At 41.1% G+C, this 144,179-nt stretch overlaps 4 protein-coding genes across 4 annotated transcripts; 1 reads left to right on the plus strand and 3 right to left on the minus strand.

The window, feature by feature from the left end:
• Nucleotides 1-4,170: 4,170 nt before the first annotated feature.
• Nucleotides 4,171-19,248, minus strand: LOC125226414 (basic proline-rich protein-like). The gene is made up of 6 exons (XM_048130395.1): nucleotides 19,243-19,248; nucleotides 18,888-19,099; nucleotides 8,941-9,058; nucleotides 8,623-8,687; nucleotides 5,568-5,646; nucleotides 4,171-5,297 (listed from the first exon to the last, which is right to left on the minus strand). The coding sequence occupies exons 1-6, from the start codon at nucleotides 19,246-19,248 to the stop codon at nucleotides 5,109-5,111; spliced, it is 669 nt and encodes a 222-aa protein (XP_047986352.1). The 3' UTR covers nucleotides 4,171-5,108.
• LOC125226372 lies at nucleotides 19,008-40,246 on the minus strand. Its single transcript, XM_048130341.1, has 9 exons — nucleotides 40,199-40,246; nucleotides 39,553-39,723; nucleotides 38,951-39,257; nucleotides 23,808-23,959; nucleotides 23,520-23,708; nucleotides 21,264-21,424; nucleotides 20,716-20,806; nucleotides 20,297-20,561; nucleotides 19,008-19,850 (listed from the first exon to the last, which is right to left on the minus strand). The coding sequence occupies exons 5-9, from the start codon at nucleotides 23,688-23,690 to the stop codon at nucleotides 19,606-19,608; spliced, it is 933 nt and encodes a 310-aa protein (XP_047986298.1). The 5' UTR covers nucleotides 23,691-23,708; nucleotides 23,808-23,959; nucleotides 38,951-39,257; nucleotides 39,553-39,723; nucleotides 40,199-40,246; the 3' UTR covers nucleotides 19,008-19,605.
• On the minus strand, nucleotides 24,846-55,432 carry LOC125226415. Its single transcript, XM_048130397.1, has 15 exons — nucleotides 55,294-55,432; nucleotides 50,580-54,082; nucleotides 48,431-48,580; nucleotides 47,686-47,874; nucleotides 45,962-46,147; nucleotides 44,897-45,582; nucleotides 43,386-43,499; nucleotides 42,734-42,884; nucleotides 40,966-41,181; nucleotides 40,414-40,671; nucleotides 39,553-39,723; nucleotides 38,951-39,257; nucleotides 33,721-33,891; nucleotides 25,810-25,980; nucleotides 24,846-24,865 (listed from the first exon to the last, which is right to left on the minus strand). Exons 1-15 carry the CDS (start codon nucleotides 55,349-55,351, stop codon nucleotides 24,846-24,848), a joined length of 6,351 nt encoding a protein of 2,116 aa, XP_047986354.1. The 5' UTR covers nucleotides 55,352-55,432.
• Nucleotides 55,433-71,162: 15,730 nt separating this feature from the next.
• On the plus strand, nucleotides 71,163-112,692 carry LOC125226677 (protein vestigial). Its single transcript, XM_048130737.1, has 5 exons — nucleotides 71,163-71,317; nucleotides 93,503-93,650; nucleotides 98,409-98,571; nucleotides 99,152-99,313; nucleotides 112,563-112,692. Exons 2-5 carry the CDS (start codon nucleotides 93,549-93,551, stop codon nucleotides 112,679-112,681), a joined length of 546 nt encoding a protein of 181 aa, XP_047986694.1. The 5' UTR covers nucleotides 71,163-71,317; nucleotides 93,503-93,548; the 3' UTR covers nucleotides 112,682-112,692.
• Nucleotides 112,693-144,179: the final 31,487 nt, after the last annotated feature.

A 144,179-nucleotide genomic window follows, 5' to 3' on the forward strand; every position in this document is an offset into this window, starting at 1 on the left:
GTTGAAGGTGCGTTGCCGCTTTTTAAAATGGGTTTACGCGCTCTTGAAGGTTTGAAGGTCATATCTATTTACTCCTTCATTTGCGAACTTCAGAGTTCACGATAGGTCTTCTGGCGAGAATTTTAATTTACAATTTAAACAGTCCAAAACATCAGTTCCCTCGCCAGCTTTTGCGAATCAATCTACTAATATAAATCTAGGTTATACATATATGTACGATTGTACGCAAACTGCAGTCGCAGGGAAGGGAAATGCAACTACGTATACAGTCATATCCTATCTATAAAAATATATTATATATAATAAAATTAATAAATATAATATCGAGTTAAAGCGATCAAGTCTTGCAGTAGCCACGGGTCCACATCGGTACGTCAATACGCGTAAACTTAACATAATTATTAATTATATTCTTGTGTTGTAAAGGAAAAATTGAGTACTTAGATAAATAAACAACACGGCACGAGATAAAACAAAATGATTTATGAGTAGGACGTATTGAATATGTTACGAGGGCCCCCCACGCCCGTGGCCCGCCTGCCGCCTGCCCCTTCCACGATGCAAACCACGCTCGAAGTGGTGCCTCCCCTTCACACTTAGGTACTACGTACCGTCACGGACTTTAATTGTTGATCCACTTCTAGTTCATTTTATACCTAGACATCGCATAGTTAAGCTATGAAGTGTCAAGAAATGGATCAACAATTAAAGTCCGTGACTGTACGTACGCATTTACATAGGAAATAAGGAGATCGGCTATGCCGGCCGATTTGTATTGAATGCGCTTGTCGCAAGTTTTTGAACCCACATACACTTGTAGATAGATGGATTGGGCTACACACGCGCATCATTTCTTTGTCTATGTCCATGCGAACGACCACAGACATCATCACGCGCGCACAGACTCATTCAGCTTACAACTGTATGCTATGCTCAATCAGCTAACAAATGCGACACGTGCGACAGCCGATTTCCGATTTCTAATATTATAATTAAGCTCTGAGGAATTTACAATAGCGGCTGAGAGGTAAACTAGTAACATGTCGAACGTGGTTCACGATAAGTCCCTCGGGGTGCCATCAGCTTAGTACCTAAGCTTTAATAATTGCGAAAATTCCTCTGGGGAAAATAGGAACTTTTCATTTTTTTACAGTAATAGGTTCCTTTCCTTTCCTCAGTTTCATGTGATTTATTTCCCCCAGAAATGAATTTAGCAACTTAGACCTATAAATATTTCGCTCAGTCAATCTATAAACTCTACAATATGTCCATCTTCACTTTCATAATTAGTAAAAATGTGTCTTTTATTTATTTTATTTGATATCAACTTCTGTCAACGTATATCGGAGGAAAAACGTCTGCTGAATATAATACTTCATTGACAATTATGTTAGAAAAATTTTAAAAGATCTCGCTAAGTACAGAGTAAAACTTTATAACTTACCAATAAGGTACAGAAATGCACGACACCTATTTGACCTCGCCTGATATCAAACACAATAAATAAACAAAGTCCAAAATATATTACGTATTTCACGCGAAGTGTACAAAATTTAAACAAATCGATTTTATATTTTGCAAATAAGTAGCTCGCCTTACGAGTGCCACACTTAACTTAGGGCCCATTTAGACTGTACGAGAACTCGTATACGAGTTTTATGACATTGCGGTATTTGATGGCTGTGCAAAATTGTATGTACCTAACCTCAACAGCCCGCAATGTAACTAAAATCGCATGCGAGCTTGCACGCCGTCTAAATCAGGCCGAATTCGCATATTCGCCATATAAGTACCAAGCTGGTCCAATTTGTATGAATATGGCTCGTAAAGTAAGGACATGTTTCTCATGTAAGCGAAACGTAGATATGGAAAGTAATCTACGGACGATGCCGAATAATAATGTCGAACTCGTACTTAGTAAGGTTTAGGTCACATGGTTTAGCCTCACGCTTCGCTGTACCCATAACTAAATCCTAAAACTCACATAGAATAAAACATTACAAGTAAATATAGTAGGTACCTATTGAGCGCATGGAAGCTACTGCATAATAAACGTTCGTTAACAAGCACCATCTTATATTACAGCGAGTACAATTAGTTTAGGCCTAAACTCGGAATAAATAGATGTTTTCTTAATATACATATTTCTAAAGGTAAACAAACAAGCACAAATTGGCACTTATCTTATCGGAATTGTGAGCATAAAATGGATATATTTACTTATAATTAATTAGTTGATACAATCTAGTCTCAATTTAAAGGTAACCTAACGGAGTTAAGCTATAAATAAGCAAGTCCTTACTTTTTACAGCAGAGCATTTTGACATTATCCGATCCGATATCGGATCTAGCAAAAATACCAAAGGCCGCCAAAGGCAGATATGGGTCCTACATCCGACAACGAATCGGATAATGTAAAAACGCACTTACTGGGCAACATACGATACGCGCACACTCCACGATGAATAAAGCGAGGAATGGTGCCACCCTCGAAATCTAAATGTCGATACAACGTGACCAACACTCAATGTTTTTGATTCAATGATTTCGTTTGTCAAGTGTACGCGTGTCGAAGTAACGCGCGATTCCTCCCAAAAGGAACTTTCATAAGTTTCATAACAGCACCATCTTTAATCTATCAAACCTCAGCACTTTCTGCCTGCATACTTTCCATAACTTGTTCTTTATATCAGTAATACTAAAATGACAGTTAGTTTCGGTGGTCATCTTCTAATACGATTGTCATCTCATCACGTTATAAGTATAACAACAATATTATAATTATAGGGTTTCTCCAAACCTATCGCCGCGGATTTGGCTCCGGCCGACCAAGAATTGTATATAAAAAAATTAGTTATAAAAACGCTTACGCGTCGTCATCACTGAGCACATCCGTACGCATGTTCATACTAACGAGCGATTTCGGGTCGGCCAAAGTCGATTCCGCGTCGATATGTTTGGGGAGACCCTAAGTCATATTAGTATAAGATGTTAGTTAGATTATCAACTCGAGCTGTCATTTTAGTATACAACGTGTTTCCGGTATCACTCAAAACCTCAGACACCCCAACAGATTTTTATTTTTTTAAACTCATCTAGAGTATTCATCTTTTAATCTGATGGTTACTTTTTTTTTAAATTGAATTTTTAGAATTCTGTACAGCTCTACTTGACTTTTAGCTCTACACTCAATAAAATAATTGCTAACTACCATAATAAACCATAAAACTATTTATTTGTGTACGTTACTGCAACGACATAAGGTTTACCAATAGACAGCTAAGATGTCATTGTAAAACACTTTAAAGCTTTGTCACAGTAAACTTCAAATTGGACAGATAATCGCAGTAAGCAAATTTAAACCCAATATTCAGAATGACTCAAGGTTGTAATTAGGTACGAGTTCAGTTTGTTATGACTTATGATAAACATTAAGATTAAACTGACAAACAACGTCAAACTCGTAGCGGAAAAAATAATCGCCCAAGTAACCAGCCAGTATTAATACCCCTAAATACGGAAAAAGGTATACAACCTCTAGCAATGCGATATACACAATGTTGTATTACGAATACAATAGAATAGGCACGTAAAAAATAACTAATCATACCAATTTACATAAAAATATTACCCCCATCAAGATATAGCTCAATCGATTCTACTCTCGATTCTGAACAAACAGTTTTCAGGTTTTTAGTGTTAAGTGAAACACGGTGTAGAAACACAGGCATGTTCAAGTGATGGTCACACGCAAAATTGCCCTCGTTCCCATTTTTTAACCACATTCCATGTTGGCAAGAAATTTAACATCTTATATTACAACTTGTAACGTACAATATCTACAGCATTAGGAATATCGGACATTTTTATCAACCATACATTATAATTCCAAATAATAAAATGTAGGTACGTTTGAATAAAACTACATAGGAAGATTCTTAACTATAATACTTAATTAGAGTTGTATTGAATCTACTGCACACAATGTTCTATCTATTTCACATATCAGGCCCCGTAGCCGAATGGCATTTCTCCGACGCCAAACGAAAACGAAACGTAGTCCGGCTCTGTCACGCCAATACGCAAGAGCGACAGGGATAGATATCTACTAGCGTTTCGTTTCGTGAGCGTTTCGTGAGCGATTGTGCCATTCGGCTACGCACCCAGTCACTCGTCTCTGTCTACTGCTAGTTGAGAATGTACGAGTGTATGGATATTGATATAATTTTATTGATACGTGTATAAATGACACGGATTTTTTCGATAATAATTTTAAAATATTCGTTAGTATCTTCATGATTTAATTAAAATTCATCGGATTATTTTTGTAATTTTTAAATATTTATAGAAAAAGAAACGTGTAGGTGTAGGTAGGTATTATACTATATAGATATTGAAGGGGAAGACATGCAGTACATTAAAACATTTCAACTAGATAAAATATAGAATTTTCACGCTATAGGAAATATTTAAAATGATAGTTTATTAAAACAGTTGTTCTGCTAGTTAACGGACTGAAAGCTAGTTAGAGTGGAATCTGTTAAAGGTACTAATTCATACTTGAGTACATTTTGTATAAGTCATGTGGAACCGTCGTGAACGTCTGCGACGGTCGTACCTCAAAGGAAGCTTTTTGTATCAGTTTTGCTAATTAGAATCGCCTTTTGTAGGTATAGATAATTAATTTTATAAATAATGTGAGGGCCGCATACTGGTTTTTCGATACAGATTTTTTGACTTCTGATGCCGTAGCCGAATGGCATTTCTACGACGCGAAACGAAAACGATACGCCGCGAAAGGTAGTCTGGCTCCGTCGCGCCAATACGCACGAGCGATAGAGATAGATATCTACGAGTGTTTCGTTTCGTGAGCGTTCGTGCCATTCGGCTACGCACCCTGGGCATTCGTTCATATGATTTTTTTACTTTCGGTATTACCGGTTCAGATACAGGCCGGTCGGTCAAGTTTAGATCTCTCCGGTTGCAGTTCTATAGTTTCCATTTTGAAAATTATCGGTTCGGAGAACAAATTTCGATAGTGTTTATTTTAAAAAGTGAACGGTCGGGAAGACATCTCCGGTGGCCGGGTGGGGGTGGGGGCGCCGCGGTCAGGAGGGCGGGGGGTGGTGGGGGTGGGGGCGCGGGCGGCGCGCGGCGGCGAGGGAGTAGGTCTCGGGCACGAAGGTGGGCGGGCACTGCAGGTGCGGGTACTGCACCGTGCGCCACGCCCAGCCGCCGCGCGGGGGCGGGGGGCCCGCTCCCGTCCCCACCGGCGCCGGCGGCGTGCCCGGCGACTCCTGCAACCGAGGGACATGCCTCACTACACGCGGTCGCTGTGTGTCCAGCCTAGCGCCCGAGTGGTCGCGTGCGAGACTTGTAATAATAATTAATGACCGACTGCGACAAGGAAATATGACCCCGAACATGATCACTGGATTCGCACTTGCTACGACTCGACTTGGTGGCGGGAACGATCGACAGCAAACATGTGTTGTACCTAGTTCAAAAGTAAATTTTCTACGAAATCATACCTAATAATAGTGTTATGTACTCGTCGGAATAATTACCTGTCTCGAAGTGTCTCTTGACGCACTGCGACCGAACATGAGCCGCAGCCGCGACACGCCCGCGCCCGGCACCGGCGCGCTGCAACACACAACAAATATGTCGCTCCGCCATCATATTCACCACCACAATACTTCACTGTAAAGTCTCAACGATTAACAAATAAACAATCTCTCAATAGATAAAAAAAAATAGAACAAACGACTGGGAAACGGCCGACAGGCAAGCCCAGGTACCGATGAATCGATGAGGTCCAGAAAGGCCTGTGTGGCCTTCACAACGACGGATTGGCATCAAATGTGACAGGCCACACTCACACTACTACTCCTAGCCATACTACATAAGTGGCGGCACACTATAATTCAGGCAGGCAAACATGGTCGCGTGATAAATGATAAATCATCAGGCCGTCTCTATCACAATTCAATTCAATTCAATTTCAATTCAAAATATCTTTATTCATGTACGCCTAGTTACAAGCTCTTATGAATAGTTCATTACATATATATTATGATCTTAATCTAACCTAATTATCAGAGCAATTTATTGTTGTAATTATTGTTCATAATAATATTGAGTCTATAATATAAATACAATTTCATATAAAAATAATCGTTTAACAAAAAATATATAATTAGGTATATATAAAAATACATGTCTAGAATATTTCTAGGAAAAATCCAATGTCCAAAAAAATACAATATTAATTTCATCAACAATAATAATAATAAAAAACGTAAAAATAAGAAACCATTTCGAATAACAATTAATCCCACGTTGTTTTATCATTCATGTAGTCTTGTGTTGTATAATAAGCTTTGGAAATGAGTACACGTGATTCTTAAATTTATTAATTGACAAGTCAGTAATATGATTCGGAAGTTTATTATAAAATCGAACACAATTACCCATGAATGATTTTTTAATTTTACAGAGCCGTGTGAAGGGCACCGCGAGTTTATGTTTATTTCTAGTATTTATATTATGTACATCACAGTTTTTCTTAAAATTACAAATGTTTTTATGTACATACATAATATTCTCATAAATATATTGACAATGCACTGTCATTATATTAATGTCCTTAAACTTATCTCTAAGCGAGTCTCTATGGTTCATTTTATATATTGCTCGAATAGCCCTCTTCTGCAGAATAAATATGGTATTTATCTCTGAAGCACTGCCCCAAAGTAAAATACCATATGACATAATGCTGTGAAAGTAACTAAAATAAACTAATCGAGCTGTTTTCACGTCTGTTAACTGACGGATCTTGCTCACTGCAAAAGCTGCAGAACTAAGTCTATTCGAGAGGTTAACAATATGGGGACCCCACTGAAGTTTAGAATCTAAAGTTATACCAAGAAAAACTGTACTATCTACCAGTTCCAATTCCTCATCCTTCACAACGACACTTGTTTGCTCATTCCTTACGTTACTATTAGTGACAAATTTAATACATTTAGTCTTTTTTTCATTTAATAATAAATTATTAGCATTGAACCAGTTCACTACTTTAGAGATAGCATTGTTTACATCACTGTGAGCTTGTAGCTGTCGTTTGAGTTTGAAAATAAGTGAGGTGTCGTCTGCAAACAATACTATATCATGGTGGGTCTTTACAAGGAATGGCAAGTCATTTATGTAGATAAGGAACAGGAAAGGCCCCAATATTGATCCCTGTGGTACACCCATAGAGACCAATGACCCAGTTGATCTCTGTCCATTGACATCTACCCTTTGTATTCTACCATTTAAGTAGGACTTGAGTAAATTTAGTGCTGATCCTCTAACTCCATAATAATGTAGTTTCCTGATCAATGTTTCATGACAAACACAGTCGAAGGCCTTAGATAAATCACAAAAGATACCTAAAGCATCTTGTGACTCCTCCCAGGCATCGAAAATATGCTTAATTAGCTCAACACCAGCATCGGTTGTCGAGCGACCCCGTGTGAAGCCAAATTGCTTATTATGCATTAAATTATTAACGTTAAAATGTCGTACTAATTGAGAAAGAACTAATTTTTCAAATATTTTACTGAAAGTTGGCAGCACAGATATTGGTCTAAAGTTAGTGGGGTCAGAGTGGCTGCCAGATTTAAATAAAGGAGTTATTTTGCTATGTTTCATTAGATCAGGAAACTCGCCACAGTCAACACTTTTGTTGAATATAACTGCTAAGTCAGGCGCTACAATCTCAACTAAGGATTTTACGGCATGGACGGAGACCCCCCAGAGGTCACTAGTTTTTTTGACATTAATTGATTTAAATGCCTTTACTATATCTGAGGTACAAACATGTTCAAAATAAAGGTCTCTACAACACTCAGGAACGTTTTCCTCTAATAATGTGACGGCAGATAAGGGTGATGAATTTAAATCCTTAGTTGTGAATGCTGGTATCTCGGTGAAAAATTTTTCGAACTCTGTTGCTACTTCGAAATTGGAATCTATAATTTTGTTATCAATATTCAGTTTAATATCTTTTACTGCATGTTTCGAGCGACCAGTTTCCACATTAATTACTTTCCACGTTGCTTTAATAATGTCAGAGCTATTTTTTATTTTATTACTAAGATAATTTCGCTTAGCGATATGACAATCTATCTTGAACTTCTTCGAATATTGCTTAACATGTTCTTTAAATTCATCACTCGTATTAAACCGCCGTTCTTCATACAAGGCATACAATGCACGTCTTCGTTGATGTAACTCTGCAGTAGCCCACTCACTAAAAACTGATGCACCACTAACTACGACCGATTTTGAAGTAAATATTGCATTATAATGTTGCAGAAAAGTGTGAAAGAATGAATTATACATACTATTAGGACTCATATCGGAAGTGCGATAGAGACGGCCCGATGTTTTATGTTTATCGCGCGACCATGCTATCGGTACAGAGCACAATAACCTGTATTCAGTAACATCGACTTCTCTTTAAGTCCCCCACATCACATGGCGACCCTGCCAGTGTGGCGGGCGCCAGTAAAGGATTTAAAGTGTGGCCTGTCAAGACTTTTGTTAAGCATATTGATTGTAGAAGATAGTTACCTGTCGGGGGTGAGGGGCGCGGGCGAGGTCTGCAGCGGAGCCACGCGGCGCGCGCCGCTCGGGCCCTGACACACAATTACACCATTCAAACCAAAATAGATACAAGGAAAATCCAACAAACCGCAGGCTACCGACTTGGTATCGCATGGATCTCACAACTTATTAGACGAACTGAGTTGTGAGTATTGGTTTTTAACAAATTTTGTTTTTAATGGGATATTTTATATTTTTGAAGTCATTTATAAAAATATGAGGTATAGCAGGTGCAGTTAGCAGTTATTGACACTTTTTTATTAGCATAGTCGTTAGGAAAAGTACCTTGTCGTGTCTGGTGGGGGTGACGTCGTGCGGCGGGTCCCGCGCGGCGGGCGGCGAGGGCCGGCGCATGCGCTCGCCGCCCGGAGGCTTCTCTTCTGTGTACACTATCTTCTCATACCTAAAATAATAGCCAAAGTCAATTTGCTAACCAAATACAATAGACAGTAAAAGAAACCCTACCCTACAGGGTTAAGTGTAAGTAAGAGCGCGTTTCGTTCGAACGAAAGCATGTTCACTTGACTCTGTAAAACCGGTTTGCGCCCGGTTTTACAGAGTCAAGTGATATTGTCTTCGGTTACCGCGATAGTTACTCATGAAATAAAACTATGGAAACGGATTAAATCGCGTATAATGAATTTAAAATACTGTAGTGTAGGTATACTATGTATAGTTATGTACGTAGCTGATAAGTTATATATAAGGACCAATTACTCATGTATGAGAGTAGTATTAAATCATCATTTAATCTAAACAGTCGTTTCCACTCTACTCCGAACCCTCACCTTACATGGCGACCCTGCCATATACGGTGTCGCGCGTGCGGTCAGTCACCGATCGGTATTGAGAGCGCAGTTCATTACCATGTTAACATAGCTCAAGTGGACAATTAGAACAAAAGTAAATAACGTGATGTTTTTTCTCGCGGTTAAGGTTTTCTGATTTAAAAAGGTTCACTATGGGGGCTACAAAATCAAAAGAAGAGGTAATTATTGCACAAACTGCGGCCGGAGGTGACAATAAGGCTTCTGCGAGCACCGACGAACTTCGATTCCACGCAAGTGTCACTAATATTATCTTGGGCATATTGTTCGTCATAATCGTCATCGGAGGAGGCTACGCCCTGTACAGAAGGTGTAAGAAAACCTACAAAAAATGGATGCGCCAGGAGGTCGCTCTAGCTGAGCTGCAGCGTGCTGCTCGTACGGCTCCGATAAGTGTTTGATTGAAGTGTTAACGGAAATTGTGTAATGTGCGTTTCGTTTTTTTTTGGTGCCAGTGTTTCAACGGACAGTAAATGAACTATTACTACGAGTAAGTGATACAGTGAACAAACATTTCGCGTGAAGTAAGTTAAGGACAATAATGTGACGTCAATGTAAGTTAAAATAGGTATGTATTAAATTAGGTACTTAGATATAATTTTGTGATGGCAGATGAATTATTGAAATGTTACAACGAGTTAATTGTCATAAAAAAATATTTAGTTAAAAAAGGGAAATCAAGGTTTGAGGGTAACATAACAAAAAATCAACTGTCAAAAGTGAATGATATTATAAATAGGTGTAACGTTATTATCTCCCAATTTTCCCAGTTAAAGGACGTAAACTCAGGAGTTATCGAGGAGACCAATAAATTGTACATTAAAATTACTACTCTGCATAAAGAAATTTTAGAATTATGTTCAAAGCCTGAGGTAGAGGAAAATACGAGTACCAGTAGCGATAGCGAATATAGTGAATGTGACACCATGGAGTTCGATTTAAAGTCAGCTTGTAGTCTTATACCTCTCATGGATGGTACTGAGGAAACAACAAAGAGATTGATCGATGCTGTTGATATGTATTCGGGTATGTTGAACGAGATAGGCAAAAAGTCGCTTATTACATTTGTGTTAAAAGGAAGGTTATCTGAAAGTGCGAAACTGCGTGTGTCAGCTACTTATTTGACCGTAGAGCAACTTATAAGTGATTTGCGTAACTCGCTTTTACCTAAAAAGTCTTTTACAGCAATCCATTCCCGGCTTCAGAATATAAGTCAGGGTTGGCGTAGTATAGATCAGTATGGATCCGAGATAGAAAAACTTTTTTCAGAGTTAACTATAACTCAGGCAGAAGGTAACTCGGCGAGTTATGATGTGTTAAAGCCGTTGAACGAAAAAATGTGTATTAAAAAGTTCACAGATGGTTTGAAGGACCCAAGGCTCAGCACTATCATTGCAGCGCGTAACTTCAGCAGCCTGAAGGACGCGATACAGGCAGCGCAGGACGAAGAAGTATCGAGACCGACAACGTCCAGCCAGCCGGAGATCATGGGTATGTACCGCTCACATAACTCTTTTAACAGGTACCACAGAGGATTCGCTCACAACTCGCACAGAGGTCATCGTTATCGTAATCAAAGGGGTCCGCGACAGTTTTCTTATGGTCGATATGCTCAATCCCAAACCGCGCAAGGAAACTCGCGAGGAGGTGGCCGTGGAAACAAATCACGAGGCAGGCCGGCACGAGGGGGTTCGTATTTCGGGTCCCGTGCCCGAGGGGTCAACGCTCGTGGCAGCCTGCACGTGATATCGCACAGCGAGAATGGCTCGACCGGTCATCACCCGAGTGCACCAAATACGGAATCGCTGAATCATTTTTTTCGAGACTGATGTCATTTACACGTGCAATGATTTAAATAGAGCAACCTTAAATATAGGAAAAACCGCTTATAACTGGTTATTGGATACGGGAGCATCTTTGTGCGCGATAAAGTATGAAATTATACAAAATTGGGACATTCCGTTCCATGATAAGAAAATATATGTCACAGGCATAGGCGGACAAGTCACATCTAACGGATATGTTATATTGAAATTAAATTACAACGGTTGCGAATTCGAACATTCATTTTTTGTTTTTAAAAATTTATCATGTAACGCGGATGGTATTTTAGGGCAGGATTTCTTTGGAAAACATAAAGCAAATATTAATTTTGAAACAAACACGTTACGACTATTATCACGACATGGACAAGTAGTTAACATAGATTTTAGAAGCTCATCAGAAATGGTAAATAGTTACCTTACTATACCCGCGCGTAGTGAAATCATACATTACATGGATACTAGTATTACGGAGGATTTTGTAGTAAATAGTCAGGAATTATGCGACGGAATATACGTTGCGAGTGCTATAGTCAAACCGATTCAAGGTAAAATACCCATTAAAATATTAAACACAAGGGATAGTGACGTAAATTTAAGCCGTTTCACAATTAATAAGAGTAGATTGAGTGATTTCTTTATTTGTGAATTTAGCAAGCCAACTATGAACGCCGAAAGGGTAAAATCGTTGTTTTCTGCATTAGATTTGAGTAAATTAAACGAAGAGGAACAGAAATCAATTGAGAATATATGCGCAAAATATCCGGATGTGTTTTTCCTACCGGGCGATAAATTAACCACTACAATGCTTTACAACCAGACGATAGAATTAAAACCGGGTAGTTCACCAGTTTATGTCAAACCTTACAGATTGCCACACTCGCAAAAGGCTGAAATTGATAGGCAAATTAAAGGAATGCTAGATGATGGAATAATTGAAGAGGCAAGAAGTGCGTGGTCGAGTCCGTTATTATTGGTTCCTAAAAAGTTAGATGCTTCAAAACAAAAGAAATGGCGCGTGGTCATCGACTATAGAAAGTTAAATAATCAAATTAAAGATGATAAATTCCCACTTCCAAATATAACTGAGGTTTTAGACTCCTTATCAGGTTCTATATATTTTTCGCATCTAGACTTATATCAAGGATTTTATCAAATAAATTTAGATAAATCAAGCCGACCATTCACAGCATTTCAAACAAGTAAAAATCAATATCAAATGACCAGACTTCCCCAAGGCTGTAAAACTTCACCTAACGCTTTTTCACGCATGATGACTGTGGCCATGTCAGGCCTCAATTATGAGCAGTGTTTGGTATATCAGGATGATGTAGTTGTTTTCGGAAGAAGTTTAGCCATACACAATCAAAATTTATTAGACGTTTTCAGTAGATTAAGGAAAGAAAATTTAAAGCTTAACCCTGCCAAGAGTCAATTTTTACGAAAAGAAATATTATATTTGGGTCATGTTGTTTCAGAAAAGGGCATTTTGCCAGATCCCGAAAAAACCAAAGTTCTAAATAATTATCCGACTCCTCAGACAGCTGACGAAGTTAAACGTTTCGTGGCATTTGCAAGTTACTATCGTAAATTTATTGTCAATTTCGCAGATAAAGCTTATCCACTCAATAAATTGTGTTGTAAAGATGTACCATTTATATGGACCCAAGAGTGTGAACAGTCATTTCAAACATTAAAATCTGCACTAGTTAAACCACCGGTACTGCAATATCCAAATTTTTCGGCAGAAAACCAATTTCTTTTACAATGTGATGCATCAGGAAAAGCTTTAGGTTCAGTTTTGTGTAACGGTGATGGTCGACCAGTCGCTTACGCTAGTCGAAGTCTTAACAAGGCAGAATTAAATTACCCTACAGTTGAAAAAGAGTTATTAGCGTTAGTATGGAGCATTCGCTACTTTAGACCTTATTTATATGGTAGAAAGTTTAAAGTACAAACGGACCACCGACCACTAGTGTATTTGTTTACTATGAGAGACCCTACCAGTAGGTTATTAAAGTTCCGTTTACAATTGGAGGAGTATAACTTTACAGTTGAATACTTAAAAGGTTCTCAGAATTCCGTGGCAGACGCTCTGTCTCGCATAAATATTACGTCAGAGGATTTGAAAAAAATGAATGAGCAAGTTATAAATGTGATGACACGAGCGCAAAGACGAAAGATCGAGAGTATGCAAGGTACAGACAGTACAAGTTCTTCGGTTCTTAATATACCTACTAATTCGAGGCTTGATCACCCAAGAATTGTGGATATCATTAAAAAACCGGAAAATTTTACTGAGTTGTGTATTACTTCATGTAGAGATTATAAAAAAAATATGAGAGAGAATTTCGTAAAAGAGACGTCTAAATATTTTAATTACGTGCCCAGAACATCGTGTATTTATTTTAATCCAACATCTCAATCGCTAATATCGCGAGCCGAATTAGCGAGAGATTTGGATGCAATTTGCAAGAAAATAAATATAAAAGAATTATGCGTCATAAGAAATGAATTCAATAAAGATTTTATTGCGGGCTTAATACAAGAAATAAATAGCTATGACGTTTGGTCCGGACCACGAATATGTGTGTTAAGTAATGTACAAAGAATAAATGATTTACATGATAGACGCGTAATAATTAATGACTTTCACCTACTCCCCACAAGTGGCCACGCGGGGATTAGGAGGATGTCTAATAACATAAAAAAGCACTATTATTGGCCTAGTATGGAAAAAGACATACGAGATTTTGTATCAAAATGCACCCAATGTCAAAAACAAAAATATTGCGCACCAACTAAACAGCCGATGGAAATAACAACTACAGCCAATAGCGCGTTAGAAAAGATTTATTTAGACACAGTAGGACCCTTGCCAAAAGATGAACATGGTTATTGTTACGTGCTAACTCTACAGTGTGAACTGTCAAAGTTTGTGGAAGCGTATCCTTTACGTTCCAAAGATACAGTTACTGTAGCTCGATCATTTGTTGAGAACTTTGTACTGCGGTATGGAATTCCATTGGAAATAGCCACTGATCGAGGAACCGAGTTCATCAGTAACACGATGAAAGAGGTATGTGATTTATTAAAAATTACTCATTTACCCTCCACAGCGTATCACCATGAGTCAATCGGTGCTCTAGAGAATTCGCATAAAACCATGGGAGCTTATTTAAGAATACAATGCGAAAATAAACCGAATTCTTGGAGTGACTGGTTGCCTTACTGGTGCAAATCAAATCAAAATCAAAATAATTTATTCAGCAAATAGGCCAACAGGGGCACTTTTACACGTCACATGTACATAGGTATTTAAAAAAATATTTAAAATTGAGTTGAAATTACAATTGATACCATTATATACTAATTCTAAGTTCTAACTAAAGTTAACTCTATACAATTAATTAGAGATGTAGAAGGTCTCTAAATGTCGAATTACAACCAAGAACTACACTAAATTTTAATATAAAAAGTACAAATACAAAAAAAAAAGTCTAAAATTACTTTAGAGGTGCAAATGACTCTAAATGTCACAACTAAAAATAAAATGTATATCTACTTAATCTAATTCTCCTTAGAGATGTATATGGTCTCCATGAGTCAAAATCATATATTTAAAATATTCACTAAAAGAAAGGAAACAAACGACAACCGAACAAAGTGTCCTAATTTAATAAAAATTAGAATTAAAGTTACTTAGTTATAACAGCCCCAGTAAGCTTAAACAGACCGGTCTTCACAGACGGCACCCGTTCACGAGTATGACGCGTATCTCAGCCATCGCCTCCTCAACCTTTATTCGGGAAGGTGGCGACCCGATCAACGACGCCACCGAAGCAAAGACTTTTAAGTGTGCATGACATGTTCAAGCTGCCAGGCTAAATTAAATATTCAAATAATAAAACATAGCTGTAAGACACTATATTCTGTGCTCGTATGTTACAAAGGAAGGAAATATAGATTTATACAATAAAATTAAAGTAAGATAAACATTAAACACATAATCTTGGAGATGTATAAGGTCTCCAAGTGTCCACAACTAAACTTAAATAAAAACAATATAATCAGACGAGAATATGTTCTCATACGTCAATTGAACACTAGTATGCTTAATTACACAATGCAGAGAAAATGAAAAAATATATACGACTTCATTCATCTATTGACAAGCAACCACCTTAAAGGCATCCCTATCATCTATAAAATCCTTCACAGTGTAGTACGCCTTACATAACAACAAACGCTTAATGCGTGCCTTAAATTTGTCAAATGGCAAATCCACTATATCGGTTGGTACTTTGTTATAAAAACGTGTACAGTTCCCGACGAAAGACGTACCAACCTTACGGAGACGGTGGGCGGTCACAGCAAGTTTATGTTTGTTCCTTGTGTTATAGTTATGGATGTCACTGTTAAGCTTGAATTCGTGGATATTTTTCCGAACATACATAATATTTTCGTATATGTATTGAGAGGCAACGGTAAGAATGTTCACCTCTTTGAATTTTTCTCTTAAAGATGCTCGACCGCCCAATCCGTAGATTGAACGGACTGCTCGTTTTTGCAGCACAAAAATAGCCTGAATGTCTGCAGCTTTTCCCCATAACAGGATCCCATATGACATAACACTGTGGAAGTAGCTAAAGTATACCAGCCTGGCCGTCTCTACGTTTGTTAGTTGTCTGATTCGCCTTACTGCGTAAGCTGCAGAACTAAGTTTGCCAGCTAAAGTGGCTATATGTGCATGCCATTGCAGTTTTGAATCCAAAGTGACTCCAAGGAAAACCGTTCGATCTTCAAATTCCAGCGTTTCACCTTTCATTTGGATCTTACTGTTATTTACCTGCTTAACGTTCGGAAGCGCAAATCTGATGCACTTGGTTTTCTTGGCGTTTAGAAGTAAGTTATTCACCGTAAACCAGTCTGTTATGCTAGACAGTGCATCGTTGATGTTATCGAAGCTGCTTTCCTTTCTGTCAACTTTGAATATAAGAGAAGTGTCGTCAGCAAATAACACTATATCATGTTTATCTTGCACTAGTTTCGGTAGATCATTAATGTATACTAAGAACAGGAAGGGACCGAGAATTGAACCTTGAGGCACTCCAAGTGCTACCGGTGAACCTGCTGATTGAGTCCCATTGATAACAACTCGCTGAGTTCTGTCGGAAAGGTACGATGAAACAAGGTCAAGGGCAGCAGCTTTAACCCCATAGTGGCTCAATTTTCTCTTTAAATTCTCGTGATCAACGCAATCAAAGGCCTTTGATAGATCACAGAAAATTCCAACAGCATCTTGAGCTCTTTCCCAGGCGTCAAAGATGTGTTTTAGAAGTACCACACCGGCATCAGTAGTTGAACGACCTCTGGTAAAACCAAATTGATTATTGTCAAGCAATTTATTTCTGTTAAAGTGAGACAACAGTTGATTAAGAATAAGCTTCTCAAAGACCTTACTTAGCGCTGGTAATATTGAAATAGGTCTAAAGTTGGTCGGGTCTGATTTCGTTCCTGATTTAAACAGCGGGATAATTTTGCTGTGTTTCATAATATCAGGAAAAATGCCAGTTTCAATACATCTGTTGAAAATCTCAGCTAAATAGGGTGCGATTGATTCTACTATTGAGTGTAATACTTTAACTGACAAGCCCCATAGATCTTCAGTTTTCTTTAAATTTAAAGATCTGAACGTTTTAATAACTATGGTCGGAGTAACATAAGAAAATGTGAATATTTCTGAACATTCTTCTACATTAGCTTGCAGCATTTCTTCAGCGACAATTGGCGATGAGTTAAGAGACTTTGTTGTCTCTGCCGGTATATTCGAGAAAAATCGCTCGAAGTGATCTGCCACTTCACGGTCGGAACTTACTAAAGTATCAGCAACTCGTAGGTTGTAGTGCCGTTCTTTTATTTTACGCTTTCCTGTTTCACTGCTGATCACTTGCCATGTAGTTTTAACTTTATCGCTGGAATTTAAGATCTTTTTGGATAAATAATCAGCTTTAGCGGCGACACACATCCTTTTAAAAGTTTTCGAGAAATTCTTTACGTACTCTATAAATTCCGGCCTTTTATCAGTTGTTCGCAGATCATACAAATCATAGAGCCGGCGTCTCTTATCGTGAATATCCGGCGTAGCCCAGTCGCTAAATTTAACCTTGACCTTGCCCTGCATCTTCTTGGGGATGAAGCAGGCATCAAATTCCTTTTTTATACAGTTAAACAACTCAGAACTCAGACAGTCAGGGTTCTCTCGGTTACATGAAAGAAAAGGTAAGTTGTTCCTAATATTACGATTGAATGACTGTAAGCGCCTTTCGGAAATCAGTCTGCACACAGTGTCTTGTGGAATATCCTCTATCTTCCCGCGTGCTTTACGTATAACAACACCGTGCACACGGAGACGAAGTACACACCGCATGAATTAGTTTTCGGTAAGTTATGCATGCTTCCTAGCAATTTAAGAAATAGTATCGTTAATCCCTTATATAATCATGGTAGTTATCCTTTAGAATTAAAGTATAGATTAGAGCTGGCACAGGCAGATGCGCGTACTCATTTAATAAACAGCAAACTTAAAAGGAAGGAGAAATATGATTCCCATTCAAAGCCTGTTAGCTATAGCAAAAGTAGTTACTTATGGTTAAGAAATGTATCAGATAATAAAATGCAAAGCATTTATGTAGGACCTTATTTAGTTTTAGAGGATTTAGGATGTAATGTGAAAATACTTAAAAATGGAAAAGAAGATGTCGTGCATAAAAATCGCACCAAACCTTGTATTTTATAAGTTTTTTATGTCTTAGCTTCATTTTACTATAAACTTTAAATAAAATTGGAGAAAATATTATTATTGTAAGAAGGTAACATTAAACAAAAATAAAAATAAAATATTTATTATTTTTATTTTTTAACATGCGATGGATGGTGTAGTGTAGGTATACTATGTATAGTTATGTACGTAGCTGATAAGTTATATATAAGGACCAATTACTCATGTATGAGAGTAGTATTAAATCATCATTTAATCTAAACAGTCGTTTCCACTCTACTCCGAACCCTCACCTTACAATACATCCCGACGTTTCGAACTCTTTACAGCGTTCGTGGTCAACGGGTGACTGAGGAAAAATTAAAATGTGCAAAAGCTACCCACTTACAAGAAATATTAACGAACCATGACCACAAATAATATAGATTTCTAAGGCAGGTTCACACACTATTAATAAAGCCAATTATACAATATTCAAAAAATTTTACCATTACTCTGTAAAAAAAAAATAAAAAAAAAAAAAAAAATTAACCAATTAATCTACACAAAATTGACAAAGAAACAAACTGCAAATGTCCAACACCATACAACACAAAGTCAAGTGAACATGCTTGAATGTGCTCGACCCTACAGGGTTAAGTGCATCGCTATGTGCAAAACTAGTCGGCAGTTAAAGAGAGAGGCTAAACCCATCACACCTGATATTTTTAGAAAATCTATAGTCAATTTTTTGAAAGAAAATGCTTGTGACGTAGCGGGAGAGTTGACAGTATTATAACAAAAAGATGTGAGTGATGTTACCCGTCCTTGCCCTTAACGGAGATGGGCTTGAGGTCGCGCTGCGGGCGCGCAGCCACCCGCGGCGGCGGCGTGCGCGGCAGCGAGCGCGCCTGCGCGTGCGCGTGTGCGCCGTGCGCGTGCGCGTGCGCCTGCGCCTGCGCGTGCGGGGACAGCGTGCGCGGCGCCGCCGCCGGAGGCTCCGGGCTGACGGACGAAACAAAACAACGTATATTCTAGAATAAATGAGCGACGTAAGACCCGTCGTTGTGGAGATTCTTGGAAAGTCTTATGTCCAGCAACGGACCTCACGCAACGGATATGATGATGGGATATTTTCTAGAAATTATGCGGACAATTTCTAATTCGTATATTATGCGTGCATTGCGTGCGTCTAAATACGTTTAAAAAATTATTGCTAGTGCCTGAAATGTTAGAATCTTCCGGATTGTGACGGTTATCTTGCGCGTTATCTTGTTTCCGTAGAAATAGATACTGATTGACACTCTGGAGGTGCCGTACAGCACGTCAGGCACCACCTGGTCGAGCCGCCGCCTCGAGCAGCACGCGGTTGGTGCAGAGCTTCCTGCTCCAGCTGCAGCTCACCTCTGCGGCTCGGGCTCGGCCCTGGAGGTGCCGTACAGCACGTCGGGCACCACCTGGTCGAGGCGCCTCCTCAGCGAGCCCGCCTCCACGCCGAGCAGCACGCGATTGGTGCAGAGCTTCCTGCTCCAGCTGCAGCTCACCTCTGCGGCTCGGGCTCGGCCCTGGAGGTGCCGTACAGCACGTCGGGCACCACCTGGTCGAGGCGCCTCCTCAGCGAGCCCGCCTCCACGCCGAGCAGCACGCGGTTGGTGTAGAGCTCGCGGCGGTCCTCCTCCTGCTTCTGCAGCATGAACTCCTCGAGGGTCACGAAGCCGGAGAAGGCGGCGGGCGCGGGCCGCGGGGTGAAGATGCGCGAAGCCACGATGTCGTTGTTGCCGAACTCTGGAAATTACACTGTTTTTAACATAACTTGGTATGATTTGGATAAAACACGTTTAGTCTATAGACAAGATTTAAAATTTGTAAAACACTCGACATAGGGATCCGATTTCCATCAAACATGGTTAAGACCGAGCCCCACTAATTCAGCTTTCAAACAAAAAAAAACTAAATGTAAATCGATTCATCCGTTCGGGAGCTACGATGCTACAGACAGATAAACAGATACGTTAAACTTATAACACCCCGTCGTTTTTACGTCAGGGGTTAAAAAATAGAGGTTTACATATTTTTACATTAGTGTACGAGTGGTGGAAAATTATTCCAACAGTTGGTGGCAGCAAAACGGAAGCTAACACGGCAGGCAATCGAGCAAGAGGACATGTGAGTTGTAATGTGTGTTTTATGGCGCACCGAGAGATTAGGCTTTCGCATATTGTTTTAGTTACCCAGCAAATTAGGATTGGAGGCGTGCATGTAGTTGTGCGGCTTCCTGGGCGGCGCGGGCGGCGCCAGCAGCGGCGCGGGCGGCGGGGGCGACTGCTGCGCGTGCGCGTGCGCGGGGGCCTGCAGCTGCGCGTGCGCGTGCGCGTGCGTGTACGCGTGGGCCTGCGCGTGCGCGTGCGCCGCCGGTGACGCGGGCGAGGACGCGGCCGACACGCGCCGGTAGCTGCGGTAGTGCTCCGTCGGCACCGGCACCAGCGACGCCTTGCTCTTTATTCAACAAAAGAACATGCCATTTCATACTACATCCGTTAATACTATTAACACTACATCCTTCGGGGCCACGAGGGCGATTTTCAATAAAAATGGTAAAATTTATGGTCCTGGATATAATTTCTATAATTTCGTAACAAATGGCGCCCACCTTTTTGTCTTCCTTGTTCTTGTTGCGCGAGAAGAACCGCAGGTACTTGCGGTCCAGGCTGGCCGCGCCCACCGTCTCTGTCGACTCGCTTCTGCAACCGACAGATAAATAACATCAAACCTCATTAAGACGCCAAATACTAAAAAGTAATAAAACATTACATCATAAAACACTACCGAAAGTTAGTCCTAAAGTTACCCAACATCATGGGTGGAAACCGATTGCCTGCAAATGCGGTGTCTTACTGTGGCACAAATTACGAAGCCAAAAAGCAAACTAAGACGTAGCAGAGCTTGGATAGTAGTAGATCAGAAAGCTAGAAGTGTTCGGAGCGAGGTAAGATCAGGATTTGGAACGGAACCTCAGCGATCCCGGTTTTGCAGCTGTTTTTAGTGACACCACACACTTGTTTAATGTCGCACACATACTTTACATACTGCATACCTCTGCATGCGATGCGTGAGTTTCTTGAGCGAGCCGAACTTGGCCTTGTTCTCCTTGTCTTTGTAGTCCCGGTCGCGGTCGCGCGGTGTAGTCGTGCTACATACCTCTGCATGCGATGCGTGAGTTTCTTGAGCGAGCCGAACTTGGACTTGTTCTCCTTGTCTTTGTAGTCCCGGTCGCGGTCGCGCGGCCGCTCGGCCTCGATGTCCGAGTCGGTCGAGTACTCCGTCTCCGAGTACTGCTTGGGCAGGTGGTCCGCCGCCAACTGTAACACGAATAACCGCTTCATTTTGATGGTAGAATGGTGGAAACAGCAGTATATTAACAGTTAAGTTATTCCCAGTATTTTAAATAAAAACGCGTGATTATGATATGTGACGTAGGATGCAATACAGGCGGGGTCGCCATGTGTCGCTCGTAGTATTTAAGGACAAGATGATGTACATGCAGAGGAGCGTGCTATGAGCTGATTTTACCAAGTCGCCGTTGGCTTTCAGCAGTATTGAAGCAGGCGAAGTAGAAGGCTGGCTGCAGGGCGCAGTACTCACGGGCGCGGGCTGGTGCGTGGCGCGGGTGATGAGCTCGAGCTAGGCTCTGGCGGCGTCAGCACTGTCGCAGGCGAAGTAGAAGGGTGCCGGTGCGGACACCTGCAGCGGCTGCAGGGCGCAGTACTCACGGGCGCGGGCTGGTGCGTGGCGCGGGTGATGAGCTCGAGCCAGGCTCTGGCGGCGTCAGCACTGTCGCAGGCGAAGTAGAAGGCGGTGCCGGTGCGGACACCTGCAGCGGCTGCAGGGCGCAGTACTCACGGGCGCGGGCTGGTGCGTGGCGCGGGTGATGAGGTCGAGCCAGGCTCTGGCGGCGTCAGCACTGTCGCAGGCGAAGTAGAAGGCGGTGCCGGTGCGGACACCTGCAGCGGCTGCAGGGCGCAGTACTCACGGGCGCGGGCTGGTGCGTGGCGCGGGTGATGAGGTCGAGCCAGGCTCTGGCGGCGTCAGCACTGTCGCAGGCGAAGTAGAAGGGTGCCGGTGCGGACACCTGCAGCGGCTGCAGGGCGCAGTACTCACGGGCGCGGGCTGGTGCGTGGCGCGGGTGATGAGGTCGAGCCAGGCTCTGGCGGCGTCAGCACTGTCGCAGGCGAAGTAGAAGGCGGTGCCGGTGCGGACACCTGCAGCGGCTGCAGGGCGCAGTACTCACGGGCGCGGGCTGGTGCGTGGCGCGGGTGATGAGGTCGAGCCAGGCTCTGGCGGCGTCAGCACTGTCGCAGGCGAAGTAGAAGGCGGTGCCGGTGCGGACACCTGCAGCGGCTGCAGGGCGCAGTACTCACGGGCGCGGGCTGGTGCGTGGCGCGGGTGATGAGCTCGAGCCAGGCTCTGGCGGCGTCAGCACTGTCGCAGGCGAAGTAGAAGGCGGTGCCGGTGCGGACACCTGCAGCGGCTGCAGGGCGCAGTACTCACGGGCGCGGGCTGGTGCGTGGCGCGGGTGATGAGGTCGAGCCAGGCTCTGGCGGCGTCAGCACTGTCGCAGGCGAAGTAGAAGGCGGTGCCGGTGCGGACACCTGCAGCGGCTGCAGGGCGCAGTACTCACGGGCGCGGGCTGGTGCGTGGCGCGGGTGATGAGGTCGAGCCAGGCTCTGGCGGCGTCAGCACTGTCGCAGGCGAAGTAGAAGGCGGTGCCGGTGCGGACACCTGCAGCGGCTGCAGGGCGCAGTACTCACGGGCGCGGGCTGGTGCGTGGCGCGGGTGATGAGGTCGAGCCAGGCTCTGGCGGCGTCAGCACTGTCGCAGGCGAAGTAGAAGGGTGCCGGTGCGGACACCTGCAGCGGCTGCAGGGCGCAGTACTCACGGGCGCGGGCTCGTGCGTGGCGCGGGTGATGAGGTCGAGCCAGGCTCTGGCGGCGTCAGCACTGTCGCAGGCGAAGTAGAAGGCGGTGCCGGTGCGGACACCTGCAGCGGCTGCAGGGCGCAGTACTCACGGGCGCGGGCTGGTGCGTGGCGCGGGTGATGAGGTCGAGCCAGGCTCTGGCGGCGTCAGCACTGTCGCAGGCGAAGTAGAAGGCGGTGCCGGTGCGGACACCTGCAGCGGCTGCAGGGCGCAGTACTCACGGGCGCGGGCTGGTGCGTGGCGCGGGTGATGAGGTCGAGCCAGGCTCTGGCGGCGTCAGCACTGTCGCAGGCGAAGTAGAAGGGTGCCGGTGCGGACACCTGCAGCGGCTGCAGGGCGCAGTACTCACGGGCGCGGGCTGGTGCGTGGCGCGGGTGATGAGGTCGAGCCAGGCTCTGGCGGCGTCAGCACTGTCGCAGGCGAAGTAGAAGGCGGTGCCGGTGCGGACACCTGCAGCGGCTGCAGGGCGCAGTACTCACGGGCGCGGGCTGGTGCGTGGCGCGGGTGATGAGCTCGAGCCAGGCTCTGGCGGCGTCAGCACTGTCGCAGGCGAAGTAGAAGGCGGTGCCGGTGTGGTAGACCTTGAAGGCGTGCGGCCGCGACTTCACCTCGCCCGCCGCCGCCGCCGTGAACCCCGCCAGTTGGATCATGCAGTCCGCGCGGTTGCCCTGCGATATATATCATTTAATTTATAACATAATATAAAATCTTTTAGACATATAACAGTTGTCACGCACGTCTCCCGTGGTGGTTGTGTTGGTACTCACATCGGGACTCCGATAAGCGTACAGGGTGGTGTCGGACAGCAGCAGGTATCTCCGCGCCCAGCGGGCTTGTTGTTGTCCTCTCGCTCGCACTCGCTGCCACACGGGACCGCCTGCGCCGCCCGTCAGCGCGCGCGCAGCCACCCCGCGTCGCTCTGTAATATATGCAATATGGCTTAGCTTTGCAAGATATCTTTAACCATTTATGTCCGAAATATTCTCTACTTTTTAGAAACTTGCTGCAGAATGTGAGGTAAGCAAGAATCTTATATACCATGGATATTGCGTGCCGACCAATGAGTTGAAGCCAGGTTCATTCACCTTTACTCCTATGTTCTATCTCTTTCCGACACTGTGATGTATTGCCAGATTAGTTACTAAAAAGAAACGTATAAAACATTCTTCAATCAAATTGACTTAGTTTTCTTTGTATTATACAAAAAAGCACTCAAGCAAAAACCTTATTTCTCCGGTTGTTTATCTAGGACAATGGCCTCGAAAAGGAAGAGCTTCAATTAAACACCCAGTTTAATAATAAACAAAAGTATGTTTAATTCCACACAAATCACACCGAACACAAAATAACTCAAATATCATAACAAAACTACAATGCACTACCGTTCGCTAGTTTCCAGAAGGAAAAGCGACATCTCTCGGGAAATTGAGTAAACACGTAAGTAAGCGTTTTATACATACCGCCCACCAAGGACAACATGTCCTTCATCATGACCGCCCACCATGAAGAGACCAAGAAATCAAAAGTGAACTGAATACATATCAAATTTGGTGTGTACGGTTTTTAACATGTTTGATTCAATACAACTAACAGAACATAAAACGATTGATCTTCACAATACAACATATCTATAATAATTATGAACTAAAACAGTTTTGAACTTGACAAGTTAACACATCAATGAAAACTTTAGGTAAGTAAAGTACAGAATTTATTTCAATCATTCTACCGAAAAACCACTAAAATATACCAAAACCATTGAGGCTGAGTATTAACTTCCTTCAAAAGACACCCTCATCTTCAGTTTACGAGAATATAACGTGAACTAAAAAAATGAAGCAATGGATTATACATTAATATAGTTTTGACAACTAAGTGACCTAATCAACAAGATTCAAAGCTCTACTAGAAAAATAAATCAATCCAGTGGGCCAGATAAAATCCACCCGAGCGTGGTGTTTTGGGCTAATGGAAATCCATTTGGACCTTTCAGTAGACCATCCATAAGTATATGGCAATAAACCTTGCCTCCCAAAAGTATATCCGCTTTATTGGGTGAACTATAAGCTGGATCTGCCAACTTGATGTACTTTAACGCCGCCCACTCTGGAGCTACTACTTTCTCACTTGGAAGATAAGTAGTGATCTTCTTCACAACGTAAGCCTTCAAAACTGTATTGAAAGTTGGATCGGTGAGCGATTGAACTTTCAACTCAACTGCGTATTTAGAGACCTCAGAGGTCTGTTCACCACCTAATCCTGTAATTGAACCCTCTATGGGAACTTTCTTTAACCCTAATGCCTTCACAGCAGTTTCAGTGACAAATGAAGCCTGTGAGCACTGATCTATTAACGCGCGTACCACCTGTGAATCACCTGTCTGCGACTTAGTCTTTACAAGGGCCGTAGGCAACAACGTTTTTTCGTTAGCAATCTGTGCCGCATGACAGTTGATTACTGGCGTGATCTCTGTTTGGTTGTTCTCTGGAGATACATGTGTGGCTTCTTCCGAGACACCTTCAGTTACCTGACCTAAATTCTTTGAAATGGCAACTGAAGTTGGGACCTCCCTTGAATGAAGCAAGGAATGGTGTTTTCTTTTACATATTCGACAGCTTGTGGTTTTTTGGCAAAATCTAACAGTGTGATTGCTCCCTAAACAATTGTAACATATCCTATTTTTTGTAACAAATTCGTGTTTTTTCACAATGTCCGCTTTGGCAAATTTCTTACAAAAACACAGTTTATGGGGTTCTGTACAAAACTCACATGCTATGACCGACGCGCTAGCAATATGGAACACATTTTGTTTGATTGCACTACTCGAAGGTTTCTCGTAAGCACTGGTGACCTTATTGACGTTTCTCGGCTCAATAAACTCTAGAGCTCGGTACCGGCTGGTTAAGAACTCTTTGAACTGATCCAAGGTAGGAAATGTATCTGAGGTCAAGTTAGATGATACATTAAGCTCCCATTGCTTACGTGATTCTGGGTCTAACTTTAATTTCAACAGATGTATCACTATGATGTCCCATGTGGAAACATCAATGCCTAAATTAGACAATGCACTCAAACAATCTGTTGATGTGTCTAAGAGATCCTTTAGAAGAGCAGGAGATTCAGTGACTGCAGGCTTTTGACTCAGGAGACGTTTAAGGATACAATGTGACAGGTATTTTTTATTATTGTATCGTTGCTCTAATATACTCCAACTTCTATCATAATTTGAGTCGGTTACCGGTATATTCCGCAGCAACTGCTCTGCTTCTCCTGTTAAATAACCCTTCAGATATTGCAATTTCTGCACATTATCCAAGGAGTTGTTGTGGATCATACATAAGAATAGATCTCTAAATGTTATCCATTCTTGGTATTTGCCAGAAAAATAAGGGATGGTTAATTTGGGTAGTTTTACCGAATCTGACTTTGTTACAAATGTATTGTCCTGAATGTTGATCTTTGATTGACTTGAATGAAAACTTAGGAAATCAGTCAAACGATCTTTCAATTCACATTTATAATCTGTGTATTCATCCTCTGTTTTGTCATAAGTGTCCTCAATAATATAGCTTTGTGCTTGTAAAAGTGCTTGATCATATGTACGCATCAACTCTTTATGACCTTGTCTGAATTCTGACCAAAGCTGCTCTAGGGTGTCTAGTCGACTCTCTATGTAATGCTCCGTTATGCGTGCTTTCGGAGACTTTTTGAAATTAACATGTGCTTTAAAAATACGACTAGACAAGTCATTTTGAAAGTTTAGCAATGATTCCATGTTTGCAAATATCAAACTTTAGACAAAACAGATTTTGAATTGAACTTTAAAAATACTATAAAAATAAAAACTGTAAAACTATCTGTTAGAGTAAAAACACCAGGATACCACTATTAATTATACAGTTTATTAAACGGAATCTCAAAATACAAGTTCAATGACAAGCTATCTTCAAGTGACGCTCTGAGTCCGTCTGACGCCATTTTTGACAGCGATGCTAGTGAAGGGGACGTTCGACTAGTGATGTCCTTATACTCGACCATTCTGACCTTGACCTTTCGTCCCGAAGGTCTCTGCTATCCATGCTGCTACTGATGACTGCCGCAGTCAACACAGCCGAAGCAGGCTGCGCCTCCAACTGATGGCGGTAGACTTCATCTGTTCATTTGTTCTTTTCTTTTCTGCGGAGTGAACAAGAACTTTGTATACTCCAGCTATACACTCAGGCCCTGGTCCTTTGAAGTGATTAACTCGAGTACCGTTGGAAACGGCCGGTGTAGTTTAAGACTAACTTACACCAAGATATGTAATTGGTCTCATTTTATAGTCGAATCATAGTAATGACATAACTAAACTCAAGATTGCATGACCAGACTAGCCTAGTACAAGTAAGTCAGATCATTTTTTTTTTAACAATTCCACGGCCAGTAAGGCTTTAAAACTATTAAGGTGCCAATGGTACGAAAACTACATGTTTTACCGCCATGATCGATACTATATATTAGTCAAATTAATTATGTAAAATATATGACATATAGCGGCGGGCAGGTAATTACCGGTGTACAAAGCACCATCCAATATTTGCTTGTAAATATCTTTACCCATCAATACATTTCATTTCAGGCAAGTATTATGTTCTAAGTAAGACCTTACGTGAGCGGTGCATTCCAAACTAACCGCTAAATATAACAATGATGATTGGCGTTGTTAAAATAGCAAATACATGGAACAAACTCACAGTTGGCTCCGTCACTGTAGGCTGTGAAGCTCCCCGCACGCGCAACAACGCGTACATCAAACTCGTGAGAGGTGAACATGACACACTCCATGCGTGAGCATAGCCGCCTTCTAACACAGCAAGCAGCAAGAAAGCTCTTATTAAAAAGCTCTGTAACATACATGGGAAATACTAAGTTCCTTAATGTAACGAGAACGTGATAATTTTTCCTTGGAACTAAGCCAGTAGGTGATAGAATCAGTACAACACAACTGTCGTTCAAGTAACATGATAAGGTTACGAGAAATTAATGTACGATTGGCATAGTCGATGCTCTCAATTACAGACCCGGCTTACATAGCCGTAAAATAATTTAGTAATAAACAATGACAATGAAGATATTAGAAAATATTGTCATGTAAGCTTTTTTTTTATGAAAATATATTAAGCAGAATACATGGCTGCTCCTTGGCAGGACCTTTAACAACTGCTAATTATTTATCTATCAACATGATAAAATTAATAAAAGGTAATAATCAATGTGTACTAGCCACTAATTTTGCTATAAGATAACAAACATTACCATATCAAAGCTTCATACGCAAGCCACGGTGATACGGCTGCTTTCGAGGCTGGCGGCGCAACGACCGCAGACGTTGGCCCTTCATGACAAGGTTGTCGCGCAGCCTGTAGCATGCACTCTATTGGAAACCGTAATTCCACCAGCAACCTCTGGAAAGTATTAGCGCAAGCAACCCTTTCAAGGTAACCTTGAGATCACTACTCTTTAAGGTCATAAAACATGCTTTTGACAAACAAGGTCTCAAGCTAACCTCTTAAAGATAGACTATATAACACATGATGGTCCGTCTCCAAAGACCTGCATCACAAATACCAGAAACAGAACTAACCTCGCAAGGATAGTCTATATAACACATGATGGCCCGTCTCCAAAGACCTGCACCACAAATACCAGAACAGAACTAACCTCGCAAGGATAGTCTATATAACACATGATGGTCCGTCTCCAAAGACCTGCATCACAAATACCAGAAACAGAACGAACCTCGCAAGGATAGTCTATATAACACATGATGGCCCGTCTCCAAAGACCTGCACCACAAATACCAGAACAGAACTAACCTCGCAAGGATAGTCTATATAACACATGATGGTCCGTCTCCAAAGACCTGCACCACAAATACCAGAACAGAACTAACCTCGCAAGGATAGTCTATATAACACATGATGGTCCGTCTCCAAAGACCTGCATCACAAATACCAGAAACAGAACTAACCTCGCAAGGATAGTCTATATAACACATGATGGCCCGTCTCCAAAGACCTGCACCACAAATACCAGAACAGAACTAACCTCGCAAGGATAGTCTATATAACACATGATGGTCCGTCTCCAAAGACCTGCATCACAAATACCAGAAACAGAACTAACCTCGCAAGGATAGTCTATATAACACATGATGGCCCGTCTCCAAAGACCTGCACCACAAATACCAGAACAGAACTAACCTCGCAAGGATAGTCTATATAACACATGATGGTCCGTCTCCAAAGACCTGCACCACAAATACCAGAACAGAACTAACCTCGCAAGGATAGTCTATATAACACATGATGGTCCGTCTCCAAAGACCTGCACCACAAATACCAGAACAGAACTAACCTCGCAAGGATAGTCTATATAACACATGATGGCGTCTGTAAAGACCTACATCACAAATAACAAAAACAGACCAATCCTCTTAAGGATAGTCTATATAACACATGATGGCGTCTGTAAAGACCTACATCACAAATAACAAAAACAGACCAATCCTCTTAAGGATAGTCTATATAACACATGATGGCGTCTCTGAAGACCTACATCACAAATAACAGAAACAGACCAATCCTCTTAAGGATAGTCTATATAACACACGATGTTCCACTTCTTAAAGTCTACATCGCAATTAGAAGTCTTATGCATATGGTCCGCCTCCTAAGGCCAACATTGCATAAACAGAACTACTTAAGAAACAATAATCAAAGTAACAAATGTATAGCAGACATTAAAGTAATCATTATAATTATGATTCACACTTTAAGTGATGGAAATCACTTAATTTTTACTTGTGGATATCACATTAGTTACATTACCATGGATACCACAAGATTCAGGTACAATGTGCTTATCAGGAAACCCTGTGAACAGAATATATTATTAACATCATGTATAGGCAACACAACTCGGTTCTTAATCCGGCGTGTATATATATGCAATGGCAACTCGGTTCTTAATTTGAGAATAATAGGACAAGCACAACTCGGTTCTCAATCCGGCGTGCATATATGTAATGACAACTCAGTTCTTAATCTGAGACTAATAAGGCAAAACACAACTCGGTTCTTAATCCGGCGTGCATATATGTAATGACAACTCATGTCTTAATCTGAGATTAATAAGGCAAAACATAACTCGGTTCTTAATCCGGTGTGCATATATGTAATGACAACTCAGTTCTTAAATCTGAGAGTAATAAGACAAAACACAACTCGGTTCTCAATCCGGCGTGCAACTTGTTTTATTTTTCCCGTGCCCCTAAATAAGGTAACACGCTTACTATAGATAGCATTATTGAGATACATTTCAGCCAGCCAAAAATAATTTTATGAAACTTGGCTTATTTTTACCGTGCCCCTAAATAAGGTAACATGCTTACTATAGATAGCATTATTGAAATACATTTCAGCCAACCAAAATAATTTTATGAAACTTGGCTTATTTTTCCCGTTCCCCTAAATAAGGTAACACGCTTACTATAAATACCAGTATTGAAATACATTTCAGCCAACCAAAAATAATTTTATGAAACTTGGCTTATTTTTCCCGTGCTCCTAAATAAGGTAACACGCCTACTATACCAGTATTGAAATACATTCCAGTCAAGCAAGAATAATCATATGGCACTTGGCTTGACTTATCGAGGTTTCACTACATTCAAATAATGTAATATTTTATCTATCATTGTTCACCCACCAAATGGCTCTTGACAAAGGTATTTATATATCATCATCAGGCATGGTGCTTATTGATTAAACCATCAAGCTTGCCAGACAATGCTTCAAAAGACACACTAGAGAGATGCTATAGCTGTAGGTATATGTGCAATTTAAAGCACAACATTATCCATATAGCTGCCACCTGCACAACTACATAATTTTGTTAGTTGTGTTAATACTATGCATATGCAAGAATACTTAGTACAAGTTAATGAGTTTTTATAACAAAATATCATTATTTTTGATTCTTGCAAAAGTCACAAACATGTAAAATATATATATTCTTGTGAAATCAAGAAGCAATAGAAGTGTACAGTTATTTTTATATTTCAAGGAACAGAACATATTAAAAGTAGACAATACTTGTCAACTTCAAACGGTAACCTGTTTGTCATGCTTCGGTTCGGAAACATTCCTTCGCAGTGAAGTGGTTAAAATTATTAGAAGCTCCAATTAAGTTATTTACCTCAGATTATTGCACATCTTTTAAAAACTTAACTGATTGGCATGTTTCAAGCCCAATTCCAAATCAAACTGATTTGTTGTAACAGACAAGTATAGCATGTAGACCGTTAAAGTCCATCGGGTCTATAAATATCAAAATCTCTTACCATTAGCTATGACAAATTTTACCAGTGTCATAAATAGTTCAATAGATATCCAGTTTGGTGTTTCCAGCTTTTAGCAAGATTTAACCTCAGGAACTTCTGGAATCATGCCTTATCAATGCAAGTATTTTCAACTTATGGTCAATAGTCTCCGGATTACCGGCAGGCAACTACTGTAATCAATAAATTAATCTGGAAAGGAATGTAATTTAAAGAACAAATTATATCACTGTCAATGCATTAAATGGACACTGGACTATGTCATGATAATAAATGTTCCAAGTGTCTGTCTAGGTAATATATTTGTCTTTGGTTCAATTTAGAACATGATTACATTGAATACATTTTTTTTGTCAAAAATGTTTGCAATGCTAAACCAGCATTATTATAAACAAAACAGCATCAACAATACACTATACTTCAGTGCTATGCCCTTAATTTTAACACACATTATGGTTTTACAAAGATGCATAATTAACCTCATCAAAATATTATTATGTTAATATTATTATTATTTTATCAACATTTTTGATGAATTTGTGCCATGTAATATAGCAACATGTTTCCTCATTTAGAAAAATGCAAGATCATACAGAGTTTATATGCATAAGAATGTCACTAAGACAGATTTCAAAATACAGTCCCCGGTAAAGTGACAAAACTTATAGTAACAAAAGAGTTGTCAAAGTTTTCTTATGCTTATTTACTCATCCATTATACTAACCTGTAGTGAATTTAAAATGTATTTACTGTGAGCATACTTACATAAGCCAGATGCAATGGCACAATATTATTGAGTAGGATAAATACCTTATTCCATGTCATTCCGGACAAACTTATTTTTAATATGACAAATAGGGCAAGATAATGATCATCTCTCTTTGTAGATCATAAAACTCATAAAGTCACCTGTTATAAGGAATCATTTAGGTGCCATTTAGATTGAAACTTATCTTATATTTTGTTTCACTGTGACACCGTGACAATTGTCAATATATCACAAGTAGGTACAATATGTATTATGTATTCTGAAACATATCTGGAAGCACAAAAACACAACACACAAGGTGAGCTAATGATTATTCACTACAGCAGCCTCTCTATACATATTATACTAATAATACTCTTTGACAACTTGGATGTGGTTCATCTTTCACAGTCCATGGGTTACTGTGATACACTTTGTGAGCAAGTATTTACTTCTTCAACATGTACATAATTTGATCTGAAAGAAAGAAACAACACACTATTGGACAATAGTGGATGTTGATCACTTCAGCCCCAGAACACTGTGTTTGGACCACCTTTACTTCCTGTTACGCACTCATTATGATCAAATACTACTCCAAAGTTTGAATATATCTTAAACTGCAATGGATACTTTTAACTGTAGTATATGGTGCTAGTGTCTTTACTCGTTGAATCAGATCGACTGGTGTTAATTAAATACTGTTGGATGACAATGAATGGTTACGAGCGCGGCGCGAGAATGATGACATTGTCAATTTCGGACAAATTTCATAGTACGGGCGTATATGGGTAACTTAATATCGCGCTTCTGAAACTGTTAGAGTAAAAACACCAGGATACCACTATTAATTATACAGTTTATTAAACGGAATCTCAAAATACAAGTTCAATGACAAGCTATCTTCAAGTGACGCTCTGAGTCCGTCTGACGCCATTTTTGACAGCGATGCTAGTGAAGGGGACGTTCGACTAGTGATGTCCTTATAGTTTCAACTCAACTGCGTATTTAGAGACCTCAGAGGTCTGTTCACCACCTAATCCTGTAATTGAACCCTCTATGGGAACTTTCTTTAACCCTAATGCCTTCACAGCAGTTTCAGTGACAAATGAAGCCTGTGAGCACTGATCTATTAACGCGCGTACCACCTGTGAATCACCTGTCTGCGACTTAGTCTTTACAAGGGCCGTAGGCAACAACGTTTTTTCGTTAGCAATCTGTGCCGCATGACAGTTGATTACTGGCGTGATCTCTGTTTGGTTGTTCTCTGGAGATACATGTGTGGCTTCTTCCGAGACACCTTCAGTTACCTGACCTAAATTCTTTGAAATGGCAACTGAAGTTGGGACCTCCCTTGAATGAAGCAAGGAATGGTGTTTTCTTTTACATATTCGACAGCTTGTGGTTTTTTGGCAAAATCTAACAGTGTGATTGCTCCCTAAACAATTGTAACATATCCTATTTTTTGTAACAAATTCGTGTTTTTTCACAATGTCCGCTTTGGCAAATTTCTTACAAAAACACAGTTTATGGGGTTCTGTACAAAACTCACATGCTATGACCGACGCGCTAGCAATATGGAACACATTTTGTTTGATTGCACTACTCGAAGGTTTCTCGTAAGCACTGGTGACCTTATTGACGTTTCTCGGCTCAATAAACTCTAGAGCTCGGTACCGGCTGGTTAAGAACTCTTTGAACTGATCCAAGGTAGGAAATGTATCTGAGGTCAAGTTAGATGATACATTAAGCTCCCATTGCTTACGTGATTCTGGGTCTAACTTTAATTTCAACAGATGTATCACTATGATGTCCCATGTGGAAACATCAATGCCTAAATTAGACAATGCACTCAAACAATCTGTTGATGTGTCTAAGAGATCCTTTAGAAGAGCAGGAGATTCAGTGACTGCAGGCTTTTGACTCAGGAGACGTTTAAGGATACAATGTGACAGGTATTTTTTATTATTGTATCGTTGCTCTAATATACTCCAACTTCTATCATAATTTGAGTCGGTTACCGGTATATTCCGCAGCAACTGCTCTGCTTCTCCTGTTAAATAACCCTTCAGATATTGCAATTTCTGCACATTATCCAAGGAGTTGTTGTTGTGGATCATACATAAGAATAGATCTCTAAATGTTATCCATTCTTGGTATTTGCCAGAAAAATAAGGGATGGTTAATTTGGGTAGTTTTACCGAATCTGACTTTGTTACAAATGTATTGTCCTGAATGTTGATCTTTGATTGACTTGAATGAAAACTTAGGAAATCAGTCAAACGATCTTTCAATTCACATTTATAATCTGTGTATTCATCCTCTGTTTTGTCATAAGTGTCCTCAATAATATAGCTTTGTGCTTGTAAAAGTGCTTGATCATATGTACGCATCAACTCTTTATGACCTTGTCTGAATTCTGACCAAAGCTGCTCTAGGGTGTCTAGTCGACTCTCTATGTAATGCTCCGTTATGCGTGCTTTCGGAGACTTTTTGAAATTAACATGTGCTTTAAAAATACGACTAGACAAGTCATTTTGAAAGTTTAGCAATGATTCCATGTTTGCAAATATCAAACTTTAGACAAAACAGATTTTGAATTGAACTTTAAAAATACTATAAAAATAAAAACTGTAAAACTATCAAAATAAAATTTCGGAAAATTTTACGTCTTTGACATTTAAAATTATGAAATATTTTACAAGTCTTTGAACTTTTTAAACACTTAGCAAAATCGGGCATGGATTCCCCGTTCCAACAGGATTTTGCGAATTGTTCTAAGTTACTAATCTAGCTAATTATTCTAAGTCTAATTTGCATACAAACTACATCCGAATTTTTTCTATGTCCATGTAAATAACCGAATTTTTCCAAAGTAAATTTCTTCTTGTTAATAAAGTTCAAAATTCCGTAGCAAAATAAATCCGTATCACAAAATAAATTCTTTTACACAAGGTTGAAAATTGCTTGAAAATTAAATAAATGTACTTACAGTTTGCACTTGACACACTCACTGAACTGACAACACTGACACTGATGACGTAAAGCTCCTTCTTCGTTGACCTTCTCTTGGCGCATGCGCTCCTGTCGCACCGCCGGTGACTCAGTCTGGACGCCGCTAGGTGGCGCCACTGTGCGCTGCTTCACTGAACTTCTTCTTTGGACGAAGAAAGGCTCCGCCGCACTTTGACACTACTTCAAAAACTGCTCTACTATCCGGTTCGAAGGACCATGTTTATCTAGGACAATGGCCTCGAAAAGGAAGAGCTTCAATTAAACACCCAGTTTAATAATAAACAAAAGTATGTTTAATTCCACACAAATCACACCGAACACAAAATAACTCAAATATCATAACAAAACTACAATGCACTACCGTTCGCTAGTTTCCAGAAGGAAAAGCGACATCTCTCGGGAAATTGAGTAAACACGTAAGTAAGCGTTTTATACACCGGTATTTACCTCCTGCGTACTATGGGAACACTAATAATAAAGAAATATGCCCGATATGTCAGAATTGTCAAAAGTAATTCACCAATTCAGAGTTTTCTTTTGTGATATAAACATTTTTCGTCGGTTTCCTTAAGTTATGCGGAATGTATTGCATAGTGCAGCATTGTGGAAGTAAATGGAAACCGAAATCCGACATAAGATTTCACAAGTAAGTACTTATTTTACCAAAATGTTCATAAACCTCACTGGTAATCAATTTTCTTCTATTTTGCTTGTAATCTTGGTTAGTTCTAATCATTATATTGTTTTCATTGTCTCAAATGATATCAAAATTCCCGCGAATAGGTTTAGAACGATAAATATGACCTTTAAAGAAAAATAATGCTATGTGTGGTTTTACGACTAGGGTGACCAATCTTTTTCATGCATGGAGCTAAATCTATCAACTTGGTACGGTTTCTATGTTCATAATTCATATCACAGTATATAATACCAAATTTATTGTTCGTGTCTTTACAAATTAACATGAATAATATTAAACATTTCAGTGTTCCAAAAGATGAAGCAAGGAGACAGCTTTGGCTGTCAATTTTGCCGATAAAGGGAAAGATTTCAGAGCGTTCGACAATTTGCAGCTTTGCACTTTAAGCCTGAAGATTATGGCACTGAAAGGAAGAAAGAAATTTTTAAAATCGGTCCAGTGACGACGGAGATATCGTGGAATAAACATACAAAACACGGGCGGCGCTTAAAAATAAAGATACTGTTGTAAAACGTCCTAGTATTTCATTATTTCCCCAATGAAAAAATTATTACTTTGAAAAAAACTTGTATCTTCTTCTGTCAATTAAAAGAAAATGTAGTAGTATGTATGGAATGCATATAGACTTACTGTGTTTTAACTTTGAGGAGAAGCATGAGATACGAGATTTTTGAAAAGTAGTGACGAAATACTTCCCTTATATTTCTGGGACTATTCCCACTAGTTACCACCAAGTTTTACCAGCCCTAACTACGGGGATTTTTCCCACATTGTTAACTACCAAACCACCTGGTTTGGTAGTTGACTAGTTAAATTAGTTTTCCCAGTAGTTCTACCAAAATATTGTTGTGATGGTTTAAAGTGACTGAAACATCCATCCATACTAATCCATACTAATATTATAAATGCGAAAGTAACTCTGTCTGTCTGTCTGTCTGTCTGTCTGTCTGTCTGTTACGCTTTCCCGCTTAAACCACGCAACCGATTTTGATGAAATTTGGAACAGACAATCTTTAGACCCTGAGACAGAACATAGGCTACTTTTTATTTCGAAAAAAAGGGATAAAGGGGTTGAAAAAGAGGTTGAAAGTTTGTACGGGATTTCTTAATTTTAAATGATAAAACCATGAAACTTTATATTTTAGCACTTGATAAGAAATCATTAAACATATATTTAAAGTCACATACAGGTCGAACGCGATTAATTAACATTATTTTTACCTTTAAAATAAACATGGTGGGAAATAAACATTAACTAAAAGCGGGTAGATTATATTTATTTGTCTACCCCGAACATTTATATAAATTAATATCGGGTAGTTTTGTGTTGTTTACATCTCCGGTGACATTTTGCTGGGACGTCAGTCTTCCGCGATCACGGCCAGTGCAACCTGGCCGAAACGTTGGGAAAAAAGGTAAAAATAATGTTAATTAATCGCGTTCGACCTGTATGTGACTTTAAATATAGCGCGAGAACTTAAAGTGTTATATCATTAAACATCTTGATAAGGGATAGGGATAGGGATAGGGATAGGGATAGGGATAGGGATAGCGATAGGGATAGCGATAGGGATAGCGATAGGGATAGCGATAGGGATAGCGATAGGGATAGCGATAGCGATAGCGATAGCGATAGCGATAGCGATAGCGATACGGATACGGATACGGATACGGATACGGATAATATGGGTATCGTTAGCGGGATACGGATAATCGGTCGGCGGTCTCTTACAATCAATGTGCTCTAAGACGATCGTTGTTTGCTTGCTTGAAGATTACGTTTGCGATAAGTATAAGCAAAATGTAAAAAATTGTAAGGGATAATAGAAAAAAGTACTTTTTACCCACCGATCATAGTGTCGAAATACGGGCTATGTGGGATGTTTATAAAGGTTTGCCCAGCGTATATAGAATTACCTACGCTGTGGTCGATGTGTAATATTTCTACAATCATTGCAAGCAAAAGTATTATGTGCAATCGAAATAATCGCAGATAAATATACCTACAGAGAAACCTACGGTCCCTACGGATCCAAATGAAAATCTTAATGAATACTTTTATTACGCGGGCGAAGCCGCGGGTAAAAGCTAGTTTTTTAATAAATACAGGTGTCAGTTAGTAAAAGAAAAGTTATATTTTAAGCCTCGTATTGCAACACTCACCACGCTCTTATTCTGGAACGGTTCTGAAAAAAAAATCCCAGTAGTTTACCACTGGTAAAAACTGTACCGTATTTTGTGGCGTAAGGCAAAGTAACTGCAGAGTGGTGTAGAAATGGACCTTATTGGCGGTTGACAAATTAGTAAGGTGCATTAGAGTAATTCCGAATGACAGAAATGTTCAGATAATTCCGAAAGGGGAATCTTGATATGACGGAAATAATGGTGATTTCTATGCGACTTTCCTAATTAGACGACTTTCGGAATTGCCCTAATGTACCTTACTTTTTGAGTTTGTGAGGATGGATGTTCACTTTCGTGATAAAACGATTGATCGGATTTGAATTTAATAAGTTACAAAATTAATCAGTCGTATAAACGTAATACGTCAAATTCCGCGGGATATCCCTAATGTATGCTTAATCATGGACACCCTAAAGAAAGAGATGCAAGACCGGCGTGACGTAATTCAAGGTCAAATTTTCTGGCTTCAACGTAATGTTCGGCACGCAATATCCATGGTATATAAGATTCTTGGAGGTAAGTCTTAATCAGTAATAAATTTCTATTTAAAACTCCATGTAAAGTTTGCATGCCAAATGTGTCGCTTAACTTCCAACTCGGGCAAATCCAGTGCGCTATAAGGTCGATTCTTTTTGAGATTATATATTATATTTTTATACATAATCAACCTAAAAGCAGAATGAAGTTAAGCGACACAAATAGTAGAAGTATTTACAGCCATCGGTAATGAAAGATGAAAACTGTATATACTCAAAAATAATGTAAAATAGCTTCGAGTAGGCGTGTCGGTCTCCGCAGATCTTTCAAACCCTGTGGGCCGGGTTCAAATGACACAGGAACTACTGGAAGTCTCATTTTCTCGTGTAATAAACGTGCAACTCACTGGCTAGTAGGGAATTTTTCTTCTTCAGACTTTTGGACTTGTATGTGGGAAAGATGCCCCTCGTGGGCGCGTTGGTGTGCGCGGACGCCTCGGGCCGGGGGCCGGGCAGGCCGGGGCCCTGCGGGGAGGCGTGCGGGGAGCCCTGCGCGGGGGCGTGCGGGGAGCCCCGCGCGGGGGCCTGCGGGGAGCCCTGCGCGGAGCCCTGCGCGGGGGGCTGCGGGGAGCCCTGCGCGGGGGGCTCCGCCGGCGCGTCTGCAGGAGGCACGCGCAGGTCGTGCTTCGTCAGGTGCCGGAGCGGAACGGAGATCTAAAGGGTGAGAATATGGACGTCATTTGGAAAGCTGTGTAAAAGTGAAAAAGTCTCGCATGGTAAATGAATAATTTGAACAGGATTTTTTCTGAAATGGATCAATTCGCTCACGGACCGCTTGCGAAATTGAGTTATAAATTACTTGTTACACAAGGGACGGCTCAGTAGTGACTCTCCCGCGATCGGTGTTTGCCTCTATCGCACGCGCAGACTGGTCCGTTTCCACATGTACTCTCGCGCGTCGCGTCCCGTTCCGTTCAAGGACAATTCGTGTATCTCTCAAACCCTTCACCTGCGACACGTCGATCTTGTGCGGTCTCGGCGGACTAGTGGGCGCCGGGGGCGGCGGCACGGCGCGCAGCGCGGGGTACGCGGGGGCGGGCGCGGGCGCGGGGGGCGCCACCCGCGCCAGCGACTCCTGGATGTTGCGCACCGCCTCGCTCACGGACAGGGACCGCTCCTCCTGCAATATACACTATTTATGTCAAAAACCGTCCAATTTTCTCAAAAATATCTTATGGTTAAAATCTAAATCAAAACATTAAAAAAATCTACTCGAACGAGTCGAACGCGTATTTGACACTGACGACCTCGACCGACTCTGGCGACTCTGATTCCCTAAATAGAGAACTCGTTCTGCTCGTCCGTCGGCCTCCCGTCCTCCTTCTTGAAGCCGAAGATCCGCTCTTCGTTCTATAAAATAGCCATAGAACTAATTACCTGTGGACTCTTCGCTAAGTCTCCTCAAACGGCCTTGAGTTTCGACATTTACATTAACAGCCTCGACTAACTACGGTGATTCTGAGTTCCCGGATGACAACTGATTTTTCTCATCAGTGAGCCTTCTCTTCTGCAGTATAGCCTTTTCTATCTGTGAGCTGGACTTCTTAGAGTCAAGGATCCGGCCTTCTTCTAAAATACCTATATCTACTAGTTACCTGTGGACTCTTCGCTGAAAGTCTCCTCACGCGGCCTTGAGCTTCAACATTAACATTAATAACTTCGACTAACTCCGGCAATTCTGTTTCCCCGAATGAGAACTCGTTCATCAGTGTCTCCTCTTCTGCAGTATAGCCTCTACTACTTGTGAGTTGGACTTTTTGAAGTCAAGAATCCGACCTTCTTCTGAAATACCTATATCTAGTAAAGTTACCTGTGGACTCTTCGCTGAAAGTCTCCTCACGCGGCCTTGAGCCTCAACATTAACGTTGACAGCTTCGACCAGCTCTGGCGGTTCTGACTCGCCGAAAGAAAACTCATTCTTCTCATCAGTGAGCCTTCTCTTCTGCAGTATAGCCTCTTCTATCTGTGAGCTGGACTTCTTGAAGTCGAGGATCTGGTCGGCCTTCTCGGCGGAGTGTACGAAGACTGTGGGAGAGTCTGCGGGGGTCGTCGGCGACTCGGGGATCACCTGGTTAGAGTGGATAATGTTAGAATATGACCTGAAGTTTAATTATAGGATTCTCTTTATTCAGACAACACACAGAGTCACATAGTTCTTATTTGTGGTCGAAAACATAAACGCAGGGTCAGAAGAAATTGACGTTTTTCTGGAACCTAACGGTCTACTACGAAAATTGAAATTTAGACGTAAGCGCAAACACAAAAATAAAAAAATAATCAAAGGAGAAAGTGCATTCAAATGATCTCATCATCTCAGCAACTTGCCGAGCGGGAGTCTCTGGGTCCAAATGCTTCATCTTACCTGCTGCGTCAGTGGTCCCGGCGGCTCGGTATGGAAGTCGTAGGCGGGCGTGGAGTGGCTCTTGTCGAGCTTGCCCCGCGGCCGCTCGTCGCGCCGCGCCGGCTCGCGCGCCGGCTCCGGCGCCGGACCCGGCCCCGGCCCCGGCACCGGCGCGGGCCCCGCCGGACACGTCCGCGGACGAGGAGACAGCTCCAGCCCGGTGCTGCAGGACACCGCCTGCCACAGGAAAGAACACTGTTGAACACTTATAAAGCCAACGCTGTGTAGTGTGGAGTATATCCCCTCTCATTGCTTGCTATATAAGTTGCCGCACGCTGTATAATATGAGACACAATAAACCTATATCTCACACAAGTGACTTGTCATTTGGTCCCCACGTCACATGGCGACCCTGCCAGTTGCTTTTGCCAATTACTACAGGAAATTTATTAAAAATTTTGCTGAAATAGTTTCTCACCTAAACATGCTATTGCGTAAAAATGTTAAATTTTGTTGGAGTACAGATTGCGAAAAATCATTTCAAATATTAAAGAAAGCATTAGTTAACCCACCCGTATTACAATATCCAAACTTTTCACCTGAAAACGAAATTATCTTGCAAACAGACGCGTCCGGTCTGGCCATAGGTTCTGTTCTTTGTAATAGTGACGGACGCCCAATCGCTTACGCAGGTAGAGGATTAAATAAGGCAGAGTTAAACTACCCAACGATTGAAAAATAACTATTGGCAGTCGTATGGAGTATACGATATTTTCGACCGTATTTATATGGCAGAAGATTCAAAATACAGACAGATCATCGGTCACTAGTATATCTATTTAATATTCGTGATCCCTCGAGTAGACTACTTAAATTCAGACTTCAACTAGAAGAATATAATTACACCGTTGAATACATAAAGGGCCAAAACAATTGCGCAGCCGACGCACTTTCTCGTATCGTAGTGACGTCGGAGCAGCTGGCCGATATGACTAATAATATTATGAATGTTATGACGCGACGTCAAGCGCGACGTTAACTAACTTACGAAATGATGCTACTCTTCAGCCAAGCTCTTCGTTTGATAAGCTTCCCACTAACTCAAGGCCTGATCACCCAAGGGTTGTGGAAATTCTTAAAAAACCAAGAAACTTGACTGAATTAAGCATTGCAAAAATTATATTGTAAAAAAAAAATTGACGTAAATTCTTTTTTTTTTCTATCAATTGGGGAGATGTAGTGTGGAGTATATCCCCTCTCATTGCTTGCTATATAAGTTGCCGCACGCTGTATAATATGAGACACAATAAACCTATATCTTACACAAGTGACTTGTCATTTGGTCCCCACGTCACAGCTGTTGTTGCTTATTCTAGGGCACCCCAGGTATGCACAGGGCCTTCAAAAGATCCTTTCATACCTTTCTATCTTGAGCCACCGCTTTGGCTAATCTTTCCAGCTCAGCCCAAACTCCTCACAGCTCATTCTCCACCTCCAAATACGTACCGGACGTTTGTACCACTAGCTCACATTCCACCCTGAGCCCACCACTAAAGAGTAAAGACCGAAGGCCAAAATAGTGAAATATATAGAAAACTTTGCAATTTGAATCGTAATGAAGGTGACTCTTGATACGTACTTTGTCTCGGCGATAATGCAAGTCGACCCTGGCCTGCTGCAGGGAGCACCACAGCTGGTCGAGCCCGCGCCGCGGGCGCCGCGCCGTGGGGCTGCCGCCGCTCACGGAGTGACGGTCGGCACACGTACACACACACACACACACACACACCTTGTCGCGGCGGTAGTGCAGGTCCACGCGAGCCTGCTGCAGGGAGCACCACAGCTGGTCGAGCCCGCGCCGCGGGCGCCGCGCCGTGGGGCTACCGCCGCTCACGGAGTGTCGCCGCGCTGTGAGCGTGCGCGGCGGGGGCGGGTACATCCTGCATACACACACATAGCTCTGTAATACCTCAGCTCTCTCTCTTCCAAGCTACGAATCCCACACGGTAGTGGGATTAGCTTTTTTATCATTTGCTTCCAATTCGCCCTTTCCATATCGTCATGATTGTCATGAAGCCTAAAGAAGTTCGCTAATGTACAAATAGTTACACTACATTGCTCTCAACGTATTTAAATAAAAGATATCGCAAATACGATCGTAAAATATATTGTTATAGTCACCATAGGAGTCGTCATAAGGGTTTTCGGAGAAGTACAACAGGTGAAGTAAGTTTTTTACTTTTTTATTCGAAATAGCGGCCGTTCGTCGTGAAAATCGAGAAACTAATGAAATAAAACTATGAAAACGCATTATATCGCGTATAATGAATTTACCATACATCCCGACGCTTCACAGAATTCGTGATCAACACTTTGCGGGTTGGAGAAACTAGTGAATTCGACATAATTGTAGCAGAAGTAGAGAGTAGACAAGTAGGTACCTGCGATCCAGCGGTAGCGTGGGCGAGGCGGGCTCGTCGTCGTCGGAGTCCCCGGCGGCCGGCGCGGGCGCGGGCGGCGCCAGCGTGCCCTCCGGCTCCAGGCGGCCCGCCTTCCTGCACACCACACGACTACCATTTACACACGCTGCATTATTAACAAACTGTTGTAGGCCAGTATCTAAATATTTCTACAGATATGTTTGAACTTAGCAAACTATGTCATAAATCTAAAAATCCGGCCAAGAGCGTGTCGGGCCACGCTCAGTGTAGGGTTCCATAGTTTTCCGTATTTTTCTCAAAAACTACTGAACCTATCAAGTTCAAAACAATTTTCCTAGAAAGTCTTTATTAAGTTCTACTTTTGTGATTTTTTTCATATTTTTTAAACATATGGTTCTAAAGTTAGAGGGGGGACACACTTTTTTTTCCTTTAAGAGCGATTATTTCCGAAAATATTAATATTATCAAAAAACGATTTCAGTAAACCCTTATTTATTTTTAAATACCTATCCAACAATATATCACACGTTGAGGTTGGAATGAAAAAAAAATCAGTCTCCACTTTACATGTAGGGGGAGTACCCGAACAAAACATTTTTTTCCACTTTTTATTTTACCACTTTGTCGGCGTGATTGATATACATATTGGTACCAAATTTCAGCTTTCTAGTGTTAACGGTTACTGAGATTATCCGCGGACTGACGGACAGACAGACATGGCGAAACTATAAGGGTTTCTAGTTGACTACGGAACCCTAAAAAAGGACCTAGTCATGACACTAATACGTATTTGGTAACATCATCATCCGGACCAGTTTCGAGAACGGGTTTATTGACTGTGGAGGCCGATTCGCGAGCGGCACGACCTGCCGCTGCCACTGTACTTGATGTTTGTAGTAATTTGTAATATAGCAAGTGGAGTGGAGTTCCTATCCTGTTCGAGATTACACTCGATTCACTGGATTTAATGAACCTGCAAGTAGTGCAGGCTCATTAAATCACTGGCTCTTCCCACCCGTATCACGCACACATACAGCCCCATACAGAGGACAAACATTCCTATCCCTATAGGAGAGGCCGCCACACACACACACACACGCACCTGTCCCGGCGCGTCTACACGCACACACGTGCGCCTCTCCTCCGTAGTCGCAGCAGCAGCTCCCCGCCGCCCCTCGCTCGCTCTGCGCACGCGCTCTCCACGGCAGACCGCTCCAACACACACACACACACACGCACCTGTCCCGGCGCGTCTGCACGCACACACGTGCGCCTCTCCTCCGTAGTCGCAGCAGTAGTTCCCCGCCGCCCTTCGCTCGCTCCGCGCACGCGCTCTCCACGGCAGACCGCTCCAACACACACACACACACACGCACCTGTCCCGGCGCGTCTGCACGCACACACGTGCGCCTCTCCTCCGTAGTCGCAGCAGTAGTTCCCCGCCGCCCTTCGCTCGCTCCGCGCACGCGTTCTCCACGGCAGACCGCTCCAACACACACACACACACGTACCTGTCCCGTCGCGTCTGCACGCACACACGTGCGCCTCTCCTCCGTAGTCGCAGCAGTAGTTCCCCGCCGCCCTTCGCTCGCTCCGCGCACGCGCTCTCCACGGCAGACCGCTCCAACACACACACACACACACGCACCTGTCCCGGCGCGTCTGCACGCACACACGTGCGCCTCTCCTCCGTAGTCGCAGCAGTAGTTCCCCGCCGCCCTTCGCTCGCTCCGCGCACGCGCTCTCCACGGCAGACCGCTCCAACACACACACACACACACGCACCTGTCCCGGCGCGTCTGCACGCACACACGTGCGCCTCTCCTCCGTAGTCGCAGCAGTAGTTCCCCGCCGCCCTTCGCTCGCTCCGCGCACGCGTTCTCCACGGCAGACCGCTCCAACACACACACACACACACGTACCTGTCCCGGCGCGTCTGCACGCACACACGTGCGCCTCTCCTCCGTAGTCGCAGCAGTAGTTCCCCGCCGCCCTTCGCTCGCTCCGCGCACGCGTTCTCCACGGCAGACCGCTCCAACACACACACACACACGTACCTGTCCCGTCGCGTCTGCACGCACACACGTGCGCCTCTCCTCCGTAGTCGCAGCAGTAGTTCCCCGCCGCCCTTCGCTCGCTCTGCGCACGCGCTCTCCACGGCAGACCCGCTCCATCCCACAACGCACTGCCCGCCAACCTGTCCACATTAAACACTCATTAGTAACTATAAAAGAAGACTGTTTCTATGACTGTATATGTATGTATGCAATACAATTCTACATCTGCATAGTCCAGTCAGCGTCAATAGTAGCGGATGAAACAACACATCAAAAATAACTAACATCCGGAATAACTTTTCTAAATATAGATAATTGATAAATCTGTACAGTTCGTGGTCAGAGTGACATTTTTTTCTATAAAGAAAAACATCTCTTTTGTCTCTGACCGTTCTGTCCTATGGAACGCCGTGGAGACGTTCAGTGGGCAAGCAGACCGTATCGCGTAAAATCCCTTGCCTGACACGCTCCTAGCACGGTGATACGGTGAACTGGGCAAACAGTTTACAAGTGCGTCACCTGCACGATCTCGTCCCCCTCGTGGACTGCCCCCGAGGCGTGCGCCGGGGAGCCGAAGCGGATGTTGGCCAGTTGTAAATGTCCGCTCAGAGATGGCAGCACGGAGAACCCGAGCGGCTTGCCGGCCTGACGCAGCGACACTGTCTCCAACGTTGCTGGCGCCAGCACGAACGAGTCCGACACGTGCTGGAAACAATATCATTATTAGTGTTGACGAAAATGTATATGAATACTGATGGTCGATGGCCAATTAAAACGCCGTGAGTTTAGATTATTTTGACCGATATTAGTGTGCGTAGCCGAATGTACAAATGCTCACGATAATATCTCTTTCGTAGCTATCTATCTCTATCGCTCTTGCGTATTGGCGCGACAGAGCCAGAATACATTTCTGCGGCGTCTCGATCGCGTTTCGTTTCGCCGAAATGCCATTCGGCTACGAGGCCAGAGCCTTTAAGCTATCAAGTAGACATTCCGATCGTGTATTGGAGAGTAAGTACAGCCTGACCAAAAATAGTAAAAAATTAAAAACTGCCAACATTGTCGTGCCATCCCTTTCAAATCAATAAGTGTGAGAAAAAGGGACGACACTACGATATTGCCACTTTTTAATTTCTATTTTTTTTAGTCATACTGTAAGTACGATCAACTCTGAAATTGAGATTGTTACACCAATAGGCTCATATCGAATTTGGCACAAGAAATGATTGTTTTCTGTAGTATTTGACATAAGAAACCAACGTTTATACATTTTGGGTATTAAAAGTGTATGATGACTACGTATTTTCGATTTAAAATGCGTGTAATATTTTATTTTGGCCACCGAAAACGCTGTCAGTCATGTAGTGACGTGAGAGAACCTAACTTCACTTTATGTCGAGTCAATCACTGACTTAATGAACTTTATGCCAGAATACTTAAATGTCAGAAAATTTTGTGTTCGTTTCGATAGACGTCATGCAGACAATCTATAGATTAACGTGGCTACTGTTGCTTATGCCTGATTAAGTGAAAGTATACTTTAAAAATGTTTTTTGCGGTTTTCAATTCGAAATATGGTAATTTTTTTCGGTTAATTGGACAGTAATTATAATATAAGATAGACTTTAAAAAACCGGCCAAGAGCGTGTTGGGCCACGCTCAGTGTAGGGTTCCGTAGTTTTTCGTATTCTTCTCAAAAACTACTGAACCTATCAAGTTCAAAACAATTTTCCTAGAAAGTCTTTATAAAGTTCTACTTTTGTGATTTTTTTCATATTTTATAAACATATGGTTCAAAAGTTAGAGGGGGGGGGACGCACTGTTTTTTTCTTTAGGAGCGATTATTTCCGAAAATATTAATATTATCAAAAAACGATCTTAGTAAACCCTCATTCATTTTTAAATACCTATCCAACAATATATCACACGTTGGGGTTGGAATGAAAAAAAATATCAGCCCCCACTTTACATGTAGGGGGGGTACCCTAATGAAACATTTTTTTCCATTTTTTATTTTTGCACTTTGTTGGCGTGATTGATATACATATTGGTACCAAATTTCAGCTTTCTAGTGCTTACGGTTACTGAGATTATCCGCGGACGGACGGACGGACGGACAGACAGACATGGCGAAACTATAAGGGTTCCTAGTTGACTACGGAACCCTAAAAAGGGTCAAGTAGTCTATTCAAGTGCTAGCTTTTTCCAAGGGGGATCCTGCCGTGGAGCCGGAGAGTAGGTACCTGCACGATGGTGTCGGCGGAGGCGGCGGCGGCGGCGGCGGCGGAGGCCACGGTGCGCGCCGGCTGCTCGGCGAAGCGGTCCCGCTGCGCGCACGTCGCCGCCTCCAGGCACAGCCCCAGCAGGTGCGCCGCGCGGTCGCGCAGCAGCCCGCCCGACAGCGGGAAGCGCGCTAGCCAGCACACTAGCGCCTGGAAATATTCAATAAACTTACATTTCGAGTCAAAAGTAGCAACTATTTTAGACAAATTCAAATATGAATGTCCCAGGAAGTGAGAAATATTCGGACACACGCAGCGCCATCTGTTGTACGCGATGACACCACACTTCGTACTGCTAACATGGGAACATATTTGACACAGTTTGACATCAGCTACTGCTCGGGCTACATCCATCAGCGTCTGTGTCTCGAGGCGCTCGCAGCCGCCGGCCAGCGCCCGCGCGAGCCCTGTCGCCGCCACAGACACAGTATAATAAAGAGTACTATCGTACAGTATGGCCACTCCCGCTCCCCGCTGAAAGTGCCGCCCACCCCCTCTCGGTTACCTCACAGTTACCGCCTGTCAAAAACGCGAACCGTCGACCTGTCAAATTTCACTCATACAAGCATGGTACGCGATCACCTACACGAGCTTAGAATGTGTGCTAGGAACGCGTCTCTTTCATATATTTGATCGCCAGTGTCCGAGGTGTGCCACAGACACGCGCAGCGCCATCTGTTGCACGCACTCACAGCATAACACACACCTTGACAGCAGCTACTGCTCTGGCTACATCCATCAGCGTCTGTGTCTCGAGGCGCTCGCAGCCGCCGGCTAAAGCCCGCGCGAGCCCTGTCGCCGCCACAGACACTCGCAGCGCCATCTGTTGCACGCACTCGCGCGACGTCTCATATTGCTGTGGGCAGACATAATAATCAGAAACGAGAGCCAGAAGTATTAACTACCGCTTCTGAACTCCTCCTCAACAAAAAACTGACAATATCTCGCCATGGCTCTCATAACCAAGATTTAAACTTTGAAACAAGCAAAAAAACAATCAAAACCAGTATTGCAAGCACTATGGTGGAGAGCAGCGGTCATCACGCGTTGAGTTGTTGTCGGTGTGCGGGGAGGTTCCCGCGGCACCACGCGCTTAATGATATCGTGCGGAGGGCGTTGGTGTCTGCGAATGTCCCTTGCGTGCTGGAGCCTCCTGGTCTCTGTCGCTCTGATGGGAAAAGACCGATGGGTTGACGTTGGTTCCTTGGGAGAGGGGAAGGTGTTTAATTTGGGACGCAATGTGTGTCAACACTTTCGCCACTTCGCATATAGGCCGTACCGCGAGAGTGGCACGGGCGGCGGCTGAGTTAGCTGCAGCTCGCAAGCGGGAGAAGTACGCGGTCCTTGCGAACTATTTGTTTATCCCGCTTGCAGTGGAGACTACCGGTTGCTGGTGTGCGGAGGCCAAAGTGTTTTTCGGGGAGGTGGGAAGACGCTTGAGGGAGAGGGGTCTGGATCCTCGCTCTGGGACCTTCCTGATGCAAAGGTTATCCATCGCGGTTCAACGCGGTAATGCGGCAAGCGTTTTGGGTACTTTTGCATCGGGAAGCTCACGGGGGGGCTTGGTAGGTTAGGTATTTGTTTCTGTGTGTGAATTGTTAGGTTAGATCTAGATTTTAAGTTTTTGCATGTTAATTTAAGATTATTGTAATTATTTCTTTATATCTTTGGAGTAATAAACTAGTATTGCAAGGTATTCCAAACATTGTTAACTGCAGAAGTAGGTAAATAAATAACTATATATTTGCTAAATAGACAGTTTCAAAAAGGATTTTACACATTAATACATAAATAATATATAATGAATCAAGTCGCATGTATAATGAATAAATGCAGTTTTATATGTAAGCATACAAAATACCAAGTTTTACAAAATCATGTCTAGTCTTTAATTACATGTGTAGTCGTATAAGTTTGTAAAGATTTATTAAAAGGTTTGTATATTGAAGGATCTTTAAAGAATCAAGTTAAACAGTTGTACACAGATAAACTCCCAAGATGAGTCATCCTCATCAATGAATGTAAAGTAAGCACTGAGCATTACTCACCGGCACAGATAAGGCAACAATAGCCCTTCCTTACAAAACAACATTAGTAATGTCACGTTAGTGATACTAGCCCACTATGGTACAAAGTAACAATGAGCACTTAATGTTTTAAACTTTCTGTTCTTCTTCATAAAGTCACAGAGGTCAGTTATTCACTTAAAGTCCTATCTGTAGTAGGTACTTTTTAGATTTGATAAATTTTAACCCTATGAGATAAGTTAAAAAGTGTTTGTCCCATTCTGTCACGTTGACTTATGTTGTTGTGAGAAAGGGACAAAACACTTTTTAACTAATCAGTTTAGCAACTTTTTTTATGAAATGTGTCCTTTGCATCCTGAAATTTTCAACATACATACATACATATAATCACGCCTGTATCTCATAAAGGGGTAGGCAGAGCACATGAACTACTAAGTTTCAGTGCCACTCTTGGCAAAAAGGGGTTGAAAGAAATCCAAATTGTGACATTGCAGTGACAGGTTGCCAGCCTCTCGCCTACGCCACAATTTAACCCATATCCCACAGTCGACTTTTACGACACCCACGGGAAGAAAGGGGGTGGTGAAATTCTTAACCCGTCACCACACGGAAATTTTCAAACAAAGTAAAATACAGCTTTTAACTTCATTACTTTCATTAGCAAGGAACTAACTGAAACATTTCTATTTACCATAGCCCATAAGTAACTGCAACTTACTGTTGGTCCTTACGCTCTTGAAATAACTGACGAACAACCCTTGCAAAGTTGCAGAGCTATTTCCCCATCTCCAGCATGGCACACAAACCTACAGACACACACACACTCACAAAGTTGCGCAGCTGCTCCACGGCCTCCAGCAGCAGCTCCTGGTGGCCGATGGTGCGCATGCCCAGGTGCTCCAGGTCGTCACAGCGCAGCATGAGCAGCTTGGCGCCGTCCAGCCCGCCGCGTGCCCCCCTGAGCTTGACAGACACACACACACTCACAAAGTTGCGCAGCTGCTCCACGGCCTCCAGCAGCAGCTCCTGGTGGCCGATGGTGCGCATGCCCAGGTGCTCCAGGTCGTCACAGCGCAGCATGAGCAGCTTGGCGCCGTCCAGCCCGCCGCGTGCCCCCCTGAGCTTGACAGACACACACACACTCACAAAGTTGCGCAGCTGCTCCACGGCCTCCAGCAGCAGCTCCTGGTGGCCGATGGTGCGCATGCCCAGGTGCTCCAGGTCGTCACAGCGCAGCATGAGCAGCTTGGCGCCGTCCAGCCCGCCGCGTGCCCCCCTGAGCTTGACAGACACACACACACTCACAAAGTTGCGCAGCTGCTCCACGGCCTCCAGCAGCAGCTCCTGGTGGCCGATGGTGCGCATGCCCAGGTGCTCCAGGTCGTCACAGCGCAGCATGAGCAGCTTGGCGCCGTCCAGCCCGCCGCGTGCCCCCCTGAGCTTGACAGACACACACACACTCACAAAGTTGCGCAGCTGCTCCACGGCCTCCAGCAGCAGCTCCTGGTGGCCGATGGTGCGCATGCCCAGGTGCTCCAGGTCGTCACAGCGCAGCATGAGCAGCTTGGCGCCGTCCAGCCCGCCGCGTGCCCCCCTGAGCTTGACAGACACACACACACTCACAAAGTTGCGCAGCTGCTCCACGGCCTCCAGCAGCAGCTCCTGGTGGCCGATGGTGCGCATGCCCAGGTGCTCCAGGTCGTCACAGCGCAGCATGAGCAGCTTGGCGCCGTCCAGCCCGCCGCGTGCCCCCCTGAGCTTGACAGACACACACACACTCACAAAGTTGCGCAGCTGCTCCACGGCCTCCAGCAGCAGCTCCTGGTGGCCGATGGTGCGCATGCCCAGGTGCTCCAGGTCGTCACAGCGCAGCATGAGCAGCTTGGCGCCGTCCAGCCCGCCGCGTGCCCCCCTGAGCTTGACAGACACACACACACTCACAAAGTTGCGCAGCTGCTCCACGGCCTCCAGCAGCAGCTCCTGGTGGCCGATGGTGCGCATGCCCAGGTGCTCCAGGTCGTCACAGCGCAGCATGAGCAGCTTGGCGCCGTCCAGCCCGCCGCGTGCCCCCCTGAGCTTGACAGACACACACACACTCACAAAGTTGCGCAGCTGCTCCACGGCCTCCAGCAGCAGCTCCTGGTGGCCGATGGTGCGCATGCCCAGGTGCTCCAGGTCGTCACAGCGCAGCATGAGCAGCTTGGCGCCGTCCAGCCCGCCGCGTGCCCCCCTGAGCTTGACAGACACACACACACTCACAAAGTTGCGCAGCTGCTCCACGGCCTCCAGCAGCAGCTCCTGGTGGCCGATGGTGCGCATGCCCAGGTGCTCCAGGTCGTCACAGCGCAGCATGAGCAGCTTGGCGCCGTCCAGCCCGCCGCGTGCCCCCCTGAGCTTGACAGACACACACACACTCACAAAGTTGCGCAGCTGCTCCACGGCCTCCAGCAGCAGCTCCTGGTGGCCGATGGTGCGCATGCCCAGGTGCTCCAGGTCGTCACAGCGCAGCATGAGCAGCTTGGCGCCGTCCAGCCCGCCGCGTGCCCCCCTGAGCTTGACAGACACACACACACTCACAAAGTTGCGCAGCTGCTCCACGGCCTCCAGCAGCAGCTCCTGGTGGCCGATGGTGCGCATGCCCAGGTGCTCCAGGTCGTCACAGCGCAGCATGAGCAGCTTGGCGCCGTCCAGCCCGCCGCGTGCCCCCCTGAGCTTGACAGACACACACACACTCACAAAGTTGCGCAGCTGCTCCACGGCCTCCAGCAGCAGCTCCTGGTGGCCGATGGTGCGCATGCCCAGGTGCTCCAGGTCGTCACAGCGCAGCATGAGCAGCTTGGCGCCGTCCAGCCCGCCGCGTGCCCCCCTGAGCTTGACAGACACACACACACTCACAAAGTTGCGCAGCTGCTCCACGGCCTCCAGCAGCAGCTCCTGGTGGCCGATGGTGCGCATGCCCAGGTGCTCCAGGTCGTCACAGCGCAGCATGAGCAGCTTGGCGCCGTCCAGCCCGCCGCGTGCCCCCCTGAGCTTGACAGACACACACACACTCACAAAGTTGCGCAGCTGCTCCACGGCCTCCAGCAGCAGCTCCTGGTGGCCGATGGTGCGCATGCCCAGGTGCTCCAGGTCGTCACAGCGCAGCATGAGCAGCTTGGCGCCGTCCAGCCCGCCGCGTGCCCCCCTGAGCTTGACAGACACACACACACTCACAAAGTTGCGCAGCTGCTCCACGGCCTCCAGCAGCAGCTCCTGGTGGCCGATGGTGCGCATGCCCAGGTGCTCCAGGTCGTCACAGCGCAGCATGAGCAGCTTGGCGCCGTCCAGCCCGCCGCGTGCCCCCCTGAGCTTGACAGACACACACACACTCACAAAGTTGCGCAGCTGCTCCACGGCCTCCAGCAGCAGCTCCTGGTGGCCGATGGTGCGCATGCCCAGGTGCTCCAGGTCGTCACAGCGCAGCATGAGCAGCTTGGCGCCGTCCAGCCCGCCGCGTGCCCCCCTGAGCTTGACAGACACACACACACTCACAAAGTTGCGCAGCTGCTCCACGGCCTCCAGCAGCAGCTCCTGGTGGCCGATGGTGCGCATGCCCAGGTACTCCAGGTCGTCACAGCGCAGCATGAGCAGCTTGGCGCCGTCCAGCCCGCCGCGTGCCCCCCTGAGCTTGACAGACACACACACACTCACAAAGTTGCGCAGCTGCTCCACGGCCTCCAGCAGCAGCTCCTGGTGGCCGATGGTGCGCATGCCCAGGTGCTCCAGGTCGTCACAGCGCAGCATGAGCAGCTTGGCGCCGTCCAGCCCGCCGCGTGCCCCCCTGAGCTTGACAGACACACACACACTCACAAAGTTGCGCAGCTGCTCCACGGCCTCCAGCAGCAGCTCCTGGTGGCCGATGGTGCGCATGCCCAGGTGCTCCAGGTCGTCACAGCGCAGCATGAGCAGCTTGGCGCCGTCCAGCCCGCCGCGTGCCCCCCTGAGCTTGACAGACACACACACACTCACAAAGTTGCGCAGCTGCTCCACGGCCTCCAGCAGCAGCTCCTGGTGGCCGATGGTGCGCATGCCCAGGTGCTCCAGGTCGTCACAGCGCAGCATGAGCAGCTTGGCGCCGTCCAGCCCGCCGCGTGCCCCCCTGAGCTTGACAGACACACACACACTCACAAAGTTGCGCAGCTGCTCCACGGCCTCCAGCAGCAGCTCCTGGTGGCCGATGGTGCGCATGCCCAGGTACTCCAGGTCGTCACAGCGCAGCATGAGCAGCTTGGCGCCGTCCAGCCCGCGCGCGCGCAGCGTCGCCGCGTACCCGCCCACCGGCGCGCCTAAACCTGAACAGAGAGAATGAACTTTATTACAACATGTTTCAAATGACCCTCTAACAGTATACTCAAAAACCTTTCAACACCCGTCGGCTCCCTGGGGAGCCTGTTTAAAAAATTCAATGACACCATTTCAACATACTTAATTGAAAATTGAGTGTTGATTTTTGACATATATTAGTCTCAAAAGGCTAATAATAAACATTTTCCACTTTTCATGATTTAATTCAGTTCAGTTCAGTTTTTAAAATTAAATGGCTTCAGTCCATTGAGACTATTTCGCCAGTGTATAAGCTAATTATTAATAATTTTTGTACAGTAAGTACGACGAGATTAATTCTTCTTCAGCTTCTCACTAGAACATTAGTTTACTGTTTAATAAGCTATTGATATTACACCTTAAACAACATTAATGAGCAAAAGAAAAAGAAATGATTCACAACATGATACCGCTAAGATGGCGTTCGCACCGGAAGATATGATTTAATTTATCTGCTTCAGTTTTCAATATAGCTAATAATCTGCATATGTGGTTGAATCACCTTTCTGACCGACTCAAATCTGTCTGCAACTTTTAAACTTCTTTATAAAATTTTGCCCTTCAACAATGGCATGTCTATATTTGGCTTTATGGTGTAAGTTATTGCACTCACTGGCTCAACTATTAAGCCTAGTGTTTGTGTAGACATTTAAGGAATGCCAGGGGCGCTTACACTGTCAGTCAACAAGTTGATTCTGTCGATGTACGATACGTAACTCTGAAAGTGGAATGAAGATCGAGAGAGCACTTGGCCATGGGGCTAAAATGAAACTGTTGGAAAAAATGTTAAAAGAGTTAAGAGCATGAATTATGTAAAAAACAAAATGAAAAAGAAACATTTTACATTATTTAGTTCACCCAGGACTTATTGAATTAAATGTTACACTGGACTAAAACTACATTCTTATATAATATCCATTCATATGTATGTTATAAAGTTATTTTTTAGAGAACGGACATCATTATCTACACTGAAACAGTTCTTGCGCTCAACACAACAAAGTCAACATTAATCGTGGTGTACTGTTTTTGAGAATTCTTCTACCAACTAGAACCCTTGGTTTCTCTGGTAAGCGGCAGGTAGCCAGCGACCGGCAAGATCAAGCGATGCGGAAGGCCCCAGCGTCGCGGGGCCTCCCGTGAGTCACGCTGGCGGCCGCCGCCCCGCCCGCGCACCTACCTTTCAGCCATCCTTCCACTTGCGTCGGGGACCACTCAGCAACGTTCAGGCAATCCATTGTAAAGCTCCCGGGGCATTTTCTTGCAAAACACGAATGTTTATTGTGGAAAATTAATTGGAAGATATGTCAACTTTTGACAGCTGCGCCATGTCAATGTCAATGTCAGATTTGTTGGCTGTCACCACGCTGTCACGCTACGACGCTTGCGGTCCGAATTGTACATCGGTTTTTTGGTAATTGTATCACAAATTAATGTTTAATGAAAACCAAACACACAATATTTAATTTATTAATCAATAAACAATTACGTTACATTAAGTCATTATTTATCTTTAGGATTGCTGACGCCATCTATCGGAATTCTCTAACTTTAAATACAAAATTATGCAAGCAGACGCATCGTAGGTACGTTGTCTCTTTGTTTCGATAGATGGCCTTGCTGATTCAAAACAAAACAGAAAGTGCAAAAACTATGGAATTTATTTAGAGTTACTCTATTCTTCATGGCAGAAACCTATGCAACAATTTATTTGCCACAATGGAACAAGCTGGAACTATCTTCATCCCCCGACGCAAAAACGACGGTGTGAGTCTGTCTGTGGCATGTTAACTTTCGAACGGATGAACCGATTTATATTTCGTTTTTAGGGTTCCGTAGTCAACTAGGAACCCTTATAGTTTCGCCATGTCTGTCTGTCCGTCCGTCTGTCCGTCCGTCTGTCCGTCCGTCCGTCCGTCCGTCCGTCCGTCCATCCGTCCGTCCGTCCGTCCGTCCGTCCGTCCGTCCGTCCGTCCGTCCGTCCGTCCGTCCGTCCGTCCGTCCGTCCGTCCGTCCGTCCGTCCGTCCGTCCGTCCGTCCGTCCGTCCGTCCGTCCGTCCGTCCGTCCGTCCGTCCGTCCGTCTGTCCGTCCGTCCGTCCGTCCACGGATAATCTCAGTGACCGTTAGCACTAGAAAGCTGATATTTGGTACCAATATGTATATATCAATCACGCCGACAAAGTGCAAAAATAAAAAGTCGAAAAAAATATTTTGTTAGTTTATTAAAACATTTTGTCTTTTCACTGAACTTGTTTAGCGAAATGATAAAACTAGTTGACGTTATAAGCTCGTTTCGTCAACTTACTGACGTGGTTCAGGGATTTTATCAAATCCCTGAACAAATCTAGTGAAATGACAAAACGTGGCGTGTCTATTGGTCGATTTTGTGATGATAAAACTAGTTGACGTTGTAGTATATCCCTAATTAACACTTTAACAGTAACTTAACGTTACTGTCTGCAACATACATGTGACACACGTATGTGAATAAAATAGCATGTAAGCAATAATTTACTATATAAAGTATGTTTAGTTTTACTTGCTCTCTCTTCTGTATTGATTATTGACAATACAACACACATCATCCATAATGACCAGTTTTACTTAACCTCCATTCAACCCTCCAACTTCATCATATCTCATGGCGACCCATACCAGTAGAACCAAGGAAACGGATTTCACCACGGAGCGCAACATGTGAAAATGAAGACAGAAAACCAAATCAAGATTGAAGATTCAAGATTACCCTAACGAAGATACCACCATTATGAAGATCGGCACTGAAGATACAAGATTACTTTTATGAAGATCAGCATTGAAGAAATCATTTTTAAGAAGAAAGAAGCCTCTCAGCAAACTAAAGAAGAAAAGAAGAAAGAAAATATGTCCTATATATAAATAAGCCTACGAAGAAAGAAGAGCGTTGTCCAGGGTTTCCCGGCTCGCGAATCAAGAGGTGTCCAGGGTTATCCCGGCCCATCATCAAGAGGTGTCCAGGGTTATCCCGGCCCAGCTCGAGGGAGTCCAGGGTTATCCCGGCCCGCATCATCTTCAGAGCATCGGTCACGTGCACATGGAAGACTCACGTTGCCAGCCAGCGTCACGCGACAGCCCGACCGCCCGCCCGTGCCAGCGCGGAATGCAGCGTCAACAATTCAACATGACCTACTAAGCGAAGTACATTGCCGCTATCTACGTAAGTTAGTTATATTATTTTGTCATGTTATTTAGCAATTTATAGGGATCCTTTTTGCAGCATTTTTTTTTTGTTTATTGATTAATTGAGGTGACAAATTTATTATGTTATTAGAATTACAGTCTTTACGCGATAAACTAAATAAGTTGAAAGAGAATATTTCTAAGTTAGGTCCAGAGAGGCGACGGAAAGAAATAGGTAAAAGAAAATTAGAGGAATCAAATGAATTATATGACCATTTTGCGGATATTGTGTCTCAGTTAAAGGAAAAGCAGGACGAATATAGTTCTTCAGAAATAAAATTAGGTAATTTACTTATAGGCGAAGTCAAAGAAACTTACGAGAGGATTAAGTTATCGTTACAATTCTTTGATACGGATTCCCAAACAGACGAAAAAATGGCTAAACCTAGTTTTGTTGCCCGTCATGACAGGGCAAGAGGATGCAACTAAACAGTTAATAGAAGGTATTATTATGTACAGTACGATTATTAATACCGAATCTCAGCGGACATTGATAGAATTTGTTTTAAAAACAAGACTTTCGTCTAGCGCTAAGCTCAGGTTAAAGATGTCATACGTTAGCGTAGAATCTCTCGTTTCGGATATGCGTACATTTTTGCTTCCTAAAAAATCGTCCGAATCAATTCAGGCTCAGCTTTACAGAGCAAGACAAGGTAGGAGAACAATAGAAGCTTTCGGAGCTGAAATTGAGGATCTTTTTGTCAATTTGACTATTTCTCAGACCGACGGTAACGACAGTAGGTACGACGTACTGCGGCCACTGAACGAAAAGTCAGCTATTAAGCGCTTTGCAGATGGTCTTTCAGACCCAAAATTAAGCACAATAATATCTTCTAGGCAATTTACATCTTTGCCTGAAGCTATTAGGACAGCCATTGATGAGTATAGCTCGTCACCACGCGACGATCAGATCCTACATTACGGACGCGGACGTTCTCGTAATAATTATCATAATAACGGGAACCGAAATAATTATTCAAATCGTTACGATAGGAGTAAAAGTTATAATACAGACAGGAATACATTTAGAACACGGTATTATTCTAATAATAGCCGTAATGCAAGTATTTCGCAACACTTCCCGGCAAATAGAGCTACGCGGCCACAGCCTTTTGCTGACCGCGCATCCAGCGTTCGCCGACCTGCGCGCGCGACCCCGCCGCGGCCCGCGCCCGCGCATTCACGTGCTCAACACATACGATCGACAAATGAAAACGTAAAGCCAAATAAGCAGTTTTTTCGTGACTAACATGAATAGTGCGATATTTAACTATAACAAAAATAATTATAGTACGGTAAATTGTATTGTAGGTAATGGACATAAATTAAAACTTTTGGCCGACAGTGGAGCAGGCCTATGTGCTATTAGGTATGAATATTTGGAAAACAAACCCGATCTCCTTAAACGAGTGCAAGGAGATAGCATTACTATTACGGGAGTTTGTGGAGATTTAATTTCAGATGGATACATTTATTTGGATTTAGACTTTAACGGTTTTATTTGCAAAGGAAAGTTTCATGTTTTTAAGAATTTGCAATGCTCAGCTGAAGCTATTTTAGGTGAAAAATTTTTCTTACGTTACAATGCAGACATAAGTTATAAACATAATGCATTATTTTTAGAGGACAAAGGTCAAACTGTCTCAATACCTATGAACGTGTATTCTAAAAGTAGTTCTATTCAAATCATACCACCTCGCTGCGAAATTATGACTCACATCGCGTCACAGCTGACCGATGATTGTGTAGTACTATCGGAAGAAATGCAAGAAGGCGTTTTTGTAGCAGGTGTCATTTCAAGACCAGAGAAAGGTAAAATACCAGTACGAATATTAAATACGACAGATAAGCCAGTCAGTTTAGATTTATCAAGTTTGAATGTACACAGATTATGCCATTTTGATATTTGCAATTTTGATTCAAGGAAAATTAGTGTTGATAGAGTAAAAACATTATTAGATCTTTTAAATTTAGAGACTTATTTAAATAAAGAGGAACAATTAAGCATAGAACAAATTTGCGCCAAATACGCAGATGTTTTTCATCTGCCCGGCGACAAGCTAACTACGACTAACTTGCTACAGCACAAAATTAAGTTAAAAGATAATTCAAGTCCGGTATACGTAAAGCCATACAGAATTCCACATGCTTTACGTAATGAACTTCAAACTCAGATTAAAAATATGCTAGATAACGATATAATAGAGGAGACCACCTCTGAGTGGTCCAGCCCAGTTTTGCTAGTTCCCAAAAAATGTGATAAGTTAGGAGAAAAGAAGTGGAGGTTAGTTGTTGATTATAGGCAGCTAAACAATAAGATACAGGATGATAAGTTCCCACTACCCAATATAACAGAAATTTTAGATTCCCTTGCAGGTAGTATATATTTTTCAAAACTTGATCTTTCTCAAGGTTATTACCAACTAGCTTTAGACAAAGAATCTAGAAAGTATACAGCGTTTACGACCGATAAGATGTATCAAATGAAGCGATGTCCCATGGGACTGCGAACAAGCCCTAGTGTTTTCTCTAGACTTATGACTATAGCCATGTCCGGATTAAATTACAAACAATGTTTCATATATTTAGACGATTGCATTGTCATAGGAAACTCCATGACGTCACACAACCATAACCTTATTCGAGTGTTAGAACGATTGAGAAGTACAAATCTTAAGCTAAATCCATTAAAGTGTGAATTTTTGCGAAAAGACATAATGTATTTAGGCCATAAAATTACTTCAAATGGAGTAGAACCCGATCCAGCAAAAGTAGAAGCATTAAATAAATATCCAAGACCAACGAATACAGATGAGGTAAAAAGATTCGTAGCATTTGCCAATTATTACAGACGGTTTATTCAAAATTTTGCGAATATCGCTTATCCATTAAATCAACTTTCTAAGAAAAATGCAGTTTTCAACTGGACCCCAGAGTGTGAAACAGCCTTTATAAAATTAAAAGAAATACTTACAGGTCCACAAGTTCTAGATTACCCTGATTTTTCTGAAAAAAATGTATTTACCTTACATACAGATGCTTCAAAGATAGGCTTAGGAGCAGTTTTGTCTAATTCTAATGGCAAAGTAGTCGCGTATGCAAGTCGAAACCTTAAGCCAGCTGAAACGCGATACCCAATAATAGATTTGGAATTGCTAGCTATAGTTTGGGCGACAAGACATTTTAGACCATATCTCTATGGGAAAAAGTTTAAAATTGTCACAGACCATAAACCTTTAATTTATCTTTTCGGAATGACTGATCCTTCGAGCAGATTAACCAAATATAGATTATATTTGGAGGAATTTAATTTTGACATTGAATACATTCCGGGACGAAACAATGCAGCTGCAGACGCATTGAGTCGTTTACCGATGAATAGTGATGATTTAAAAAATACACAGACCAACCCCTATAGACATCTATTACAAGACGACTCGCGGTGGCCAGCCTTCCTAGTATTTGCACTGATATAAGCGCGGGCGCTCGCCGTGCCCGATCAGTATCGACCAAGTAACAGACCCGAAAGCAGCGCGTGTTTTTCGCACAAAAAAATTGGAAAAGGGTATTTTGATGCCTTAAAGATGTCCACCTGTAGTGTGAAATGGTGTGGAAAGGTAACAAGAAGCTCAAATTTAAAAACAGACGGCATTACATTCCACAAATAAGTCATATTTATAATTTATTCAGAGCCGGCATAGGTCAACTTACATTGGCCACTTACGCGTCAGTAGAGGGACAGTCATACTTCTGTCCCTTTTCATCTGGCGCGACTGCCCGCCGTCCTTGAAACGGCCAATCACAGCGCGCTTAACACATTCCCCGCCCGCTCCTCGCACCCCAAACACTGGTGACTCGTATCGCGAACCAAATATACAAGACTGCCACTCTATAGGAGGTTCTCTGTGAAAAAATATTAGGACAAACGTTGTATCAGTCATAACGAGAGCTCAATCACGGAAGTTACGCGCGCAGCAAGAACAACAAACGTGTAATCAAGGTAGCTTAGTGACAGATGATCCCGCACACGATAGGCTTGATCAACCTAGAGTGGTGGAAATCATCAAAGCACCAAAAAATTATATTGAATTAATACTAAACTCGAACTATAAGACATGTCGAAATGGAATAATGAGTAGTAAAGGAAATTTTTGGTACGTACCAAGCAAATCGTGCATGTATCTAACATCCCGATCGTTATCTACCGTAGGCGTGTTAGCGAGGGAATTAGAACAATTTTGCAAGGAGCAAAACATAAGTGAAGTTATAATTATAAAGAATTATCGAAATGCACATAAAGTAAATGAATTTTTAGCTAGCTATAAATGTGATATTCCTAGGATCTTAGTAACAAGAGGTGTTACAAAAGTATACGATAAAGACGAAATACGAGTTATTTTAAACGATTTTCATCTATTACCCACCAGTGGACACGCGGGGGTTAATAGAATGCTTAATAATATAAAGCAACACTACTTCTGGCCAAGAATGAGCCACGATGTATACGAGTACGTTAAGAAATGTGCACATTGTCAATACAACAAGCACACTAATAAGTACATTAAGGAACCAATGGTGATCACTTCGACACCAAGCTCATCTTTTGAAAGAATTTCTTTAGATATACTTGGACCTTTAGAAATAGATAATTATAACTATAAGTACGTATTAACAATTCAGTGTGAACTGACTAAGTTCGTAGAAGCATACCCGTTAGAAAGTAAAGACACTGAATCTGTAAGTAAAGCTTTTGTAAATAATTTCGTTTTAAGATATGGCATTCCATGCGACATTATAACGGATCAAGGTACCGAATTTATATCTAGTGTATTTAGCGATATTTGTAAATTATTAGGTGTTAATAAGCTACACTCAACTGCTTATCACCACGAAACCATAGGAGCGCTTGAAAACACACACAAAAATCTAGGTGCATATCTTAGGATTCAATGTAGTAACAACCGCACCGATTGGAGCACTTGGTTAAGTTATTGGTGTTTCTCATATAACACCACCGTGCATACCGAGACACAATATACGCCATTCGAATTAGTTTTCGGCAAACACTGCCGTTTGCCCAATAATTTAATTTCTTCTGTCGACCCACTCTATAATTATGATAGTTATCCTAAAGAATTTAAGTATAGGTTACAAAGAGCTCAATCAGAAGCTAGAAATAATTTAATGTCTAGTAAATTTAGTAGAAAATTAATGTATGATAAGAAAATGAATTCTGTTCAATATAAACCAGGAGACTTAGTACTTTTGAAAAATCAAGTAGGCAATAAATTAGATTCTATTTATAATGGACCTTATGAGGTTATAGAAGATATGTCACCTAATGTTAAGATTTCAAAAAATGATCAGATATATATAACTCATAAGAATAACACTAAGATGTATTTGAAATAAAAATAAGTTTATGTTATTTTAAAATAAGTAAGTAAAAAAAAATGTAAATTCATACACGTATGTCACATTTTTTTTCTTCCTTTGTGGGGGTGAAGAGTAACTTTACGGGGAGATGTAGTATATCCCTAATTAACACTTTAACAGTAACTTAACGTTACTGTCTGCAACATACATGTGACACACGTATGTGAATAAAATAGCATGTAAGCAATAATTTACTATATAAAGTATGTTTAGTTTTACTTGCTCTCTCTTCTGTATTGATTATTGACAATACAACACACATCATCCATAATGACCAGTTTTACTTAACCTCCATTCAACCCTCCAACTTCATCATATCTCAACGTTATAAGCTCGTTTCGTCAACTTACTGACGTGGTTCAGGGATTTTATCAAATCCCTGAACAAATCTAGTGAAATGACAAAACGTGGCGTGTCTATTGGTCGATTTTGTGATTTCACTAAACAGAGTCAGGCAGGGATTTAGTCAAATGACTGAAATTTTCTAGAGAAATGATGAAATGGATTCGCCATTTTGACATCCTGCGTGATTTGATCATATCCCTTAGTGATTTGATGAAATCTCTGTTTTGGCCATTTCCCTGCGACATGTATACAGATTGGTCCCATTTTTATCAGAACCCAGTCATGATGACGGGATCCTGCAGAAATCGAGGGAACTCCTCAAATCTGAAAGGCATATATATGGTGATTTTTGTGTTTTTAAAGGAAAGGCATGCATTTACGTACGAAACAGTGACATTTGGTGCAGTGGAACTGCTGATGATGGTCAGAATGGAACTCCTCAAATCTGAACGGCACACTTATAGTGACTTTGGCATTTTTATAAGAACAGCATGCACTTACGTCCATAACAGTGACATTTGGTGCAGTGGAAGTGCTGATGAAGATCAGAACGGAACTCCTCAAATCTGAACGGCACACTTATAGTGACTTTGGTATTTTTATAAAAACAGCATGCACTTACGTCCAGAACAGTGACATTTGGTGCAGTGGAACTGCTGATGAAGATCAGAACGGAACTCCTTAAATTTGAACGGCACGCTTATAATGACTTTGGTATTTTTATAAGAACAGCTTGCGTTTACATTCAGAACAGTGACATTTGGTGCAGTGGAACTGCTGATGATGGTCAGAACCGAACTCCTTAAATCTCATGAACGGCAGCGGCACGTACACTTATAGTGACTTTGGTATTTTTATAAGAACAGCATGCACTTACGTCCAGAACAGTGACATTTGGTGCAGTGGAACTGCTGATGAAGATCAGAACGGAACTCCTTAAATCTGAACGGCACACTTTTAGTGACTTTGGAATTTTTATAAGAACAGCATGCATTTAAGTTCAGAACAGTGACATTTATTGTTTTGAGATTTGTTACCTATGTTTGTTAAGCATATTGAGTTTTCAAGTCAAATTTTGTCAAGCTTCGATTTCTTATAATCGGATTCATGAGGAATTGAGGAAACTCCTCAAACCTTAACGGTATACGTCATGTGTTGCCATCAAATAATGAAAGCATCAAAGGCAGCTTTAAAAAGAACCTACACATTTCTACATAATCCAACATTGGCAAGTAGCTTTCACCAGAACCCCAAAGGCGGCGGTTTTTTTTTCTTAAACATTATTCTTGTATATGGTATCTATTTCAGGTTTTGCACTTACCTATATATAAACACTATTATGTATCTACTTTAGCATGTAGGTAGTTGCGCTCTCTCGGAAGGGTTTCCACGGAAGACCAGCGTCGAGATCCTTAAGTGGTATCTTGACATTATAAGCTGAGAGGAGACCCTTTCAGTGACGCTTAACAATAAATAGTGGAGTAAAAGTAAGGTACCCTGGACATAATTCAATAACTCGTCCTTTTTGATATTTTATTGGGTATTATTATTAAGCATCAAATAGTAATTATGTACATAGATAAAAAAAAAGACGATCGTATTCATATCTTATAAAAATCATGAGATAAAGTACATTATCCCACTTTTCGCTAACAGCAAAATAGTTAACCGAAAACTTTGTTAGATTAACTTTGTGGTGCACTCAGATGCGATCAGTTATTAGCGATATTACACAGAAAATAAATCTGATTGTGTACTTTTTTTTACCGTTTTCATTTAATGTGAATATCTAGGTAGGTAAAAATGGTGACCATGATATATATATCAATTTGCATTGTATTAAGTATATATAGACATTTAACACCGATCTTAAACATATATTTTTAACGCTTAAATAAACATGAATTTCTCAGTAGGTATAAATTGTAACTGAGATTTTTTTGCTTAAGACCAGGTTTTTGTGTACTATAATCATGATTTTATCAAAATTAATACTGTGAAGGTCGCGCTTAAGAAACTGTAAATGTCAGTAATTTAAAAGGGTGCAAAGTTGTCGTAGAGCGGCTGTCGCGGGGCGGGGGAGCGCGCGGGGCGCGGGCCTGGGAGAGCGCGCCGCGCACCGCCGCGTCACCGCGGCGGATCGGTTAATAGGTTAGGGACGTAAGGTACCGGCCACACCAGAGCGTCGCGTGTCTCGGGGCGCGGACGGACGTCCGCGCCACGCCACCTGAGTGTAATTCAAAAATCGTCTCCTCAGTACATTTTGTATAGGAAGGACGTAAGACGCGCCCCAGGCGGCGTGGCGGCGGCGTGGCGCGCGCCGCGCCGCCTGGGACTTGGTGCCAATAGGACCATCTCGGGGTTATACCCGTTCGATTAAAAAAATAATTTGAAAATCGGTCCACGATTCTCGGAGATATCGAGTAACAAAAAAACCGACCAAGAGCGTGTCGGTCCACGCTCAGTGTAGGGTTCCGTAGTTTATCGTATTTTTCTCAAAACAATTTTCCTAGAAAGTCTTTATAAAGTTCTACTTTTTTGATCTTTTTTCATATTTTTTTAAACATAAGGTTCAAAATATAGAGGGGGGGGGGACGCACTTTTTTTTCCTTTAGGAGCGATTATTTCCGAAAATATTAATATGATCAAAAACCGGCCAAGAGCGTGTCGGGCCACGCTCAGTGTAGGGTTCCGTAGTTTTCAGTATTTTTCTCAAAAACTACTGAACCTATCAAGTTCAAAACAATTTTCCTAGAAAGTCTTTATAAAGTTCTACTTTTGTGATTTTTTTCATATTTTTTAAACATATGGTTCAAAAGTTAGAGGGGTGGGGACGCACTTTTTTTTTCTTTAGGAGCGATTATTTCCGAAAATATTAATATTATCAAAAAACGATCTTAGTAAACCCTTATTCATTTTTAAATACCTATCCAACAATATATCATACGTTGGGGTTGGAATGAAAAAAAAAATCAGCCCCCACTTTACATGTAGGGGGGTACCCTAATAAAACATTTTTTTCCATTTTTTATTTTTGCACTTTGTTGGCGTGATTGATACATTGGTACCAAATTTCAGCTTTCTAGTGCTTACGGTTACTGAGATTATCCGCGGACGGACGGACAGACAGACAGACAGGGGGAAACTATAAGGATTCCTAGTTGACTACGGAACCCTAAAAACATTCAGTCGAATTGAGAACCTCCTACTTTTTTTGAAGTCGGTTAAAAAACAACCTTTATTGCCGGCCGGCATACGGCTAACCGATTGAAACAGAAACATAAATGAAAAGAGAGGGCGAACGGCGACACCTGTGTGTCGGCGATTTCAAAGGTAAGCGCACGTGCACCCGATCTCGCTACCTACGCCCAGGTGCGGGCGCGGCTTTCGACCTTCGCGCCGTGCAATAGAATTTAATGTCGGCTGCTCGTGTGCGGTCTGTTTGTTTTATAGAGTGGCGGCATTTTCAACATCAAAGGGCAAAATTCTGCAAAATTTTGTGCAAAATTCTGTTATATCAATAACTTCTCACGTCACTAGATTATCGACTTTGAATGTCGAGTATATTTATAGTATCATCACTTTATTTCAGTGTACGAATTTCGTATGTGTTAAAAATCATTGTTCTAGCTTCATAAACCAGGGAGGAAATAATGGAGAGCGTTTATATGTCTTGTTTTGCCTTAATTCAATATCATCACATATTTTTGTTGCTGATAAAATAATACATCCTATATATCAAGGCCTTGTAGCTCGGCGAAAGAATCGTGATCGCGGAGTGCGCCGGCACTGATTATAATTATTTTGTCCAGTTATTATAATAACCTATACAAAAAGTACCGATAGAATAGGTATTCTAATCTATATCTGCATAGAACTATTTAAAACAAACCACAAAAGTTCATAGTTGATCGTTATTGGTACAGTCAGCAACTCAGCTGTGAATAAAGATAAAGTGCCAAATATATGTATACACATACCTTAATGTACCAAGTACCAACACTTGTACAGGAAATAAAATACTCTATACATATTTTTGGCACTTTGTCTTGCCAGCTGTGTTGTTGACTGTACACGATCTAAAAAGGAGCCGAACGGTTATTATAATTACGCGGCGACTTGCGTAGTCGGCGGCCGCGCGATACATAGTGCTGTCTCTGTTCAGGCCCCGTAGCCGAATGCCATTTCTCCGACGCGAAACGAAAACGAAACGCAGTCTGGCTCTGTCGCGCCAATACGCAAGAGCGATAGAGATAGATATCTACTAGCGTTTCGTTTCGTGAGCGTTTGTGCCATTCGGCTACGCACCCTGTTCTCACTACCACGAATTTGAAGAACAATATTGCTGTCTCTCTCAATCTTTAGGCGTCATTCATATATTACGTCATACTAAATGTGACAATCCATGTTAAAGGATTAAAAAAGCGTGACATTGGGGGGTCCAAATAGTAGTCCATAAACCACGTCTTTGACCAACGTGAGTGATATCTCTGTCACTCTTTACGTCTTTACTAACAGAAATTTAAATAACAATAGTGCTATCTCTGTCACTCTTTACTAACAGAAATTTAAATAACAAAAATGCTATCTCTGTCACTCTTTACTACCAGGAACTTAAATTATTATAGTGCTATCTCTATTCTCTGTCACTCTTTACTATCAGGAACTTAAATTGTTATAGTGCTATCTCTGTCACTCTTTACTACCAGGACCTTAAATTATTATAGTGCTATCTCTGTCACTCTTTACTGTGTGCGGGAAGTGCACATACCACGAGTTTGACTAACATGAGTGCTATCTCTATCACTCTTTACTACCAGGAACTTTAATTATGATAGTGCTATCTCTGTCACTCTTTACTACCAGGAACATAAATTTTATTATTACAGTGCTATCTCTGTCACTCTTTACTACCAGGAACTTAAATGATTATAGTGCTATCTCTGTCACTCTTTACTGTGTACGGGAAGTGCACATACCACGAGTTTGACTAACATGAGTGCTATCTCTGTCACTCTTTACTACCAGGAACTTAAATGATTATAGTGCTATCCCTGTCACTCTTTACTTCTAGGAACTTAAATATTTTTTTCGGTTTCGGTTTTGGTCTTGGTTTCGGTTTCGATTTCGGTTTTCGTTTCCATTCCCGTTTCGGTTTCCGTTTTCGTTTTCAGTTTTGTTTTTGTTTAAACTAACAGAACTAAAACTAAAACCAAAACCAAACCAGAAACGGGAAACCGAACACGGGAAACCGGATATCGGATACCGTATATCGGATGCTGGTTACCGGTTACTGTCTACCGTTTACCGGATACCGGTTACCGTCTACCGGTTACCGGTCACCGTTTACCGGATACCGGTTAACGGTCATTGGTTACTGGTTACCGGTTACCGGTCACCGAATACCGGAGACCCGTCACCGGTTACCGGTTACCGGATACCGGTTACCGGATACCGGTTACCGGTTACCGGATACCGGTTACCGGATACCGGTTACCGGATACCGGTTACCGGATACCGGTTACCGGATACCGGTTACCGGATACCGGTTACCGGATACCGGTTACCGGATACCGGTTACCGGATACCGGTTACCGGATACCGGTTACCGGATACCGGTTACCGGATACCGGATACCGGTTACCGGATACCGGTTACCGGATACCGGATACAGGATACAGGATACCGGATACCGGTTACCGGTTATCGGTTACCGGTTACCGGTTACCGGGTACTAGATACCAGAAACCAGGTTTTGATTTCTGGTTTCTCATGTTACAACGTGTATAGATTAGTCGATACCAAGTCGGACACTTCCGATTAGGCGATTTCGGCTCGCATTGTTACGCAGCATTCGAGTGTTGAGTTTCTCACACATGAGGCCCCCTAATAAAATTTGTACCACTCATATTATTGATTTGACTCTCGCAACACAAACACCTCATGCCCACACAAATACACACAAAATAAAATCATTCACAAACTTCAAATCATTCAAAAACTCAACAGTCACACGCGCTCCTCGCGGTCCTCTAAGAACTCCCTCGCGAGAGTCGACACTTCAAAATGAAGCGACATCGCATCGGCTCATCATCCACAAATCCGAAAAGATCCACCGATAAATTTGTACCGGAAAGACCTCACCGCGACAATGTCATATTACCCAAATTACTTCAAAAATCCTCTGAAAGTGAAACAGTTCATTAGGTTTACCGTAAGAGTGAGTGAGACAGACACGCACTGTGCTTCAAATTTGCCTCGCCAAAATACGTTACACACGACTCGAAAGAATACAGTCTTAAGCGCCGCAAGCTTTCATACATATTACGTTGTTGTGATCCAAGCATCTCGTCAAGCTCGATAGGTACTATTATTGAGCTAACGACTTGACCAGTTTAACGTGACCTATCGGACTAATTGATTTGTATGACTTTTGTCACTTGTAATAAGGGAGCTCTCTTATACTGGACGGTGAAATATTTGTTATCGAAGCGTTTTGAAAACGCGGCGCCCTTGATATGAAACACGTGTTGACGACTCGCCGCCCGTTCCCGCTACTACTATACTAGCTATACCTACTCTGTGCACGACCTTATTCTGCAGGTAATAACGTTCATATTAAAGCGCAAGTAAGAAAAATATCAATTAAGTAATGAATCTTACATATTTGTTGTTTAATTGATTTCGTATAGTACTAAGAATATATTAACGGCAAAATTTACCATCTTTCAATTTAGTTAGGTATTTTTCCTTTCCTAAAATTATCAATATTTAAGATTTTGAACAAGCGCCAAAAGTATTGGTATAAGTTTTAATAATTTATCAACACACGTAATATTATATTCATAATAAATTGCAGGATTACGGTTAACAATATTTTCTAGTGAAATACGCCTGAAAATGTGTAACTTACTAAACCTTCTTTATAAATGATAGTTCTGTATGAATTATTTATAAAAATTAGATGTTTTTATATGAAATGCAGGTGTCACAACATAATACAAGCACTTTTTCCGGATTACATTTAATACTTTAGTTATAAAATCAAAAAATATTCAAAGTTCGTTTTTATTTTTTTTTAAATTGAATCAGAACCCTAATTTGATTAATAATTTGTATTTTAACTATCACTAATGATACTTTATACGACAGAAAAAGAAAATTACGGTTATCGAATTATGTCCAGGTCAAGCTATTTTTCCTGGTCTAAAATTAGTACTGTGTAATATGTAATACCTAAATTTAAGCGTTTTCTGAATAAATTTCTTCTTTCTTTCTTTCAATCAGACCAAGTATCATATTTGTAACGCTGCTCTTACAAGGGCAATACCTGCAATTGACAGCAATCTACATAAGTAGCTACTACCATTGCCGCGTTTGATCAATACGCACCAACTAGGTAACTTATCGAGAAAACGCGGCAATGGTATGTAAATTGCTTGGAATTGTGTTGCCCATGTCAAGAGTACCGTAACGCATACAATCATGAACCTGGGTAATTTGGATAATCCGAAATTGCTCAAAGTGCCCCTCCCTACCCTAGGTACTAGGTATTTTTCACTTTATTTGGGGGTGAAAAAATATTGACAAATACATCTAAAAGTTACATACCTACCTATTTTAACTCAGTTCATTGGCCATTCATCACATGAAAGGTGAAAATCGGCTGGAAACCTATTGTTATAAAACTTATAAGGTATCCAAAAGGGTTAATAGCCGGCAAAGTGCAAACTGGTATGTTAACCACCTACACTATTATATTACAAAGTTACATTTTTCACGAGCAACATAAAAAAAAAGCGAGTCGTTCCTCCGTGAACCCAAACTCGCTATTGCCAGGTGCCCTACGAATACGCAATATTGTAAAATAGTTGCAGCAATATAATCAGAGCCGACCAATCAGGGCTAAGCTCCGCCCCTAACGGCCCGCGCCACGTGGGCCCGAGGGTGAAAGGGGCGGGGTCAGGCGCGGTGCGGGGGGCGAGCGCGCGCAGCCAATGGCGCGGGTGGGCGGGGCGCTGCGCGCGCGCGGCAGTGTGCGACGCCGCGCCGCAGCGGCCGACGTGTCGTGTGTCCCGCGAGTGTGGTGTGTGCGCGCTGTGGATCTGGTGTTGGAATACAGTGAGAACGTAGTGTTTTGAATTGTTGGTGCTATGCTCAAGTGTGTTTGAAAGGATAATTGTGCATTTGGATATAAATATAGGTATGTAGCTCTAGGATTACTTAGGGAAAAAGTTTTAGACTAGATTACGTCGTTGACGCACAAATTATTTTAAACAAACGGTCACTATTTACTGCGTGTAAGTATTGTTTAGGATGTGATGTAGGTTGCAAAATGGCAAGTAGTTAGACCTAGGCATAGCTGGGCATTAACTCGTTAATCCGTTAATCGTTAATTAACGAAGTTAACATTTCGATTAACGGATTAACTTTTAAGTTAACTTTAAAAAATGTTAACGGATTCGTTAACTTCCGTTAAATTTCATCGAGTCCGTTAATCGTTAATCCAGCACCCCAAGCGGCTCGCTGCGCCGCGAAAACCACGTTCTTACCTGCTACTGTAAAAGCCCGTAGTACGGCAAAACCTAGGTTTTATCGGTAAAAGCAGATCCGTCGGTTATAAACAGTCTAAAGACCAATTGGCGATTTTGGATCACTTATTCGAGATCTTCTAATCTTATTAGGCGTGCTAGATCGATCACTAACCTGGGAATAGTGTAATCATCAGGCATGGCAGACAAATCGCGCAACCGACGCATCGAGTTAGAGTCCGGTGCGGGCCTTAGATTACTCTACCAAGTTATCAAGTTATATAGTATTTAGCCAACCAACGGCGGCAAAAGCCCGAAGAGACAGTAATTATTACATTTGGGTTTTTTACCGATTGGCGTCACAGGTTTTAAGGGCCCGCGCACACGGATGCAACAGTTGCACGCGGAGCGTAATGGTTTTTGGTGGATACTTAGTAAATAGAAATACATAATACCTACAGTGAGTCCTATTTTTATGACGTGTTAACGGATTATCGATTAACTTTAACTTCCGTTAAATCTACCGAAATGTATCGCTTTAACGATTAACGAAGTTAACTTTTTAAGTAACGCATTAACGATTATCGAAGTTAACTATTTGATTAACGGTGCCCAGCTATGGACCTAGGTATGTTTTACACAGTGGAGCGGCGTCGGTTCCGGCGGCTGACAATGTTGACAAGTTGACATAAATGGTGTCACCGTTCATCACGAACCCTGAAAAGGGTTCGAAACGTCAGGATGTATTGCCAATGAATTATGTATACCTACGCGGTAGTATTTCATATGCGTAATTGCTGGGTTATGTCAGTTATTTTTTCGCCAGGTGGCGCTGTATACGATCGGTTCGAAATTTAACGGTGTCTAGCTAAATACAAGTTTTTAAATGTAAATAATTGACTAATTCAACAGTATAGTCTACAAAAGTGATATATTTTACGCACGAATCGGCCAGTATCGTTATCTAGACAATATACACAAGTGTTTAGTGGCTACAAGTTAATTAGTTGTCATCACAATGGAATGCTCAAAGTGCCAATTGCAGGTAAAAACAGAAGAAATATTAAAATGTTCATCATGCCAATACTGCTTCCACTACTACTGCAGTGGCCTAAGCGAACAGGAATTTAAAAAAATATTGCCTATGAATAGGCCGAAATGGAAGTGCAGTGCATGTAAACAACCCGCAAAAAAACCATCAAGTCCGGTCGTCATACAAAAACACTCGACAGACACGGACTCCGAGGTACATATTCCATCGAACTCAATCGTCAACATCGATGCAAATGCACTTCAAAAATATTTTGACGCTAAATTTGCCACATTGAATGCTAACTTGACGTCACTGCAAGCACACGTTGATAACAAATTTTCTGAACTCACCACCACAGTTAACTCCTGGGATGAACGTATTTGCGCTCTCGAGGCTAACGTCGAATCGTTTTCCAACGACATCACGGCATTGCGGGCCCAAAACGAACAGTTACGAAACGAAATGCACTCTCTTCAGAAACACTGCGATGATTCGGATCAAAAGTCTCGATTATGTAACGTCGAACTACAAAATGTACCCGAGAAAAAAAACGAAAACCTACTCCACATCGCCGAAGCATTAGGTAAACTTCTAGGCACAACAATTACTCAAGGCCAGATAAAGGATGTGCACCGTGTCCCCCATAACCAGGCGTCTGACCGGCCTAAGAACATAATAATACAATTAACTACGCGCCGCCTACGGGATGACATAGTGGCCGCTGCCAGGGTGCGCCGAGGACTGACGGCCGGGCAACTGTTCGAGGCGTCCGGCTTATCTGGTGCTTCGTCAGCATCAGACACAGTGATGGCGGCAACTCCCATATATGTTAATGAACATTTAACTCTTAAAAATAAAATCTTACACTCTAAGGCCCGGGCCTTACGAAAAGAAAAAAACTATAAGTGGATATGGGTAAGGAATGGTACTATACTAATGCGTAAAACTGATGATTCGCGCATTATTGCAATCAAGAGTGAGTTGGACTTCGATCGCTTGTGACGGGTTTATTTACATTCACCTGTGGTAGTTATTGTTTTACCTAAAGTACATGAGTGTCAACATTTATATAATAACTGTTATGCAACCTACTTAATGCTTACAATCAGAATAGTTAAAAACAAATTAATGTATGTAATTAATTGGCTAATATTATGGTATTATTCACTATCAACCAACATCGATTGTGATAAATTAATTAAATTTGATCAGAGGCTATGTATACACATGTGTTCTTACCGCTTAATTCTTAAAATCATTGTTTGTAATATACATATTTTGATATCAAGATTTAAAATTCTAATACCTGATGGGCTAAATAAGTATATATTACCTCCACGAGTACAAATCTATGTTAATAATGATTATAAAAAATACATTTATGAAATAAGACTTATTTTTACAACACTTGCATACTCAATATACTTATATATAAATGTGTCGACCAGGGGCGATCGTACCACTGCATACCTACTTTCACATTATTATCTGAACTATATTACTATTTTGTTGTATATCGTTAGTGTCAAATAAAAAGGATTTATCATTTTATTACCAGAACTGCGGTGGATTACGGTCTAAGCTGGTCGATCTTCGCCTTAACGTACTCAACTCTGCATACGACATAATAGTGTTAACCGAGACTTGGCTACAACCCGGTATACATGATGCCGAGATACTGGGTAGTGATTACATATTGTACCGTCGCGATCGCGACCCTTCAACTAGTTCAAAAAAAGATGGTGGTGGAGTACTTATTGGAGTCAGGAAACCATTACAGGCTACCCGATGTACGGAATATGAGTCTATAGGCGTTGAGGACGTATTCTTGGTTCTACGTACCCCTAACTGTAAACTAGTTATCTCGGTTGTTTATATCCCGCCGGCCTCAAGTAAAGATATATATATTAATCACTTTAAATCTATTGAAAAAATATGTGATTCAATCCTTAACTGCAAATTGTGTATTATGGGAGATTACAACTTACCCGAACTTACCTGGACTGCGGATCAGGGTAAATTAATAGGTCAGACGACTTCTAGACCCAGCGATGCCTGCCAACACTTGCTCAACACTATCAACCTACTAGACTTGCACCAATACAATTTCCTAACTAATCAAAATACGAGAACACTTGACTTATTACTTTCAAATACAAATTGTAAGCTGTCCACTCCCGACTCAGTCCTCAGTAACATTGACCGGCACCACCCTCCATTTCAGTTCAACATTAATATACAGCCTTTTGTCCCATTGCCGTCAATTGATACGCCTAAATATAATTTCTACAAAGCTAATTACACTGATATTATTAGCGAAATAAATAAGATTGACTGGCCACAAGAACTAAATTGCTTAGACACAAATGAGGCTGTAACGAAATTTTACAATTTTATATATAAAATAATAGATGACAATGTCCCTCTATGCAAAAAAAATAACGGAACCTACCCTAAGTGGTTTTCGCAATGTCTTATAAAAACTTTAAAAAGAAAAGAGAAGGTATGGCTTAAATGGAAAACATATAAATCCCTTAGAGATTATAGTGAATTCTCACTGTTACGCTCCCGTTGCAAATCGCTTATGACAAACTGTTTCCGCAAGTACACAGAAAATACCGAGAATGCTATGAGATCAAATATAAAATCCTTTTGGGCTTATATATCATCGCTAAAAAACACAAAATCGAACTACCCCCAAACTATGTTTCTTGAAAATAGTGTTGCAAATACACCTAAGGACGTAAGTGAACTATTTTCAAAATTCTTTGGTTCTGTATTCGAGCCCAAATCCACCTGTGATAGACGCGATTTAGATCTCTGGCCATGCTCCGAATCAGCCGATATCATTTCTGACATATCTATAAGTGCCATTGATATTAAACGCAAACTTCGTCGTCTGGACACTAATAAAGGGCCTGGCCCCGATAGAATTAGCCCACATTTTTTGAAACATACTTCACCCGCTATAGTAACCCCACTTAAAATATTATTTAATAAATGTCTTCATGAGGGTACTTACCCCGAATACTGGAAGATGTCTCTCGTCACCCCCATACATAAATCTGGGTCTAAAGCCCAGGTTAACAATTACCGTCCGATATCGATACAATCCTGTATATCGAAACTATTAGAGTCACTTATTCACGATACAATTTATCCGCTTTTCAAAAATAGAATCATACCCCAACAGCACGGTTTCATGAAAAATAAGTCAACATCTACCAATCTGCTTGTATACTCAAACTATTTGTTCTCAGCTATGGACAAACGTAGTCAGGTGGATGTTGTGTACACGGACTTCCGAAAAGCTTTTGATAAAGTGGACCACCTGCTACTCTTACGCAAATTAGCTTTTAATGGCATAAAAGGGAATCTATTGAGATGGTTCATTTCTTACTTAGACAATCGTACCCAAAAAATTGTCATTAATGGCTATGAATCGCATGAGTCCCACGTAGCGTCAGGGGTGATTCAAGGATCAATTTTAGGACCACTTCTATATTCTATATTTATCAATGACATTGGAAACTGTTTTAGTCATTGTAAATTCGCGATGTTTGCAGACGACCTTAAAATCTATAAAACGGTCAAAAATCAGCAGGACTGCACTCTCGTACAAGAGGACTTAGATCGGTTCAATCAGTATTGCCTAGATAATAAACTATTTCTTGCGCATGACAAGTGTGTTCAAATCACATTCACAAAAAATAAAAATAAAATCTTATCTAGATATGTTATAGGAGGGCAAACAGTCCAAAAAGTTTCGCTAGTGAAGGATCTTGGAGTGACATTTGATGAGAAGTTAACTTTTGATCATCATATAGACAAAATAACAGCCAAAGCTTTTCAAATGTTAGGGTTTATTCTTAGATCTGCTAAACCTCTAAAAAAATGTTCGTCATACCTAATGCTGTATAATGCTCTTGTGCGCCCGTACCTCGAGTATGCATCAGAGGTATGGAACCCACATTACGCCGTCTACATAAATGCGGTAGAAGCGGTACAGAAGCGTTTCCTTAGGGCCCTTCACTACAGACTCGAACGTACAACATTGTCTTATGCAAAGCTTCTGGATAGGTACAATATGAAGACGCTCGCAAGCAGACGTAACGCACAAGATGCTGCAGTGCTGTACAATATATGTACAGGGCATTATAACTGTGCGGAGCTATTAGAAGCTATTAGTTTTCGCGCTTCTAACCACAGGACACGAAACCAGTCCCTATTCGCGGTTCCAATGACTTCCACTAACGCTGGGGTGCGAGCTCCGCTTCGTAGGATGTGTGATAGCTACAACAAACGCCTGGTCTCGGTTGACATTTTCAATAACACTAAAATACGATTTAAGCGTTTAGTAGGCTCATTATTATAGTTCTAAGCCTCCAAAATATTCAATAATATTGTGTAACTAAGTAACTTCTTAATTTGTTTCTTAATATTTTTCTGTTGGTAACAATCTATGTAGCTTTATAAGTTAAGTTCAAGTCTTAGTATAAGTTTGTTAATTAGTTCCGATCACAACGCTGTCCCTAAAACTACTGTCATACCTCCTAGTGGGAATTGTGTTAGGATGTAGGCTATAAGTAAGATTTTATAACTTGTCTGTATAAATATTATTGGTCTGTATCTGTTTTTTTCCCCAATAAAGAAAATAAAATAAAATAAAATATGTGTTTGTTTACATAACCACAGAATATATAATAGTACAAGTACAGAAGGCCCACTGCTTTGATGTTCACGAAATGCCGCCTTTTAAATGCCTACAAAATTCTAACAAAGAAACGAGCTGCACGTGCGCAGCGTCGGACGATAGGGTTGCCTGAGGATTAAAACGAATTAATACTCAGATAAAATGTTATACTATTATATTCCAGTATTGGGTACTTCCTAGGTATATATTACAGTATTTATATATGTTTGTTTAAGTCCCAGCATCACAAACCTTATTGAACATTTCCGTGGGACTTAATCACTAGTAGATCTGTATAAAATTGTCCTATTTTATTCATCATGTATATTTAACTAAGCTAACTTGAAAAAAAAACTCGTGGCGTAAAGTAACAATAGAAAGTGCGAACGTGCGTTCTGTGAGAACGCGTGCCACCCCTGATTAGGCCGCGAACTCGCAGCCGCCAGAATGTACTTGTAGCGCGGCGATAGAATCGCGGAGTGAGCCGCCCCTGACATAACTTACAACAGGTACCTACCTAGCCCGTCAAATTTCATGTGATACCACATCTCGTTTCGAGTCACGGTCAAAGGTCATGAAACTACCTTCATAAATCGGTTCCTATAAACCTACTATTAAACTTATCTGAAATCTTCTCCAGGCTGAGGCGTAGGGTTAGAGCCGGCGTAGCTTTATTTGACGTTCATATGCGCATTGTAATATGCCTACTTGAAAAATAAGTATTTCATTTTCATTAACCTAAAAAAAAATAGGTATCGATCACATTATGAGGACAATCTGTAGGTAGAAGGTAGGTTAGGTACCTAAAACCTACCTTATCAAAAATAATCTAGGTATTTTCCTGCTTGTAACGGCGACTTAGGCTAGGCTTAGGGCCAGTTGGGCACTAATTAGAAAGTAAGGTAGACAGGACATTCTTATTAGACTAGACATAGACAATGACATATTGACAACAATACCTACACACGATAAATCTTGATTAAAACATTTCGTTTAGGTTTCGATTGTATAGGTGTAGGTAATTAGGTACATACCTATGTACACTATGACACTACGAGTAGGTACAGTCGACTACAAAGAGATGTAGGTACCTATCCAATTTTTCACCTTGTTGCATTGTAATAAAGTGAACAAGTGAATAAATCTCTTTGTAGTCGACTGTACCTAATAATACCTACCTATTCTGTACACTTAGGTATACAGTCAAGTGTACCTAATAAATAAAATACATATAGGTATGTATAGCATTTTATTTAAGTTTCTATTTTATAATTGTAATCCAGTGACGTTGAGTATGTACCTATACACCGTGTTTTTTTTGTTTTCCGTTAAATTCGACATGTCGTTAGGTCAGTTATCAGGAACCACCCTGTATACTTATCACTTTTAGTTAAATTCGCAAAACAAAATTTTTCATCGTTTTCATACATAATAAATGAATTTATTAGTGTGAGAGACCCTTAACAATAATATTCAAGTTAGTGTCAAGTGATTGACGGCACATGTCAAAACAAATAACATTGGGAAGTGGTAAAGGCTGTCACACACGTGTTCAGTAATTATTTTTATTTTTTTAATAACTCGATAACCGTAAGAGTTAAGACGCTAGTTTCTTAAAGAAATTAATAGTATTTGATCTAAAGAACCATCCCTTAAAGTACAGAATTCAATAAAAACAGCACGGGAAGCATGGTCGCGTGATAGACGATAAAATATCAGGCCGTCCCTATCGCACTTACAAAAGCGTGCTGGGAGTATATGCCATAGGTACGATAAATAAATAATAGGTACCTAGGTGTTGGTACAAAAGTAGCACAATAATAGGTATATATATACACACACACACACACACACACATAAGATTAATTATTGTTAGTAAATGTGATTAGTATAGCGTAATCTCTAGTTTAGTTAGTACAAACTGGTGTTTTGGCCAGTAAATTAGAGTTAGTTATAACACAAGTACTTACTTATGTAATAATAATAAAACGGTTATGTAGCCTAAAGGAAGAGCGGCGCCTCCCAACACAGGCATTTTGCTTACCGGGCGGCACCATCACCTTACATCATGTAAACAGTGATTTATGAAATAAATAATTTTAATTTTTTAATTTAATTTTTTAATATTAGGTTCCACAGCTCTTAATTCGTCGAGATACGAGCTATCGGACACATTTTCAACAACTTTTGTATTTTGATCCCGATATTTCGAGTATTTCGACACAGCTCATACCTATTAAGTATTTAAGTTGTTTAACCTACAATGAGGCACCATAATATAATACACCATGTTTTTTTTTGTTTACCGTTAAATTCAACACGCAGTTTGGTTCAATATCACTTATCGGAAACCATCAGGTATATCGCTTTTTGTTAATTAATTTTTCGGCTGTATTCATGACAAGAGGGCCTTCATAATAACATTAAAGTTAGTGTCAAGTGTCTGACGGCATATGTCAAAATCAAATAACCCACCACACACGTCTTCAGTAATTTTTATTTTATTTTTTATAATTCGATAAACGATTCGATAATTCGATAAGATTGTAGGTATTTGACCATTTGACCTGAAGAACTTCCCTTAAAGTTAACGTACTTCAATAAAAACACGGTGTATCAAATATCAATATACACCAAACACAATAAACACAAAATTTAGATAGATATCAATTAAAGCCCTCGCAGTCGCAGAGTCGAGATTGCACTTTTAGAACCCCTCGCGTATAAAGCTGTATACACGCTAAACATTTTTGTTTCGAATGTTTCGAAACACGGTTTATAAACATTGTTTATCGAAAAGCGAATAGTAGGTACCTACACAATTAGGTAAGAACCTTCAATATTAGCATAAACGGTTAAACAACTTTGCCCCCTTGTAAAACAATACTAACACAAAAAAACACGGTGTAGGTAATCCAATATCTACCAACGTTAAAATGATATATCGCAAGTCGCAAATTAGGTACTTATAGTATTTTCCCTACTCCCGTACTGTACATTTACACAGGATCGTGCATAGATCTCTAAACCTCCACATAATAGTTATTTGTTATACAAGGGTGCAAAGTTGTATTTTAACGCCGAGTGTGGAATTGAAAAACGAGCAAGTGAAAGGAATCTATAGTTTATTTATGATTCAAAATCATCATTTATTGGTAAATTCTACCAGCTAGTTCAAGATATCAAGTTAAAATTTGTATGAGATTATTTTGCACTCTTGTGGATAAAATGCAATTTTGCTATCTGTTTTCGAATAGCAATGTAAGCCTTTATCAGTTGGTGTGGTGAAAAATACATTTGCACCCGTGTGTAACACAAAACTTTTCCCCTCACTATAGCGAGGAAATTACAACGCAAAAAAAACGCGTTTATCACTGCTTCCAGTAGTTCCACAGGTGGTAAAACATCTTTATCACTAGATTAATCCACTTTTATCAATAATTTTTAAGCAGAACATTGGCTATATTCAAGGTCAAATTACTTTATCCACTAGTGGATAAAATGCGTATTTACCCGCTGGTATTAAAGGCCAAAACGCGTGTTTCCGAGCTAGTGAGGGGAAATAGTTATTTGTTATACAAGGGGGCAAAGTTGTTTTTTAACACACGAGAAGTAAAATACATTTACACCCGAATGTAACACAAAACTTTTCCCCTCACTATAGCGAGGAACTACAATGCAAAAAATGCGTTTTATCACTGCTTTCAGTAGTTCCACAGGTGGTAAATCATCTTTATTACTAGATTCACCTTACTTACTTACTTCCGATGGCGCTACAACCCTTTGTGGGTCCTGGCCTCCTCCACTATCTTCCTCCAGTTGTCGCGATCTCTGGCAACCCTCCTCCAGTTGGTATATTTCCTTATTCTCCTCAGGTCCTCTTCCACACAGTCAAGCCACCTTTTCCGAGGTTTAGCCCTGGGCCTTTTTTGTTGCGGTGTCCACCTGGTCATAATTTTAGGAGCCCTCATATCTGGCATTCTTTCGAGGTGACCAGCCCATCTCAGGCGCTGAGATTTGCAGAACCGAACAAATCTCTTGCTTGACTAGAGCTTCCAATTCATGGTTCATGCGCTGCCGGTAGCTACCGTCAGGCTCCTTTAACGGACCATAAATTCTTCGCAGCACTTTCCTCTCGAATACTGCAAGCTTTACTTCATCAAGCTGGGTGGTGGTCCAGGTTTCACAGGCGTAAGTGACAACGGGTCTAATGATGGTCCGATATATGGCGATCTTTGATTTTACGCTAAGCAGCTTTCAAGCAAGTAATTTACCACAGGAGTAGAAGCACTTGTGTCCGATAGCGATTCGTGCCCTTATTTCCTCACCCGTTCTGTTTTGAGAGGTGAGTGTGGATCCTAAATACTTGAAACTTATCACGCCATTAATAGTTTGGTTCCCTACACATATATTCTGAGGGCTTTCAGGCAGTCTTGTAGTTGCAAGATATTCAGTTTTTGACGCGTTCACCTGCAATCCAAACACCACAGCTTCGGACTGTAAATTTAAGCAGTGATCTGCCATTCTGTTCCGGGACCTGCTGGTTATGACAATGTTTATCACTGCTTCCAGTAGTTCCACAGGTGGTAAAACATCTTTATCACTAGATTAATCCACTTATAATTTTTAAGCAGAACATTGGCTATATTTAAGGTCAAATTACTTTATCCACTAGTGAATAAAATGCGTATTTACCCCCTGGTATTAAAGGCCAAAACGCGTGTTTCCGAGCTAGTGAGGGGAAATAGTTATTTGTTATACATGGGGGCAAAGTTGTTTTTTAACACACGAGAAGTAAAATATATTTGCACCCGAATGTAACACAAAACTTTTCCCCTCACTATAGCGAGGAAACTACAATGCAAAAAATGCGTTTTATCACTGCTTTCAGTAGTTCCACAGGTGGTAAATCATCTTTATTACTAGATTCACCTACTTTTATCAATTTTAAAGCAGTTAATTTGACTTTATTCAAGGTCAAATGACTTTACCCACTAGTGGATAAAATGCGTTTTTACCCGCTGGTATTAAAGGACAAAACACGTGTTTCCGAGCTAGTAAGGGGAAAAAGAACTTATATAATTATGTATATGTATACCTATAGTCTAATATTCTCCAAGAGGCAAAAACGAATTCGTCGGCTTTGTAGCAGTGTAGCTAAGGGTTTTTACGCACTATGTTACATACACGAAAACAAATAGTTTACAGGGTAGGTTTAGGTTAGGTTAGACCTGTGATTTACGGGTGCGCCAAAGTTCATATAAAATTGGTACATAGATTATTGGTAGTCCGAAAATGTTTCTCATACAATTTTACATTATAATGATCATTATTTATAACAATTTTATGTTAATAACTATCGTAACTTCGAATGACTTATGTCCATAATGTCATTCATCATAAATACATTTTATACTAATGTTAATGTTTATATACTTATTGATCATAACGATTGCGAGTAATATAATTTATCGTTAACAGATTAGAAATCACATGTGACAGTCCAGTTAGGTGCGACGACGAGCGTAGCGAGGAGGAGCGTATTAGGTTGACCGTGAGCAAACCAGAAACGACTTTTTAATGTAAATTGTATACTGTCACTGTAAAAGCTACAAGCGCGTTTCTATAAAAACCGGCCAAGAGCGTGTCGGGCCACGCTCAGTGTAGGGTTCCGTAGTTTTCCGTATTTTTCTCAAAAACTACTGAACCTATCAAGTTCAAAACAATTTTCCTAGAAAGTGTTTATAAAGTTCTACTTTTGTGATTTTTTTTCATATTTTTTAAACATATGGTTCAAAAGTTAGAGGGGGGGGGGGGGACGCACTTTAATTTCCTTTAGGAGCGATTATTTCCGAAAATATTAATATTATCAAAAAACAATCTTAGTAAACCCTTATTCATTTTTAAATACCTATCCAACAATATATCACACGTTGGGGTTGAAATGAAAAAAATATCAGCCTCCACTTTACATGTAGGGGGAGTACCCTAATAAAACATTTTTTTCGATTTTTTATTTTTGCACTTTGTTGGCGTGATTGATATACATACTTGTACCAAATTTCAGCTTTCTAGTGCTTACGGTTACTGAGATTATCCGCGGACGGACGGACGGACGGACGGACGGACGGACGGACGGACAGACAGACAAACATGGCGAAACTATAAGGGTTCCTAGTTGACTACGGAACCCTAAAAATGGCGCAAGTTTTTCGTACAACTTCCACAAAACTTTTTAAATAATTTTATGATGAATGATTTTCTTAAACACAAAATTATGAATGTTATTAAATATTTGTATAGAATTTATGATTAAAAATTTTCGGCTAAATGATTATTATGAACAGTGATAGTAGTACTATTGATAATAATGAAAGAAAATTATGATAAGTAAAATTATGAGAAATGATCATTCGGAGCACAAGTCGGTATAAACAATAATATTATAACAAATAATTTTATATGAGCCAATATGGATGGACCCGTGATTTACACAGAAGCAAACGTATTACAGAGTAGGTTTAGGTTAGGTTAGAACTGCGACCCTACACATCAACGAACGGTAGGTATAGTAGGTTTAGGTTAGGTTAGAACTATGACCACACACAATAACAAACAGTTTACAGAGTAGGTTTAGGTTGGGTTAGAACTATGATCACACAGAAACAAACGGCTTACAGAGTAGGTTTAGGTTAGGTTAGAACTGCGACCCTACACAACACCGAACCGCTTTCAAAGTAGGTTTAGGCTAGGTTAGAACTGTGACCAAACAAAATTTTACAATTTGTAAACACAGATTGTAAAATTTTAGAAAACTGTCGATGAAATGAAATTATTTGAAACATTGTCTTTGAAACAATATTCGAACAAGTGTCTGTCGGCGACTCGTGTAGGGGGGTACCCTAATAAAACATTTTTTTCCACTTTTTATTTTTGCACTTTGTCGGTGTCATTGATAATACATATTGGTACCAAATTTCAGCTTTCTAGTCCTAACGGTCACTGAGATTATCCGCGGACGGACAGATAGACAGACATGGCGAAACTATAAGGGTTCCTAGTTGACTACGGAACCCTAAAACAGCAAAACGGTCCCACACAGATAAAAATAATAATAATCTGTGTTAAGAAAAATTGAGAATTCACCGCTCCTGTTGCATCTTAAATGGAAACTAGCACAATGACCCCACTCGCATATTTTTTACAGGAAATTAATTGTAACAAAAAAGGAAATTTAATTTAAAAAATAAGTATAAGACATAAAGATGCGAAACTTAGATACCTACCTAGATATGGTCACTGTACTAGCAATTAATATTTTTAATATTAAATGTTTACTTGCGAAATATAATTTTCACCACACCCACCACTGCACTGGTTCTTCAAAAACTAGCTACTAGCTTTTGCCCGTGGCTTCGCCTGCGTTAAATTCGAAAACCGCGGCATGTTCCATACAAACTTCCACCCCCCCATTTCAGAGAAGAGGGGGATTAGAAAGAGACAAAAAGTAGCCTATATCACTTTCCATCCCTTCAACTATCTCCACTTAAAAATCATGTCAATCCGTCGCTCCATTTTGCTGTGAAAGACGGACAAACAAACAGACACACACTCTCCCATTTATAATATTAGTATGGATTATATTTTAAGAGTCCGTCAAAGTCAAATAGTGGGAAAACGTAAAATTGGTGGTTTCTGTGTCCGTTTTTTGACGACTGGTAAGGTGAAATACCCCATAATGGACGGTGATGCCATTATGGACAAAAAAACACAAATCCTTAAAAATAAGAATCTAAAATTAGTTTCTAAAAACTGACGGCTATGTACCATAAACTAGAGTTGTAGAGCTGTTTCATTTTGAAGTTTCAATTAATTCGGTTATTTTTGAAGGATTTGGCAGCAAGATAAAATTCACCAGTTTACTGAAAAAAATATCAAGACGAATTCTTAGTAATGTTGCTAAGAGAGTTGAGTTCATACATAAAATAATAAAAAAATAATACTCGGTGTAAACTTGAATGCGTTTTACTTACTGCATTAAGCATGATATGAGATAAGGTATAAAACATACTAGTTTGTTGCTCCAAAGATATAAAGAAATGGCGTTATTTTGGGAGTGTCCATTACTGGAACCGAAAAACTGCCTACCTCCTATGATGGACAAGGAACAATTAACAAAACCAAAATTTACAAGAAACAATCCTATGTTAAAATAACTCAAACTAATTGTATTTATGGTTATATAAAATTGACTCATTAAGTATCAGTTGGCTTTAAAAGTAAAATTTTAAACTTATTTCACTGTCCATAATGGGGGATCCATTACTGGAGAACTGCCATCCATAATTGGAGAAAAAACACCTAGTTTTAATTTGTTAAGTATGAAGAAACTAATTGGAGGATCCATTCTGCAATACGCTTGAAATATAAAAGAAGGACAGGACATTCAAGATTTAACACGCTTAGCGGTAGAATTTTTACATTTATGAGTGAAATATCAAAAACAGGCGAATTTTTTTCTTAAACTGTCCATGATTGGGCCCGTTACCTTAGATGCTTAATGATCAGAAACTGAGTCTAAAAACGAACGTAGAAAACTACCAATAGGCTAGTTTCCTATTCCTAAAATAAAATATTTGATGCAGTGCAAGTGCACGAAATAAAGCACCACATAAGTAGAAGAAAAATATGGACAGTGGTTATGTTTACACATAATTTTTATTTAATAAGTCAAAGAGAAAGATATAAAATAAATGAATTGACCGTGACGTCACTCCTCAGTATTTTATAGTAATTCCATATTAGCAAATCGTTTTGACAGCTGTTCTTAAAAAGAAGCTGATTTGACTGTTAGGAAACTAGCCTATTTAGCGTTTTTTTGCTGTTTAATTTTGACGGACTCTTAACTTGATGCTCTCAGCTGGCTAGATTAGATTGATCTTTAAACGATGACTTTTAATCATTAATCTTAAACATTGAAGCCGACAGTCATCACTTCATCAGTTAAAGTTAAAGGTGGTTAAAGTAAACAATAGGTTAGTTTAGTCTTAGTTCCTTAATTTTAGCGAGTGGTTTGATAAGTGGGATCATCTTGAGACAAGGTTTCTAAGACGTGACGACTAAACTTATGTTACCAGGCTTTAACGTCACGATGTTATTAGGTAGGTACAGTCAAGTTGCTCATATCATAGCTCTTAATTCATCGAAATACAAGTTTGTAGGACGTATTTTTAAGCAACTCTGGTGCATTGCATCATGTTTTTAAGAGGATACGGTAGCGAAAATGCTAAAATGGAAAGGAGCCCCCCTTTTAACTTCGGAATTTTAGTTAAATATACAAGTGTTATTAACTAGATTTATCGAAAAAAAATGTCCATTAAGAACAACTCAGTCAAAAGATATTTCAAATAAATCTTTAAAATCGAGGTTCCGCTCTCGACTCTTTCCTTCTTCAAAACTTAATCAATCGGAACGAAATTTGAGAATCTGAATAACAATGAAATAATCTATTTAGGACCGTTTAGCTTTTTTGGTTAATTATTACCGATCTTAAGTATCACACCTTTTTTTGCGCCACAATGAAAAAGGCCGTTTTTGGAAATTTTTGATTGGCTGTAGTCTTTAAAAAGCAGAATATCAAAAAAATCAAAACGGTCCGACACAGATAAAAATAATAACAATCTGTGTTGAAAAAATCATTGCTCTATCTTCAAAAACCAGGGAGGAAATAGTCGAGAGCGTTTGTATGGAGAATTGACCCCTACCGTATCGTCTTAAACTTGACTGTACAAACTTACATTTAATAATAGACACCGTGTTTTTTTTTGTTTTCCGTTAAATTAGATACGCAGTAAGGTTTATTACCACGAACCATCCGGTACCTATATCGCTTTTTCGTTTTGCACACATAATAAATGAATTAGTGTTAGAAGACCTTCATAATAACAGAAAAGTTAGTGTCAAGTTCAAGTGTCTGACGGCACATGTCAAAACAAATCAGTCGAATAACATTAGGAAGTGGTAAAGGTTGTTACACACGACTTCAGTAATTTAATTTATTATTTTAATAACTCTTATTCTTTTAATATCTTTGATTTTTGCCTTTGAAATCCTTCCGACATCCGATATCGGATCGGATAATGTGAAAACGCACTAAGAGTTAAGACGCTAGTTTCTTAGGGCCACTTGCACCTCCGAAAATGGATGGTTAGCCCGAGGTTAACCCACTATTTTATGTGGAATTTGACAGTTGACAGCCCACTAACCTTGAGTTGAGCGTGTGGTGCAAGTGGCCGGGCCACTGTGGCCCTTAGAACAATTAATTGTATTTGACCTAAAGAACCTTAGAAAATTAATTGTATTTGACCTTAAGAGTTAACGGAATTCAATATAAACACGCTGTAAGTACGTGAATACTTCTGTTATAAGCTGTGATTGGTATCTTGGTGTCATTTCTAACATCATAAAAGGTTCATTATTTCGAATACGTCAAACAAATGACGCCCATTTGTCCGATCTCTGGTTCTAAGTTACGAATAGGAATGATCGATTGGCATCAAAAAAACACCATGCGAAAAAAAATTGTCATCATACAAATTCTATGGGAAAAGTTTTTCGCGATTTGTGACTTTTAGTCGGAAATTTTTTTGGTCCCATGCATGCTTTTGATCCTGGGGGCCGATTTTTGAATCTCACGGCGTTCGAATTCAGAAAATAGTAGGCAATTCACCGTTTTCAACCGGTATTTTAGTGACAGTGAGGCTCAAAAATCGGCCCCCTGGATAGCATTGGGAATATTGGGATCGATTGGCGTCAAAAAAAAGTTTGTCAAAACAGCCCTTTTTCTCGCACCCTGTATGTTTTTTCCAAAATCTGTAAATGCCATTTTTCATCAATTTGAAATCGATGGATGGTCCCCTTAGACCATTTTCACGTAGGACTACGGGATCTCATAGCTGCCCTTACTGACCCGCTATCAAAATACACCCTGTATAACCACTCGTAGGGGTCTATGCAAATACGTAAATAGTTATTTTCCCCACGCCAACTGGTTAAATGCTCTGAATATTCGAAAACAGATGACAAAGTTGCGTTTTATCCACAAGACTGCAAAGTAATTTCATACAAATTTTAACTGGAGGTCCTAAGACTCCTAAAGCAAGCTAGAATTGACGTATGAATGATGATTATGAATCATAAATGTTTAATACCTTGAAACTAGGGATGTACCGACTAGTCGGCGACTAGTCGGCAAAAAAGGCCGATTAGTCGGCACTTCATTAGTGATAGAAAAACAGTACAAAATTAAATTACCATCTGAAAATTATGGTTGTATTATGTAACTATTTGTAATTCCTATTTTTTTTGTCTAAATAACAAATATGTATTTATCACAGAAATAAATATCCCATCTAGGATTATCGACTTCATAGGCAGGATCACTTCACTACCCACTAAGCCAAGCCGGTTGTCAAAAATGGAAAATGTATATAAACATTGTCATGAACCTTTGAACTTGCAAAAAATCATGAAAAGCGCGTTCGAAGGACCAAAAATGACATTCAAAATGTGAATTTAGTCGAAAATTAAGTTTTGGCCGACTAGCCGACTAGTCGGCCGACTAATCGGCCACCCAAGCGCCGACTAGTCGGTAGTCGGCCTAATCAATAGTCAGTACATCCCTACTTGAAACCCTTGCAACGCTGAAGATTCCATATTTTTTAACCGCTCGCTATGCTCGTGGTTCAATTATCAGAATCTTTTGCTTGTTCGGGTATCAACTTTGCTCCATTCACCCCTTGTAAACACGGTGTACAGATGTCGTGCGAAAAGGTTTTCCTTCGTATATTTCCGGAAACGTTCGTATTTGTCGTTCTAGTTCAAACAGTGACAGGTCAGGTACGCCTTGTTTGTACTGAGACTGAGACTGACGTTGACTTGGCACGTTTCCGTAAGAATATAACGAAGGAAAATCTTTTCGCACTACATTTTTTTTTTTTTAATTATTTATTCACAAAAAACCTTACAATGCCAAACTGTAACGTTTGATGGCGAGACGAGCTCATTGTTCTAGATATAGGTACTTAAATACAATTTTGATATAAAACAAAAACATAACTTAATACTAATTTAAACTTTTTTTTTAACTTATTATCTGTATACCGAACCTACGCTATGAACGACTGCAATTTAGTTTTTAATAGGGATGTACCGACTAGTGATTTGGCCGACTAGGCCGACTACCGACTAGTCGGCGCTTGGGTGGCCGATTAGTCGGCCGACTAGTCGGCTAGTCGGCCGAAGCATATTTTTCGACTAAATTCATCAGAAATTTTGAATTACATTTCTGGTCCTTCGTTCGCGCTTTAATTTTTTTTACAAGTTCTATTTTTCAAAGGTCTATGAGAATATTTATACATTTTCCATTTTTAACAACCAGTTTGGCTTAGTGGGTAGGTTAGTGATCCTGCCTATGACACCCGGTAGCCCTAGGTAGGACATTTATTTTTGTGATGATCACAGATATTTGATCTTTTGACTAACCAAGGTATAACGAATCGGTACATATATAATTGTATTAAATTATATCAGCTGTCAATTTATTTTTGTACTATTTTTCTATGACTTATAAAGTGCCGACTAATCGCCGACTACAAATGTGGCCGGATAGTCGGCTTTCCCGACTAGTCGGTGACTAGTCGGTACATCCCTAGTTTTTAATGTCATTTTGTCAATGTTTAATGTCTGTACTCCCAAAAGAGTACAGCATAAGATACGCTGTCCGTTATCAAATTCTCTACTCCCTACCATACACACCATAAATCAATCGATTAATAATTCCTAGTCTATAAACTGAAATAGATATCATACACGAAAGAAAAAACGACAAACCCGGGTCTTCAGCTTACGCGGCTAACGTCTTTACCACTTGACCACCCGCCCGCTGTGGTACCCGAGTCTCTCCCGAAAGTCCCGAATCACGAATTCCTAGTATATTCAATTTCTACCGTAGGAGTCTGGGGGCCGATTTTTGAGTCTCACGACGTTCGAATTCAGAAAATTGTCACTGAAAATAATAGGCAATTCACCGTTTTCAACCGGTATTTTAGTGACAGTGAGACTCAAAAATCGGCCCCCTGGTTCGTGTGCTACTCTTTTGTTTTTGTTATCATACAATAAATACTTATTTAATATCAACTCAGAAAAAATGCTATATTTAAATCATATTTCAGTCAAACAATACTACGGGTACAATACAATAAAACTAATTATATTAACTTACATGTTGAAAGTTTTACCTGACTAAATCCACCCAATCAATCCAAGATCCCACCCGTCATCCCAGGCGCAAAGGTGCCCAACACGCTTGCAGCATTACCACGCTGAATTACGATAGACAACCTCTGCCTGCACCAGGAAAGACCCGGAGCGGATCCTCTATAACCTCAACCGAACCCCATTTAAAAAATTCTAATGCCTCTGCGCACCAACAACCAGTCGACTAACCGCAATTTATTTTTGTTGAGAAATTAGTGAGAGAAGTTGAAGTGACGCTGATGGTGCAGCAGTTAAATTGTAGTGAGATATCGTGTTTATGAGGGCGGGTTACGTTACGGCAGCGCAGTACGCAGACGGGTCCGCGCCGCGCTGCGCCGCGCAGGCGCGCAGAAAAAGCCGCGCGCGCGCATTCCGGGCGCCGCGCCGGCTCGCGGCCGCGGCCGCGGCCGGCCGGCTCACACACGCGTGACACACATACAAATCAGATACACTGGGTTCAGGCTGTCTTTGTTGCACTTATGCACTTACATGCTAACTAATTTAACTAAAATATTTATAAAAGTTTTGAATGATCCACGGTTCTTTTCATTTACCTACCTTCTTTTTGCCGAGCACTCGATATTTAATTTTTTACGCAGTTACATGCAATAATTATCACGGAAAACTGCGTCGAAATATCGAGAGCTCGACGAAAATCTAAAAGCTAATCATGGTCTACACCCTGTTTTTATTGAAATCCGTTAACTTTAGGGAAAGATTCATTAAATCAAATACAATTAATTTTTCTAAAAAACTAGCGTCTTAACCCTTGCGCCGAGTTATTAAAAAAATAAAGATAATTGCTGAACAAGTGTGTCACAAGCCAATTCCTATGTTATTTGTTTTGACATGTGCCGTCAATCACTTGACACTAACTTGAATGTTATTCTTAAGGTTCTCTGACACTAATAAATTCATTTATTATATATGAAAATGATGAAAACTTTAACTAAAAGTGGTTGAGACGTTATTTATTAACATGAACATCTTTATAAAAAACACAAAAAGAACTTAAGCTACTAAACTTAATCTAACACAGAATAAATATATGTACAAAAAAAATACAAATAAAAAACAGGGGCAAGCTCGGCGCCGGATGGTAGGGTGCCCAGACTGCTGGTAGCATTGCCGCGCTGGATCGCGATACTATTCGCTGCGCAAGAAAACCAGCCCCCTGGTCACCCAGCCCCTGGCCTTACTGATTATGGCGCAAAAAAAGTGTGCTATTCAAAATTGGTAACAATTAGCCAAAAAAACTAAACTGTCCGACACAGATTATTTCATTGTTGTTCAGATTCTCAAATTTCGTTATGATTGATTAAGTTTTGAAGGAAGAAACAGTCGAGAGAGGAACCTCGTAATTAAAGATTTTTTGCAATATCTTTTAACTGAGTTGTTCTTAATGGACAATTTTTTTTCGATAAATCTAATTAATAACACTAGTATCCCAAATTGAAAGGGGGGCTCCTTTCCATTTTATCTGTTCAGTATGTAGTTTTAAATAGATACCTACCTACTTATATATTATATTTCCTTATATAAACTTAGACAATTGGGCGCGGTGGTGGGGCCAAGTTCGCGCATCGTACCTACACAAACGAGCAAAGAAACTACATACCTAATAAGAAAAATCGCTTCTGCGTCAGGTAAGGCCACATGGTCTAAAAGTTTGCCGCGCACTGTATATTAATTCATGTAAGATTCGATTCGACTGAAGAAGAAAATCGATAACCGTTCATTTTGTTTTAAGCCAAAAGTCTACGATGTTCGAATACCGCGCATAACCCGAACGACATTGACGAGATTTCCACGAGATTGATCTTCCATAACTCGACACGTCACTGAAATGTTCTCTGTCTGTGAACCATGTCGGATGGCCCCTGGCCAAACATTTATAATTATATCCACTTAATTAAATTGCACGTACCATTGTCGGCATACTTGACAGACTATCCGTCACCATTCGAACTGTCATTTTTAAGTGTCGCTGTCACAAGTTAAAAGTGAAAGCTGTAATAAAAAAATAGCGTTCTTTAAATGTTATATTATAGCAGAGTTGTTTCATTCAAACTATTCGGAGTGGATTCCTTTTCTTTGTCAAGCTATTTCGGTCGGAATCCGGCGCCGATGTTAACGAACCGTGTATAACAATACAATCAAGGTCAACCGAGACAAATGAAATACAACAGTGTTTTATTTCAACTTTTAAAAACTCGGGAATAAATAAATTCCATACCAATCATTTTATATTTTTATAAAAACCAATGACAAATCGTCTTTTAAAAAACAACGTTTTTACAAATGGATAACCTACGCTCATTAGACAAATAATTGAGCAGTCATTAATAGCAAATTATTAACTTTAGTAGGGGAGCCCAGGAAAAGGTTTTTGTAGTTACACGATCGTGTCAGATGTAGATATAAGTGATTAAAGTGATATCCTACTACCATGTGGAGTCTCTATCAACCATTTTTAGCAGTGTATGTATATTCAATTATTCATCCGTTACTTCGTGGGGATAAAAATAATGTAATAGTTAATAGATTTCGCCATATTCGTTCTAGTTAACGCTATTAAGCTTCGTCTTTATTTGACACAAAAATTAGCTCATTTTATTTTAAATCTGAAGGCTAAATGTTCTGAAGGAACTCCTTCCAACTTAATCTAATTTAAAAAAATATATTCGACAAAGCTGTTGTTTACGTACTCAATTCAACCCATGTATAATTTTAAGAAGAAGAAGATCAGGATCCATGTGATACGTAGATATTTTATTTGTGTAACTGTGTCAGTAACAGTGTTTGTTGTTGCAGGCCCGGGCCGGCGGCGGCGCCGCGCGCGGCGCGGCATGGGGCGGGCATGGCGGTGACGTGCCCCGACCTCATGTACGGCGCCTACTACCCCTACCTGTACGGCCGCGGCCGCTCCTTCCACCACGCGCCGCACTTCCAGTATGACCGGGTCAGTACATTGCCAGCTGCTACAGACGTGGCGGTGCCGCACAGCGCTACAACTACAACCCTACCTGCATGGCCGCGGCCGCTCCTTCCACCACGCGCCGCACTTCCAGTATGACCGGGTCATGAAATGAAATGAAATGAAATATTTATTTTCCAAGTAGGCATATTACAATGCGCTTATGAACGTCAAATAAAACAAGCTGCTACAGACGTGGCGGTGCCGCACAGCGCTACAACTACAACCCTACCTGCATGGCCGCGGCCGCTCCTTCCACCACGCGCCGCACTTCCAGTATGACCGGGTCAATACATAACCAGCTGCTACAGACGTGGCGGTGCCGCCCAGCGCTACAACCTTACCTGTACGGCCGCTCCTTCCACCACGCGCCGTACTTCCAATATGCTACAGACGTCATAGTAACTATGACCGAGGGTTAAACGTAATAGCACAGTTTATTTCTTGTTCTTCCTATCACATGCAGGGCTAGCATATTATAATTGGCGCAACAGTATTTCGAAGCGACATAGATCCTGGTTTTTCTAGCAGTATTTATGACATAAGGACGTCACGGTGACATAATTTCAATAAATCTCTGACTGTCGAGTAACTCCAAACTTGGCGCTGCCGGCTCCCCTACTACAATGTTGCCTTTCACCAGAGAGTTAAAGACTACATTTTGTTTCGAAGAAAAGTGAACATGAATTACCTCTACTTTCGGACAAATATAAATAATTTTTGTGTCTATGGAGAAGCAGTCATGAGGAAAGCCATTCCTCATGACTGCTTCAAGTAAGTATATCGGGTCAGCAGTGTTAGCACTGATTGACAAGCACCTTATTCGCGGATTAGCAAAGTAATATTCTTGCTTTTGATTATCATGGCCTTTACAGTACCTAACGCCTAATACCATAGATTATTCGGAAAAAGTTTTCCCTCGCGACTATGGTCCAGTGCAAGTATGCGTCCTGCGGCCGGTAATAATAAGGCCCTCCGCCCAGCGCGGCGTCGCCGGGCGAGTTTTTTGGGCGCGGAATGCGGTGACACTGACAGCGGTGACGCATGCGCCGTGCGCTACCAGCGCCTGCGACGCTCATTCACCGGATCGCGTCGTAGTTGTGAGCACAAAATGTGTCGCTTAACTTCAAGCTTCGGTAAATCCATTCTGCTATAAGGTTGATTATTTTTCAGGTCATGTTTATATAATCAACCTTAAAGCATAAAGGATTCACCCAAGTTTGAAGTTTAAGCGACACAAATGAGCAGTGCAAAAGAGCACAAAGAGCAAGGAAACAAATGAGCAATAGAGAAAACACGTGTCAAAATTTACCTTAATATGTAGGTAATTAAGGTATTAATTAGGCTATTATGTATGTAGATATTGTAGATGTAATTTTTTTTTTTCAACGTAGATTTTTATTTCACCTGAATTCGCATTGTAGGTACATTCCACAACCTTTGCAGCGATTTTGATAAATGCTGTTAATTGATCGGAACATTCGGAACTATTCAACCTTTCGTATGCGCCTGTAAAATTTGGTCATTCATGTGTGAGTATAAAGTTGAAACAATATGGAGCAGATCTGCTACTTCTACCTACTGCATACGAGAGGTTAATAGAAGTTTCATATTTAGCATAACATTTGCTATTTTGCACAGCCTGTGCTATCAAAATCGCTATAAATAGGTACATAGACCTAGCTTGGCCTGCCTGTACCGTGTTAATAAGGTTGTAAGATGCGTAGGATAGGGTACTTACCAGTGATCTCCGTAGATAACTATATGTAGCTGGATGAGCGTGCGGCGCGCGTGGAATGCGCCCGCGCACTCGCAGCCACGCCGCGCTAGAAACTAAAACATAATATTTTAAATGACAATTTAATGGAAATTAAGTCGTCTTTTTTAAATCCTTTTACCCTCTGCTGGGGTATACTGTAGGGCTTGTATCATATATCTCAATTCACTCCTACCGTAACTACCAAAATCTCTTTATGCCGGTCAGCCATCGTAGCTTTGGTACGGATTTGTTTATTCTTTAAATTATTAGTCAATTGTGTTACTAAAAGCGCTGGTGGCTCAGCGGTGTACACAATGTGCTTTTCGGAACTTATATGCGATATTTCATTTGATAATTGCTAGTCGCTTTTCGGTGAAGGAAAACATCGCATGGAAACCGACTTTCGTTAAAACTAGCCTGCGCCGAATGTTGGGTTTATTTGTCAAAGCGGACACAGCTGTGGGGCTCCCATGAGCCTTGGCAAATACCGGGATAACGCAAGGAGGATGAGCGATGACTGATGAGTCAATTGAGTACTATACATTCGATTAAGATGAAATGAAACTCCGCTGATATTATGTTATAGGTACTTAGTAACCATCCACACTCATGAGTTGCGGCGGAGTTGCGGCGCGCGCCAAGTCTCCGCCACGCCGCCTGAATGTAATTCAAAAAACGTCTCCTCAGTACATTTTGTATAGGAAGGACGTAAGTTGCGGCGCGCGCCGCAACTCCGCCGCGCCTCCTGGGGCCGCGTCTTACATCCTTCCTATATAGGGCTGCCATCTCGAATTTCGCCAAACCCGGACAAAGATTCAAAAAACCCGGACATTTGGCGTAAATCGCATTTTTTCCCCGGGCGAGTCCGAAAATATTTTTATAAACCCTAAAAACAGGACGTTTAATTTTCATCCATTTATTTTTTTAATTCCACACAATGTGTAATTTGCAATAAACAAAAACAAAACAATTTTTCTTACAAAAAATTAAAATTCCGGGTTCCGTACCACAAAAGGAACCTTTATGATGCGACTCTGTCCGTCTGTCACATTACTAAATATCTCAAGAACTACTTATGCTATCGATTTGACAAGTTGTATGGAGAATTCCGTGATTTTCGAATTTAGCGACAGCGCAGCCGCGGGCAAAAGCTAGTTTCTTATAATTTTTAAAAAATAATTTTGGTAAAAAAATACCGTTTTCCCCCCGCCCTCCTTATCTCCGAAGTTTACCAACGAAAAATTGTGAGTTTTTTTACGAAACATTGGCTAAATAGTACAGGAACAATAAAATCGAGTCTGTTAGTTAGTTAGTTAGCTATAATTCTAATTCTAATACTTTGATACTTGGTGGTGGTGCTGTAAGTAATGAAACACGTATATTATCACTGTTATTTTTTATTAATGATTTTGTTAACAATCAACAATTGTATATAGCAATATATAAATAGTAATTACATAAATATTAGGTACAAGTCTTGATAAATAAAATAACATAAATAACTAAACAAACCGTAAACCGTATTTATAACAAAACATAACAATGGCGGTCAGATTGAAAAACCTTATCAGTGTTTATTGTCACTTTGCGATGACACCTTAAGGTGCCAGGTGCTTATCAACCTTTTAATCTGGCAGTTTCGCTGTTTAAACGTGTTATTTTTATTATACAGACTGACATATTACCGATGATTATTATAACTATATGTACTATACTTACACCATCAAGTATCAAAGTATTAGAAGCGCTGTATTTTCGCACCTATAGCGGTGTGGTCTATCGCTTCACATTTCCAAAATAATCTATCTCAAATTTGCTGCTGTACAGATTTGAACCTTACAATTATCAGGATACAGTTGCTTCTTGTTGTCTTAGCGCGTGCAAATACAGAAGCTCCCGCTCAACACAAAAGGAACAATACCTTTGTTTAGAAACGTTCGTTTCAAAAAATTCATACTATAGTTTTATTGGGCATTTTCCGCAAGTCGACATCCATTGTGCCTATTTTGCGTGAAATAGACGGGGTAGCACTATTCCTAATCGAGTCTGTATCTTGGAAACTTTTTTTAAATTGTTTTTTTTTTATTTCAGCTTTCAATCTTACCTCCCTTGCATATTAGAGGTTATACATCCATATCGTATTTCAAAATTGTACGAGATTCTACCTAAAACAGTATATTTCAAATAAAGTGAAAACTGTCGAAATCGGTTAACATTATAAAGAACTAGCTTTTGCCCGCGACTTACCTCGCGTTAAATTCGAAAATTGCGGTATGCTCCATACAAACTGTCAACCCCCTTTTTAGGGAAGTGGGGGGTAGTAAGAGACAAAAAGTAGCGTATGTGACTCTCCATCCCGTCAACTATCTCCACTTAAAAAATCACGTCATTTCACGTCATGCCGTGAAAGACGGACAAACAAGCAGACACACATACTTTCCCATTCAAAATATTAGTATGGATTATCCCTGAAAAATCATCATACTATACCTAAAGGTCGCCCAATTTAGTTATAGAATTCACCGAGAGATGAAGCCATACACAATAATGCTCATTAGTACCTATACTTCTAGTCAAGCTCTAATTACTTAGAGTTATATGAGATGGGTTTTTTAACTATTGAAAGTTTGTTCGAATACGTCTCCCTCGGTGGGCGAGTCTGAGTCGCACTTGGCCGGTTTTTTATTATGTAAACAGATATTAATTAGTGAGTCAACTTAAATTCGCTGATAAATGCTTTAATTCAATGAGGTGCTTCCTTACATGAAAAGCGTCCGGGTTTTCCCCGGACACTTCTTGAAACCCCGCCCGGACGGCCCCCGGACGGCCTCCAAACTAGGACAAATCCGGGGAAACCCGGACGGATGGCAGCCCTATTCCTATACAAAATGTACTGAGGAGACGTTTTTTGAATTACACTCATGAGTGTGGATGGTCCCTTACATTACTAAGTTACAGTTTAGTAATGTGTGGTATTGTTGCAGTTTAACGTGCAGACGGGCAACGGCGGCGAGGGCTACGGCGCGGCGGCCGGCGTCAGCAGCGGCTCGGCGTCGTCCGGCGCGCAGTCCCCCGGCTCCCCTCCCCACGCGGCGCACCTGCGCGCCAAGGAGGAGCTGGCGGCGCCCGGCCGCGCCAGCGCCGACGGTAACTACCCCCGCTCCCCCCCGCTCCAAGCGCCAAGGAGAATCTATCCACACTATACTGCAGCTATACAAGGGCAGTCTTCTGCAACCTACGCGACGGAGGGCTACCTTCTAATCCTTCTATAGCTTCGGTGGCAATCTTCCGCACCACCGTAAAGGAGGGGCTTAATACACGTCAACGCCTTCAGCGGCACAGGCAGTGTCCAACTTTCCAACACCTACAACTACCAAAGAAGAGTCCTCCGCAGCACCGATTAGATATACTGCTCCGGCACCAGCAGCAGTATGGTATATCTCACTTGACAGGCTTTAAGTGCTCACCTTGCTGGGTGTTAGCCCGAAACTAATAGTTCACTTCCGAAGGTATCCAGGAGTTAAGAACAGCAATACTAATGTTATTACAATTTTGGCCACTTTGGCGGTGGCTCGTTGGTTGGAGGTCGGGAATAAGTGAGAGCAAAAGTGACGTAGGCACATACCCATGACGTGACATGTCATGTGACAAAAAGACAACCGAGATACCGCTGCTGTTTCTGTAGCTAGCTAAAACAATCTGAAACTAATAAGACTTATGTTCCTAGGTGGCGGGTCATCAGAGTCGGAGGGCGAGTGCGCCGCGCACGGGCGCGCGCGTGCGCAGTACGTCAGCGCCAACTGCGTGGTGTTCACGCACTACTCGGGAGATGTCGCGGCCGTCGTGGACGAGCACTTCGCCAAGGCCCTCGCGACAGACAAGCCTAAAGGTGAGAGCCGCTAGAGTCGCAGGACGCTGTCATCAGTCAGCGCCAACTGCTCGGTGTTCACGCACTACTCGGGAGATGGCGCTAGGGTCTTGGACAAGCAGGGACTTCGCTAGGGCACTCGCTGCAGACAAGCCTAAGTGCGTTTTCACATTATCCGATCCGATATCGGATGTAGGACCGATATCCATACATGTACCCCGCCATCTTTGATTTTTGTCTTTGAAATCCTTGCGACATCCGATATCGGATCGGATAGTGTGAAAACGCACTAAAGGTGAGACGGGTCTAGGCTCACCTTTAGTGCGTTTTCTGTAGGAGGCTGCTCGTCAAGGTCAGGGTCTTTCCCATATCGGATCGGATAATCTGAAAACGCATTTATCGGGAAAAGCACTTGCACGAAAAAGTGTAGGTAAAGAAAAACCACTTGTCTGCTGAATTTGTCTCGCACTAGTCGCACTCTCGTAGCCCTCGTGGGCGGCCATCCACAAAGTTAACATCCCTTTTAAAACAAAATATGATCGCTAACACAAATAAACTTGTGAATTTGGTATTCAACTCCCTTCAAAGTTTCCTCGATAAATCAAAATAAGTAAAGTTGTTTCTTCCACACAAAGCCGATGAAGTTGAGTATCGCTTCGGTTTGTGGTTGGGCTGGGGTCCGCCCCCACTCGGTGGGGGTGGGGGTGGTAAATCAGCCGGCCTTAATTAAACCCCTTCATTACGGGCAGAACTAGCCCGCGCTTCATTGCGCTTCGCAACGACGCTTCATTTTGGTTCAACTGGTTCACTGTTGAGAGCCGGAGCTTTGCATTGCAACGCATCATAGCTTATTAGAGTGACTAATGAGACTTATATCTACGTGTAACAAAGAAAACTGTCATGACAACAAGGTGTCCTACTTTCACCACTTGTGACATTTTAGTAATGTTGTGTGCTTGTGTGCTGCTTCAAGCTTGTGCTTCGACGACGACAGGGTGGTGATCATTTTATTATTGGCACTTTACTAAACTCACAACCCATATTACCGCTTTCCTTTTTCCTTTTTTCTTTTTATTAATTTAATGTGTTCTGTCCTGTTCTGTTTGTTATTATTCTTTTGTATACTTAGATCTTGCTTATATCACAGCCTGTTGTTATTTTTCTTGTAACGTTTTCAATTTTATTCTTTTTAACTGTAGTCCATTTTTCCTGTATATGTGTTTTGCATTTCTTCTGTCTGTTACCCTCCGTGAATCTTTCTCACTTGATGGTCTCATCGGAAGATCAGCGCTGGAAGTCACCAGCAACACGCTGAGATGAGGCCATTTCGTGGCACTTCATTACTTTCTGTCTTGTTGTTATTATGTGTTCTTTGTCTTGTCTGTGTTCACGAATAAATGTTTATTCTATTCTATTCTATTCTATTCTATTCTATTAAGACGATACGATACAGGTAGGGTTTGCAAGATCCGCCGATTTTTCGGATCCGGATATTTCGGATCTTAAGATTTGCCGGATCCGGATATCCGGATATTTCGGATAAAACGGATCCGTGTTGAAAAGGTCACTTTTTATAGGGGTTTCGTCAAATCAAAGCCGCTGTTACCGAAATAAAATAATTTAAACTCACAAAACGATATAAATATAGTCTATTATTGCTTCATTAACTTTCTAGACGAACTTTTAACATATAATTGTGTCGTTTAACTTCAATATCGCGTAAATCGATTCGGTTTTAAGGATGATTATACAAAAAAAGCAGAATGGATTTACCCGTGCTTGAAGTTAGGCGACACAATTAATGTCACTCCCATTGTACAGTACAGCATATAACATTAAACAGTAGGCCAATATTTTTGTTTAACATACATAAGCTAATGCAGGGTAATTTAGTGTTGTTCACTAATGCCTCCGTTTTACTGGGGCGTCTATCCGTAACCACAGCCAATAAATACATCCATGCGAAATTGCAGATGTAGAAAAAAAGATAAAATAATTAATATAATTTTATTGAGTTACACGTATTAGACGTGTAAAATATGTTACACATATTTAGTTATCATGTACCATTTTCAATTGCTTTTCTGATCTTATGTGCAAAATGTCATTTGATATTTGCCAGTCGCTTTTCAGTGAAGCTCTAAGACTGGCAGCGCACCTCCAATCCTTCTGGTGTTTTGGGTGTCCATAGGCGGGAGTGATCGCTTACCATCAGGCGACCTGTCTGCTAGTATGCCTCCCATCTTATTAAATACAAAAAAAATTGGATCTGGATTCAGCTTATTAGCTTCAGCTTAGTATATAATTATATTAATTACTTCCATGATCTCTAATTCATCATTAAGCTTAAAACATCCATGGCAATCGTTTCTGCTTTATAGAAAATTAAAAATTAATCGTTATTCCTGTGGGATGCATCCAGTTAGAAACGAAAGCAGTTTTAAAAACAATGGTTTACTGTTCATTTTATTTAGTTTGTTAACATATAGTTTTATGGATTCATCGCATGGCGTAATGTACCAAACCTAACCTAGCTTGATATTCTGGAGTATTTGAATTAAATAAATGTGAATAAACATTTTAGGCCACAAAATACAGGAAATAATTCATAAATTTCATTCGAAAATTCTTTCTGGCGTGGATAGATACCCATATTTAACGGATCCGTATTATCCGTTTTATCCGGATCCTATGAGACCTCGGATCCGGATCTCAAATTCAACGGATATCCGGATAATTCGGATATCCGGATATCTGGATCTCAAACCCTAGATACAGGTCAATTCTCCATACAAACGCTCTCGACTATTTCCTCCCTGGTTTTTGAAGATAGAGCAATGATTTCTTCAACACAGATTGTTATTATTTTTATCTGATTGATTCTAGATCAAGAAGAGTCAATCAAAATTTCCAAAAACGGCCTTTTTCATTGTGGCGCAAAAAAAAGGTGTGATACTCAAGATTGGCAACAATTAACCAAAAAAGCTCAGATTTAAAATAAAAAATAAGATTGATTGACCGATTGATTAAGTTTTGAAGGAGCAAGAGTCGAGAGCGGAACCTCGAGATTTTTTTGAAATATATTTTGACTGAGTTGTTCTTAAATAATGGACATTTTTTTTCGATAAATCTAGTTAAGTACTTGTATATTTAACTAAAATTTCCAAGTTGAAAGGTACTTTCCATTTTAGCATTTTCGCTACCGTATCCTCTTAAGGATACAATACGGCTATAATTTACGATGAATTCATTAGGATACCTGCATGGCATGTATATTTACTTGTTTATATGTATGTTTATGATTGATTAACAATACGCAAGTTTTACCCTAAGTGCGTTTTCACTTATCCAATCCGATATCGGAAGTAGGAAGGATTTTAAATAAAAAAATCAAAGATGGCGGATCTTTGATGTTTTTATTTAAAATCCTTCCTAGTTCCGATATCGGATTGGATAAGTGAAAACGCACTGAGGCGGCCTTAGCTGTGCACTGTCTAGTCGTTATTGTATCCATTTTCTATCGCCTCTATCACGACGGCACAAACTATCATCTTACTCTCTCTCTCCATAACTCGCCTTTTTAACCCCCGACGCAAAAACGACGGGGTATTACTAGTTTGACGTGTCTGTCTGTCTGTCTGTGTGTATGTCTGTCTGTGGCATCTTAGCTCCCTGAACCGATTTTGATTTAGTTTTTTTTTGTTTGAAAGCTGAATGAGTCGGGGCCATTGAAATCGGTCCACTATGTCGGGGTTTTTTTCAAAATTTTAATTGCCACTTTGCTCACGGGAGTCACGGGGGCCTGAGTTACGCTTGAGCGTAATGCCATGCCATGCAAGAATTGACGAAGGAACTATTATTTTTACGAAAGCGACAGTCTAGTCACTTATTGGATTTAGTCCAGTTTTGAGACGATGATTTCGTTTGAAAATCGACTTTAATAACGATTGCGACCTGCGACCGTGATATTCCTTGGAGGACAGATGTCGGCGCGCCACAGGCCCCGAATCGCCGGACACCGATTAGATCGCCAAATCACGTCAAAGATGGCCGCAGAGCAAAAACAAACGCGCTTTGACTCACCGCCGTTTTTCGCGGCCCTTTGTTTGGCGGACTAAAGGCGGTTTAATTTCGCCTTTGTCCGCCAGACGGCGCGGCTCCGTCTGCGTTTTAATTCGTAATGAGGAATGCCTCGTAATGGCTAAATTGAGAGTACGGCCCGACTCGATTTAGAGATCGGTATTTTCATTTAAATAATTGTGAGCTCCTCGCCCGAGCGAGCGCGAGGGGCGCGCTGTTTGTTTTCTATTTGTTTCCTTGTTTCCTCGAGACGATGTATACAATATAACCCCTAGTCACTGAAGAGTAGCTACTTAACAAATATAAATAAAATTTCAAAAGAGTAAGCCGTAAAATGCAGTTCGATAAGTAGGTAATCAAATTCCTCATTAACTTGTGATAACGATGCGGACTGATGGTTGAATGAGTTTACGATGCGATCGTTATCACGCACAAACATGAAGTCTTGGGATAATTGACACGTGATCTTGTACATGCATTTGATTACAGCTGATGTAATCTGCGGTGCAATAAATAATAAATAAGTAGCATACGGCTAGGTACCTAGTTACTAATATGATTGTTTTTCACATTTTCCGATCAAATCAAAGTTAATTAGGTGCCAAACATAAGTCAGAAGACGTACCTCAAGTTTTTGTTTCATACAACGATGGTGGAAAACAAACAAAACCCTTGTATTTTGATAACATTAAATGCTTTTAAAAAACATATATATCTATAGTATCTATACTATACCTAATAGAGGGTGGGTGGACTATCTAAATACCAACATAAAATTTCTCATGCCATACCGGAGCGTCGGCGCAAGAAACATTCTCCTATCACATGATATTACATATATGTATTACTAAACTACCTATTCACATTTATATCCAGTCCATTTCTTCTATTTAGGGTTCCAAGTGTTAAAACCGGCTAATGGTTAGGTCCGGCAATAATTTAGGACAAATGGCCCCGTCCCCGGTCCCCGGTCCCCGGTCCCCGGCGCGGTGCCACAGTTCCGAGAACTTATCGTTATCGGGTATTAGGTTAGGAATCGGCGATGGGAGTCTATCAAACCTATCTTTATGTCGTCTACTAATACAATACATTGATTCTCGCCTTGTTGCTAAATAGGCATTTTTATGTAGCCTGTCAAGCCTGTCGTACCCTGCACGGAAAAAAAATATTTTAACAATACTACCAGAACGTTTAGTAAAATAGATTTATCGTAACTGATACTACAATCTCGTAATAAAAACAACTGTATTGTTACGTTTACTATATCTTGAATTCAATAGAACTAAGCAAACATTAATATGCACTAAACAGTTCTGTTTGAATTACATATACGAGAACTCTAGTTTTATTTACAACTAATAGAATAAAGGTTACGATAATTCTATTAACAAGAAGCTTCTTGTAATGCCAAAAAAATAAAAATTATCTTTACAATCTTAATCTTAGCGGTTACTATCACAGTATACTTCCTGTAACTTTTTTATACGTTGCCATTACTTTGTAGTTCTCGTAAAGAAATAAAAAGAATATTCTTGTAATGTAAACTCAACGAAGAGTTATATTTAAAAATATTAAGTTTGTATAAATATGTACGCATCGCTGTCAACTCTATTATTTGTATCGTAGCGAATGCCATCGCAGTATAGTTGATATGACTGTTTTATAAGTTGGTATTACTTTGCAGCTCTTGTAAATAATGACAATAATATTCTCGTAATGTATACTGGTGAACAAATAGTTCTGTTGAAAAAGTATTTAGTTAGTATAAATATGTGTTTCGTTTTTGTAACGAAACGCCATGTTTAAGTACCATTGTATATCTTAGTGAATGCTATAGCAGTATAGTTGATTTTACTTTGCGCCTCTTGTAAAAAATAACAATGATATTCTCGTAATATACACCGAAAAATAATTGTTATAACAAAAATATTGTCCGCATAAATAAATGTTTTGCTTGTGTAACTAAACGCAATGTTTTGCGGCGTGGTCGGCGGCCATTTACGTGTCATGAGAGATTACGCGTGGACGCGGATCGCAATAGGTTATATTATTTATCGTTAAACGTACTCACTACGTATTATCCATTCGTTTGGTAGTTTCCATTTTAGGAAATGGATGAAGAGGTGCAAAAACTCTTGCAAGGATGGGAGATGGCAGAGTTGGCAAAAGCAGGTGAGTCACATACCGTACATCATGTAGAACTTAGTAGATAATTAGAATGGTGAGTAAAAGGCATTTAATGTTGTATTCATTTTACATTGCATACAAATTCATACGACATTACGTGGGCAAAATCTAAATACTGAACTATATATAAATCTTTCTTCCTGAATGCACATTTTGAAGCAATATTATATTTTGATAAATCTGTATACATAAAACTATATAATAATTAAAGCTATTCCTTATAATGATTTAGTGTGTCTGAGGTTTCGCCGAATGTATACCATCAAGCATTTCATTTCTTGTACAGTGTTTTTTAACAAACTTCACACGCTTCCTGGCACAATTTTATAAATACTTATATTTTTATAAGCTGTTTTACACACATTAGAATGACATCTTAGCAGACAAAAAAATACTTTTTGAAACTCATTTCGACTTTTGGTAGTCAGGAAGACTTTCTACTCCAAGCACTGACAGTTGTTTTTGTATGGAGAGCCAAAAAGTGTCAAAAATTCGAATTCAGCAAAGTTAGAAAATCTCAGTACTTTCTTAATCTGATTACAATCAGAAAAATTATTACTATCGTAAAATCAGTATGTAATAGGGTATATTTTGGCTATTATAATTAAACATTAAAAAAATATTTTTGTCATTAAAACTGTTGTACTTAAAGACTGCAAGAAGACACTGTACAAAAAAATATTGTTATCATGAGATACATACTGCTAAAATTCATAGGCCACCTAAAGTTTATAATTTGTTTGTATTTTTATAATGTAGTTTAATATCTACAAATTATTTGACAAACATGCTGCTTATAAATTCTCATTATTCTCAAGATTTACCATGTTATATATGACCACTTTTTATCGTGGACAGTCTTTATATATATCTGAAGTGGACGTAGAATATTACTTAATGTAAAATTTATTCATAGAAATTTTAATGTCTTTTTCAGATGATTTACAATGGTTGCAAGTTTCCTGTGACCCATGCCATACTGTGGAACAAAAGTGGAAAAATTCTGCAAAATATAAATTTTGGACGAAATGAAGGACGGTTCTATTAACACTGACGAATATATATGAACAAAGTCTTGTACTAAGGATCGTTGAAATATATTTTTTAACAAATTATATAATTATTTTATTTACTTTCAGATTCACCAATTTTCACCGCTCATAGCATCCATTCCATATGCTGGGTGACCCAGGTTTCCGGATCCCAGTTTCAACTCTAGGCTTCTGTCTCTTGGAACTGGTCCTAGCAACCTGCATTTTTATCGGTAGGTACCTATGAATTTGTCTGTGCACTGTATAGACAACTAACATTTCTTGTAAATGTAAGAAAAGGTTTGTTGTCTATACAAGGTGGTACAGTAGGATTAAAGGCTGAGCCACGCCAGATACGTGTACGTAGACGTGAGCGTAGCGTACGCGGTGTAAATGACGAATCCTCATTAGAGATTACACCGCTTGTGTGACGTGTTTCCCGTGTGTGTCTAGCGGTGTATCATCTCTTTTGAAGATTCGTACTTTACAGCTCGCACGCCACGCACACGTCTACGTACACGTATCTGGCGTGGCTCGGCCTTTAATCCTACTGAACCACCTTGTATAGACAACAAACCTTTTTTTACATTTACAAGAAATGTTAGTTGTCTATACAGTGCACAGACAAATTCATAGGTACCGATAAAAATATAACACGTTAACGCAATTGTATATTTATTAGAGAGTACCATAAATGCAGTTGCTGTAACTAACTTTCTTGTTCTATCAACCATTTAATGAAGTTTACATAAATGAAGAGAATGTAATATATATCAGATGACTTGTATTCTTAACGATACCTATTATTGGCCTAACTAAAGTTTTATAACCTTTACAAGAATTTCTTGTGGAGTTTACATTATTTTGTTTATTTAGACACTCCATTTGTTATAAATACTGAATAATCTAGTAATACACACAATTTGACTGTGTGACCCTTACAATATTTTTATTTTATGATACGTAATGTATATATTACCTTTACAAGAATATATTGTCAAGGTCACATTTCATTTATTAAGCTCTGCAAGAAAATATTATTAATTTGTACGGTCCACGTGTTATGATTACTAAATATTCTAGTAATACACGCTATTTTAATGTGTAGCAATTACAAGATAACTAGTTCACTAAGCTCAACGCATTTAAACAGACTAGTTTAGTTATTTATACTATGTGAACAATTGTCCCAGAATTTACTAGATTTTCTCGTTCAGATTACACTATTCAGGTATCATGGACGAGACTTTTTTCTCCGTGTGGTCTTAACTACCTACTTACATTTATAGATAGGTAAGTTTAAGTAATTGTAGTTAACCCAATAGGCAATAGCTAATACGAGATACCAGTGTCCTCAAAGCTCACACATTCATTGTTGGTGCGTTATCCTGCTATAGATTTTGAAAGGCACACGATTTTGAGTTAGTGATATTGAGTATAATACGACGAGAAATATATGAAATTTCTCGATTTCAACTATATAATATATTCGGTCCCTATAATGTTTGATGGTGGCCGTTAATCGTGGTTTCCTCTACTCAGTGGACTATAAGATGGTATCAGGGCTGGGCTGGCTGCTGGCTCGCGGGCAAAAAGGGCAGCGCAGGCGCAGCTGATTGCGTTTCATTAACGGTATTTTACATTACCGGAATCTTGCGACTGACTTCATCGAGCCGGGGCCTGTCCGTCGGCATTTGGATTTTAACTGTTGTGATTACATACCTATCATTTTGCTTGACCTAATACTTAAAAACTGCCAATGTGTGCGAAAGACAAGCTGACACGTAATGAACATCCCATAAGTGTACAAGGCAGACTACAAATGAGAAATGCAGATGTTTAAGATGTTTAAAAAACGATTTTTTTTCTCTCTCTCTTCTTCTTGTATAACTTCACATGCATGTTATTTTTGTAGTAATTAGTCTATTTGTTAATATTTTGCTTACATACAGGAAACTATAGGTCTATTACTGAAAAATTGTTATCCTATATTCATATTTATTCATAAGACTGTTTGTTTCTAAATAAATAAATAAAAAAAAAAAAATGTGACCATTTTTAACTTCGACTGCAGCCGCTAGTGGCCTACCTACTCAATTTCATACTGCCAACGACACGTGAAATTGTGGCAGTTTTGGTCTCACTTTTGATTGACCTTTCTTCTTTGTCATCCTACTAAGCTAATTGTATAGTTTATAACTTTACATGACGTGTTCTTAGATCTACCCTTGTGTAAAGACAGACGCCTAGAGTAGGTACCTAAAGAAACTGTAGTACAGGGACGCGCTCACCGAAATACGACACACGAGTGATTAGATACGTGAGTAGTGAATATTCTGCCATCCTGCTACGAGGAAACGGTCTCAGGTGAGCGTCCATTGATTTCAAATTAATGAAGATTGGCGTTTACAGACTTCGAAAAAAGCGTATATATAGGCTTACACGCTTTTTTCGAAATCTGTAAACTCTGTAGGGTGCAAGAAAAAGATATAATTTTTTTAGGCCAATCGGTCCATATACATACTTGTCACTAACTCACATTTTGTATTGCTAAGACAGAGTAAATATAATAACTTTAACTTAAGTCTCCTTGATGCCAAAGCGCAGACGGGGGAGGCATCTTTAAGCACAATTTGAAATTTATAATTTCATTTTAAAATCACGTGACAAAAGAAATGACAGAACACTTGGCCAATACAAGTAAAAATATCGTGTACAAGTATAATGTAAACTACCTACCTACCTACCTACTTAATAAATGAAAATGAAAATGAAATGAAAAATGAAAATGAAATATTTATTTTTCAAGTAGGCATATTACAATGCGCATATGAACGTCAAATAAAGCTACGCCGGCTCTAACCCTACGCCTCAGCCTCGAGAAGATTTCAGTCCCCCCTCAGTTGGGAGGGGGTATCCACTATGGGACCGGCAAGAAACTCGGCGGGCAACTTCTTTTCAAAACATTACATCTTATAATTAACATGCATTAAATAACAACATACAATTTAACATGCAAAAGTGTTCATCAAAGAATATGAACAGACTAGGTACTCTATGGAAATCAATTTCAATAAATTATATTATTGCTTAATAATACGTCGTTCTTCTTCAGAGAAAACATATCAAATTGTCATAGAAGAAAAAGATAATATGAATCTCAATATCATTAAATATGTAATTTACCTACACAACATAAAATATAAAATATTTGATGTGCTTTCTTATCTGAACTGTGTCCTCTATACATAATACAATTATTTTAATTGCTATTCGTTTTTTGTAGTTTCTGGTTCGGGCCATGCATGTTTGTCTGTCAAATAGTCCTCGACTCTGTAATAAGCCTTTAACATCAATGATTTTTTTAAGTAGTTCTTAAGAGCTGGGAGGGGTAATCTCAAAGCAGTGTCAGGTAACTTATTATAAAAATGAATGCATTGCCCAACAAATGACTTCTGTACTTTACGGACACGAAACTTCTTTATGGCAAGCTTATTTTTGTTTCTAGTGTTATAATTATGGATATCAGAATTCTTAGTGAAACAGTCTAAATTCTTAACAACATAAATTATACTATCATAAATGTATTGGGAAGCTACAGTTAAGATATTAATTTCTTTGAAGAGTTCTCTTACTGATTCACGTGTTCCTAAGTTGTAAATAGAACGAATGGCTCTCTTTTGTAATACAAAGATAGTCTGTATGTCAGCTGCTTTGCCCCAAACCAGAATACCGTATGACATTACACTGTGAAAATAACTATGATACACTAGGCGAGCTGTCTCAACATTAGTCAGTTGCCTGATTCTCCTAACGGCGTATGCGGCTGAACTTAATTTGCTTGCTAGTTTCTTTATATGAGGACTCCATTGTAGATTTTTGTCCAATGTTAAACCAAGAAACAGTGTTGTATCTACCATCTCTAAGCATTCATCATTCAAAAGTATTTTTGTATCGATTGGTTTAACATTCGGCAGAGAAAATCGAATACATTTGGTTTTCTTAGAATTAAGAAGTAAATTGTTGACAGTAAACCACTGCAGTACATCAGCTAACGTGCTATTAATTACATTGTAATCCGTAGATTTTCGGTCAACATTAAAAAGCAGTGATGTATCATCAGCAAAAAGTACTATTTCACAAAAGTTTTTCACTATACATGGCAAATCATTTATATAAACCAAAAACAGGAATGGACCTAAAATTGAGCCTTGTGGCACTCCTAATTGGACTACAGTCCCGCTAGAGCGAGTTTTGTTAACAACTACTGTTTGTGTTCTATTGCTAAGGTAAGAAGACATAAAGTTTAGGGCATTTATAGACAAACCATAGTGTTCTAATTTCAAAATGAGCGTTCCATGATCCACACAATCAAAGGCTTTTGAAAGATCACAAAATATGCCAATTGCATCACAAGAATTTTCCCAAAAATTATATATATGTTTAATGAGTACCGAAGCAGCATCGGTCGTGGAACGGCCCCTTGTGAAACCGAACTGTTTGCTTGTAAGTAATCTATGTCTGTTGAAGTGTCCCAGTAGATCATTTAACATTAGCTTCTCAAAGACTTTACTTAGTACAGGAAGTATTGATATGGGACGGAAATTGGTTATATCACTCGAATCACCCGATTTAAAAAGCGGTATGACTTTGCTACATTTCATAAGATCTGGAAAGGTGCCTTGTGAAATTGAAATATTATATATTACGGCCAAGTAAGGTGCTATTATATCTATGACATGACTAATTACTTTAACTGATGTTCCCCATAAGTCTTCCGTTTTCTTTAAATTGAGTGACTTGAATGTTTTAACAATATTTACAGAGTCTACTTGACTAAATTCAAATGAATTATTACATTTCTTAACATTAGCACAAAGTAATGAATAATAATAAAGTGCGGCCTACCAGCGGCGGGATGCTCGTTCATTCGTATGTAAACTATCTCTTCTATATTATGCCTACTTGTTACATATGGACAGGTGTGTGGGAGTAATTCCCACCTCCATTATTAGGGAAGTGGAATGCGTGTTATTAACGAACTATCTAAATTAAGTTACTTATTAGTTCCAAGCTTCTCAAATAAACTTGTACTCTCCATTAAAATGTTGTCACATTGCCGATCTCATTTTTACTACTTAATTAATAATATCAATTATTATCTACTACCTAATTGTAAAAAGAAAAATAAAAAAAAATTGTATTTGTAAGGTAAATTACCTACTTGAAATGAAAATGAAATGAAATGAAAATTATTTATTTGAAACAACAGCATACTTTGTACAATTATTGCAGTTATGACAATTAATAAATTGTTCCAAAAAGGATTCCACTCAGCATGTGTCGGAGCACTTGGTGCCACGACGCTGATTTTCAGTGGACCCTTAAACTTAAATACTAAGAAATACCTACAACAATATAGGTCTTAAATTATAAGTACATATTACTAAATACAGTGTTAGTTAAAATAAACATCATAATACTTAAAGTAATGACCGGCGTAACACAGAATTACAATTATCAATCAAGGTATAATGGGTACATGGGCAGTGGGGAGTTAGGGACACAAATAAGACTTTAAATCATGAGTGACACAGACGACTAGGAGTTCCATTAATTTTACCATTCGGTTTTTAGACACACCATTAGTCCTTTTAACGAACGTTTTTAATATTAATTTTATTTGGTTTCGACGATTCTGTACTTTTTAGATGTATTTATTTATTATTTAACAAGCAATCAGGCAGTTAAAAGACTAATGTAGCCTGTATTGTATCCAGTGATCATTATGACAGTAAGTAATCATAACCGAGTTGTAGATGTGATGTGCTTGTTTAGTCTATTTTTAAACTGATTCACATTTTGTGCTAAGACCACGTATATAGAATATATATATTTGTATGTGCACTCTTTAATATTTCTAGTCACAAAACAAACAAAAATAATGTGCTAATAACAGATTTTGTTCACAGAGAGTGTCCCGATGGTGTCCCGCAACCTGCCGGCGTCGTTCTTCAACGCGGCGGCCGGCGCGGCCTGCGGGGTCGACCTCTACGACTACGACCCCTGGCACCAACATTACTCAGGGTGAGTGTCCCGCGGTGTCCCGCTGTGTCCCACTGTGTCCCGCAACCTGCCGGCGTCGTTCTTCAACGCGGCGGCCGGCGCGGCCTGCGGGGTCGACCTCTACGACTACGACCCCTGGCACCAGCATTACTCAGGGTGAGTGTCCCGCGGTGTCCCGCTGTGTCCCATTGTGTCCCGCAACCTGCCGGCGTCGTTCTTCAACGCGGCGGCCGGCGCGGCCTGCGGGGTCGACCTCTACGACTACGACCCCTGGCACCAGCATTACTCAGGGTGAGTGTCCCGCGGTGTCCCGCTGTGTCCCATTGTGTCCCGCAACCTGCCGGCGTCGTTCTTCAACGCGGCGGCCGGCGCGGCCTGCGGGGTCGACCTCTACGACTACGACCCCTGGCATCAGCATTACTCAGGGTGAGTGTCCCGCGGTGTCCCGCTGTGTCCCATTGTGTCCCGCAACCTGCCGGCGTCGTTCTTCAACGCGGCGGCCGGCGCGGCCTGCGGGGTCGACCTCTACGACTACGACTCCTGGCACCAGCATTACTCAGGGTGAGTGTCCCGCGGTGTCCCGCTGTGTCCCACTGTGTCCCGCAACCTGCCGGCGTCGTTCTTCAACGCGGCGGCCGGCGCGGCCTGCGGGGTCGACCTCTACGACTACGACCCCTGGCATCAGCATTACTCAGGGTGAGTGTCCCGCGGTGTCCCGCTGTGTCCCATTGTGTCCCGCAACCTGCCGGCGTCGTTCTTCAACGCGGCGGCCGGCGCGGCCTGCGGGGTCGACCTCTACGACTACGACTCCTGGCACCAGCATTACTCAGGGTGAGTGTCCCGCGGTGTCCCGCTGTGTCCCACTGTGTCCCGCAACCTGCCGGCGTCGTTCTTCAACGCGGCGGCCGGCGCGGCCTGCGGGGTCGACCTCTACGACTACGACCCCTGGCACCAGCATTACTCAGGGTGAGTGTCCCGCGGTGTCCCGCTGTGTCCCATTGTGTCCCGCAACCTGCCGGCGTCGTTCTTCAACGCGGCGGCCGGCGCGGCCTGCGGGGTCGACCTCTACGACTACGACCCCTGGCATCAGCATTACTCAGGGTGAGTGTCCCGCGGTGTCCCGCTGTGTCCCATTGTGTCCCGCAACCTGCCGGCGTCGTTCTTCAACGCGGCGGCCGGCGCGGCCTGCGGGGTCGACCTCTACGACTACGACCCCTGGCATCAGCATTACTCAGGGTGAGTGTCCCGCGGTGTCCCGCTGTGTCGCGCTGTGTCCCACTGTGTCCCGCAACCTGCCGGCGTCGTTCTTCAACGCGGCGGCCGGCGCGGCCTGCGGGGTCGACCTCTACGACTACGACCCCTGGCACCAGCATTACTCAGGGTGAGTGTCCCGCGGTGTCCCGCTGTGTCCCACTGTGTCCCGCAACCTGCCGGCGTCGTTCTTCAACGCGGCGGCCGGCGCGGCCTGCGGGGTCGACCTCTACGACTACGACCCCTGGCATCAGCATTACTCAGGGTGAGTGTCCCGCGGTGTCCCGCTGTGTCCCATTGTGTCCCGCAACCTGCCGGCGTCGTTCTTCAACGCGGCGGCCGGCGCGGCCTGCGGGGTCGACCTCTACGACTACGACCCCTGGCATCAGCATTACTCAGGGTGAGTGTCCCGCGGTGTCCCGCTGTGTCCCATTGTGTCCCGCAACCTGCCGGCGTCGTTCTTCAACGCGGCGGCCGGCGCGGCCTGCGGGGTCGACCTCTACGACTACGACTCCTGGCACCAGCATTACTCAGGGTGAGTGTCCCGCGGTGTCCCGCTGTGTCCCACTGTGTCCCGCAACCTGCCGGCGTCGTTCTTCAACGCGGCGGCCGGCGCGGCCTGCGGGGTCGACCTCTACGACTACGACCCCTGGCACCAGCATTACTCAGGGTGAGTGTCCCGCGGTGTCCCACTGTGTCCCGCAACCTGCCGGCGTCGTTCTTCAACGCGGCGGCCGGCGCGGCCTGCGGGGTCGACCTCTACGACTACGACCCCTGGCACCAACATTACTCAGGGTGAGTGTCCCGCTGTGTCCCATTGTGTCCCGCAACCTGCCGGCGTCGTTCTTCAACGCGGCGGCCGGCGCGGCCTGCGGTGTCGACCTCTACGACTACGACCCCTGGCACCAGCATTACTCAGGGTGAGTGTCCCGCTGTGTCCCATTGTGTCCCGCAACCTGCCGGCGTCGTTCTTCAACGCGGCGGCCGGCGCGGCCTGCGGTGTCGACCTCTACGACTACGACCCCTGGCACCAGCATTACTCAGGGTGAGTGTCCCGCGGTGTCCCGCTGTGTCCCACTGTGTCCCGCAACCTGCCGGCGTCGTTCTTCAACGCGGCGGCCGGCGCGGCCTGCGGGTTCGACCTCTACGACTACGACCCCTGGCACCAGTATTACTCAGGGTGAGGGTCCCGCGGTGTCCCACTGTGTCCCGCTGTGTCCCGCTGTGTCACGATGGTGTCCCGACTGTCCCGCAACCTGCTGGCGGCGTTCTTCAACGCGGCGGCCGGCGTTGCCTGCACTGTGGACCTCTACGATTACGATCCCTGGCACCAGCATTACTCTGGGCACGTTTTTTTAGTACACAACATTACAGTTAAAAACCGGCCAAGAGCGTGTCGGGTCACGCTCAGTGTAGGGTTCCGTAGTTTTCCGTATTTTTCTCAAAAACTACTGAACCTATCAAGTTCAAAACAATTTTCCTAGAAAGTCTTTATAAAGTTCTACTTTTGTGATTTTTTTCATATTTTTTAAACATATGGTTCAAAAGTTAGAGGGGGGTGGACGCACTTTTTTTTCCTTTAGGAGCGATTATTTCCGAAAAGATTAATATTATCAAAAATCGATCTTAGTAAACCCTTATTCATTTTTAAATACCTATCCAACAGTATATGTGAGTGTGCACGGGAAAACGTCCCACTTTGTCGATTGCTATAAAGCCGCTATGTTAGTTTATTTATATAAACATACAAGTAAATCTCGCCTTAATGGTAACCGACAAAGTGGGACATTTTACTAAACACACTCACGTGTGAACGTGAAACGTGTGATATTATCACACGTTGGGGTTGGAATGAAAAAAAAAAAAGCCCCCACTTTACATGTAGGGGGGGTACCCTAATAAAACATTTTTTTCAATTTTTTATTTTTGCACTTTGTTGGCGTGATTAATATACATATTGGTACCAAATTTCAGCTTTCTAGTGCTAACGGTTACTGAGATTATCCGCGGACGGACGGACGGACGGACGGACGGATAGACACACATGGCCAAACTATAAGGGTTCCTGGTTGATTACGGAACCCTAATATACTGTAATACTAAGGCAAAAACTCCGGACTGGACCTAAGCTTTCAAACTTGTTTGGGTGAACTGTAGACCGTACCTACTGAAGCATTTTATAAACGTCATACCGAAGAAAATATTTTAATTTGAACTAAATCATATTCAATTAATAAAATAACAAAATTCAATAAAAAATTGAGAATTTTACTTTAATTACATATTTATAAGTGCTTGCGATACAATTCCGTTTTTAGTGTAAATAATAAGTGTAAATTGTTTTACTTTAAATCAATTTATTGAGAAAGTGTGAAACGGAATTTTAGACCGATTGGAGATCTTTAATTGCCCGAATAAATAAAGTAATTAAACAATATCTATATGTATAAATAATCAACGTGTTTGCACGTTATATCAATTTCTAATATCTATAAGTAGTCAATATGATTTTACAATCAAGTTTACACTTGACGACCTATTTATAAAATACTTTAATTTGACTTTAAAGTAGTCAAAATAAAACGAGATGGCGCTTCTTCAAATGCTTGGTTCCGCCGAGATGCCCCTGAGTTGACGGTAACATTCCATGCGAGCTCCACTTAGAGGTCAATTATTGTCAATTATAAAACTATCATATTTTATTTCTCCTTTCGATACTTAAAATTGGAATACATAAATTTGGGGATTATATTAAGATAGCAGCCTACAACGCTATTCTCAAGTACTGTGATATAAAAGGCAGTAGTGTAAATGAGGCCAAATATACGACTTTTAAACTACTCCAGTCACTGAGTTACATAGAGACAGAAGCAATTTTGTATAGAGTCACTTAACAACTCACCTTTCAATCTGTAATTCTAGTGTAGAATATTTGAATATAAGGCTTAATATAATTATGTTTGTGTTAACTTAGATATAGTTTGCATGTACCTAACGAAACTCAGATACAAAATTGTAATTGGTTCCCCGCGATACAGGTGTAACGTAACCTAGTGCGGGGGCCTCTGGTAACTAAAGATTGTAGAACTTTTAAAAAATAAACTATTCTATTCTATTCTATAAACAAATCAATGTAAAAGCAGTTTATAAATTCGATTTCATTAGAGAATGGACAAATCAAGCTCAGAAAATCGCTTTTGTTTTAGCCGCCTTGGTGTTCCTATTCACTAATGTCTAGATCTAATAAACAAATATTAGTGCTTCCCATGTCCTAGTCTGGCTGGCTTGACCGCCCCATTGTTCGCTGTCCTCGCCTCTTGCGGCGCCACAAATGGCTCGCCGCCTTCTGACCTCTTTCAGTCTGAATAAGGGGCGACCAATTTATTGATCTCTCGGCCGGTGTTCGTTGAGTTCTTTGTGGGTCGGTTGCACCAAACCGTATGTTACCGTTACAGCGTTCGCTAAATTTCATTGTATAGGATGATTGGGTAGTTCCATAGATCTCTGCTGCGTGATGTTGATGTGTCTGTTAACTGTGGTTGAAGCAACTGACCCTAAGCCGTAGATAATGGGTTACGTAACCGTAGACGCCTGACTTTTGACTTTGACAATGAGCTTCTGGACTTTAAAGAATTGATGACCATGGCCGCTTCTTATTATATCCGCTTGTCACCAGAGTGTTCATCTCGTCTCGAGAGACAGTGCAGTCAGTACAGTACTGTGGTACAGTATGGTGTTCAATGTATAACAAAGGCTTCGTTAACCACTTAACATTAGGCGAAGCTTTTTTCCATCGACATAGAATGGTTGTTTCATCAGGCTACGCCTGTCCGCAGGTACGGTCACGCGGCGCACCGGCACGCGGCGGAGTACCACGCGGCGGCGGCGGCGCAGGCCGCGCAGGCGCACAACATGGCGGCCGCCGGCTACCCGCCGCTGCTGCTGGGCCGCTCCCCCCTGCACGCGCAGTACAAGCCCGTGGAGTGGCAGCACTCGCTCGAGCACCACGCGCCGCACGCGCCGCACGCCGCGCACGCCGCCTGCTCGCCCTACTCCTACCCCACGGTGCCCGGTCAGTACTCACCTCACTCCTCACCATGTCGAAAGCAAAACCCAGTGCCAGTGGGCTATTTCATCACAGTAACATTGACACTTGGCACTGACAATTTTGTGCCTATTTCTGGGTTGATAAGTAAAATTGTTACTGAGCGTCAATATATTGTTGAACAGGCAATGAACGGAACGAAGTGTCACTGTTGTGAAATAAGCCACTGGTCACATACAATGATACAACCATCCACAAATTTGTGGCGTCAGACCCGACACAACCCTCACTGCGCCCAGCGCGGAAGGGCCTATACTCACACCCCAACAGGGGTGTCGAAGGATCATCAATCCAAACGCTGGTCACAGTCATATTCTAAATGCACATGGCTAAGGCTCATAGGTGGTTGCTATAGACTTTGTACGGTGAAGATTCATCACTCTTCATTATCGTCTCACTAAAATGCCAAATTTAGGTGTTTCATGTCTTATAATATTTTAGTGTGAGATCAGAGTTCTAGATAGTGTAGATAACGTTGTGAACTTAAATCTAAACCACTTTTTATTCAACTAACTTTAGTGGCATGCCATGCCGCACTAACGTTCCCGTCGGATTTCGGTCAGATTAAATGAACTTTTGGTAACTTCGTCATCCATCTTCCGCAATTAGCCCGGCTGGCATTAAATACATATTTGTCATTTTATTAGCGTTTGCGATTTAATTCGAGTACGAATGAGCCGTCACTGCGGCGTTCTTCGCGCGCCACTATCATTTATTTAAATTCGCGACTATACACTAGAGTTACAAATGTTACAATTGTGCCCAACGAAGCAGATACAATTTTCTGCTGAATCCCAAAGGAATAAGGTGTATTATGTTTGACATTGGTGTCGGAATCGGCAAGGCGTAGCGTGTAGGTGTAAGTTGTTATTAATCAGGAGCTATCGCAGTAATTCCTGCGGTCCCGCACATTCTTATCTAATTCATGTGTGGGCGGATGATTTAAATAACGGCAGATTTTAAAAATTGCACGCAAATTCTTGATTTTTGTATAACAGAAATACTGACAAATTGTTGTCATGCCATGAATTGGTTGGTGAGCAACTTGCAACAGATGGGATCAATTTTAAGGTTAGGATTTAGTAGACTTTCGGAAATAAAGGCATGTGTGTCATCTGAGTTTTCTTGATACCTCTGCATTATCAAGATTCCTGAATGCCGGGGAGAATCCTCCTTGAGAGAGGGTTCTCTGCCGCGTCACGTCCCACGCCAGACAACGCTCTTCTATTTTAATTATCAAAGAGATTCCGCGCGCGGCAGCTTTACTGTGATGATTGAAGGACGGAGGGCAAAAACCTCGCGTGCTGCGCCATTTTTAGACCCCGAGTAATTGCGGGGCAAAAACCGCCGGCGAGTTGAAAGGGCGGTCTAATGACGCCGATTAAAATTAATTTGCGCCCCGCCCCGACCCGCCCCGCCTGCTAAATTAAATTCCTCCCTCGCCCCTCGAGGGTCTCCGGCTTGATTGATAACGTTCTTCCGCCACTACGTGCCCTCCCCCTCGGGAACATTTGTCTCGACTATAACTTATGCTTTTTAATCGATATCTCGACCGCTTCGCTTGTCAGGTCAGGTTCCTCTCGCAATTATTGTCGCAGCGTCCCTTCGCAGACGTAGACGTGACTTCAAAGGGGACTTCTCAAATCTCATCAAGTGTTCGCGGAGAAATGAAGCATAGCGAGAGGGAATAGGGTGGTGTTCGACGCGGGTCGCGGATGTATTAGCGGGTCGGTTAATGGAATGTTTCTCGCGCTGGACACGGGAAGGGTTCGGGAGGGGGCATCAAAGGGCGGCCGCATTCCGCGGCGGGGTGGCGTGGGGGGTGGAGGGGGAGGGTGCTTTATTGACAAATACCGCGCGGCCCTATTGTGCGACGCCACATACCGACCCGCGGGGACGGAGACATGAGTCTGCTCGATGCGAGCAGAAAACATACGTACACGTACAGTACATACGACTAACAACAATTTATTGGAAAAAGGAAGATCACATTATTCTATCGCCAACTGGAGCTCATACTTGCATTAGAACGCCTAATTTAATATTATCTCAGTAAAATTACCTACGTATGTGTAAACAGAAATGTATCTACTTATAACATAATACATAGTCTGATATTCTCACTTTGTCTACCTATAAACGATCAATTTCGTATTTATTTATCGATATCGATACTACACGTCGAATATCACCACTGAAGTTAATTAATTATGCAAATATGTAGTAATAAATTGCTAATTGATTATGTGTTCAATCAAGTATGAAAACACTTTCCTAAAAAAAATCTACTAAAAAGCTAACATGTTGCTACATTAAAAATCGAAATAAGATGTCATATATTAAAGAAAAAATGACGGACACCACCAGTGGCGAAGGCCGGATTCGAACCGGTGTCTTTAGCATTCCGGGCTAACGCCATGAACCCCTAGGACACACCGTCACAGCGGAAGCCGTCGAAATTTCTCTTCTATATGCCATCTTTGTAAGAGTAGGCGTCTTTGACCAACTCTAAGGGCAAGCAGTAGGTGCTTGCACCTCCTATACGTCCGTCATTTTTTCTTTAATATATGACATCTTATTTCGATTTTTAATTTATAAATAGTAGTCACTTAAAAAACACAAATCAAAATATTTGTTAAAATAATTTGATTTGTTCCCATAATAATGTTGCTACATATATTAAACATACACAAGACTACCTATATTGTAGGATTTCGTACGTAGAGCAATTATGTAGATATCCAATGTACTTGATATAATTTAGCTATTAGGAATAGCTTCCATTCCGCCGGTGTGGCGGGCCGGAAAATGGCCGCGGTATGATATGCCGAATCGCTATGTTGTAAACATAAATGATTACTTACCTTACCGAAACATTTTAATTGGGAATAAGTCTGCAAAAATGTTCCTTACATGTGAAATATTTAATTAGGCGTGTAAATATATTTGCGTACGTAGATTAATTTTATCCGGTCTATGTCTTATCTACTTATACGCATGTAACGCAATAATAGGATACGTTTGCACTTTTATTGTAAGAAGTTCAAATATTATTTTGAATTGAATTGAATTGAATTAGCATACGAATAAAGGATGGGTAAATGTAAATAAATATCTGGTACCTACCTATCTGGTGTAGGACTGTAGGTAAAGATTTATTTTTAAGGTCCATATATTGTAAATGAATGAAGCATAATATATTTAGAACCTAACCTATGATATACACATAATATGATAGGTGTGCTTGTCTTGCGTATCACTGTTAGAAAGTTTTCCATAAAACGCTATGTCGCTTAAAAAAACACTAAACAAATTGTCATATTATAGGGACTCAAGGAGCTATTTTATATTTTTCTATAATTTAAGATGTGAATTTTGTAGTCCGAGGTCCATCCCCCATTTAGATTGACCTCATTGTTTTAATGTATTCTTATGATCATGTCACATTGTTAAATAATATAAATTGGGATTTCTTGCCTGAGAATGTGAAGCTGATGACCCTAGGCCCGAATCCTGTGCAGTAAGAGTTTGTATGTCGAGAACAATTTATCAGTCATTAATGTTTTCTTCAGATTATTGTTCGTTTGTACTGTAAAAGAGAGAAGAGAACCATTATTTTAAATGTTTCCTTTTCTTATAGGGAGACAAACACTTAATTAACTAAATTGATCATAAATCTATTCAGGGTTGTTTGAAGTAGTTAGTCGTAGTTAAATATTTGGACTGAAACCTTTGACCGTTCCTCGCCAATGAAAGAGGTGTTTTAAATCAACCCGTGTCCCGTAAATCTTGACCCCCTCCCCCCCTCCTGGTGGCGCGTGGTTCTCCCCTCCCCCCCTCCTCCCCAGCAGCCGCGGCGCGTCAAACGCAGCAAATTGTTTAATTTGAATATCGCGCGATTTACGACCCGTCACGGCCATCTTTGATGCGACAGCGCTGATATAATGTTTACAGGAACAATAATTATCGTTCTCTTTTATGTGAAAAATGGAAACGTTCTGATGTTAATCTGGTTTGGTTTTGATTTAACACATGCACTGCTGGCGCGAGCTATTACGCGGTTCAGTATGTTCAATCAAAGTCACTGTGATATTGAGGCATTGTGAAATGAAACTATCCAGAAAAACTATTCAAGATGATCATCGTGGCATTCATGGCTCGCGCTTAATTCATAGCACACACAACTATTTTAAAAATTGATCGGTAGTGTTGATACTGTTGATGACGCTCTGTGGATCTGCTATCATGCTCTGCGAATTCCTGGTGAAGGATATCTGATTCACCTGTCATTAACTATTTCATTAGTTCTTTGCTTGTGCAACAATAGCAATATGTATGAATGGAATGGGCAACTGTGTGCCGCATATCCCATGCGGTATTTGAAGTCCGGTGCGATTGTCCGGCATGCGAGCGACTCGCGGGTACCAGGCGCGCAGAGGCCGGCGGCGGTGGCTCGAGCCGCGATGGCGCGGGGGCGGGGCCGGCCAATGGGCGCGCGCTGACCGCTCGGACGCGCCCCGCCCCCGCGCCCCGCGCCCCGCCCCCGCCACTAAATCACAAGCTCCTGTCAATTATCGCCGCCGCGTGCTGCCGCTGCAATTAAGAGCGCTTTCAAAAAATCTGCTTGCTCGCATTTCGACGCCGGCGGCGCTGGCGTGCGCCTGTGTGCAGACGCACACTATAACCAGAAGCATAACGATTGTAGCCTGCGGTACAGACATAGCGTGCGATCCTCTTCGAACCAACCTTACGTGCGGCTAGAGCGAAAGGGATAGCATTCATGGTCGGTACCGCCACGCCGTCAGTGGCGTTGCGGACTAACCATTATTGATACTTGCGTAAAAACACCACCATATATATTACATATTTGCATACATGATTTCGTGCATAAATACTTGACCTTTTAGTTTAATTATTAAACTTATCACAGTTTTTTTTATTAAAACGTGTGTAGCCTTGGAAGAAATAAATTAAAAAACTTTTATAATATAATAAATTGTGTATATAATATTGTCTTCTGTCACCGCGATAGTTACTCATGAAATAAATTTATGGAATCAGATTATATCGCGTACAATGAATATAATCCGTTTTCTTAGTTTTATTTTATTTTGTATATGATATGTTTTCTAGGTTCTTTTCGGTGAAGGAAAACATCGTGAGGAAACCAGACTTATTCCAATAAGGTCTAGTTTACCCTTTGGGTTGAAAGGTCAGATGGCAGTCGCTTTCGTAAAAACTAGTGCCTACGCCAAATCTTGGGATTAGTTGTCAAAGTGGACCGCAGGCTCCCATGAGCCGTGGCAAATGCCGGGATAACGCAAGGAAGATGATGATGTTTTCTAGGTACATATACAGAGTGGGGCCTGTAACAAAGGCGAAGAATTGAACTCTAGGCTATTCTCCTTAAGCCGTTTTCACACTATCCGATCCGATATCGGATGTCGGAAGCATTTCTATAGAAAAAATCCAAGATGGCGCCTGTAATGTATGGGATATCGGTCCGACATCCGATATCGGATCGGATAATGTGAAAACGCACTTATACTGATCAACATTTGTTCGGCGACTTTTAAAAATAACTTGTATTTTGATTTTTATCACCCTTGAAAGTTAATAATAATAAGAGGTAATGTATTGCGAATTCTGTTAAGTCTAAAGTGTGACAGACAACGTCAATGACAACAATAATGGCGTACATTGAAGCTAATATTTATTTTGTATGAAAAATTAAAAATTTAAAGACTTCATAATTTTTAAAAGTCACTGAATAAATGTTGATCAGTATAAGGAGAATAGCCTACAGTTCAATTCTTCGCCTTTGTTACAGGCCCCACTCTGTATATAATGGAACTAAGATCGGTTTTCTTTAATTTTAAGTAGTTTTTTTTATATTTAAAATGTAAGAGTTTTGAATGATTCACGGTTATTTTCATTAGACTTATATTCACGGTCTATATCCCGGTCAATATAAGTTTAATATTTAAAATGTGTTTTTAGGGTTTCGTAGTCAACTAGGAACCCTTATAGTTTCGCCATGTCTGTCTGTCTGTCCCTCCGTCCGTCCGTCCGTCCGTCCGCGGATAATCTCAGTGACCGTTAGAACTAGAGAGCTGAAATTTGGTACCAATATGTATATCAGTCACGCCGACAAAGTGCAAAAATAAAAAGCGGAAAAAATGTTTTATTAGGGTACCCCCCTACACGTAAAGTAGGGAGTGATTTTTTTTTTCATTTCAACCCTAACGTATGATTTATTGTTGGATAGGTATTTAAAAATGAATTACTGAAATCGTTTTTTGATAATATTAATATTTTCGCGAATAATCGCTCCTAAAGAAAAAAAAAGTGTCCCCCCCCCTCTAACTTTTTAACCATATATTTAAAAAATATTTAAAAATCACAAAAGTAGAACTTTATAAACTTTCTAGGAAAACTGTTTTGAACTTGATAGGTTCTGTAGTTTTTGAAAAATATGGAAAACTACGGAAGAGCCGAGCGGCTATTTACCAACGAGGCTTTAAAAACCGGCCGAGAGCGTGTCGGGCCACGCTCAGTGTAGGCACTGAGCGTGACCCCACACGCTCTCGGCCGGTTTTTAAATATTATGTTGTTTTAATTGCATGGAGCACAGGAAGGTCCACATCTATGTATTGGTTTTTTGTAAGGAAATACAACTCTACGCTACGCCTACCTGCTTTAGTTGACTGTTGACACACTGAGACAGTGGATGCGCCAGAGTATAAAAGAGTGATTAACATCTCTTGTCAAAGATCTTGTTGAGACGAATCAAACGAACCCAAACACGAAGTGGTTTCAAGACCTGGTCGTGGAATACTCTTGACTACCTTCCAGCTTCATCATCAGATTCTGGGTACCATCTCTTGTCAAAGATCTTGTTGAGACGAATCAAACGAGCCCAAACACAGAAGAGTTTCAAGACCTGGTTGTTGAATACTCTTGACTACCTTCCGGCTTCACCATCAGATCCTGGGTACCATCTCTTGTCAAAGATCTTGTTGAGACGAACCAAACGAGCCCAAACACGGAGTGGTTTCAAGACCTGGTTGATGAATTCTCTTGACTACCTTCCAGCTTCATCATCAGATCCTGGGTACCATTTCTTGTCAAAGATCTTGTTGAGACGAACCAAACGAGCCCAAACACGAAATGGTTTCAAGACCTGGTTGATGAGAACTCATGACTACCTTCCGGCTTCATCATCAGATCCTGGGTACCATCACCTCTTGTCAAAGATCTTGTTGAGGCAAATCAAACGAGCCCAAACACGAAATGGTTTCAAGACCTGGTTGATGAGAACTCATGACTACCATCCGGCTTCATCATCAGATCCTGGGTACCATTACCTCTTGTCAAAGATCTTGTTGAGGCGAATCAAACGAGCCCAAACACGAAATGGTTTCAAGACCTGGTTGATGAGAACTCATGACTACCATCTGACTTCATCATCAGATCCTGAGTACCATCTATTGTCAAAGATTTTGTTGAGACGAGTCAGTAACCTCAAATGATATTCAATAATAAATAATACTTACTAAAAATATTAGTCAAGTTAATTAGTTAGTTACCAAAGTCGTAAACCCAAGGATCAAAGTTTTCGATCGCAGTATACATGCAACAGTACAGCCAAACACGCACACAAGTGCGGTTTTGGACACGGCGGGTGCCGCACACAATGACAAAATAACTTCGCGATCGTCGAGCCGCGTGCGGAGCGGACTAACATACGTCCTGCCTCTACAAGCTCTGCCGCGGTACTGACATCGCAAGCGCGCGTAACCGGTAATAAGGAGGCATTTTTAAAAAATCGTCAAAAATATTAAATTGCAATTAATAGAAAACTTTTGCATAAAATCTGTTTGAGTAAGCGTTGCAGATTATTTTTATATTAAAATTACTTCAAAAACACGTAAGTTTTCGAAGAAATTGACACTTATTCTGAGGTGATTTCTGAAACAAATTGGATTCATCATATCCTCATTTACTCTATTCTAAAGCCTTATAACAAAGAAGTAGTCTCAGATGATTGTAGTACAGGATATACATAATACAAATTTACCACTTGAAGCATTCAAAACTATCCAAATTTTACAAATTAGACGGACTAAGTCAGCACTTTTCGCGGGTTTTCCTAAACATGCACCAGAAAAAAAATCATAATTTATTAAGTGAGTTAGTTTTTAAAAATCCAGTCTCACAACATGTAAGTTAAGAAGATGTCCTAATCGAATCCTGAACTTAATAAGTCTTTTAGATGACGGAAAGTGTAGCATTTTGCCGACTAAAACTATCAATTTTACATTATTACGACGTTTTCGTTGAATGCCCTCTTAACTATCATCAAGCTTCTCCCGCCGGCTCTATGCTTTTGCTTTATACATATTTTATGTAGGCTTTTTAATCATGTATTAATAATAAAATTACGGTCATGATTTCTATCAGAGGCGATCTTGTAAAGGGAATTATGGGTATATTAATTTAAAGTAGAGTAGACTATTTGGACCTAAGATAGCATGCTTAAGTCATGTACTACTTCTATGGCTTAATTTGGTCAAAGCGATTAAACTGGTGTTCTAACAGGTCGCAGGTTCGAGACTTCAAGTCAGACCCGAGGAATGGAATATATACTTATACCCATCGCATTTTCCTTAAATTTAAATTTGAAACGTAACAATTTATCGTTATTTTCTTCTTTTTCCTAATCAGAAATCACATCACTAATGAAATGAAACCTCACCACTGTATAAGCTAACTACAAAATAGTAAAAGTTACGCAAATAAATAAGGCTTAGTCGCTCGGTGCTGCGGCACGACGCGGCACGGCACGACAACGGAGATGCTATCGCCACCACCACGACATCATTTATAACAATCACTCTGTCCCCATTCCCCCCTTTGCCGAGGCCCCCGCACCCCCGCGCTCCAGTAACTCTCGGGGAGCGTCGGAGTGATTGTTCTATGTCGGACACGATATTAATCATTGAGATACCATCGGACATCACTCGCTGCGAATCATTGGGAATGATTGCTTCGCACTTCATTTTACGTGATTTTACTGTGTAGGTATTTGCCTATGGAGTTTTTAGGCAGGCTTAGATAATAGATTTATGTAAAGTCAGTTACATGTCTGTTGTTGTTATGTGTACAAAAACTACAAACTGCGAGAATTTAAAGGGTTATTTGCTTAGATACCGCATAGTGTTATAGTACAGGGTGCGGGTTGAAAAAATCCTTACCTCGTATTTTGCATATTCCGTGTTTTTATAAGTAGATACCTAACCCATCTTACTTTTAATAAGTTGTAAACGACTGTTGTAAGGCCCTTGCGGTACCTACCCTTATAAAATGATATATCGGTGTTAACTTAAATTAAGGCAGATTTCAGCATAAAAACAATTTTTAAGTTCCTTATCATCTCAATAACATATTCAACTTTACACACTTCTTGCATTCTTGGTTCTGATTTTTTTTGCCACGAGTACAAACGGTCTTTGGGCACAAAATGCTATCTAAATCCGTCTTAACTTAGGTTAAGCTCTTTATAACGTTGCCACTTCATACAAAAAATCTGAATGTTACTAAATATAGCGTTTGTTGCAGGTCTGGAAGCGCAGGTGCAGGACACGTCCAAGGACCTGTACTGGTTCTGAGAGTCCGCCGGCCCCGCGCACTAGCGCCCTCGCCTGAGCTCGACTCCGCAGTCATGGGTCCTGTGCTAGAGGGCTTCTTGCCTGGCAGTCTTCAAGGGATATGCGCATGTGGGCCCATCAGCTAATAGGAGACCTACGCAAGTCGCCTAACAACGAGCCCACCTGTAAGACCTCCAAACATAGCATCTTTAGAGAATCGGCGCTCAGTCTGTGCTGTGATACAAGGTGTCACTTAACAGTTGCGCTAAACGTTGCATGGAATGGAAGAGCCATAGACTAGACAGATCGGAAGTTGCTTAATGTGGGATGTCTACACGACCAGCGGATGGCACAGACTGCCATGGCAGAGACGCGGCTAGTTCTGTGAAACTTCTGAAACTGAATTGCATCCGATCATAACTCTGAACATTGACTGTATGTTTCTAGTGTAGTGTAATGGACAATAGGACGGATGCAGGATTCCAAGTGTATCGAAATTGTTTTACATTGTCGAGTGAGAAGAGGTTTTGTGTTTTATCACGCTGCGCTGCGCCGCTTCTGATAGAAAATTTGACACAGTTAGGTATATTTAGTATCGCAAACTGCGCCAGCCTTCACGTTCTAGGTATCTACTTTTCATTCATAAGGAAATACTTTCGTGACATCAGCTTTTCATTAATGAATCTCGTACCTCGTAAATTAGAATTACATCAACCTGCTTCCGCTAATAAATGAGCAAATTTTTGAAAAACAAGTGCTTGACAATTTTCGAAAACGCAGATCTTACCAAACCTAACGAAATCTCGTTGAATATTGAAAAGGGCAGCATTTGTTTGTTGTTTTCTTTAGTAAGTAGTGCCGGATGATTAATCGTATGTTGATCCCGTCATCCTAGGCTGGCGGGTGACGAGTATGGATGTCCCGCGCAGGTGGCGGCGCGCACTGCGCCCGTAAATTGCCAGATAATGAGGCTTTTTGTTTCGACCCTCACTTATAAATATTAAACTTATCGGAACGCGCCACGATCATATTATACGTTTCTGTCACCCGCGATTTGGAAAATATCTGTTTCTTTAGACGTTGCATGAATACGAGGCGTCATTCACCTTTGAATTAGATGCACGAGATTTATGAGCGCGTTATGCATGCGATGTTTATATTCCATCCGTCTTAACGGATGTTTCCTCGCGTGATGATTATCTTTTCTAAATGCAATAAATCATTGCAAGTTTACCGAGCGCGTGCTCCGTGTCAGTTTCAGTGACGCGATGTTTGCTGATTTCACCTTGAGACGGTCGTTCACTGGCGGCATCACCCGATCCCATTCAAACTGAATTTAAATTGTCCCGACAGGAAGGCGCAGTTTCACAAAACTATGTAAATATATTACCCATATAAATATTTAGATTATACCTACTTATTTAGCGATAGCTAGAAATATGATGTGTACATACTATAGATAATAGATGTACTAGGATAGGTTAGTGTAGATGATAATTATGTGATAGGTGAAACGCGTACTTAAAACGCGAGGCGCGGGTCGCCAGAGCGCGCCGTACGAGTATGGATCGTACAGAATACACAGTAACCGCATAAATGCAATTGTCAATTTCTACGATTGGAGCAAAATAACGACCCAAAGCTTAAATTTGTAAATAATTCAATTTACACGAATAATAATAAGAATCTACATCTAAAAGATTCGCGGTCACAACAAAATTTACACGGGAACGCTTATTTGTGATGGGTTCTATTATCTTACGTACTTGTTCTAATAGTTGAAACGGTCTGTGGATAGATCGTTATTCAGCCCAGTTCTAAACGCAGGAAACAATAGAATAACAGTAAATTGAGCAGTTATTTGAAGCGATTCGTCGATAAGCGCCGTCTCACGAGGTATCATTAGTCCGGGCCGGTATCAGATCGCGTGTGAGATGGTATCGTCCGCGGTCGGATGACGCGGATGAGTGATGTGGGCGCCGTGGGACCGCGGCCGCGCCCCGGGAGCCCCGCCCGTGGGACACCACCAACATGTCGGCAGCATTGTTACATTGTCATTTAATTACTCTTAAGAAAAAGTTACTGGGCGACGTCCGTACTTTATTTTAATGACATTGATGCTTATAAAAGACGTCCCTAATAATTCACATGCGAAAACTGTTCGAAAAAGTCTCGCTAAGTCGTTATAAAGTAGGCCAGACCAAAAAAGCCCGCGTTTATCGCCGTAACTCGACGGCGAACTACGCACATTTTACATACAACCAAACTGAGGCAGCAACAAATATGTTGCAACAGTGATGCAGCCCAGCCCCAACAGATATCCTTATTTATCCAATCGTCACCTCAAAGAGTTCCTCAATTTGTACACTATGCGAGTTACCTGTAGGATGCATTGTACCTAGTTGATGACTGCAACTGCGCCGGCGCTGGCGGCTCGCGCCGACCTAGGCTGTACATAGACGTGCAATAATATTACATTATGTATAGTATACATTGTATACCAGCCCCATGTCGACGACATGTTCAACCAGATGTATTAGTTGGCTAGTAGCAAACTTATACTGTGCTTAATATAAATATATAAACATTACACCCAAATTATTATGTCCAGAAACAAGTTTATTAGAAAAACCTAGTTTGGAAAAAATAAAGTTATTAAAATGCTATAAAAAGTGTGGGTTTCAAATTCATTGGTTCAATTCTCAGTATTTTGTTAGTCACAAATAATATTTTGTGAAAGTAGTGAACTCATAATATTATAATTATGTATGGGATTCACTGATTGAAAAAACCCGACAAGTTACTTCATGGCTCGCTATGCCGTTGCGTTCATTTGTCGTTTTGGTTTCATTTACAAAAAATACAAACGGCACCACCCGATATGAAACCAAGAAGTGATTTGTCGCGGGGGCGAATCAAGAAATGATTGTGTTCGTAGATCCATTGTGAAGGGTCACATGACTGGAGGGTTTCTTATTGGACATTCATCCAAAACTGGAGGATATGATAACCTTATGTCACTAACCTGAAACAGCCTTAGAGAACTTATATTTTGTTATGCTTACAAAAATGAGTGGTTAACTTCTATATGTGTCAGTTAGGCGTCGGTGACTACTATATCAGGTTTTTGTTATTCCTTCCTGTCAAAAAATATGAGGTTAAAGCATTTGAAAGTGGACCTCATACTAAACATTGGCATATAAACTAGGTACCTACGTGAAAATAATGAAAAGTGATTAATGAAATAAAAGCACGTAAATGTGTCCTTGCTAAAGTAAACCACTAATTTATGTTGCAAGTTTAGAAGTATTCGTCCAGTTCACCGAATGAATTTCCAATAATAAGGCCATCTCGTTAAAATTATACGGTTAAAAAAATGAGTGCTTGGCACGATTAGTGTGTTGAATATACAAATGTAATAATGAAACGATTTTGTTGAAGTGAGTATTGTCGGCTCCGCCAATATCTTAAGTCTGCTTTTTCACTAGGCCTGAGATAAAAGAAGATTTTTGGAGATAAAATTGTTAACATTGGTTGTAGAGAAAATATTGCTAATTGTTCGATTCTTGCACATCTGTCATCGCTGAAATCAATGGTAAGGCTGTCTTAGCGATCATATTTTAAGAACGAGATATGTAACGTTGTTTTACCTTTATATATTTATCAACTGTCGTCGTATTATGCTGAACCAGAGGTCTTCAAACTACAGCTCGCTATAGCTGCAAAGTAGGCATTTTATTGTTCTTTCACGAACCTGAAAATTATCATTTCAGCGGTTTTACTCCTCGAGAGTTTGGCGACCTCTGTGCCAGAATGAGATAATTCCAATCTTTGTTATCGGTTTTAATAACTATGAATCCGAAAATATACTATAGGTTGCTGGTTAAGAATCTTTTGATATTGGTCCGATATTGGATATCGGATAGATCGGATACGCCTTGGAGAGAAACAGCGATTAAGTAGGTACTTTTTAGAATTTTCCTTTTTTACCATCCGACTTCCAATATCTGTTCAAGCGATATGAAAATGATGTAACAAAGTGCGGCGGAGCCGACTGTTCCGAGGTCTGTAAGTAGACGCATTATTTAAATATACATTTTGAAAACTCTTTCTTGTCTCATTCGGTTTTCTAACTGTTTACCTACTCTCATACCTTACCTTAAAACTGTATATGTTATGGAAACATTGATAACCTTTATGATTATTCCACAAATAAATCAATTGCGTTTGTAATGTTGACTAGGAGATGTTGGTCATAACTATGTATCCTACGAAGAAAATAAAGTAAGTTTTTAACCTACGGTCATAGAAAATAGTTATTTGTTTTACAAGGGGGCAAAGTTGTTGTTTAACTGCACGTGCCAATATTCCACGTGCACGAAGGTTAAACAAACTTTGTCGCCGAGTGAAACAAAAAAGTTTTTCACCACACCAACACGAACAAAATACTGACTATAAAACATGAAACTAAATTAAATCTATCAATTTTTTTTCTTCTCTAAATGTAAAAAGTAAAACTTTATTCAAAAGACATCGGTACATGTAAAACAATCTATCAATTTATTCAATATTTATGATTCAAAATCATCATTTACACGTACGTAAATTCTACCAGCCAGCTCAAGATATTAAGTTAAAATTTGTATACAATTACTTTGTGGATAAAATGCAATTTTGCAAACTGTTTTCGAATAGCAAAGTAAGCCTTTACCAGTTGCTGTGGTGAAAATCTTATTTTTCTATGCTACGGTGTAGGTACGTCAATTTTATGGCACCTGCTATCTACCTACCTATCATGTGATATATTCAGTTATATTATTTACTGTATTGTTCATTTTGTGTAGGTTTTATTACTTAGGTATAAAAACAAACGAGGTAAGGTATTTTGGCACATGGACCTCGCACTACGACTAGGTAGTAGGCTAGGCACCTACTATTCGGCGTTCATGTGTAGTAGATATTTTCATTATTTCCATGGTTACCACGTTTTTTATTCTAATCTAAACCCTTCTTTAATGAAATAGAGTAGTATCTGAAGAGTTGCGCGGTGCCCCGCTCCGCTGCTCTCGGCCCGACGCCCGAGAGCCCTCAGGACTCATTTACCTCTTAATTACTTGTAATTGTAGCTCTTAGTGAAGCTTGGCTTGCTCGGATAATTAGAAAGTTCATTAATAAGAATATATTTCGAGGAAAATCTAAATTAAATTGGTATCTAGGTACATTGCGTGTACGTGCAGCCGACTACAAACAAATGTATCCACTTTTTCACCTTATTACAATGCAATAAAGTACAAATGTTATAAAGTGGATACATCTCTTTGTATTGTAGTCGACTGTACCTACTGAAAGTACCTACCGATGGAAATAAAGTACTAAGATAGCAGTAAGTAGGGGAATTGATAATAATGATAATATTAGTTGGCTTAATGAAGTAACGACAATTTTTATTTTCGAAAAGCAAAGAACAAAATTAAATACAAATATTCTTTTGGTTTGCTTTGTAAACTCACAGTTTGAACTGAGGACGACTGAACAGTGCCAACTATCGAAGCAGCACTCATTTTTACATGAGAGGATTTTCACCAAAGTTTTTTTTATTACTTCTAGGGAACTACTCCCGAGACTGAGCAGGAAAGCGGGCCCTGGCGCTAGGCCGGGAAAACGCTAGGTTGAAGAAGACTTCTAATGTAAATATTTAATGAATCTACGGTTGAACTCACGTTATTATATCGCAGCGGGCGAAGCGGCGAGCGGCGCGTCCAGTCCACGGAGTTTAGCCGCCGCGTGAACTCCTATATGCCTGAAGAGGGGCCTCCGAATTGGCCCGAATCATGTCGCAGCAATAGCGATATAATAACGTGAGTACAACCGTAGATTCATTAATTATTTGAATATGTCTCACGAAAGTTTAACGTGTATACCTACTTCTAATGTTAAGTTCATTAGAAGTAGGTAGAAAACATTATTTTTGAAGGACGCAAGGCTGATTCTCGTACTTTACTCACCCCTGCAATAGAAAATGCACAGATAAAGGCTACACCTGCCTTACTTAAGTCGCCCATCACCACCAATATAAAGCTTGATTTACGAGACACACATGACAATGATACCGTTAACGACAGCTGTCAGCGCCGGCGCATACGATAGCGATTTGTTTTACTGCGCTTTAACTGCGCGCGCAGCTCCGATAACTTCTCGTTAACGACGCACTTGAAGGTACTAACATGTGCTGTAATGTTTTATCTACGTGGAGGTTGTGGAAAGTACCATAATGAGGGTTTACTTCAGGTTTCCTCACTTATTAGCGCAAGACTGCGTCAATGAACTGCGCAAGATGCGTGAGCGAGATGGTTGTGCTTGCTTGTGAGTGCGGAAAAATATTACTTAAACGTTTTTTAAATGTACACATACCCATAATGTATCCCATTAAAGGAGTAGACAGAGCACATGAATAGTTTTATCAAGTTTCAGTGCCACTCTTGGCAAGTAAGGAATTGCAAAAAACAAAAATTGTGACATTTCAGTGACAGGTTGCCAGCCGCCTATGCGCCGCAATTTATTTGGCTGGTATATTTATTTATGTATGTTTCTACAGTAAAAATACACGAGTTCGATCAATTACCGATGGCCTACCTGGATTACCTGCCGGCTTAGCCAAGAAAATAATCCATATCGCGTTTGCATATTTTTTTTTAATTTTCTGTTTTTCACACATAAATAATTTATGGTAACAAAACAGTTTATCTCTACGCCGGCCGTAATTTGCGGCCGAGCGAGTGGATAGGTAGAGATTAGGTATTATTTACCAAATCAAAAGGAAGACGAGCCATTGCCACCAGTTCGCTGGCATCGAACACGTGTCCCGTCTATTATTGGCGGCACTTTGGTTCCGTCTATATCAGGCGCATTGTCGCCTCTCCACAATGGCCGGGAATTAAGAGCTTTCAGCTTTACGACACGTTTATAGACTCATCAATAAAACGAGCATTAAACCCTCCCGGACCACCAGGTTAAATTCCTAAAATGTTGAAATCCCGAAACGTTGACTTTCCCAGAATGTTGATTTTTTTCAGTTTCGCAAAATGTTGAATTCTCATAACGTTGAAATATCAAAAAGTTGAATTCTCAAAATGTATACTTTCAACATTTCGGGATTTCAACATTTTAGGAACTCAAGTTTATATTCCTGGAATCTTTTTTTAACGTGGGTATTTTTTAATATGATTTCTACTCAGAATCGCGAGCTTTTTGGTTTTAATAGGAGAAAAAAATGTACCTTTGATGGTCATGAATTTCAGTCTTCAGACTGTATTTAACCCATTGCTGTAACGGGGAACAAAATTTTAAGGCATTATGCTTCGAAAAGGCTCATCAGTGGAGTCTTGGAACTTAAATATGCCCTGAAACTATATAGCATGTAACAAAAGTCAATAGGGTGCTTTGAGATAATTTCGACATACAGAAATGCTCGGGTAATTTCGAAAGGGGAATCTTGATATAATGGAAATAATGGTGATTTTTATGTGACTTTCAAAATTAGACGACGTTCGAAATTACCCCAATGCACCTTACTTCAACAGCCGACAAGACCAATACCCTGATTGCTATTTAAGCGGAAAAAATCGAAACTCATTTTTTTCGAACTACGAATTTTTTTCACTTGTATCACACTTAGGGTCATTAGTAACCCTATCAGCTGTTAAAGTATCACTCGGGACCTTTGCTACACCCTGTAGGTACCTACTGCAAATTCAATCTTATGGAAATTCAACATTTTAGGGTTCACCGTACCGCAAAGTCAACTTTCTGCAAATTCAACATTTTAGGATTCAACAAGCTGAAAATTCAACTTTATGCAATTTGGTCATAAAAAGAACTCAACATAATGCAAATTCAACAATTTAACATTCAACATCCTGCAAATTCAACTTTTTGCAAATCCAACATTTTAGGAATTCAACTTGGTGGTCCTGGAGGCTTGAACTTCAACGTGTTTTCCAGTATTAGGCACAAGACTGAAATAATGCCTGAAGTTTTAAAAAATTCACCCCTAGCCTAGCAGGTATTTTCAATATCGACAGTTACAATGCTTGCAAGCGTTTGTTGCTGAAAACCATATAAATGGTCTAAGAGTCAGTATTTCAAAGGGTTCCGGGGAATCTACCGTATCCTGCACCAGAACCAGAACGTAAGATAACTCCAAGGTAATTCATATCTACGAAGGTAACTGTGTTGTTAAATTAGGTGGCAAAAAGAGGAACCCCAGGCTCTCGTGAGCCGTGGAAAAATGCTCTTTTGATATTTGTAAGATATCAAAGTTACAGTTTGTAACTATGTGAGCTATATTTTACATTAGTTTCCTCTCCTGCAAATAAATGAACCTTTCCATATTACCCGCAGCCACTTTACAAAACGCTCCTCGCTGGAGAGTGGCGACGCCAGCAGCAAAGCCGCAGTCGCCGCAATGCCGCGGGCTATTAGCGGCCGCCAGTATTTGTAAACAAACTGAATGGGTACAATATTCAGTATTTATGGACGGTTAAATAATGTAAATACTTCTCACCCATAAGAAAAGCTAAGCTAAGTGGAAAGAAGAAAAACAAATGTACTTACGGCCCGGCTGATATAGGTAGGTACCCAAGCGGAACATAATATCCAGTCCAAGGAACCTATGGACACCGGCAACTCCAGCGCCGACGTGCTTCCAATTTTTAACCGCCTTCCAAATCTCATTAACCGCCTTCCAAATCTCAAAGGAAGGGGTTCTCAATTCGTCTGTTTTTTTTTTTTTTTTAATGTTTGTTCCTCGATATCTCCGTCGTTACTGACCGATTTTGAAATTTTTTTTTGATTGAATGTGCATACAGATTAGTCCCATTTTTCTCAGAACCCAGTTCTGGTGGTGGGATCCTGGAGAAATCGAGGGAACTCCTCAAATCTGAAAGGCATATATATGGTGATTTTTGTGTTTTTAAAGGAACAGCATGCATTTACGTACGGAACAGTGACATTTGGTGCAGTGGAACTCCTGATGATGGTCAGAATGGAACTCCTCAAATCCGAACGGCACACTTATAGTGACTTTGGTATTTTTATAAGAACAGCATGCACTTACGTCTAGAACAGTGACATTTGGTGTAGTGGAACTGCTAATGATGGTCAGAACGGAACTCCTCAAATCTGAACGGCACACTTATAGTGACTTTGGTATTTTTATAAGAACAGCATGCACTTACGTCCAGAACAGTGACATTTGGTGCAGTGGAACTGCTGATGAAGAGTGAGCCGCCTCTGGTTAGAGTTCCGTTCTGATAATCATTCTCATCTGTAAGTACTTCAGAATCATCCAAATTTCAAAATTAGTTCAGAAATGACGGAGATATCGAATAACAAACATTAAAAAATATACAGTGGAATTGATAACATAATCCAACATTTGAAAGTATTTATCACCAGAACCCCAAAGGAAGGCGGTTTTTTTTTTCTTAAAAATTATATCATTTAGGTACTCACGTGGATAAGACATCTGTCACTCTCACACTGACATAGTTGTCAAAGCGTGATGTAAATTACAGTGCGCTTATGAACGTCAAAGAGCTACAAACCGGCTGTAACCCGGCAGGACACATAATTATGTATTTTAATTTTAATAGTTGGATACTTTATCCACATAGATAAGTGATAAAATTTAAAGCATAACATAATACTCCGGCATGGGTGAGTCAAAGGGTTTATCACTCATTTTGAATTTATCCGCTCTTCCTGCAGATTTCAAATGACAAGTAATCAACGGGACGCATCGCGCCGCAACGCCGATGCTGAAATATGTATTGACGTGATATTATCATACTAAAATAAAGAAGCATGTCATTTGTTTTTATAAAAAATAAAAACACGCAAACATATTTCGGGAAAATAATGATTTTTGCCACTTCTAGGCTGCGAAACAGCGCCATCTAGTTTTACGCCTAAAAGGCCCCACAGGCCCATACATTTCAGGGGTACGCTTTTTTGTATGGGCTTTGTGTGTCCCGTAACAATATAGAACTTTATGGTCCTTGGTCCTAACTGAAACATTTTGACTAATTATTCATCTGTCAATACGAAAATTCTAATTTGAGAGCTTGATAAAATTGTAGGTACCTATTTAACTTGAGAGATAAGCCCTAAGTTAGATTCCATTCTCTTCAGCTTGATACGAGATTAGTGAAAACGCATCGCAAGTATCGCAACGCTACGCCAGCGCTTGCGACGCTAAATTTATGACCGCTGTCGGTGTAATGAGACTATACCAAGACTATACCGATCGCCTGTCACTCAACGAACGACAATTTAATTTGTCCACGCGACAAACGGCTTATTAATACGAGTCTACTTTCGTATTAACAACTAAATCTTTATCTAACAAGACCATCTAACGCCGTGTCTTGCGTGGCGACGGTCGCGCGATGGTCGCGCGACGGCGATGCGACGCATACGAAATCAAACCTTATCGATATGGAAGTATGAGACGCGACGGCGATGGTCGCGCGACGGTCGCGCGACCGTCGCCCACGCAAGGCACGGCGTAAAATCACAGAATATATAATAGTACAGTAAAATTGTAACTTGAGAGTCTAACAAACACAGTCTGGCAAAAGAGTAGAAATTAAAAAAGTGACCACATTGTAGTGTTGTCCCTTATAAATCCATATGTGTGACAGCACGGGACACTATAATTTCTATAATTTATTTGCAAAGCTGTAAGTTTGATTCCATACTTATTATTAATATTCTTCTATTTTAAATGAACAGTAGTACTTAAACAGAACGCAACGCTTGCGTCGCCTGCGCTTGCGACGCTAAATTAACGCTTGTCACGCGTTAACGGCCGCTGTGTGATGACTACTTTGGTATACCGATCGCCTCACGCTCACGCCTGCCACTCAACACGCGACTATTTGTCCACGCGATAAACGACCTATTAATACGTACTTATAGGTAGACACACGAGACGAGGGAATCTGTGTTTAAAATGATCTTCGGTTTAATTAGTTGTGTGCTTTCAAAACTAAAATAGGTTCATAGATTAATGCGTAAAAAATATGGTGCTATAAAATTTACTCTGCCTTAGACCGTTTTCACATTATCCGATCCGATATCGGATGTCGGAAGGATTTCAATAGAAAAAATCCAAGATGGCGCCTGTAATGTGTGGGATATCGGTCCGACATCCGATATCGGATCGGATAATGTGAAAACGCACTTACAATTGAGAATTGAAAATTAAATACCTACCTTTATATTATTTAATAAGTTTTAGTATTTATTTTTCGTTTCAAGTTCGGCTTTTTAGCAGAGCATGGCTGCTGGTAGTCAGGGCTGTAGAGAGAGGAACCGTCAGACTATCCGCGCCGTGTCCAAAATCACCGCCTTCTGCACCTGACCCTTTATCCAGCCATCCAACGAGAGTATCTCGAACTTGTGACGGTCGAGTCTCTTCGCTTGATACTTGATACCGTTTGATGAAACAACCATTGCTACAATAATCGTGGATTAAAACTTAACCGATTATCTTTTGAAACAACTGTCATCATTAATCAACCGTGACCACAGCTGAAATGTCGGATAAGGTAAACATATTGACGTAAAAACCATTTAAATCACTAATTATAACGTCGCGTATCCATTAAGAGCTCTCGCCACAGTTCACAAACCCGGAGGGAGTGATTGGGTCGTTAATATCGGTCCAACAGTCCCCGGTGTCCTCTGAGGGCGCTCGGGGAATACTAAGCAGGTGATGGTTGTCTATTGTGTCCCTGCTTTATCTGTCTTCTGCAGCTTCGGCTAAATTGAGCGATAAAACGTACCTACTATTTTAAGAAAAAGCGTTTTTCCTAGTCAACTGGAAATCATGTTAACTTAACGTCTAATAAATGGGAATCTTGTTATTATTGAGTGACGGACGATAGGGAGGTATGGAAACAGAAGACAGGCTGCGCCGACTCCAAAAGAATGGGATAAGGACAGGCGAATGATGATTTATTTTCTGTTGGCAACGTGCGTGAAGAAGAGGCACTGACTGTCACGTATTTTTGTGAACATGTCGACTAGCGGCGGCCGTTGAAACTAGTTTGACTATATAATATTTTATATAGTATAGTATAGCCTACAAAGGGAAGGCAGCACCAGTCGTGCATATAGCAAATAATAGCCTTATTGAGCTTATAACTAAGAAATATTGTGAGACGGTCGATTTATTTATGTATTAAGGTCCCATTCTGTCTACTTATTTATTGTGTGAATTATTTTTATGGTCCTGATAAATGCGCTTATATGGTATGGAAGAACCTGATTATTTATTTTATAAATACTACTGAACATGTTACTGTTACAAAAAATATACACAGTAGATGCTCAATCTGTATTCAATAGTATTGAATGTTCCGTAGGTATTTAAAGAAATGCTACTGCTAAACAGAAACCCTTTTTGATGTAGAATCTATGGACGTTTCTCAGGAAACTTGTAAAAATGACCGAACGTGGTATGAATGGTTGTCTATGAACCCCCCCCCCTCCCGCCCTCGACAGACATGGCCGCTGCGCGGAATGCGCGCGCCGTGGGAACCTGCGCCCGCGCAGCCGCGGTTATTCGGCGTCGCAAGCTGATATATCACCCCCAGAGGTAAAGGTCACCGCTTCCGCAGATTGTGCTTGGCGAAGACTGGTATCAAAATTATGGTTAATACAGAAAAACAATTAATTAGGCTTATTGTTCGTCCGTGTCAGTTTATTTAAACTTGAATTTGCTGTCAGCGAACCGTAGATACAACTAGGTACTAATAAACGGCAGTTCGTGATGTAAGAATGTCTTTCGTTATTTTTAAAGGCCGTAAGGTCAGGCCAGTCTGGCCTAAGGGACAACTGGATAGTGATCCTGCGAATCCATCCTGGGTTCGAATCCCGTTTAAAACACGAAAAACATTTAAAACACCCATGTGACTCGATGTGATTAGTTATAATAGAGATAGTTATGGGTGTTTTCCATATAACTTTAGTACTTAAAAAAATTATATACCTACTAGCTGTTGCCCGCGGCTTCGCTCGCGTTAAAATCGAAAATTGCGGAATGCTCCATACAAATTTCCACCCCCCATTTTGGGGAAGTGGGGGGTTAGAAAGAGACAAAAGTAGCCTATGTCACTCTCCATCCCTTCAACTATCTCCACTTAAAACATCACGTCAATTCGTAGCTCCATTTTGCCGTGAAAGACGGACATACAAACAGACACACACTTTCCCATTTATAATATTAAAAAGTAAACATACATATTATTGTTGTCCGACTACTCACAACCATAGCTTCCTTAAACTTCGTGGCTGTCGACTTGTGTAAAGAATGGCCAATATTTATTTATTGTATCCACATTTGTATAGCTACTTAACTTTTTTTTTATAACATTAAAGCTTCATTACATACAATTATTTACAATGATTGACGGTAGAGCTCTCCCGGCAGACTTCCCTTTACACGCGTGATTAACGCCGACAGCGGCAGAGTGTAGAGACGACTCTATCAATTAGAGCTGAAGCTTTTATGAATACGCCATTATTCTCGGCATGAATAGAGCCGACGATGTAGCGCCGTGAATCAATAGCGCTTCCTGAAATAACGGGAGGGATTAGATGTTTCATGTGTGTGTGTAACTCTACAATCTCTATATCAATTAGATGTCGCTATCACAGATATGTATTAGACTTCAGACCTGCTTAAGCTCTCACAAATATCGAAACACGCGTCTTCAAAATCCATTCTTAATATTATAAATGGAAAAGTGTGTGTGTCTGTTTGTTTGTCCGTCTTTCACGGCAAAACGGAGTGACGAACTGACGTTATTTTTAAGTGGAGATAGTTGAAGGGATGGAGAGTGACATAGGCTACTTTTTGTCTCTTCCTAACTCCCCACTTCTCTAAAATAGGGGGTGGATGTTTGTATGGATCATTCCTCAATTCTTGAATTTAACGCGAGCGAAGCCGCGGGCAAAAGCTAGTAGAATATAAGAATAATAAGACTGCCTGTAGAGTAGCAAAAAAAATAAAACCGCCTTCAAAAATAAGCGCGTTACAAAACACGGAGAAACTAAAAAGCAAAAAATAATAAACCTTTGAATTCAGATTTCTTATCGTATTGCAATTATCTAAACATCCAAATTATAAACAAATCAAATATTTTGTAGTCGGTACCAGACCTGTTCGTCGCCTTGCTATCGCCTGTTTGCCCCACCCAACCATACACAGGCTGGTACCGACTCCAAAAATAATTGATTTTTTTATAATTTGGATGTTTAGATTATTGCAATACGATAAGAAATCTGAATTCAAAGGTTTATTATTTTTTGCTTTTTAGTTTCTCCGTGTTTTGTAACGCGCTTATTTTTGAAGGCGGTTTTATTTTTTGTTAAAAAGTTTATTTATTTGTTGATTTTTAGTGGTTCCTATTGATATTATATGTATCAGTCCGAATATATGCACACTAGTGAAAGAATTATCCTTTAACTCCTAACCATTGAGGAGTTGACCTTCCATCATCAGCTCAGCCACATAAAATTATTACCATCAGGCGTAAATACTGGTGTACCTTTGAAAAATACACTAAAAACATTACATGTGCCTATAACATTTGAAGAGTTCCCTCGATTTCTCCAGGATCCCATCATCAGACCCCGACTTGGTGCCAATGGGACCATCTCGGGGTTATACCCGTACGACCAAAAAAAATTTTGAAAATCGGTCCACAATTCTCGGAGATATCGAGTAACATACATACAAAAAAAAAAAAACATTCAGTCGAATTGAGAACCTCCTCCTTTTTGAAGTCGGTTAAAAATGTGGCTAACGATGGGTCTCCCCAAATCTATCGATGCGTAATCGGCTTTTGTCGACCAAAAATCGCTTCTTAGCATCAGGCCATTTTCGCGAGAACATACACCAAAAATATATTTTCTAAGGCCCACTTGCACCAACCACTTAACTCAGGGTTAGTGGTCTGTCATCTGTCAAACTCCATATAACCCTCGGGTTAACCCTCCATTTTCGTTGGTGCAAGTGGCGCTAAGGTAGGTAAATTTTATGTTTATCCTACTCAGAATCACGAGCCCTTTCGATCTAGGTCAAAAAACAAGAGACAAAAAAATGGTCCCAAAATTTTCTATTATTTTGCATACTTTCCACTTTGTAACCGCTGTACAAAGTGTTTGAAAAACGGTAACGAAGTGGAAAAATAATTTTGAGGCGCTTTTTTTCCGCCTATTAGTAGGATGAAAAGGGCTCGTAATTCTGAGTAGGGAAAACATAAAATTTCCTATTTTAGAAAAAAGTTTTTGGATCTTTTTTCGCGAAAATGCGCATCAATGCGCGTACAACGAGCGATTTTTGGCCGGTTAGAGCCGACTCCGCGTCGATAGGTTTAGTTAGGGAACCCTTATTAAGACTATGACTCGAGTTTTATTTATTGCAGTCAAGTTAGGTGTAAGTACACTATTTTATTAATACCCTACCTTATGTAAAATCTTAGAGTTAGGGATGTAGATAACCCCCGCACAAACACTTCGTGAAGCGGTCCACCATTTCTAAAAACAGATTTATCTTTATTTTGGTTTGAAGTAATTTTCAGTGGCACTAAAAGTTTTTTCAGCGGAATAATAAACTATAACTAGCTTGTAGTAGGCCGGCCGGGGGCGGGTCGCCGCGGTTCGCCGCTCGTAACGGTTTGTTTGAACACATCCTGCGTTTTTGCGACGGTCGCGTTTGAACAGTGAACTTGCGTTTTTGCGACGGGTCGCGTTTCAGTCGCGCCGCCGCTAATGAGTGCACGGCCATTAGGGCGGCTGTCACACCGAGCGTAATGGCGTGGTGTGACGTGTGTGATTTAGCTTCATTAAAGAACATGTGTTGCGGTAGGAGGCTGTTCTCAAACCCATTTAGTATCAGGAAGGACAGAAAGGTGGATGGCACCATTCATAATTTTGAGTAAATTACAATGCTGCTGAGTATCACTGTTCCTGTCCATCATTTTCAAATGTGGTGTTTAGTAGATAGATAGGAATAGATATTCCTTAAGTATTATACAGTACCTAAGTATGTACTTAATACTATAATCGTAGAGTTGTAAGACATTCGTAAGGAATTACATTGTAGGTATTCAGGTAGAGCTGGCAGCTTTTAGTATTATTGCTAGACTTTAGGAAATGCACTTATAAAAATAAACAAACATAGTCCTCAAACATTTCGGAGTTACTAATAAAAAGGCCTTATGTCGTATCTCATCAATTACAGAGCACCCAAATAGGCATACATTAAGAGCAGTGATTTTTTTACCGCAGTATCAGAAAAAAAATCTCTTCGGTTCTGAAACCGCTCTCCTAACAAAGCGAACACACAATCAGTTGCAATAATTAAGGACACTTAATTATTGAAACTGATTGTGTGTTCTCTTGCGTTTTAATTGTAAGCTGTGCATTATTTGAATCAATAAAAA

Source organism: Leguminivora glycinivorella, chromosome 5, assembly GCF_023078275.1.
Source record: "Leguminivora glycinivorella isolate SPB_JAAS2020 chromosome 5, LegGlyc_1.1, whole genome shotgun sequence".
NCBI classification, from domain to species: domain Eukaryota; kingdom Metazoa; phylum Arthropoda; class Insecta; order Lepidoptera; family Tortricidae; genus Leguminivora; species Leguminivora glycinivorella.

Coding starts and splice junctions, on each gene's coding strand:
- LOC125226372 (XM_048130341.1), bottom strand. CDS start 23,690: ATGATCCAACTGGCGGGGTTCACGGCGGCGGCGGCGGGCGAGGTGAAG. Junction 21,425..23,519: donor CCACGCACCAGCCCGCGCCC/GTGAGTACTGCG, acceptor TTCGTGTTACAG/TTGGCGGCGGACCACCTGCC. Junction 20,807..21,263: donor CTCACGCATCGCATGCAGAG/GTATGTAGCACG, acceptor TGTCGGTTGCAG/AAGCGAGTCGACAGAGACGG.
- LOC125226414 (XM_048130395.1), bottom strand. Junction 8,688..8,940: donor CCCCCACCAGACACGACAAG/GTACTTTTCCTA, acceptor ATTGTGTGTCAG/GGCCCGAGCGGCGCGCGCCG. Junction 5,647..8,622: donor GCGCCCCTCACCCCCGACAG/GTAACTATCTTC, acceptor TGTGTGTTGCAG/CGCGCCGGTGCCGGGCGCGG.
- LOC125226677 (XM_048130737.1), top strand. CDS start 93,549: ATGGCGGTGACGTGCCCCGACCTCATGTACGGCGCCTACTACCCCTAC. Junction 93,651..98,408: donor CGCACTTCCAGTATGACCGG/GTCAGTACATTG, acceptor GTATTGTTGCAG/TTTAACGTGCAGACGGGCAA. Junction 98,572..99,151: donor CGGCCGCGCCAGCGCCGACG/GTAACTACCCCC, acceptor TTATGTTCCTAG/GTGGCGGGTCATCAGAGTCG.
- LOC125226415 (XM_048130397.1), bottom strand. CDS start 55,351: ATGGATTGCCTGAACGTTGCTGAGTGGTCCCCGACGCAAGTGGAAGGA. Junction 48,581..50,579: donor TGGAGCAGCTGCGCAACTTT/GTGAGTGTGTGT, acceptor GTCTGCCCACAG/CAATATGAGACGTCGCGCGA. Junction 33,892..38,950: donor GAAAAATTCCCTACTAGCCA/GTGAGTTGCACG, acceptor ACTTGACCTCAG/ATACATTTCCTACCTTGGAT.